At 43.3% G+C, this 144179-nt stretch overlaps 1 protein-coding gene across 2 annotated transcripts; it reads right to left on the bottom strand.

Annotated features, from left to right (window-relative positions):
* Positions 1-34802: 34802 nt before the first annotated feature.
* Positions 34803-130057, bottom strand: MDM1 (Mdm1 nuclear protein). Of its 2 annotated transcripts, XM_069764642.1 has the most exons (15): positions 129923-130048; positions 107566-107662; positions 105394-105788; positions 104951-105085; positions 101153-101338; positions 97594-97733; positions 96853-96952; positions 92078-92116; positions 78498-78673; positions 77354-77632; positions 69625-69770; positions 68413-68543; positions 48038-48275; positions 43391-43450; positions 35039-38513 (listed from the first exon to the last, which is right to left on the bottom strand). In XM_069764642.1, exons 1-15 carry the CDS (start codon positions 129938-129940, stop codon positions 38404-38406), a joined length of 2250 nt encoding a protein of 749 aa, XP_069620743.1. In that variant the 5' UTR covers positions 129941-130048; the 3' UTR covers positions 35039-38403. The 2 variants fall into 2 exon arrangements, with proteins under 2 accessions (XP_069620742.1, XP_069620743.1); XM_069764641.1 differs by lacking the exon at positions 92078-92116 and having other exon boundaries at positions 34803-38513; positions 129923-130057.
* Between the last annotated feature and the right edge of the window lie 14122 nt (positions 130058-144179).

Genomic DNA, 144179 nt, shown 5'->3' with positions numbered 1-144179 from the left:
TATTTATTAAGGGGGCTTACCCATAACAGCGTGGAGTGCCGGGCCCGTGTCACGCCGCCACCGACGCGCGTTTCGCAGATCTTTATCAAGGTGCGCACCTTGATAAAGATCTGCGAAACGCGCGTCGGTGGCGGCGTGACACGGGCCCGGCACTCCACGCTGTTATGGGTAAGCCCCCTTAATAAATATTAGCATTTAACTGCATATTGATATGCCACCACGGTGTGGATACTTGTGATGCTATATGTGATATGAATGGGAGATGAGCTTATCATGTAGATTATGAGCACTATGCACTTTATCAGTATGAGCCGGGTACCTGTGACTACCCTTACCCTGTTTTTGTATTATACTTTGTGCTAATGTATTCATTAATTATTTAATAAAGTACTTTACATGTTTTGAAAAAAGGAAGATTTGTTTGGACTGAGTACTCCATTGATTTATTTGGTTGTATAAGACTTACTGTCACCAGAGAATTTCTCTGGAAGCGGGAGGCGAGTTAGAGTCGGGACAGGAGCGGCAGTGGACAAGGTGGCTGCAGCAACACTAGCAGCCTGAACAGCGACAGCAGTGACATCCACAGCTGAGGATGAACGCTCAAGAGCCGCCAACCTTCCCTCCAGCTGCTGGATGTACCGCTGTGAACGCTGATCGTCCATCATTTACTAGCCAGACCTTGGCGCTAGTATTATGTTAAGGACTGGCGGAACACACCAAATACAAGATGAAATGGAACTAGGTGCGTTCGAAGTCCGAGGTCCACCGTGCAGGTAAAAACCCTGCTGCTAGTAAGACGGACTATATGGCGGTACTATAAGTATACACGCACGGGTTAACTTCACCCTGCGTGAAGGAAGCAATCCTGTTGCGTCACAGGACCACGGTACCGCACATAGAGCGCGAGCAAGAAGTCAGCGAACTCAACCCCAACTAGGATTGAAGTCCGATTAGACACTTGCTGGCACAACACCGCAACTGGGTGTGTAAGGAAACTAAATAATGATATAAAGGCACAAGAGTGCGTGCGGTGCCGCACTGACGGGCGCCACTAACCACCCAGGCTTGGGTCAGGAAAGCGCAGAGCAAGCGCACGGCGCCGTACAGGCGGACACAGCAACTGGTAGCTGTAATGTGTGTTACGTGCTGTTGGATAAGTCGGGCGCTAGATAGCAAACATACACCTTCCGCGAACAATCATTCAATAGGGAGGGTTATTTAAAGAGCGACTTTCACTCACAACACACACACATATTTACAAGACAATACTAGCGCATGGCCGTGCGGTCATGCGCAGTTTATATAGCTGCAGCACAGGAAACAGCTACAGAAGTTTTGCCCTTTCAGGACCTGCCAAAAGGACCAATGGGATGTGCTGCAGTACCTGAGCATGTGACCCTCGATCTCCAACAGGAGATCCTACCCTGGGCATGCTCAGACAGAGAAAAGCAGGACTTAGATCCAGAAACGTCCACTCGCCGCTGCCCAGCACTGGCTTCAATGGCAGAAGCAGGAAAAGCAGCAGTAACTCTTCGCACAGAGTCAGACTGAGTGAGACGCTGGGATCGACGTCCCTGCTGAGCAGACTCCACTGTGGCTGGAGAAGAATGGGAGACCGCAGCGGAGACGGATCGAGATTCCCCCTGTGCAGCAGAGGAAACTCGATTCCTAACACACATTATACTTTATGAGAATGGTAAATTTAGGTCAATATGTTTTGTGTTTATTTATAAAAAATATTAAAAATTAGCAATTTTCAAACTTTGAATGATTATCCCTTTAATCCAGATAGTCATACATTAGCAAACCATTAATAAATAACATTTCCGACATGTCTGCTTTACATCAGCACCATTTGTAAAGTTATTTTATTTTGTTAGCATTTTAGGAGGATTAAAAATGTAGCAGCAATTTTTCATTTTTTCAAGGAAATTTACAAAATTTATTTTTTTAGGGACTTATCCATGTTTTAAGTGATTTTAGGGGTCTCGTATATTGGGAAACCTCCAAACGTGATACCATTTTAAAAGCAGCACCCCCAGACATATTGAAAACTGCAGTCAGGTAGTTTATTAACTCTTTAGGTGCTTTACAGGAATTAATGCAAAGTGGCATGATAGGAATGAAAATGTGCATTTTTACCACCTAAATGTCTTTAACTTCTGAACAGATTACTACAGCCATCAGACTCTAAAGGTACCTTCACACTGAGCAACTTTTGAACGAGAATGATAGCGATCCGTGACGTTGCAGCGTCCTGGATAGCGATCTTGTTGTGTTTGACACGCAGCAGCGATCAGGATCCTGCTGTGACATCGCTGGTCGGAGCTAGAAGTCCAGAACTTTATTTCGTTGCTGGATCACCAGCTGTCATCGCCGATCCAGCGATGTGTTCACTTGTAACCAGGGTAGACATTGGGTTACTAAGCGCAGGGCCGCACTTAGTAACCCGATATTTACCCTGGTTACCATTGTAAATGTAAACAAAAAAAAACACTACATAGTCACATTCCAGTGTCTGTCACGTCCCCCGCCGTCAGCTTCCCGCACTGACTGTGAGCGCCGGCCGTAAAGCACAGCGGTGAGGTGTTTTTTTTTTACATTTACAATGGTAACCAGGGTAAATATTGGGTTACTAAGCGCGGCCCTGCGCTTAGTAATCCGATGTTTAACCTGGTTACCCGGGGACTTCGGCATCGTTGGTCGCTGGAGAGCTGTCTGTGTGACAGCTCTCCAGCGACCACACAACGACTTACCAACGATCACGGCCAGGTTGTATCGCTGATCATGATCGTTGGTAAATCGTTTAGTGTAACGGTACCTTAAGGCCGCTATTTGGTCATGAATTGCCATGGCAAACATCAGGACCATACAATCATGATCTGAGGTCACCAATATGGTTAAATAGGAAGCCCCCACACACTGTTAACCATTTATAATGATGTAGTCACTATTGACAGCAGCATCTAAGGGGTTAAACAGAGTTGGATGGTGCAAACACTGATCGTGGCTAATGCAGCAAGTTGTCAGCTATAATAAAGACATCCCACAATGGACAGCAGTATTGCAGATCTCACACACATACTAATAGTATAATGTTTGGGAAAGTACCCCTGCTAGGGACCCATCAAATATATCTAGGACACTCCAAAACAATATATAGAAAACCCAAGAAGAAACACATGGAGTACACGTCCCATATGAGAAAAGTAAAAATACACATTTTTATTAACAATATTAAAAAACTACAAAGTCATAACAAATACAGAATATAAAGTAAGGGAAAACTGTGGATAGCACTGAAAAGTCAAAGCAACGGTAAATCCCAGTAAACCACTGATACAATTTCACAGTAAAAGTGCCATTTTAGTGCATGTTTAAAGGCAAAGATGCCACAGCAGCCGGAAATCTAAAGGTGAAATCCTAAACCTCCCCAAGTGGGGTGCCGCTAATCCAAATGGCCAGTCTCATAGTTGTAACGGTTCAGTGGCTCTTACCCATACAGATAGTCTACCGGGTTCACCGCCGCAGCCCCAACGCACGTTTCGCGTCGGCTTCGTCAGGGGGCTTTTTTAATATTTTTTTAATATTGTTAATAAAAACGTGTATTTTTACTTTTCTCATAAGGGACGTGTACTCCATGTGTTTCTTCTTGGGTTTTCTATAAGTTGTCAGCTATAGTAGACAGCCGACAGCTACTGGATTGTCACCTGTATGGGCATGCTATTCTCTTATATCTCAGGTCAGTTAAAAGACGTATTGGCTGTCATTAAGGGGTTAAAGGGAATCTGTCAGCAGGATCAACCCTCCTAAGCTGTATACACTCCTACAGAAGTTATGTTGCTTTTCCATGATATGTAAATAAAAGATTATAACCTGACGTCAAATTCATCCATTGGTTGTATAAATTATTCTTTTGAAAGCAGAAACCCTCCAAAATGTGGTTTAGGTTAAGAAAATAAATTGGCATCAATGCAGAAATATTGATCAGTTAATGGACACAGATTGGTCAGATTTTGGCAAGACGAAAGTTGTCGCCTGGTCATATAATGCACCCAATCCTAGTTTATATCCTCATCTGTGCTCAGTAAATGATCGGTTAATTAGTGAGTGTGTATAAAAAGAAACCCAGCACTCCAGACCTTCACTTTAACTGCAACTTGAGCTCTGACAACATGCCATAAATTCACCCTGCGACCAAAGCCTGGATTATCAAGAAGCTGAAGACCAGATCCACTGCAGAGGTGGCTGGTACCTTTAATGTGTCTCAGCGTCAAGTAAAAAGAATTAAAAAAAGATTTGAAGAGACTGGAGATGTGTTTGACAAGCCAAGGTCCGGTAGACCCCGCAAAACAACTGCTCAGGAGGAACGTTTGCTGGTTAGAAAACCCAAAGCAAGCCCCTCGTCCACTGCAGCAGAACTCTAACAGGCCTGGTCACATGGTGAGCTGCAGCATGTGCTACATGTTCACAGATCGACCAGAAGAAGAATCAAATTTCACCTGTCAGAAGTGTAGACTAGTGGCCCTTTTAGAAGAAAAGGTGCGGGGTCTGGAAGAAAGAATAGCAACTTTGAAACTCATCAAAGAGAATGAAGACTTTCTAGACAGAACAGAAGCATCTCTACTGGTCACAGAAGGTGAAAAAAGTGTCAGAGAACCTCCAAAAGCAGATGAGTGGAAGCATGTGACCAAAAGAAGCAAGAAGACCATGGAGAAATCACCAACCACACAACTGAAGAACCGATATCAAATCTTTGTAGAGGATGAAGATGGCACACCTAAGGATGAAGCAATACCAGCAAGCAAAATAGAAAAGGGCACACAACAACAAGTGACAGCAAAAAGTACAGCCAAGAAGCAACGAAGAGTGGTGGTGGTGGGAGACTCACTACTGAGAGGCACAGAAGCAGCCATCTGCAGACTGGACATAACCGCAAGAGAAGTATGCTGCCTTCCAGGTGCGATGATCAAGGATGTGACCGATAGGATACCAAAGCTCTTCAGCTCCAAGGACGTCCACCCATTTCTTCTGATACATGTTGGCACCAATGACACGGCAAGGAAGGACCTACCGACAATCTGCAAAGACTTTGAAGAGTTGGGGAAGAAAGTAAAGGAACTGGATGCACAGGTAGTTTTTTCTTCTATCCTTCCAGTAGACGGGCATGGCACCAGGAGATGGAACAGGATCCTTGATGCAAACAACTGGCTAAGACGATGGTGCAGACAACAAGGATTCGGATTCCTGGACCACGGTGTGAATTACTTGTACGATGGACTCCTCGCCAGAGACGGACTACACCTCAACAAACCTGGGAAACACACATTCGTCAGAAGACTCGCTACACTCATCAGGAGGGCGTTAAACTAGAAGAAGAGGGGACGGGAAGAAAAACATTAGACTTGAACAAAGAAGATCCAGGAAAACATACTCAGAAGGGAGGTAAGAACATTTCTAAAACAATCCACAGCGAGGAGATTGGAACAAAACAAAATCCTCTAAACTGCATGCTCGCAAACGCCAGAAGCCTGACAAACAAGATGGAAGAACTAGAAGCAGAAATATCTACAGGTAACTTTGACATAGTGGGAATAACCGAGACATGGTTAGATGAAAGCTATGACTGGGCAGTTAACTTACAGGGTTACAGTCTGTTAAGAAAGGATCGTAAAAATCGGAGAGGAGGAGGGGTTTGTCTCTATGTAAAGTCTTGTCTAAAGTCCACTTTAAGGGAGGATATTAGTGAAGGAAATGAGGATGTCGAGTCCATATGGGTCGAAATTCATGGAGGGAAAAATGGTAACAAAATTCTCATTGGGGTCTGTTACAAACCCCCAAATATAACAGAAACCATGGAAAGTCTACTTCTAAAGCAGATAGATGAAGCTGCAACCCATAATGAGGTCCTGGTTATGGGGGACTTTAACTACCCGGATATTAACTGGGAAACAGAAACCTGTGAAACCCATAAAGGCAACAGGTTTCTGCTAATAACCAAGAAAAATTATCTTTCACAATTGGTGCAGAATCCAACCAGAGGAGCAGCACTTTTAGACCTAATACTATCTAATAGACCTGACAGAATAACAAATCTGCAGGTGGTCGGGCATCTAGGAAATAGCGACCACAATATTGTACAGTTTCCCCTGTCTTTCACTAGGGGGACTTGTCAGGGAGTCACAAAAACACTGAACTTTAGGAAGGCAAAGTTTGACCAGCTTAGAGATGCCCTTAATCTGGTAGACTGGGACAATATCCTCAGAAATAAGAATACAGATAATAAATGGAACATGTTTAAGAACATCCTAAATAGGCAGTGTAAGCGGTTTATACCTTGTGGGAATAAAAGGACTAGAAATAGGAAAAACCCAAAGTGGCTAAACAAAGAAGTAAGACAGGCAATTAACAGTAAAAAGAAAGCATTTGCACTACTAAAGCAGGATGGCACCATTGAAGCTCTAAAAAACTATAGGGAGAAAAATACTTTATCTAAAAAACTAATTAAAGCTGCCAAAAAGGAAACAGAGAAGCACATTGCTAAGGAGAGTAAAACTAATCCCAAACTGTTCTTCAACTTTATCAATAGTAAAAGAATAAAAACTGAAAATGTAGGCCCCTTAAAAAATAGTGAGGAAAGAATGGTTGTAGATGACGAGGAAAAAGCTAACATATTAAACACCTTCTTCTCCACGGTATTCACGGTGGAAAATGAAATGCTAGGTGAAATCCCAAGAAACAATGAAAACCCTATATTAAGGGTCACCAATCTAACCCAAGAAGAGGTGCGAAACCGGCTAAATAAGATTAAAATAGATAAATCTCCGGGTCCGGATGGCATACACCCACGAGTACTAAGAGAACTAAGTAATGTAATAGATAAACCATTATTTCTTATTTTTAGGGACTCTATAGAGACAGGGTCTGTTCCGCAGGACTGGCGCATAGCAAATGTGGTGCCAATATTCAAAAAGGGCTCTAAAAGTGAACCTGGAAATTATAGGCCAGTAAGTCTAACCTCTATTGTTGGTAAAATATTTGAAGGGTTTCTGAGGGATGTTATTCTGGATTATCTCAATGAGAATAACTGTTTAACTCCATATCAGCATGGGTTTATGAGAAATCGCTCCTGTCAAACCAATCTAATTATGAAGAGGTAAGCTATAGGCTGGACCACGGTGAGTCATTGGACGTGGTATATCTCAATTTTTCCAAAGCATTTGATACCGTGCCGCACAAGAGGTTGGTACACAAAATGAGAATGCTTGGTCTGGGGGAAAATGTGTGTAAATGGGTTAGTAACTGGCTTAGTGATAGAAAGCAGAGGGTGGTTATAAATGGTATAGTCTCTAACTGGGTCGCTGTGACCAGTGGGGTACCGCAGGGGTCGGTATTGGGACCTGTTCTCTTCAACATATTCATTAATGATCTGGTAGAAGGTTTACACAGTAAAATATCGATATTTGCAGATGATACAAAACTATGTAAAGCAGTTAATACAAGAGAAGATAGTATTCTGCTACAGATGGATCTGGATAAGTTGGAAACTTGGGCTGAAAGGTGGCAGATGAGGTTTAACAATGATAAATGTAAGGTTATACACATGGGAAGAAGGAATCAATATCACCATTACACACTGAACGGGAAACCACTGGGTAAATCTGACAGGGAGAAGGACTTGGGGATCCTAGTTAATGATAAACTTACCTGGAGCAGCCAGTGCCAGGCAGCAGCTGCCAAGGCAAACAGGATCATGGGGTGCATTAAAAGAGGTCTGGATACACATGATGAGAGCATTATACTGCCTCTGTACAAATCCCTAGTTAGACCGCACATGGAGTACTGTGTCCAGTTTTGGGCACCGGTGCTCAGGAAGGATATAATGGAACTAGAGAGAGTACAAAGGAGGGCAACAAAATTAATAAAGGGGATGGGAGAACTACAATACCCAGATAGATTAGCGAAATTAGGATTATTTAGTCTAGAAAAAAGACGACTGAGGGGCGATCTAATAACCATGTATAAGTATATAAGGGGACAATACAAATATCTCGCTGAGGATCTGTTTATACCAAGGAAGGTGACGGGCACAAGGGGGCATTCTTTGCGTCTGGAGGAGAGAAGGTTTTTCCACCAACATAGAAGAGGATTCTTTACTGTTAGGGCAGTGAGAATCTGGAATTGCTTGCCTGAGGAGGTGGTGATGGCGAACTCAGTCGAGGGGTTCAAGAGAGGCCTGGATGTCTTCCTGGAGCAGAACAATATTGTATCATACAATTATTAGGTTCTGTAGAAGGACGTAGATCTGGGGATTTATTATGATGGAATATAGGCTGAACTGGATGGACAAATGTCTTTTTTCGGCCTTACTAACTATGTTACTATGTTACTATGTTACTTCAAGTCCCTGTGTCAACTAGAACAGTTTGTAGGATTCGAAATGGCCTCCATGGTCGAATCAGTGCCTAGTAGCCAGCACTAAACAAAAGGCAAATAAAAAACCGTGTGGCATTTGCAAAGTCCCACAGCCTGCTAAACAGATGGATGCTCTGATGAATCTTCAGTAGAATTACACCACAGCTGCTGCAAATACTGCAGGAGACCTACTGGAGCCCGTACATATCCAAAATACACCCAGAAAACAGTTAAATTTGGTAGTGGAAAGATCATGGTCTGGGATTACATTCAGTATGGGGGTGTGAGAAACATTTGCAAGGTGAAAGGCAATATCAATAGCCTAAAATATCAAGACGTATTAGCTACCTCTTATATTCCAAATCATAAAAGGGGTCAAATTCTACAGCAGGATGGTGCTCCATCTCATACATCCATCTCTACAACAAAGTTCCTCCAGGCAAAAAAAAACAAGGTGCTCAAGGACTGGCCAGCCCAGTCACCAGACATGAACATTATTGAGCATGTTTGGGGTAGGATGGAAGAGGAAGCTTGGAAGACAAAGCCAAAGAATCTAGATGAACTCTGGGAGGCATGTAAGACTGCATTATTTGCTATTCCTGATGATTTCATTAATAAATTGTATGAATCATTGTTGAACCGCATAGATGCAGTCCTTCAAGCTCATGGAAGTCACACAAAATATTAAATATGACTCTAATAGCAACACAACTTCACCATTGTTATGCAACATTTATTTGTTTGAATATTACATTACTTTCTGTGGGCGACAAAACCTTTGTCTTGCCAAAATCTGACCATTCTGTGTCCATTAACTGATCAATATTTCTGCATTGATGCCAGTTTATTTTCTCAGCCTAAACCACATTGCGGAGGGTTTAAGCTTTCAAAAGAATAAATTATACAACCAATGGACCAGTCTCCAGATCTAAATGTTATAGAAAACTTAGGGAGGGAGTTGACGCTTCAAGTTGCTAACTGACAGCCTCAAAATCTTAATGATTAAGAGATGATCTGCAAAGAGGAGTAGACCAAAATTCCTCCTGAGATATGCGCAAACCTCATTATCAACTACAAAAAACATCTGACTGCTGTGCTTGCTGTTGTGAATTCCGCTCTTGGGCTCCCTCCGGTGGTTGTAAGTGGCACTTTTGTGAGTTCTGCTCTTGGGCTCCCTCTTGTGGTTTCTAGTGGTATGGCTGCTCCTTGGAGTTAGCTGTCATCAGCTGCCTCCACTTATCGTCTCTTCTGCTCGGCTATTTAGGCCTGGCTCTTTCTTCAGCCAGTGCCACTTGTAAATGGTTCCTGGTTGGATTCACATCTCTTTGGAGTTCCCTGTTATCCTGACCAGTTCAGCAAAGCTAAGTTTTTGCTTGCTCTTTTATGTCCATAGATTGTGGACTTATCCATTCTGTGCTTTCTATGTTTGTCCAGCTTATCAGTGTGAATTAATTCTGTCTTGCTGGAAGCTCTGGGAGGCAGATTTGCCCTCCACACCTTTAGTCAGGTGTGGAGATTTTTTGTATACTCTGCGTGGATTTTTGTAGTGTTTTATACTGACCGCACAGTATTCCATCCTGTCCTATCTATTTAGCTAGACTGGCCTCCTGTGCTCATCCTGGTTTCATTCTGTGTATGTCTTTTCCCTCTCCACTCACAGTCATTATTTGTGGGGGACTAATCTATCCTTTGGGGATTTTCTCTGAGGCAAGATAGCTTTCCTGCTTCTTCCTTTAGGGGTAGTTAGCTCTTAGGCTGTGACGAGATGCCTAGGGAGAGTTAGAAGCATTCCACGGCTACTTCTAGTGTTGTGCTGAGCTTAGGGACTGCGGTCAGTACAGTTACCACTTCCTTCAGAGCTCGTTCCATGTTGCTCCTAGACCACCGTATCATAACAGCTTGCCAACAAGGGTTTTGCTGCCAAGTATTAAGTCTTTTTTGCCAGAGGGCTCAAATACTTATTTCTCACTGAAAAATGCTAATAAATTTATATAATTTATACAATGTGATTTTCTGGATTTTATTTTTGATATTCTATCTCTCAATGCTAAAATAAACCTACCCTTAAAATTATAGACTGTTCATGTTTTTGTCAGTGGGCAAACTTACAAAATCAGCAAAGGATCAAATACTAATTTCCCCCACTGTAGATATTTGCTTTGGATCATTGTCATGTTGGAAAAGTGCCCATCTACTAAAGGCACATAGTGATGGTATCTTTTTTCAATGTAGTGTAGTACATCTGTGAATTAATTGTACCATCAATGAAATGTAGATCCCCTACACCATCAGCACAGCAGCCTCACATAAAGGCAATACGACCATCATGTTTCACTGTAGGAGCCATATATTTTTCTTTGCATTCCTCACCTTTGCGATGCCATACAATTTTGCAACCATCAGTTCCAAACCCATTTATCTTGGTCTCATCACTTCAAAGTATAATGTCCCAGTAGTCTTCATATTTTAAAGTATGATCTCTGGCAAACTATAGGCAGGTTTTTTTGTACATGGACTTTAGGAGAGGATTCCTTTGTGGAAGACACCCAGGTATGCTATTGCTCTTCTGTGTATGCAGTATTGTGTCACAGGAAATATTCACCCCAGGTTGGATTTCTATTTCTTTAACACGGTACAAAGATATGTATATTTCTTGTATACTTTTACAACACTGGAGCGGAGACCAGCTTAACTGACTCTGGCTGCTGACAGATCAATGATGATGAACTACTAAATTCCCTCTGCTGATGCACATGGCAAACCATAATCCTCAGCAATATACATCAACAGACTGTCATTTGCAATTTCACATCACTGATCACACCAAGATTTCACACAATGTACAAAACAGCTTAGCTAGGGTGGTCTTAGCATTTCTATGTTTCCATAAAGGTTATTTCAAGCTCCTTTGTGAAGGTAGAGCATACCAGAGTCCAGAACTGTTGATCTCTGCCAATAAATAGCTAATGGATCAATGATGTAATAACACCATGAAGATTTGTTGTTAACTACGGAAAATAAAAAAATCGATCTATACAAGACCATACTGTGTACAGTGTATCCCTGGTGGAGGCACAACAAAGCTATGCAGGAAGCCAGCTGAGAGAGACTGCACTGTGCATGCTCAACCAGGAGCAGTGTAACTACAACAGGGCAAGTTCAATAGAACTAGGAGTAAATAGAGCCTGGAGGAGCATCCTAAGTGAGCTGACATGTGCAAAAGAAGACAGATGTAAACTTGAGTGATATTGGCACAAATGAATAAATATATGTGTATAGAGCGCCCCGTCAGGGCCAGGGGGTACTCGGTACCGTGTCCTGCGGTTCATAGGGGGATGTCACGGTGGCTGACCCAGTCCGTGGCCCTGGGACGTCCGTATAAAAGGGAAAGGTCTTTAAAGGGATAAGGTTTATGTTCGTGACGCCACCTGCAGTATTCGGTCACGGTGACCGACGCTGCTTTAAGGGGTCTGCTGGGGTGATGTTATGGCAGCTAGATGGTATACCTTCCCACAGGTGAAGTATATCCCCAGGGCTTCCCGGTGTGTAGATGGTGAGAGGCACAGAGAAGAACGAGGACACAGGTTTGCAGTCTCTTTACCTTTACTGAAGACTTCAGCATCCACAGTCCAGAGCACCAGACCACAGGGCAGGCAGAGTCTGGCCGGTTCGGAGGCAAGTCCAGAGTCCCCTTGTCCAGGTGGAAATCAATAGCCTTCCCTTGCGCTGTAGTGGTGTAGTCCCTTACTGCATAAGCTTCAAATAAGGTCCTCACAGATGTAGTGTCTCTCTCTCTGTCCTCTGTATAGGATAGGACAAAACCCGTATGACTCGTGACTTGAGCCTGTTTATAGGGTCTCTTAGATAACCCGGCTCTGTGGGGTGTCACCGTGCCTCCTGGGTGTAGGTGCGGACAGGTAACATGCAATTAGCAGTCCTGCCGGTCTCTGAAGTAAGGCGTAGAGGTACTTACTACCTCGGTGTCCCAGCTACCGGTGTTCTGCACCTCAGAAGGAGGCAGCCTGTTCAGGGCTGGTCCCCTTCTGGTATCCTCTCCTTTGCTTTGCCTTCCTTCACGCTCGCTGCAATACAATTCTGCTTTCAAAATGTCTCTTTCTGGGAGCTGCAGCTCTTAGGGCATGCACAGCTCCGTGGACCCTCTCCTCTGTCCTCTGACAGGAATTTGCTCCTGCCAGGGACAGCTTCTCTGAAGGACTGACTACCTTTCCCTACAGACTACCAGTTATATATAGATTTGGGGAGTCACCTAGTTAATAGGATCAGAAGCTCTCCCTGGTGGCCTGGAGTAAGAAATGTGTTGCATGTTTGAGATACCTGGATGCAGCTATCTTTCCTTGCCTCCAAACATAGCATTACTCTCCCTGGGAGGAAAGTGACATTACTGCGACAACCAGGACCCTGGGGCGCCGCATGTACATTTTCATAAGACCACATTGTGATTTTGGGTATCATCATTTAATGATCAGTTCAATGCAGGAGAATTAAAGTCAAATGTTAGTATTTTTTTAAACCATTCAAAATTTTTATTAAATCAAAAAAGGCATATAAACAAGAACATCCCCAACTGGGGAAAAGGAAGGGGGGGGGCAGGGAGGGGAGAGGTGGAGAGAAGAGGGAAGAATAGAGGGTCATAAAATGGAAAGTCCACAAGATTACATCTACAGAGGCATGAACAAATGGAATAACATAAGAGAACAGACACAATTCTAATAACAATGAGACAGGACATTAGGAGATGCAAAGGATGACGCAATCCAAGGATCCCACCAAGAAAGGACCTTATTCTTTTTAGAGAGACAATCAGTTGTAGTTGCTTCATAGCTAAAATGGAGGTTAACTTTGGCAATAAGTTCCTTCTTGGAAGGAACATTAAAAGACTTCCAGTACTTAACAATGCATTGTCTAGCTGTGACCAGTATGTTAGTGATAAAAATAAGAAAAATGGTGTGCACTCAGGTCAGGGACAAATGAGGTGCTGGTAAACTGACCATGTGGTCCAATCAATAGCAAAAGAAATTAACGCACACTCAATACTGGTATAGTGCTGAAAAAGGTATATAATATACCTTTTTCAGCACTATACCAGTATTGAGTGTGCGGTAATTTCTTCTGCTACAGTATTTTAGTGATCACAGGCTGAAGAGGAGGAGGGAAATCCAGTAAAGAAATACCCAATACTGCCAGGGGGCCAATTAAGATGAAGGAAGTGGGTCACATCCGCAAGTATAGATTCAACCTGGTGCCGGAAATTGGATGCGCGGACAACTCCACCAAACATGGGCAAGGGATCCAGTGGCGTTGCACTTCTTCCAGCATAAAGGGGAGGAGGAGAGATGGAATTTAGCCAACCGAACAGGAGTGATGTACCATTGAAGCTGAATCTTTTTTGTCTGCTCTAGATGGCCAAGACACGAGGAAAATTTAGAGGGATGTATAATAGCGTTATGCCAATCTGCCAGAGAAGCCTCGAAGGAGAGAGAGGACTCCCAAGAGGACATAAAAGGAAGTTTGTCTGTTACCTTGTGGGTCAACAGAGCCTTATATAATATGGAAATACCATGAGGAACTATGGTGCATGGTCTGAAAAATCGTTGAGCCGGGTTATCTGTCGGGGGGCATAGGTGCACCAAATAGTCGATGAGCCCTCAGAAAGCTACGCACTTGTAGATATTGAAAAAAATTCTTGTTAGATAAGGAGTAGCGGTTAACTAGGTCTGAAAATGAGAACAGACCAGCTGAGCCATAGAGATCAGCCACCCGGTGCCCCCCACGCACCCTCCAGGAGGACAAGGAAATATTATCAATAGCATGTTCTAAATCTTGCAAAGAGACATAATCATACAGAAATGGGAAGTGAGTGGGGCACAGAACAGCCCAAAGGTTTGAAGCAGATCTAATTGATCGAAGGGAAGGACCACAAGAAGAGACACGGAGCAGCTGAAGCTCTAACAGGAGTTTAAGAGAGTTTCTGGGGGCATAATGCGACTCAATTAAAAACCAAGGAAGGAGAGAGTCCCCTTCCCACCATAATTTAAGAGGTTCCAAGATTGCGGCCCAATGATAGGACTGAACCCTAGGAGTCCCCAACCCGCCCCTCGCATATGGGAAAGACATAATTTGGCATTTAATTCTGTGGGGTTTCTTATTCCAGATAAAGCAGTCAATAAGCGATTGGAAGGCTGATATGTATTTAGAGGGGATGGATAAGGGGTGGCATCTGAATAGATATATGATTTTAGGGAGAATTAACATTTTAGATGTTTGTATTCTTGCCATCCACGAAAGAGAAGAGCTAGAAAATTGATCTATGCTTTTTTTTATTATCCGAGAGGGTCGCCTCACAATTAGAACGGATGATATCAGCTAACTTTGTGATTCGGATGCCCAGGTAGGTGAAGCCAAGGGGGGACCAAATGAAGGGATATTTAGCTTGGATTTGTATTTGGATGAGAACAGGGAGAAACAAGGGAAAAATCATGGACTTAGTCAAATTAAGTTTGTAATAGGAAACCGCAGAGAATTGGTGTAAAATGGAAGTGATCTCGTTCAAGGAGTCGAGGGGGGCGGAGCAGGTTAAGACTACGTCGTAGGCATAAAGGCCAATTTTGTGCTCGATTCCCCCCACCAATACACCCTTAATGTCCGTGCATTGTCTTACAATGGCAGCAAGAGGTTCCATGATCAGAACAAAAATGAGGGGGGAAAGAGGGCAGCCCTGGCGGGTCCCATTGGAGATAGGAAATGTCCGGGATTTAAAGCCAGATGAACGTACAGATGCACAAGGATTGGAGTATAGAGCCATAATGGCTTTAGAGATCTGGCCAACAAGGCCGAATTTTTTCAGAGTAAGCTCAATATATCCCCAGTGCACCCTGTCAAACGCTTTTTCAGCGTCAAGTGACAGGAACACACAGGGGAGGCTCCCCCTCTCCACCACATCCAGCAGATCAATCAGATGCATCGTGCCTTCTCTAGTCTGCCTACCTGGTACGATCCCAACTTGGTCAGGGTGTAAGAGTGTGGGAAGCACTGCCAATAATTTGTTGGCCCAGATTTTAGCGTAAATTTTGACATCACAGTTTAGAAGAGCGATGGGGCAAAAATTCCCCACGGAGGTCATGGGTTTCCCTGGTTTGGGGAGGGTCACAATAGAGGCTTCCAATCCCTCGCCCCTAATGCTTCCAACCGCCAGCCAATTGTTAAACAAACACAAAAGGTAAGGGGAGAGAATAGGGAAAAACTGGGCATAATAGGGAAAGGAAAAACCATCCGGGCCTGGAGAGGAACGCTTTTTAGCTTCTCTAGCAATTTGTTAAATTTCAGACTCTATGATGGGTGCATTGAGAAGGGACAGTTGCTCTGCGCTGACCATGGGGAAATGTTAATATTTTTAAACACCATTATAGGATAACATCTGCAAACATTAGCAAATCCTCCACTTACATCATCTAACAAGAAATAACTGGTATATGCTCAGACTAAAGGTAATGAATTAATGTGCTGAACCTTTTTGTTGGGGAAAAAAACTAATTGCTAAACAGGCTCCCACTTTCTGAAAATGTTTCACTGTATAAAATGTGGCTTCCTGCCATAAGTTTTAATTTGAGTCATTTCAGCATGAGATATACAAGTCTTAGAGAAAAGCTGATTGAAACATCAGCCTTGTACATATACCACCTGATTACTTGTTAGGCATTTTGCAACTTAAGATAAAAACATAAAAAGAACTTAGATGTAAGGAAATGTGGAAGAACAGAATATATGCTGACATCTCCATCATGACTTCAAATGATGACTGAAGCCTCTCCGGAGACGGAGAACTATTGTACAGCCAATATTATCAATGCAATCTCATCTGTTGGAGTTCCATTGTTTCTTTTTTATACCATTTTTTATAGCACGATTAATGCTGCATGTACTGAATGTTGCTTCCAAAGCAGAAGTGAACATCTTGAGGGATATGGTGAATTTCCCTAAGATCTATCACATTTAAAACACTCAAATAACCAGTTAGGTGCTACTTACAGTATTTTAAAAGCCATTGAAAAATTTTGTATAGTTAAATCAAAATTATAAAAGAGAAAATTAATTAAAATATTCTCATCATTTATGCTGTAGATATGCCGCCAAAGCTAACAGAGAATTCTTTATACTCCTCCTTCTTGACATTTTCTCTGTCTTCAACAGTCGACCACTCCCTCCTACTACAAATCCTTTCTTCCCTTGGCATCAAAGACCTTGACCTCTCTTGGATCTTCTCATACCTTACTATTACTAACTGCACAGTTAGCACTAGCACCTCGCATTTTTATACTACCTCATCATCCCACCCTCTATCTGCTGGTATCCTTTACTATTCTCCATCTATATCTTTGGCCTAGGACAACTCAAAGTCCTATGGCTTCCAGTACCACCTATTCACTGATGACACTCAGATCTACATCTCTTATCAGCCATTTCCTTCTTCTCATCATGCTTCCTAAAGCTCAATATAGACAAAACTAAACTCATCATATTTTTTCCATCCCACTTAACTCCCTTATCATGCTTTCCCTTGTACTGGAAGTCTGCTGCCTCAGAGTAACCTTTGACTGTGGCCTGTCCTTCAAACTGTACATCCAAGCTCTTACTACGTCCTGCCACCTCCAACTCAAAAATATTTCCAGAATCTGTCTTTTCCTCAACGCTGACTCTACTAAAATGTTAGTGCATGCCCTCATCATCTCCTGCTTTGACTACTGCAATATCTTCCTCTGTGGCCTCCCAGCTAAAACTCTTGCACCTCTCCAGATCGCCCTTAACTATGCTGCATGATTATTCCACCTTTCTCCTCACTACTCCTCCATTTTTCCCCTCTGCAAATCCCTTAATTGATTTCCAATTTCCCAACTAATCCAGTTCAAAGCACTAACATTGATCTACAAAGCTGTCCATAATCTCTCCCCTCCATACATCTCTGAACTAATCTCCCGATACCTATCCACACGCACTCTCTGATCTTCCCAAGACCTCCTTCTTTCCTCCACACTCATATGCTGCTCATCTAATCGTTCAGTTTCATCCAGAAAAGTGGGATCCTTGTCACTCATGTGCAGTCCATATGCAATCAATCCATTTTTTACAGCAGCAGCTATTACTCTTTTCCAAGACCATACAGTTTCCTATGCTACAGAAATACAATGCATGCAAAAATCAGTTATATTGTGACTTTGTACTGTATTACAAAAAATGTATGCACCCACCATAGACTTGAATAGGTTAGTCTAACCCAATTTACTGAAAAAATAGTGCATGTTGCAATTTTTTCACATGCAGGTTCGGTCAGTAAAAAAAATTGTTCATATGCACTGCCTTTTTGAATAACAATGGCCAGAGAGCAGTCTGTTTTTTTCACGGAGAGCACTCGTACTGAAAATATCGTAATGTTAATAATTTCTAAGATTATGTGCACACTGAGTTTTAGGAGGTTTTGGAGTAGAAAGTGGCTATGTGCACAGTTTTTTTTAAAGTAGAACCTGGAAGATCTGGAGATCTATATGGAGGAGTGGGCCAAAATCCCTGCTGCAGTGTGTGCAAACTTGGTCAAGAACTACAGGAAACGTCTGACCTCTGTAATTGCAAACAAAGGTTTCTGTACCAAATATTAAGTTCTGCTTTTCTGTTGTATCCATTACTTATTTCATTTAATAAAATGCAATTTAATTCTTTAAAAATCATACAATGCCAAATTAAATTTTTAGATTCTGTCTCTGACAGTTGAAGTGTACCTATGATAAAAATTACAGACCTTTTCATTCCTCGTAAGTAGGAAAATGTGCAAAATCAGCAGTGTATCAAATACTTATTTTCCCCACTGTATATTTGAGTAAGGGCCAAGAAGGACTGAGACTCGGCTAATAGACACCAAGTCATGGGGAACTAGATGAATGTAATGTCCAGTTCAAATGTGGAAAAACCCTGAAACAAAAACCTAAAGAGATGAACTGGAATATAAGCTGGATATTATATGCAGCATATAGTTACTGGTCAATAAACAAATCACAAGCTAAAAACAAAATGAGCAAATAAATAGCAATAGCACATGAAAATAATATAGGGTGCTTAGTTAACATAATTTGGATAAAAAAAAAACTAAAAGCCATCCCACTATATCAAGGTGACCCTTTTCAGGATGGTCCTAACCTCTAGTATTAAAACCTTAAGGTACCGTCACACTAAACGATATCGCTAGCGATCCGTGACGTTGCAGCGTCCTGGCTAGCGATATAGTTCAGTTTGACACACAGCAGCGATCAGAATCCTGCTGTGATGTCGTTGGTCGCTGCAGAAAGTCCAGAACTTTATTTCGTCGCTGGACTCCCTGCAGACATCGCTGAATCAGCGTGTGTGACACCGATTCAGCGATGTCTTCACTGGTAACCAGGGTAAACATCGGGTTACTAAGCGCAGGGCCGCGCTTAGTAACCCGATGTTTACCCTGGTTACCAGCGTAAAAGTAAAAAAAAAACAAACACTACATACTTACCTTCCGCTGTCTGTCCCTCGGCGCTCTGCTTCTCTCCCCTGTGTAAGCCCAGCGGCCGGAAAGCAGAGCGGTGACGTCACCGCTCTGCTTTCCGGCCGCTGTGCTCACAGTCAGTGCAGGAAAGCAGAGCGCCGAGGACAGACAGCGGAAGGTAAGTATGAAGCGTTTGTTTTTTTACTTTTAGGATGGTAACCAGGGTAAACATCGGGTTACTAAGCACGGCCCTGCGCTTAGTAACCCGATGTTTACCCTGGTTACCGGCATAGTTGGTCACTGGAGAGCTGTCTGTGTGACAGCTCTCCAGCGACGCTGCAGCGATCTGGATCGTTGTCGGTATCGCTGCAGCGTCGCTTAGTGTGACGGTACCTTTACCATTTGTAAAATGATTTACATGTGAATAAAGACTGAGAAGGATCAACATGTTGGTAACTTAGCACCCTATATTATTTTAATGCAGTATTGCTATTTATTCATTTACTGCTTATTTGCTCACTTTGTTTTTTATTTTGGGATTTGTCTGTTTATTGGTCTTTGAACATGCGCCTACACGCTAAATGCACATCAACTTATATTCCAGTTCATCTCTTGACGTTTTTGTTTCACGATTTTTGAATTATGTGCAAATAAAGGTATGGCCTCCCTTTTCTTTGAACTGCACATTACATTCATCTAGTTCCCCATGACTGGGTGTCCATTGCCCGTGTCTCAGTCATTTTCAGCCCTTATTCACATGTACATCATTTGACAAATGGTAAGATTTTAACCCCTTCACCACAAAGCCTGTTTTCACCTTCCTGATCAGGCAATTTCTTCAATTCTGACCACTGTAACTTTATAAGGTAATATGTATGGAATGCTTTAATGGATTCCACTGATTCTGAGGCTGTTTTTGTGACATATTGTACTTCACGATACTCGTAAAATTTCTTCGATATGACTTACGTTTATTTGTGATAAAACGGAAATTTGGTGAAAATTTTAAAAATGTTGCAATTTTTGAAGTTTTAATTTTTATGCTGCTAAATCAGTCACACAAAATAGTTAATAAATAACATTTCCCACATGTCTACTTTACATTAGCACAATTTTTGAAACAATTTGTTTTTGAGGAAGTTTCTCATTTTTACAACAAAATTCACAAAACCATTTTTAGGGACATTAAATTTTAAGTGACTTTGAGGGGCCGATATTACAGAAAATACCAAAAAGTTACATCATTCTATATACTGCACCCCTCAAAGTATTCAAAACCACATTCAAAACTTTTATTAACCCTACCGATGCTTCACAAGAATTAATGGAATGTGGAAGGAAAAAATAAACATTTAACTTTTTTCACACAAATATTCCTTTAGACACACTTTTTTTTACTTTCACAAGGGTAACAGTAGAAAATGGACCATACAATTTGTTGTGCAATTTCTCCTGAGCACACCAATACCCCATTAGTGGGTGAAAACCACTGTTTGGGCACACGGCAGGACTTGGAAGGAAAGGAGCACCATTTGATTTTTTGAACATAAAATTTGTTGGAATAATTAGTGGACGCTGTAGAATCTGCCGAGTTTTGGGGTGCCAGTTAATACTAATTAACAAGAACTACTGGATCTTTAGAAGGGGTTTATTACACTCAAGGTATTTACAATGACATACATAAGGGAAGTCTAAGGGTATGTGTCCACGTTCAGGATTGCATCAGGATTTGGTCAGGATTTTATGTCAGTATTTGTAAGCCAAAACCAGGAGTGGCTGATAAATACAGAAGTGGTGCATATGTTTCTATTATACTTTTCCTCTAATTGTTCCACTCCTGGTTTTGGCTTACAAATACTGACATAAAATCCTGACCAAATCCTGATGCAATCCTGAACGTGGACGAGATATATAACTGATCCTTACAGGTATATTAAACCAATACACATCCACACCAACATACAAGCTATGACTCCACCCTTGATCTGGTATCTTCCGTGGCAAATGTCCAATTATCTTCTGGTAATATGAGAAATTATGGTTGCAGTGGTCATCCTTTTCCCCTGGATGGCGTCCTTGGATTTAGGATAAAGTCCTGGTGTCAAAAGGCCTGAGGGCATTCCCTTTAGGCCAGAGACTAGATGTCCATCTGAATAAGGCTACGTTCACACTAGCGTTGTGCGCCGCTGCGTCGGCGACGCGACGCACAACACACCGAAAAACGCGTGCAAACGCACGCAAAAACGCTGCGTTTTTCGACGCGTGCGTCGTTTTTTGACGAAAATCGGACGCAAGAAAAATGCAACTTGTTGCGTTTTCTTGGTCCGACGCTAGCGTCAAAAAAGACGCACGTGTCGGAAAATGCAACAAGCAAAAACGCATGCGTCCCCCATGTTAAACATAGGGGCGCATGACGCGTGCGTCGCCGCTGCGCCGCCCGACGCTAGCGCGACGCACACTAGCCGAACGCTAGTGTGAACGTAGCCTAACAATGGCTTGTAGTTCACCTCCACATGGAATGTGTGTCACAGATAAGATGTTCAGTTCAGGAGCAATAGCTTATGCTCCCAACACCACAGGGGTTATGAGTCCTCCAAGAGGTTGGAGACACAATGTCCATCTACAATGTAGATTCTCTTTATTCTATTAAAAGAACATAGGACTTCACACCCCAGGAATTTGTGTGACCACAATTTACAGCTAATGGTCAATTCCTTTGATGTAGGATTTAGCTGTTATGTAGAGTTGAAGGATTGTTCAATGCTCTTATAATACATAAACCGTCCATGTTGGCTCCAACAGACGCCATGTCACATTTGGAGAGCCCCTGATGTGCCTAAACAGTGGAAACCCCCCACAAGTAACACAATTTTGGAAACTGCACCCCTCTGGTAACTTATCTAGATGTGTATTGAGCACCTTGAACCCCCAGGTGCTTCACAGAAGTTTATAACATTGAGACGTGAAAATCATATTTTTCACAGAAAAATGTTTTTAATCCCATATTTTGCATTTTCATAAAGGTAACTGGAGAAATTACACCATACATTTTTTGCGCAATTTTTTCTGAGTACGCAGATACCCAATATGTAGAGGAAAATTACTGTTTGAGCACATGGCAGGGCTTGGAAGGGAAGAAGCGGCTTTTTGAATGCAAAATTTTCTGGAATAATTACTGGCTCCATGCCATGTTTGGAGAGTCCCTGATGTGCCTAAACAGTGGAAACCGACAAGTGACACCATTTTGGAAAATAGACCCTCAGGGAACTTATCTAGATGTGTTGTGATTATCTTTAACCCGCCAAGTGCTTCATAGAAGTTTATAAGACTGAACTGTGAAAACAACAAAAAAAATCAAATTTTTCCCAGAAAAATGTTGCTTCAGCCCCAAATATTTTGGAGTTCAGATTTGGCTGGACTGGTATGACGGTGCCATGTCACATTGTTAGAGCCCTTGAGGTGTCAGACCAGCAGATCCCCCCAATAAGTGACCCCATTTTAAAAACTACACCTCTCATTGAATTCATCTAGGGGTACAGTGATTATATTGACACCACAGTTGTGTCACAGAATTTTATACCATTGGGCAGTGAAGAAAAATTAATTACATTTTTACCAAGATTGTGTGTTAACTCCAGGTTTTACATTTTCATATTGGAAATGGGTAAAAATGGCACCAAAAGGTGTCCCATAATTTCTGCTGAATATGGAAATAGTTCTTATGTAGCTGTACTGTTTAGACATACAGAGAGACTCGGGAGGGACGGAACTCTATTTGCTTCCTGTAGCGCAGATTTTCCTAGAATAGTTTGCAGACTCTATATACAGAGCTCCTAAGTGCTAGAAAAGCAAAACTCCCCCTCAAGTGACCCCATTTTGGAAATGATACCCCTTTGAGAATTTATCTATAGTTGTAGTGATGATTTTGACTCCATGGGTGTTTTCCAGAAAGAAGCAGAAGTGGATGTAGCCGAGTGAAAATTGCTAATCTGCTATTGTAGTGCCCATACATTGTAGTGCCTAGCATTTTGTAGTCACCAGTACATTATGCCCAGCTTTTGTTTCCGGGGACAGGCTGTTAGGCGCCGTGATTCTCCCACTGCACAGGGTAGATCCCAAGCCTTGTCGGCCTCTGCGGTCTCCCATTCTGCTTTGGCCGCAGTGGGTGCTATTCAGCAAAGACGTCGGTCTCAGCATCTTGCCCAGACTCGTGCTGTTCACTTGGTTACTGCGGGCTCTCCAGCCAAAGCTATAGTAACTAGCAATAGGCAGTCCAGAAATCACCCTACTGAGCATGCTCTTGAGGTGGCGACCTCTCATTGGTGGTCGGTCGTCAGCTGCTCGGGTGACGTGGCAGTCCCGGATTGGTCCACGAGCAAGGTCTTGTCTGACTGGACTTGACGCTAAGATCACGCTAAGATCATTTGTGTTATATGTGTGAGTGGATACGCTACTACTCTGTGTGCACGTGTGTCGCTTCTAGCACGGCGATAGAGTGTCTAGGCAGGCAGTGTAGGGTGGGAACTCCTGCTTGGCTTAGCATCTGAATCCGGTCGTGTGTGCAGTTAGCACAGCTGAGTTTCAGAGCAAGAACAACAATCAGCCTAGATATCTCTGGGGGTTACTATAGGGCCACCAAATACCGTCACTGTAGCTCTACTACTGTGCCATCTAACAGGGTATAGCTCTAAGTGCTCCCTTGTACAGTACCGCTCTGTGGAGTAAGAGCTCAGCTTTAAGAGCCCTTTGGTACAGTACCGCTGTGGAGTAACAGAGCTAGTTACTTTGCGCACCGATCACATTGAGTGACCTTTAGCTCAGTGTGTTTAAGGTGCTTGTTTAGGCCCCTGATGTGCCTAAACAGTGGAAACCCCCCACAAGTAACACAATTTTGGAAACTGCACCCCTCTGGTAACTTATCTAGATGTGTATTGAGCACCTTGAACCCCCAGGTGCTTCACAGAAGTTTATAACATTGAGACGTGAAAATCATATTTTTCACAGAAAAATGTTTTTAATCCCATATTTTGCATTTTCATAAAGGTAACTGGAGAAATTACACCATACATTTTTTGCGCAATTTTTTCTGAGTACGCAGATACCCAATATGTAGAGGAAAATTACTGTTTGAGCACATGGCAGGGCTTGGAAGGGAAGAAGCGGCTTTTTGAATGCAAAATTTTCTGGAATAATTACTGGCTCCATGCCATGTTTGGAGAGTCCCTGATGTGCCTAAACAGTGGAAACCGACAAGTGACACCATTTTGGAAAATAGACCCTCAGGGAACTTATCTAGATGTGTTGTGATTATCTTTAACCCGCCAAGTGCTTCATAGAAGTTTATAAGACTGAACTGTGAAAACAACAAAAAAAATCAAATTTTTCCCAGAAAAATGTTGCTTCAGCCCCAAATATTTTGGAGTTCAGATTTGGCTGGACTGGTATGACGGTGCCATGTCACATTGTTAGAGCCCTTGAGGTGTCAGACCAGCAGATCCCCCCAATAAGTGACCCCATTTTAAAAACTACACCTCTCATTGAATTCATCTAGGGGTACAGTGATTATATTGACACCACAGTTGTGTCACAGAATTTTATACCATTGGGCAGTGAAGAAAAATTAATTACATTTTTACCAAGATTGTGTGTTAACTCCAGGTTTTACATTTTCATATTGGAAATGGGTAAAAATGGCACCAAAAGGTGTCCCATAATTTCTGCTGAATATGGAAATAGTTCTTATGTAGCTGTACTGTTTAGACATACAGAGAGACTCGGGAGGGACGGAACTCTATTTGCTTCCTGTAGCGCAGATTTTCCTAGAATAGTTTGCAGACTCTATATACAGAGCTCCTAAGTGCTAGAAAAGCAAAACTCCCCCTCAAGTGACCCCATTTTGGAAATGATACCCCTTTGAGAATTTATCTATAGTTGTAGTGATGATTTTGACTCCATGGGTGTTTTCCAGAAAGAAGCAGAAGTGGATGTAGCCGAGTGAAAATTGCTAATCTGCTATTGTAGTGCCCATACATTGTAGTGCCTAGCATTTTGTAGTCACCAGTACATTATGCCCAGCTTTTGTTTCCGGGGACAGGCTGTTAGGCGCCGTGATTCTCCCACTGCACAGGGTAGATCCCAAGCCTTGTCGGCCTCTGCGGTCTCCCATTCTGCTTTGGCCGCAGTGGGTGCTATTCAGCAAAGACGTCGGTCTCAGCATCTTGCCCAGACTCGTGCTGTTCACTTGGTTACTGCGGGCTCTCCAGCCAAAGCTATAGTAACTAGCAATAGGCAGTCCAGAAATCACCCTACTGAGCATGCTCTTGAGGTGGCGACCTCTCATTGGTGGTCGGTCGTCAGCTGCTCGGGTGACGTGGCAGTCCCGGATTGGTCCACGAGCAAGGTCTTGTCTGACTGGACTTGACGCTAAGATCACGCTAAGATCATTTGTGTTATATGTGTGAGTGGATACGCTACTACTCTGTGTGCACGTGTGTCGCTTCTAGCACGGCGATAGAGTGTCTAGGCAGGCAGTGTAGGGTGGGAACTCCTGCTTGGCTTAGCATCTGAATCCGGTCGTGTGTGCAGTTAGCACAGCTGAGTTTCAGAGCAAGAACAACAATCAGCCTAGATATCTCTGGGGGTTACTATAGGGCCACCAAATACCGTCACTGTAGCTCTACTACTGTGCCATCTAACAGGGTATAGCTCTAAGTGCTCCCTTGTACAGTACCGCTCTGTGGAGTAAGAGCTCAGCTTTAAGAGCCCTTTGGTACAGTACCGCTGTGGAGTAACAGAGCTAGTTACTTTGCGCACCGATCACATTGAGTGACCTTTAGCTCAGTGTGTTTAAGGTGCTTGCTCGAAATCTCGCTCTGCAATTCTTCACTAGCTGCAGTTCACCATCTCAGCACGGTGGACCCTAGTTTGTGATCGCGCTTAATCATAATTTATATTTACTGTAGTGTGATCCGTCAACCCTAACACATGCATCCGTAAATTACGCAGGCTCTCATTGCTACAGAAATGACAAACATATGGACGCCAAATGAGGTTTAGGCACATGGGCTCAGAAGGAAGGGGGCATTTGGATTTTGGAGTGTAGAATTCACTTGATTTCTGTTTTAGGGTAAGGTACCATATTGCTTTTTCAGAGCCTTTGTACTACCAGTAATGTGGAAGCCCCCGATATTTCTGTTAACAGATGATGGACCTGAGTGGGGACTGGCTTTTTTTTGTGGATTAAGTTGAAGCTTTTATTGGAAACATTTTACATAACATTTAGTATCACATTTTTCCAGTGCTCTACCCTGAGCAAGTTCTTTGGGGTTTCCATCTAAATCTTCGAGTGATGTGACAGGTGAAACCACTGAGGGATCCATTCACTATAATGAGGCAGCATAGTTACTCTGGACTCCGTCTGGCCTCTGTTCAGAGGTATCCTTCTTTTCAGATGCGCACAAAGCTGTGGTTGACCACATTTTTATGGTTGCTTAAAAAGAAGGACCAGAGATCATTCACAGTGCCTCCATCTGCCTCATTATAGGGAACCTTCTGTCCGGGGTTCCTGTTGTGAATTCCGCTCTTGGGCTCCCTCCGGTGGTTGTAAGTGGCACTTTTGTGAGTTCTGCTCTTGGCCTCCCTCTTGTGGTTTCAAGTGGTATGACTGCTCCTTGGAGTTAGCTGTCATCAGCTGCCTCCACTTATCGTCTCTTCTGCTCGGCTATTAAGGCCTGGCTGTTCCTTCAGCCAGTGCCACTTGTAAATGGTTTCTGGTTGGATTCACATCTCTTTGGATTTCCCTGTTTTCCTGACCAGTTCAGCAAAGCTAAGTTCTTGCTTGCTCTGTTCTGTTCACAGATTGTGGACTTATCCGTTCAGTGCTTTCTATGTTTGTCCAGCTTATCAGTATGAATTGATTCTGTCTTGCTGGAAGCTCTGGGAAGCAGATTTACCCTCCACACCTTTAGTCAGGTGTGGAGATTTTTTGTAAACTCTGCGTGGATTTTTGTAGTGTTTTATACTGACCGCACAGTATTCCATCCTGTCCTATCTATCAAGCTAGACTGGCCTCCTGTGCTCATCCTGGTTTCATTCTGTGTATGTCTTTTCACTCTGCACTCACAGTCATTATTTGTGGGGGGCTAATCTATCCTTTGGGGATTTTCTCTGAGGCAAGATAGTTTTCCTGCTTCTATCTTTAGGGGTAGTTAGCTCTTAGGCTGTGACGAGATGCCTAGGGAGAGTTAGAAGCATTCCACGGCTACTTCTAGTGTTGTGTTGAGCTTAGGGACTGCGGTCAGTAGTTACCACTTCCTTCAGAGCTCGTTCCATGTTGCTCCTAAACCACCGCATCATAACAGTACAAGTGGCCAAAAATGAATTAAATGCAGCTCAAAAGAAGGAAAAGAAAGTTCTGAACCATTTTTTTTCTATGCTCTAGTTTGTCTCTTTTTTCCTCTTGATATCTGGGTGGTTCAGGATATATGCTCTGGCATGGATGTTCAGGGTTTGTTTTCTCGTGTGGATCAACTTGCTGCAAGAGTACAGAATATCCAAGATTATGTTGTCCAGACTCCGGCTTTAGAGCCTAGAATTCCTACTCCTGATTCGTTTTTTGGGGACAGATCCAAGTTTTTGAACTTTAAAAATAACTGCAAATTGTTTTTTGCTTTGAAACCCCGTTCTTCTGGTGATCCCATTCAGCAAGTAAAAATCATCATATCCTTGCTGCGTGGTGACCCTCAAGACTGGGCTTTTTCTCTTGAAACAGGGGATCCGGCATTATTGAATGTAGACGCATTTTTTCAAGCGCTCGGATTATTGTACGACGAACCTAATTCTGTGGATCATGCAGAAAAAACCCTGTTGGCCTTGTGTCAAGGTCAGGAAGCGGCAGAATTATACTGCCAGAAATTTAGAAAATGGTCTGTGCTCACTAAATGGAATGAGGAGGCTCTGGCTGCTATTTTCAGAAAAGGTCTTTCTGAAGCCCTTAAAGATGTTATGGTGGGCTTTCCTACGCCTGCCGGTTTGAGCGAATCTATGTCTCTAGCCATTCAGATTGATCGGCGTCTGCGCGAGCGCAAAGCTGTGCACCATATGGCAGTGTCCTCTGAGCAAAGTCCTGAACCTATGCAATGTGATAGGATTTTGACTAGAACAGAACGGCAGGAATTCAGACGTCAGAATAGGCTGTGTTTTTACTGTGGTGATTCGGCTCATGTTATCTCTGATTGCCCTAAGCGTACTAAGAGAGTCGTTAGGTCTGTTACCATTAGTACTGTACAGCCTAAATTTCTTTTATCTGTGACCCTGATTTGCTCTTTGTCATCCTTTTCTGTCATGGCATTTGTGGATTCAGGCGCTGCCCTGAACTTAATGGACTTAGAATTCGCCAGGCGCTGTGATTTTTCCTTGCAGCCTTTGCAGAGCCCTATTCCTTTGAGGGGTATTGATGCTACACCCTTGGCCAAGGATAAACCTCAGTACTGGACGCAGATGACTGTGTACATGGCTCCAGCACATCAGGAAGATTGCCGTTTTCTGGTGTTGCATAACCTGCATGATGTTGTTGTACTGGGTTTTCCATGGTTACAGGAACATAATCCGGTGCTGGATTGGAAAACTATGTCTGTGACAAGTTGGGGTTGTCAAGGGGTACATAGTGACGTTTCTTTGATGTCAATTTCCTCTTCCCCCTCTTCTGAGGTCCCTGAGTTTTTGTCGGATTTCCAGGATGTATTTGATGAGCCCAAGTCCAGTTCCCTTCCACCGCACCGGGACTGTGATTGTGCTATTAACTTGATTCCTGGTTGCAAGTTCCCTAAGGGCCGACTTTTCAATCTGTCTGTACCAGAGCATGCCGCCATGCGGAGTTATGTTAAGGAATCTTTGGAGAAGGGGCATATTCGGCCCTCTTCGTCACCATTGGGAGCGGGTTTCTTTTTTGTTGCTAAGAAGGATGGCTCCTTGAGACCCTGTATTGATTATCGTCTTCTTAACAAGATCACGGTCAAATTCCAATACCCCTTGCCTTTGCTTACTGATTTGTTTGCTCAGATTAAGGGGGCTAGTTGGTTTACTAAGATTGACCTCCGAGGGGCATATAATCTTGTTCGTATTAAACAGGGTGACGAATGGAAAACTGCATTTAATACGCCCGAAGGCCATTTTGAATACCTTGTGATGCCATTTGGGCTCTCTAATGCTCCATCTGTGTTCCAGTCTTTCATGCATGATATTTTCCGCAATTATCTTGATAAATTCATGGTCGTATATTTGGATGATATTTTGATTTTTTCCGATGATTGGGAGTCTCATGTGAAGCAGGTCAGGATGGTGTTCCAGATCCTTCGTGATAATGCTTTATTTGTGAAGGGGTCTAAGTGCCTATTTGGAGTTCAGAAGGTCTCTTTTTTGGGTTTTACTTTTTCTCCCTCGTCTATAGAAATGGATCCTGTTAAGGTCCAAGCTATTCATGACTGGATTCAACACACATCTGTGAAGGGCCTTCAAAAATTTTTGGGCTTTGCTAATTTCTATTGCTGTTTCATTGCCAACTTTTCCAGTGTGGTTAAGCCCCTTACTGATTTGACGAAGAAAGGCGCGGATGTGACGAATTGGTCCTCTGCGGCTGTAGAGGCCTTTCAGGAGCTTAAACGCCGATTTACTTCTGCCCCTGTGTTGCGTCAACCGGATGTTTCTCTTCCTTTTCAGGTTGAGGTCGACGCTTCTGAGATTGGGGCAGGGGCCGCTTTGTCTCAGAGGGAGTCTGATGGTTCTTTGATGAAACCGTGTGCTTTTTTTTCCAGAAAGTTTTCGACTGCGGAACGCAATTATGATGTCGGCAATCGGGAGTTGTTGGCTATGAAGTGGGCGTTTGAGGAGTGGCGACATTGGCTTGAGGGAGCTAAGCACTGCGTTGTGGTCCTGACCGATCATAAGAATCTGATTTACTTCAAGTCGGCAAAGCTTCTTAATCTTAGACAGGCTCGATGGTCCCTGCTTTTCTCCCGTTTTGATTTTGTGGTCTCGTATCTTCCGGGATTTAAGAATGTTAAGGCTGATGCCCTCTCTAGGAGTTTTTCGCCTGATTCTCCTGGAGTCCTTGAGCCGGTTGGCATTCTTAAGGAAGGGGTGATTCTTTCTGCCATCTCTCCTGATTTGCGGCGGGTGCTTCAGGAATTTCAGGCTGATAGGCCTGACCGCTGTCCTGTGGGGAAGCTGTTTGTTCCTGATAGATGGACAAGTAAGGTGATTTCTGAGGTTCATTGTTCAGTGTTGGCTGGTCATCCTGGAAATTTTTGGTACCAGAGATTTGGTTGCTAGGTCCTTTTGGTGGCCGTCGTTGTCGCGCGATGTCCGTGCTTTTGTGCAATCCTGTGGGACTTGCGCCCGAGCCAAGCCTTGCTGTTCCCGCGCTAGTGGGTTGCTTTTGCCTTTGCCGGTCACTGAGATACATATTTCCATGGATTTTATTTCGGATCTTCCTGTTTCCCAGAAGATGTCTGTTATCTGGGTTGTTTGTGACCGGTTCTCTAAAATGGTCCATCTGGTACCTTTGCCTAAGTTGCCTTCCTCCTCAGATCTGGTTCAATTATTTTTCCAGCATGTGGTTCATTTGCATGGCATTCCGGAGAATATTGTGTCTGACAGAGGTTCTCAGTTTGTCTCTAGATTTTGGCGGGCCTTTTGTGCTAGGATGGGCATTGATTTGTCTTTTTTCTTCGGCGTTTCATCCTCAGACTAATGGCCAAACTGAGCGAACTATTCAGACCTTGGAGACCTATTTGAGATGCTTTGTGTCTGCTGATCAGGATGATTGGGTGTCTTTCTTGCCGTTGGTCGAGTTTGCCCTTAATAATCGGGCTAGTTCGGCTACTTTGGTTTCTCCTTTCTTTTGTAATTTTGGTTTTCATCCTCGCTTTTCTTCTGGGCAGGTTGAGCCTTCTGATTGTCCTGGTGTTGATTCTGTGGTGGTCAGGCTGCAGCAGATTTGGACTCATTTGGTGGACAATTTGACGTTGTTTCAGGAAAGGGCTCAACGTTTTGCTAACCGCTATCGGTGTGTTGGTCCCCGGCTTCGTGTGGGGGATTTCGTTTGGTTATCTTCTCGTCATGTTCCTATGAAGGTTTCATCCCCTAAGTTTAAGCCTCGGTGTATTGGTCCTTATAAAATTTCTGAAATTATTAATCCGGTGTCGTTTCGTTTGGCTCTTCCAGCCCCTTTTGCCATTCATAATGTTTTCCATAGATCTTTGTTGCGGAGATATGTGGTGCCCGTTGTTCCCTCGGTTGACCCTCCTGCCCCGGTGTTGGTTGAGGGAGAGTTGGAATATGAGGTTGAGAAGATTTTGGATTCTCGTTTTTCGAGGCGGAGGCTTCAGTATCTTGTCAAGTGGAAGGGTTATGGCCAGGAGAATAATTCTTGGGTTGTTGCCTCCGATGTCCATGCCACCGATTTGGTTCGTGCTTTTCATTTGGCTCGTCCTGATCGGCCTGGGGGCTCTGGTGAGGGTTCAGTGACCCCTCCTCAAGGGGGGAGTACTGTTGTGAATTCCGCTCTTGGGCTCCCTCCGGTGGTTGTAAGTGGCACTTTTGTGAGTTCTGCTCTTGGCCTCCCTCTTGTGGTTTCAAGTGGTATGGCTGCTCCTTTGAGTTACCTGTCATCAGCTGCCTCCACTTATCGTCTCTTCTGCTCGGCTATTTAGGCCTGGCTGTTCCTTCAGCCAGTGCCACTTGTAAATGGTTTCTGGTTGGATTCACATCTCTTTGGATTTCCCTGTTTTCCTGACGAGTTCAGCAAAGCTAAGTTCTTGCTTGCTCTGTTCACAGATTGTGGACTTATCCGTTCAGTGCTTTCTATGTTTGTCCAGCTTATCAGTATGAATTAATTCTGTCTTGCTGGAAGCTCTGGGAAGCAGATTTACCCTCCACACCTTTAGTCAGGTGTGGAGATTTTTTGTAAACTCTGCGTGGATTTTTGTAGTGTTTTATACTGACCGCACAGTATTCCATCCTGTCCTATCAAGCTAGACTGGCCTCCTGTGCTCATCCTGGTTTCATTCTGTGTATGTCTTTTCCCTCTCCACTCACAGTCATTATTTGTGGGGGGCTAATCTATCCTTTGGGGATTTTCTCTGAGGCAAGATAGTTTTCCTGCTTCTATCTTTAGGGGTAGTTAGCTCTTAGGCTGTGACGAGATGCCTAGGGAGAGTTAGGAGCATTCCACGGCTACTTCTAGTGTTGTGTTTAGCTTAGGGACTGCGGTCAGTACAGTTACCACTTCCTTCAGAGCTCATTCCATGTTGCTCCTAAACCACCACATAATAACAGGTTCCGTTTGAATCACGTATTTCAGAGAATTACACAGAAACCCTGGTGTAAGCATTCAGTGCAGAATAAATGTGAGCCGAGCCATACTGCGATCTTTGGGAGGAAGAGTGGACGAATCAATAATAGCAGCAGGTGAAGAACTGGTTTTATTTTTTACGCCATTCCTCATGCGGTATAAGTGATTAGACGATTTTATTCTTCAGGTTGGCGCGATTCCAGATTTATATCGGGATTTTATGTTTGGCAGCTGTCACACACTAAAAGACGCTTTTTATTGGAAAAACTTGTATCCCCATGTTTAAACAGCTATATTTCAGCCCACAGGGCCATGTGACAGGTTCTTTTTTTTTTGCAGGACGAGTTGATGTTTTTCTTGGTACCATTTTCAGGTACATTACATTTTTTTTATCGCTTTCTATTCTGATTATTGGGAGGCAGAATGAACAAAAAACAGCAATTCAGGAATTGTTTTGGGGCTTTTTTTTATACCCTTCCATGTGTGGTAAAATTGATAAAGCAGCTTCACTTTATTTTTTTTTTTTTTATGTTTTGGCTCTTTTACACAATAAAAACAATTTTACAGAAAAAAATGACTTTTTTTTAGCTATACCATTTTTAATTTACATTCATCTTTTTGAACGCGTTTTATTGCACTTTTTGTTAGGCAGTATGATAATAAAACATAGTTTTTTGCCTTGTCTTTATTTTTTATCGGTGTTCACTGAAGGGGTTAATTAGTGTAACAGTTTTATAGCTCAGGTCGTTCCGGACACGGCAATACCAAATATGTGTACTTTTTTTTCACATAAATGTATTTATTGGATTAATTATTTTTTTTTCTTTTTTTTGTTCTTTATGTGAGGATTTTTTTTAAATATTTTTAATAACTTTTTTTTTCACTGAGCCACTAAGGAGCATCAACTTTACAATGACTGATCGCTGATCTGATACTCTACAATGCTTCTGCAATGAAGGGCATCAGAGCAGCGTCTGACAGGCAGGGAAGGAGGCGTCAGCTCTTGCTCTTAGCAGATGCTCACAGGCCACCTTCCTTGAAGGATCCTCAAGGACCCCTTGACCATCTTGTGGCCCGGGGTCACCATGGAGATCATCGGCACAACGCAATCGCATTGCATTGTGTCGATGGGAACATAGAGGGAGCTCACTCCCTCTGCGATACTCCTTGATATCACTGTCACTATTGACCGTGGCATCAAAGGGGTTACAGGTCCGCAATTGGTGCCAGCACCGATCATGGGCATAGCTGCAGTGTGTCAGCTCTCACACAGAGCTGACACCTGCACCCGATCGTGGCGGCGCTCAGCGTGAGCCCATGCGATTGCGGCACCGTATATATATTTCTCTTTGGGAGAATGCAGCTTCCGCAGAGCAGTAAATATACAGCGCATGTCGGGAAGGGGTTAATACTAGAGATGAGTACCGTTTCGAATGTACATGGTTGGTGGCCCTGTTGGGGCATAAGTTCGAATCATCAACAAACCGGAATTAATGAGATTTGAATGTGAAAGCATACTTAGGCTTCATTTACACAGCCCAATAAAAGCCATTTAATATTTTTCATTTGGCTACATTCAAGCCAATTGACAGTAATTTAATAGCCTGTTCAGACAGCCTGAACATACATTTATGTGCTCAGAACGATTGTCAGTGATTTTTAAACCAGCTTTTTAAACCAAATTATTTTACCCGAAGAATGAGCGTTTTTCTCATTTGTAAAAAAAAAACTGGAAGGCTTTGTAGACAGGCCAATAATTGATAAACAATAAACGATTTGTATAATCATTTATATCCGATTTTTATGTACATTTATTTGCTGAGCTAGTAGTGCTTATCTTTTGTTTTTATGTGCTATTTTTGCAAAATCTGCAATAGGTCTCCATAAAATAACTCAATTTAAAAAAAAAGATTACTTTGTTACAATTGAATAAATGGAATAAATGGCGCTATAAAAATGAATAATAATAATAATAATAACAATTCTGCAGCTTCTTTGTATCACAAAACAGAACCAGGTGGAGAATGTTGTTCCCGGTGAAATCCATGAGGGAGCTGTAGTCCAAAACATTTATACTCTTCTGAATATCTTAAAGGGAAGCTGACAGATGATACATGCTTTCCGATCCACGGTCAGCATGTATCAGACATTTGTTATATGATCTTAGCCATGTAAGTTGTACTCAAATGCTGCGGGATTTTAGAGAGAAACGTACTTTAAAAGCCAACCAGGGACTGGTGTCTAGTCGAAAAGGCTGATCCCCTGCGGCTTCTCCTCTCCCGCTCCCAACATGCGTGTATAGGAAGAGACCAGTCAGTCATTGGCATTGGGCGTGGAGAAGCCGATGGGGACTGGTCTCTTGGACAAACACACATGGCTAAAATCATACATCCAGTATCTGATACATATTGCACTTACTCAGGTTCCTCTTAAGCTAAATTATGACCAAATCCAAGTTAAAAGAAATTCCTCCCAAAGGTCTACAGCCTTGACGGTTCATGAAATATCATACAAGAATATTATGAACAGTTTAATTTTAATTAACACAAATATTTATGAACAATAAAACAATCAAGAATTTTGAAACCCACACAAAAATACAAAAATCTCATTAGACTTTTCAAATAAATAAAAACCACAACAGAAAGCCACAATATGAAGAGCTTCTGTTCTTGTATTTATGAAAAATGTCTATTCAGCAGAAACAATCATTAGTTTGTGGTCATAGTTAAAAATAAATAAAACATTCATTTAAATAAGATTTTTTTTATTGGTTTCATTAAGGTTTGTGGGCAGCTATGGTTTTCACAAGAAAATGAGCAGTCGTGTATTCTAGGTATGAGTGGATATTTACAGGTAATACATCCAGTAAATTGGTAGATCAATGTAACCGTCAAGTCTTAGGGGATGTTTTTTTCTCCCCACAATGAACATGTAAGGTCAAAACTCACTCCACAAAACGACAAACACCATGTAAAATTATATATTAGAAAAATTATATAAAAAATATAAAACATTTATCAGACATATAAAAAATAAGTTGTTCAACAATAAATTTATATCCCCTAAAAATGCTTTTTCATTAGCAATTCACACCCATATAGTACTTCCATTTTTAGTACTTAAATACATATCATTGTAATACATCGTCCCAGCATGAAAACATGTCCTCACAATGAGTTTTTGATGCTGTGTATTTTTGAAAGAATGCAAGTAACCCATCTTACTTAAGGGGTAAAGAAATGATGCAGAAAATCGGCAAAATAAAAAACTCACCAAAAAGCTCATTGCCGGAAATTAGTCAAGGAACAGCATTTCAGGTGCACAGGTATACAGCAGAATCTAAACCAACCAGTAGTCTAGATTCAGTAAATGTTTTAAAATGGCATCGCAAATCTCAATGTCGATAGAATATTTTGACCCCTGTAGTCAGCATTACCCAAGAGTACATGCACAGCCACACATGTAACAAAAAAAAAAAGTTCAACAGACTGCTCTGTTCATATTTTTGTCAATTCAGTTTTGACATTTGTATCACAGGCTAATTTACAGAACTTTAATTTTTTTTTAAGTAATGCAATGTATGCATGTTTTAGCTTATTAAATCCTTTCAGCCTGAAAAATCCTGGAGATGGCTATGCTTTATACCTATCTTGACATAATGGTTATTTAAAATTTCATGTACAAAAAACTTTAAAAACTTTTAATAACATTTAATACCAGGAGAATTGATGTATGTTTACAGATAGAAATGTAAAAATATATATTGGAGTAAAAATTAGTGTTGATAGAATAGCTTCGGATAACTCCTTATTCGAATAGCTAAAGTGCTTCCTAAATAGCTGCATCGAGAACCCAGATACCTGGAGTGCTCACAGCTGTTCGGCACCGCAGCTGCATGTGTCGCTGCTGTGTGACAGGCACAACACATGCATGGAGAGCCCAAAAAACAGGCTCTCATGTTCAGTATCATGATAAATATGACAGACTACATGAAGGAAGCAAACAGACAACTTATGGACACACGCTATTACAAAAAATTGACGTCGGATCCAACACAGGACTATTACAAGGAACTAAACAAGTTGGTATCTTGTCTGCCTGACAAACGCATAAGAGCTGATGACCTGATACCAGAGAGTCCAAGAATAGGGCCATTCTATATGCTTTCCAAAATCCACAAATCAGGAAATCCAGGAAGACCAATTATTTCATGTGTGGGCACCCTTACTGAGCAGGTATCTGGATGGGTAGAGGGTATTCTTAAACCCCTGGTAAAGGATACACCCAGCTACATTCAGGACACAACTGACCTATTGAACAAACTATCAGCAATAGGTCCTCTACCAGAAGGAACCATCCTGGCCACCATGGATGTGGAATCTCTGTACTCCAATATCCCACACCAGGATGGATTAAATGCCTGATGCTGATTCTGTGGTGACACTTACAAAATTCATCTTCACCCACAATTACTTTGAATTTGATGACAAGATATACATAAGACTGGTACAGCAATGGGAGGGAAAATGGCTCCACAGTATGCAAATCTTTTCATGGAATTTTTGTCCTCATGTTCCATCAGGCCTCTGGCCTACTATCGTTGCATTGATATTTTAATCATCTGGACGGAGTCTGAGCCACAGCTAAAGACGTTCCATGAACAGTTTAATCAATTTCATCCCACCATCAACTTAACACTCAACTAGTCCTGTACTGAAACTAACTTTTTGGACACCATCATTAAGCTGCAGAACAATAGAATAGAGACATCCATCCCTGTACCAGAAGCCAATCGACCGTCCACCATACCTTAAATAGGACAGTTTCCATCCAAAACACATAAAAAAAACTCTATTATCTACAGCCAAGCCTTCAGATACAATCGTATATGTTAGAACCCCATAGATAGAGACAAACACCTTGGTCGCCTCAGAAAGACCTTTTTGAATCAGGGCTACCATCCAAGAACAATTGAAAACCAGATTACAAGAGCCATCAGAATATCAAGGAATCACTTCATACATTACGACACTAAAGAAGAAAATAACTGGGTGCCTCTAGTAGTCACCTACAATCCAAATCTGGAAGTGCTAAGGGGAGCTGCACGGAAATTACAACCTTTACTACAAAAAGATGCCCAATTACAAACCATATTTCCGGACCCCCCACTACTGTGCTTTAGGCAGCCCCCAAATCTAAGAAGCATCACTGTCCGAAGCTCCCTGTCCTCTTCAACAGCTACAGGAACCTTTCCTTGCAACCAGAAAAAAATTTAAAACCTGTCCATTTATAATGACCACAAGATCCCAGGTACTTTCAGCTGCATCACATGTAATGTGGTGTAATTAATTATTTGCACTAAATGTCCAACTGAGGGTCTGCATGTAGGGGAGACAGGGCAAAAGCTTAGAACAAGGATAAATTCTCATCGCCATACAATAAGAGAAAAAAGAATAGATCTGTGGCCAAACATTTTTGTATCCCTGATCACAGCACCATGGACATGAAATTACTTGTATTAAAAGGTAACTTCAAATCTCCGAGAGACAGAAGGGTCTGGGAGTATAAACTCATGACAACCTTTGATACACTCAGGGCAGGAGTGAATGTGTCACATGGATTTATGTATTTTCACATCAATTAAGGAATTTGCTCCTCAGACCTTGTGGGGGTATCACACCACAGAACCAGACCCCAATCAGAGGACAATAAAACTTTCACACTCCTCATATATAAACTGTTCCAATATTTATGGCCACAACTTTTTATCCCTCTCCCATAATGGTAGTTCTGCTTCACGTCACTTGTTTTATCTATTGCATTATTTCTGTGCCCTGTTCTGTGTAAATAAGTGATTTTTCAGATTTTGTATGAGTCTATGCCTGATGAAGAGACCTGAATAGTGTCAAAAGCTTGCAATTTGTTGCCATCTTTTCAGTTAGCCATTATCAACCACTGAGGACTCTCAATTCTAAATATTATCCGAAGCTATTCGATCAACACTAGTAAAAATCAATATTTAAATATAAAAATACAGACATTAGCACACTTCTTTCAGATCTGTCACGACTGCTGTTCAAAAAAATGTATACAACATTCAGCGGCTGACTTGCTGTCACTTCTTTCCCCAGAAGTCCTCCTTTCTTTTCTGTGCACGCTCTAAGACTTCAGATGCCAGAGAACTTGAGGCAGCTGACCTCGCAGAGATTTGTGAAAGTCGGTCATCTGTGAAACAAAAAATTTGCTGTCAGAGCCTAGTAAAAAAAAGGGCATTTTCACACAAAATCCCCAAAATGACCAAGACAAAATCGTTGGCACCTTTCCAAAATTGTAAGTAAACAATTTTGTTTCAAGCATGCTCCAATCAAGTTCCAAATAAATTCAAGCTGTTTTGCCGGCTGAGGGTGCATCAGGGTTGGCGTGAACTATCCGTCGACATTTGAATTAAATTAAATGCTATGACAGGACACCCAGGAGGACCCCACTGTTGACACAGAGACATAAAAAAAGCTAGACTGCAGTTTGCCAAAATAGACGTGAATAAGCCAAAATCATTCTGGGAAAGCGTTTTGTAGATAGATGAGACCAAGATAGAGCTGTTGGTGAAGTATATCATTCTACTGTTTACTGAAAACTGACTGTGCCCTACAAAGAAAATAACACAGCACCTACAGTCAAATATGGTGGGGGTTCAAAGATGTTTTGGGGTTATTCTGCTGCCTCTGGCACTGGGTGCCTTGACTGTGTGCAAGGCATCATGAAATCTGAAGATTATCAAAGGATTTTGCGTAGCAATGCAGTGCCCAGTGTCAGAAACCTGGGTTTGCATCCTAGGTCATGGGTCTTCCAGCAGGACAATGACCCCAAACATACTTCCAAGAAGCACCTAGAAATGGATGGAAACAAAGTGACGGAGAGTTCTAAGGTGGCCAGCAATTAATTTGGATCTAAATTCCATTGAACACCTGTGGAGAGATCTTAAAATTGGTGCTGGGAGAGGGTACCCTTCAAATATGAGAGACCGAGAGCAGTTTGCAAATGAAGAATGGTCCAAAATTCCAGTTGAAAGGTGTAAGAAGATTGTTGATGGTTATGGGAAGCGATTCAATGCAGTTATTTATTCCAAGTTATTTATGTGCAACCAAATATTAAGTTGAAGGTGCCAAAAGTTATTTCTTTCCATTTTGGGGACTTTGTGTGAAATTCTGTCCAATTTACCTTTTTTCTCAGTTTTTTGTGTTGATCCAATACACACAAAGGAAATAAATATGTATATAACAAAACATGTAATTGTAATAATTTTGTGGGAGAATATTTCATTTTCTGAAACAATTTCAAGGGTACAAACACTTTCGGTCATGACTTTAAGTAGAGTTGACTATCACATTGTGAATAAGACAGAAAAATCCATTCTGCAAACTGCAATACTCAACATGTATACAAAGAGAAAGAGTTTAACCCCTAAAGGAGACAGCAAATTTAAATTTTTAAAAGTTAATTTTTTCTTCCTCCTGTGCATAACTTATTTCTTTTTCAGTCAACATCGTTGTGTGTTTATTTTGCTGAAAGAGTTGTAATTTTGAATCATATCAATCATTTTGCCATATGATGTACTGAAAAATGGGAAAGGATGGGAAAATGGGAAAAGATTACCGTATATACTCGAGTATAAGCCGAGATTTTCAGCCCATTTTTGGGGGCTGAAAGTCCCCCTCTCGGCTTATACTCGAGTCATACCCGGGAGTCGGCAGGGGAGGGGGAGCAGGGGCTATCTAATTATACTTACCTACTCCTGGCGCGGTCCCTGCTTCTTCCAGCGCTGCATATTATTCCTGTACTGAGCGGTCACTTGGTACCGCTCATTACAGTAATGAGTATGCGGCTCCACCTCCCATAGAGGTGGAGCCGCATATTCATTACTGTAATGAGCGGTAACGGTGACCGCTCAGCACAGGAAGAATATGCAGCACCGGGAGAAGCAGGGACTGCACCGCACCTGGAGCAGGTAAGTATACGGGGAGGGGGAGCGCAGCGCTGCGCGATATTTACCTCTCCTCGTTCCGGTGCGGCTCCATCATCAGCGTCCTCTGGCAGTGACGCTCAGGTCAGAGGGCGCATGACGTGGTCAGTGCGCGCCCTCTGCTGAACGTCAGTGCTAGACTGAGCTGCACCCGAACGAGGAGCAGGTGAAAGTGCCGGGGTCCCTGAGCGACGGAGAGGTGAGTATGTGATTTTTTTTTTTTATCGCATTCACAGCATATGGGGCAAGTGACTGTATGGATCATCTTATGGGGCCATAACGCTTGTGCAGCACTATAAGGGGCAAGTGACTGTATGGAGCATCTTATGGGGCCATAACGCTTGTGCAGCACTATAAGGGGCAAGTGACTGTATGGAGCATCTTATGGGGCCATAACGATTGTGCAGCACTATAAGGGGCAAGTGACTGTATGGAGCATCTTATGGGGCCATAACGATTGTGCAGCACTATAAGGGGCAAGTGACTGTACAGAGCATCTTATGGGGCCATAACACTTGTGCAGCACTATAATGGGGCAAGTGACTGTATGGATCATCTTATGGGGCCATAACGATTGTGCAGCACTATAAGGGGCAAGTGACTGTATGGAGCATCTTATGGGGCCATAACGCTTGTGCAGCACTATAAGGGGCAAGTGACTGTATGGAGCATCTTATGGGGCCATAACGATTGTGCAGCACTATAATGGAGCAAGTGACTATATCAAGCATCTTATGGGGCCATAACAATTGTGCAGCATTATAAGGGGGCAAGTGACTGTATGGAGCATCTTATGGGGCCATAACACTTGTGCAGCACTATAAGGGGGCAAGTGACTGTGTGGGCATCTTATGGGGCCATAACGATTGTGCAGCACTATAATGGGGCAAGTGACTGTATGGAGCATCTTATGGGGCCATAACGATTGTGCAGCATTATAAGGAGGCAAGTGACTGTATGGAGCATCTTATGGGGCCATAACGCTTGTGCAGCACTATAAGGGGGCAAGTGACTGTATGGAGCATCTTATAGGGCCGTAACGATTGTGCAGCACTATAATGGGGCAAGTGACTGTATGGAGCATCTAATGGGGCCATAACGTTTGTGCAGTACTATAAGGGGCAAGTGACTGTATGGAGCATCTTATGGGGCCATAACGTTTGTGCAGCATTATAATGGGGCAAGTGTCTGTATGGAGCATCTTATGGGGCCATAACGTTTGTGCAGCATTATATTGGGCAAATGTGTCTATGGAGCATCTTATGGGGCCCTTATTACCCTTTATGCAGGATTATATGGGGCATATTTTAATATGGAGCATTTAATGGGGCACCTGATTCAATATGGATATTCAAAAACACTTAACCTACTGATGTCTCAATTAATTTTACTTTTATTGGTATCTATGTTTATTTTTGACATTTACCAGTAGCTGCTGCATTTTCCACCCTAGGCTTATACTCGAGTCATTAAGTTTTCCCAGTTTTTTGTGGCAAAATTAGGGGTCTCGGCTTATACTAGGGTTGGCTTATACTCGAGTATATACGGTAAATTGGGTTTCCAGTTTATGGTGCTCATTATAAAATAAATAGAAGATTCAGGCATAATTCTACAGTTTAATATGTTCATGGAAATATCAAACCTACATTCTTTATTTGTTTTATTAGGGGTTTATATTACCTTTTTCTAAGCCCATAAATTCTTTTTTCACCTTTTTAATTGAACTGCTTTTTTTATTTTTTTGCGTGCTAAGCTGTAGCTTTTAATGATAACTTTTACTTACAATTTCTGGATTGCTTTTTACAGCATTTTTATCCTAAGTTTATAAAATATATTGATTTGTTTGTACGCCTTCAATGTTGACAGACCATTTCAGAACCAGAATTTTCCACATACTTAGGCTAGGTGCAGACGAGAGTATTTTTGTAATCCGAGAAAAATTGTATCAATCATGCTAATCACACTCTGATCAGAGTTTGATCAGAGTGTGATCATAGTGTGGTTTGATTCTCTCGGATAAGGAGAATATCGACAAAATTTCTCCATCTTGTCCATTCTGTCAGTGAACTCATATGTCTTCCGAGTGCTGCCCGGTGGTTTCCATTGACTTGCACAACCGAGTGCAATCTGAATGTTGGATCAAATTCGGGCATGCAGCGATTCAGAGTCCGTCCGAGTACAAAATCTGACATGCGCACAGGCCCATACACTAACATTGATCTGGTTGTGATCCAATATTTTGTTAGATAGCACTTAGATGGTTAATACGGGCGTCTAAACTAGTCCCAACCATAATACGTTTTTTTAATCATTTTTAAGGCATTGTAGCCACATCTGTATTTGTTTTGTTTTTAAAATGAGTTGTGTTTTTTCTGGCAGAATTTGGGTTACATAAACGTTAAGCTTTATTTTAATTAGATTTATATTCTGCAGTTAATTCCATACTATTCAGTAAACAACGTGCTAAATGTAGTGTATATGTTGTTGCTATGGCTAGGAGCACAAAAAGCATAATTTTATAGTATAATTGCCATACTTGATAAACTTTTTTTTTAATAGGGTACCTCCAGTGATGCTGCCAGCCATGTCGCCGCACAGAATTTGGACAGTGTCGGCATTAGATGACAGAGAGACTGATGTTGGGTTGCATCCGACTATGAGGACTCTGATAAAACAACCATGATCAGGCCAAGTCTCTCGCCAACACCTGAAAACTAGGATTTGGACACACGGCAGGGAGAATCACCAAATGTACTCTTCAACATCTTACAATTTATTTTTACTGTTAATCTAAAAGAAAACATTCACATTCATGTGTGAAGTGACGGGGTGCTGCCTGAGTTTTTATCGGACAGCATAATGACCCATTGACTATGTCCTGTTCATAGCCTCAAAATTGAACCACAATAAAACCTGCTCCGAGCTTCACGAATCTCATTCTCAGATTCGTTATTTTGATGCATGTCTGAACAGATCCATTTAACTCAATGGGTCTGATTAAAAAAAAAAAAAAGACAGCAATTGGACATCTCACAAAGATGTGTGAATGCAGCCTAAGTACATGATTTATCACACACCATACCTTCAATGCTAGTATTCTCATTAAATGCTGGATTGTAGTAGCCGGAAGTGTTAAAGTTTCCTGAAAAGAAAAAAGAAGTAAAACTTTACTTTAAAAACAACACTATGTGAGACAGAGACCGGCGTTATTGTGAATGGCCGGTATGTGTCGCAGAGGCAAAGGTCCTCTGCGCTGTAAACCTGGAATGTTTCTCTGGGACCTGTAGTTCCACGAGCCTTGTTTAGTCTATGGGTGCTAGCTTGCAGGTTAGCCGGAGAGTTGGGTGGGTCTGGCTAACCACCCACCTCCCATCAATGGGTGTGCCTCATGGGATATAATGAGACTGTTGTTTGGTCACATGGTCTCTGTGTTGGAAGAACCTTGAAGAGGACAGGTTTTCCTGGAAGCACGTGGAGGAGGACATGTGCCTGCAGAGTCTGTGATGGCTACCTGAACTGGGGAAAGCTACCATCCTTCTGAGGGTCTGGAACTGACAGATTGGAGATTGTCGAGCAAGTCACAGTACGGGTCAGTGATCCCAGTAATGCATCTTTCCTGGAAGTCAAGACTAAAGGTACTGTCACACTAGACGATATCGCTAGCGATCCGTGACGTTGCAGCGTCCTCGCTAGCGATATCGTCCAGTGTGACAGGCAGCAGCGATCAGGCCCCTGCTGGGAGATCGCTGGTCGGGGAAGAAAGTCCAGAACTTTATTTCGTCGCTGGACTCCCCGTAGACATCGCTGAATCGGCGTGTGTGACACCGATTCAGCGATGTCTTCGCTGGTAACCAGGGTAAACATCGGGTAACTAAGCGCAGGGCCGCGCTTAGTAACCCGATGTTTACCCTGGTTACCATCCTAAAAGTAAAAAAACAAACACTACATACTTACCTACAGCCGTCTGTCCTCCAGCGCTGTGCTCTGCTCTCCTCCTGCTCTGGCTGTGAGCGTCGGTCAGCCGGAAAGCAGAGCGGTGACGTCATCGCTCTGCTTTCTGGCTGCCCGGCGCTCACAGCCAGACCAGAGAAGCAGAGCGCCGAGGACAGACAGCGGTAGGTAAGTATGTAGCGTTTGTTTTTTTACTTTTTAGGATGGTAACCAGGGTAAACATCGGGTTACTAAGCGCGGCCCTGCGCTTAGTTACCCGATGTTTACCCTGGTTACCGGGGACCTCGGGATCGTTGGTCGCTGGAGAGCTGTCTGTGTGACAGCTCTCCAGCGACCAAACAGCGACGCTGCAGCGATCCGGATCGTTGTCGGTATCGCTGCAGCGTCGCTATGTGTGACGGTACCTTAACAAGAAGTCAGCGTGTGAAGGAGAGCTCCTGGAAGGTAACCTCGGACAAGGGGGTTGTAAGAAAGGCAGACAGGAGTGGCTGCTTTTGGAACAGACCGGTGGTCATAACATGTTTCATTGATGTAATGAAATGGACTGTACTTTATGCAGTTTATGCTGTGTCTAAATAAACTGCATGGACTGTTTAAGTGGAAAATCATTCCTGTGTGCCTTAATCCCGCTGCCAAGTGACTTTTTCCCAACACATTCAGTGAGCGCTATCTCACAGCTAACATTAAATAAAACTTTAATTTCAATTTACAGGGGTTGTCCATGTTTATCTTTATGTTAAATGATTTTGTGGCACTTACTAATATATAATTCTTACGGTTTCTCCTCCTGTAATTACTACCTTCCTCACAGACTCCATAACTGACAATAATGGAGTTCATGTATTCATTTATCATATCCGATTTATCATGTGATATATGGAAAGGTGGGCAAAAATTTTCCAAGTGTGGAGAAATTGTGAAAAAAGTGCAATTCTGAAATGGTATTTCTTGGGTTTTGTTTTTACATCATTCATTATACAGTCATCGCCAAAAGTATTGACACCCCTGCAATTCTGTCAGATAATACTCAGTTTTTTCCTGAAAACGATTGCAATCACAAATTCTTTGGTATTATTATCGTCATTTAATTTGTCTTAAATGAAAAAACACAAAAGAGAATGAAGCAAAAAGCAAACCATTGATCATTTCACACAAAACTCCAAAAATGGGCCAGACAAAAGTATTGGCACCCTCAGCCTAATACTTGGTTGCACAACCTTTAGGTGTTCTATGGGATTCAGGTCTGGACTCATTGCTGGCCACCTTCGAAGTCTCCAGTGCTTTCTCTCAAACCATTTTCTAGTGCTTTTTGAAGTGTGTTTTGGGTCATTGTCCTGCTGGAAAACCCATGACCTCTGAGGGAGACCCAGCTTTCTCACACTGGGCCCTACATTATGCTGCAAAATTTGTTGGTAGTCTTCAGACTTCATAATGCCATGCACACGGTCAAGCAGTCCAGTGCCAGAGGCAGCAAAGCAACCCCAAAACATCAGGGAACCTCCACCATGCTTGACTGTAGGGACCATGTTCTTTTCTTTGAATGCCTCTTTTTTTCTCCTGTAAACTCTATGTTGATGCCTTTGCTCAAAAAGCTCTACTTTTGTCTCATCTGACCAGAGAACATTCTTCCAAAACGTTTTAGGCTTTTTCAGGTAAGTTTTGCAACCTCCAGCCTGGCTTTTTTATGTCTCGAGGTAAGAAGTGGGGTCTTCCTGGGTCTCCTACCATACAGTCCCTTTTCATTCAGACACCGACGGATAGTACGGTTTGACACTGTTGTACCCTCGGACTGCAGGGCAGCTTGAACTTGTTTAGATGTTAGTCGAGGTTCTTTATCTAACATCCGCACAATCTTGCGTTGAAATCTCTTGCAAATTTTTCTTTTCCGTCTACATCTAGGAAAGTTAGCCACAGTGCCATGTTCTTTCAACTTCTTGATGACACTGCGCATGGTAGACACAGGAACATTCAGGTCTTTGGAGATGGACTTATAGCCTTGAGATTGCTCATGCTTCCTCACAATTTGGTTTCTCAAGTCCTCAGACAGTTCTTTGGTCTTCTTTCTTTTCTCCATGCTCAATGTGGTTCACACAAGGACACAGGACAGAGGTTGAGCCAACTTTAATCCATGTCAACTGGCTGCAAGTGTGATTTAGTTATTGCCAACACCTGTTAGGTGCCACAGGTAAGTTACAGGTGCTGTTAATTACACAAATTAGAGAAGCATCACATGATTTTTCGAACAGTGCCAATACTTTTGTCCACCCCCTTTTTTATGTTTGGTGTGGAATTATATCCAATTTGGCTTTAGGACAATTCTTTTTGTGTTTTTTCATTTAAGATAAATTAAATGAAGATAATAATACCAAACAACTTGTGTTTGCAATCATTTTCAGGAAGAAAATTAGTATTATCTGACAGAATTGCAGGGGTGTCAATACTTTTGGCCATGACTGTATGGTAAAAAAGAAGATAAAATAATTCTCCAGATCAGTACAATTACAGTGATAGCAGAGATGCAGAATTTCTTTTTATTTAAGTGGTGAAAAAAAAGTGCAAAATTCGTGAAAAAAAATATATATTTGCTTGTGTCAACATTTTCCGAGACGTGCAACGTTTTTAATTTTTGATTGATGGAGCTATGTGATAGCATGGTTTTTTTTGGAGCCTGAGCCATCATGTTTATTGATACCATTTGGAGGTAGACGTTATGTTTTGTTTGTTTTTTGTTGCATTTTTGTGAGTGATTTGGCAACAGAAAATCCAGAAATTTGGCATTTTGTATTTTTTTCTCATTATGCAGTTTTAGTATTGGGCTAATTATTTTTATATTTTGATAAATTAGACCTTTATAGAGATAGCGATCCCACATATATTGTGCCTTAAAAAAGTATTTATGCGTTGTGAACTTTTCCACATTTATTCACGTAGCATTCAAAGACATAAATGTATTTTCCTGGTATTTTATGGGATACACCAACACAAAGTAGCAAGTATTTGTGAAGTGTAAGGGAAATGATACTTGGTTCTTCAAGTTATTTTAAAAATATATACCGTACATCTGAAAATTGTGACAATCATTTGTATATGATGTACCAGTATGTCATATGTCGGGAATGGGCTCCAGGTATGCCGGCCATTTTTTTTCAGGGGAGAATAGTAGATGGGGTGACGTGTGACCAAATCTGTCCATGTGTGTGTGCGCTTTGCAGTCCCTTCAAATAATTTTCTAATGTACTATTTCACAGCAGACCAGGTGGCAGATTTTACAATATAGACTGCATACATTATTAAACAGATCAGTTAGACATGAGACTGGCACATTTACTTTACATATCCATGTCACAATAGCTGTATAATCTGAGTTTAGCTATAGAATGAAAATAGATCATGAGAGCAAGTGCACTTGGTCTCTGCCCATCCAGCCTGACTGACAGCTTGTGCGGAGCAGAGTGAGATCTCAGCAGCATGAGGGATACTGAGGAGCTGTCAATCGGGCAATGTACGTGGAGAATGAGTTTTCTATCCTAAAGGATTATTCAGCCATTCAAAAAAATGGACACCAGCCTTATCAGGTGTAAGAGGTCTACTTAATAACTATGCAGTTAGCACTCTAAAATCTTGTTACAGATCAAGTTTGAAAGGATGAAAATATGTTAGCATTGTATTTGATTCCAATTTAACTAAATTCCAAAGAGTAATTAGTGACAGAAAGCTTGCTGGCTTTCTAAGCAGCTTTAGGAAAAAGTGTGAAAAGCTTTGTGATGGATGATCCTACCATTATGCTGAAACTCAGGATCTCGCAATGTTCCATGTATTCGACATGATGGACTCCATTGCCAAGATGATGGCACAAAAGGTTTCTCTACTGGCTTGCTGGATGGATATGATATAGCTGCTGGAGAAGTTATACTACAAATCTGTGGAGTTGGCCATGGATCCTCTCTTAATGGCAATGGATCAACAGTCATCAGACCAGCAACAGGGGGAGATTTTACAGGCTGGTCTTCCTCATTCTGAAACATAGATAAATAATGAAGTTAGTAATTAATAACACATATTCCTGCACATTTTAAAGTGTATTTTCATATCTAAGTACGGTAAGTATATACTGTGCATGATTTAGTGCGGTCACAAATAGCTAAACCTGATAAGATGCAGTCAGCTGTACACAGATCTGATATTGATAACCTATTTTTAAGGTGCATCTATAGAGCACAATTATTGTTCCCAATTATCGTGCAGTGTAAACAGGCGGCCCATCACCAGACAAATGAGCAAATCTCTCATTGCTGCCGAGACCAATGGCAGCCTATGCTCACGGAACAATCTATCTGATCATACTGTGAGCACATGAAGTGTCCTCTGCCTGTCTAAGTGGGCATCTAAATGACCATGGACAAGCAAACATGGTTTAAGCCCAGCTTAAGAAAGGGTTATCAATATAGAAGACGTTGTATACCCATTTTATTTTAAAGGATTTAAAGGAGTTGTTAACAACTCGGACAACCCCTTCTTAATTACTATATTCTCCCATGTAAAATAAAAAACAGCCTGTGGTGTCAATGCTGTTCCAGTGACGTCAGCGATGAAGCTCTGGAGCTTGTTTGAGTACTTTGATATTCATGACCCATTGGGAGATTAGGGCATCATTATCTGGTTGTCGGGGATCCAGAATCAGCTGTTTGCAGGTCCTGCTGCAGCCAGAGGCAGACAGTAACATGAATGTGAGCTGCTCTGAGAACAGAGTTGCAATACCCGGCCATTGCAGCAGAGCATTTTATGCATTTGTACATACAGGGGCTTGCAAAAGTATTCAACCTTCCTTGGCATTTTTCATGTTTTGCTACTTCACAACCTGGAATTTCATTGTTTTTTCAGAGTTTGCATCAGTTCATGTAAAGAACATGCCTACAACTGTGAACATTTGGTTTTATTTTTTATTGAGAATCCAACAGCACATAGGACAAAATAACTGAAAACGTCAGTGTGCATAACTATTCAAACCCCTAAAGTCAGTACTTTATAGAGCCTCCTTTTGTGGCAATTATAGCTGCAAGTCACTCTGGATTAGTTTCTATGAGCTTTACACATCTGGCTACTGGGATTTTTGCCCATTCAGCAAGGCAAAACTGCTCCAGCTCCTGCAAGTTAGATGGTTTCCTCTGATGAGCAGCAATCTTCAAGTCTGACCCTAGATTCTCAATTGGATTAAAATCTGGGCTTTGGCTAGGCCACTCCAAAAACATTTACACGTTTCACCTTAAACCACTCGAGTGTTTCTTTAGCAGTAAGCTTTGGGTTATTGTCTTGTTGGAAGGTGACCCTCAATCCCCGTTTCAAATCACTGACAGACTGAAACAGGTTTTGCTCATGAATATCCCAATATTTCGTAGCACCCAAATTCACCTAGACTAGGATTATCTTCTCTGTCCCTGTTGCAGAAAGACATCCCCACAAGAGGATGCTGCTTCCATGTTTTACTGTGGGGATGGTGTTCTTGGGATGATGAGCTGTGTTGGTTTGGTGCCAGACATAAAGTTTATCTTTGTGGCCAAAAAAATCAATTTTGGTGTCATCTGACCACCGCACCTTCCTTAATACATTTTGGGAGTCTCTCACATGTCTTTTGGCAAACTCAAAATGAGCCTTACAATTTTTGTGTGCAAGTAAAGGCATTTTCTGCCCACTCTTCCATAAAAGCCACTTCTATGGAGTGTGTGGCTTATTGTGGTTGTATGCACAGATACTCCAGTCTCTGCTTGGGAACTCTGCAGCGCCTTCATGGTTACCTTTGGTCTCTGTACTGCCTCTCTGATTAATGTCCTCCTTGCCCGAACTCAGAGTTTTGGTGGGCAGTAATCTCTTGGCAGATTTGAAGTGGTAACCATGTTCTTTTCATTCAATGATAATGGATTTGATGGTGCTCCGGGGGATCATCAGAGATGGAGTTATTTTTTTTTTAACCCATCCCTGACCTGTTTGGAGATCTCCTTGGTCTTCATGGTGTTGTTTGGCTAGTAGTGTCTCTTTCTTAGTGGTGTTGCAGCCCCTGCGGCCTTTCAGAAAAGATGTGTATATACTGACACACCGTGTGACACTTAGATTGTACACAGGTGGACTTCCTTTCACCAAGTATGTGACTTATCAAGGTAATTGCTTGTGCCAGAAATTTTGGGGGGCTTCATAACAAAAGGTGTGAATACATATGCACATGAAAATTTTTATTCATTTATTTTATCCCATATATTTTTCTCACTTCACCAATTTAAAACTATTTAGTGCTGATGCATCACACACAAATCAGATTAAAAAATATTTAAAAACACCTCCCTATAGGGGAGAGTGCCTTAAATTCCTGATGTCACCCAGCCGTTGGCTGGGGATATTTTCAGAAGCATGTGCATTACCCTTTAACAAACAGGGAGAGAGTGCCCTAAGCACATTCCCAGGAGACCTGTGGGCCGTTTGCAGGTCCAGGAAAGAAGCATTCGCTGCGGGGACTGGAGCAGCGCGAGAAGGTAAGTGAACACGCTGGCGTCCCTGCCGAGAGGAGGAAGGGGGCTCGTGCAGGGGTCCCGACGCTGTCCTCATACCCTTTATTATTTTATAACCACTCTAGGTGAAGCATACAGCTGAGGGCTTATATTATCAGGCTGGGAATGTCCCTCGTCATTGTGCCCTTCCCAGCCTAAAAATACAAGCCCACATCATTTTTGAAATTTATTTATTATGTTAATATATGTACAGTAAATTACACACACATAATACTAATTATACATCTACATCTTTGCACATCTAATCTAACACACTGAAGAGAGACAAAAACGCATGTGTGAAAAATGCATCAAAAACATATGTGGCAAAAACGCATACAAAACGGCAATGAAAAACGCAAGTGAGTTGAGTTGTGGGATTCATGCTAAAATTCAACTTTGTGAAAGCCTCAACAAACAATAATCATGGGAATTCTGGATGAGAGAACAGGAGCACATTGTAAGAAGATGGAGAACAAAATTCGAGTGCAGTCTGTTGTTTTCCATGCACCTATAGACTTTAATTGGTGAGCGTTTCCGTGCGGGCGACGCACACCTCAAATTGCCGCATTGGGACACAAACAACACATGTCCCTGTGTACCCAATGTTAAAGATAGGTACGCAGGGAAACGCTGGATGCAGCTGGCAGTAGGCGGAGCCTGGGCGGAGCTTCACGGAGGAAGTACGCTGCAATCCGCAGCACACAGGAACACAAGTCTGAAACCAGCCTAACAAAGTCAAAATAATGTTATACTCTTTTTGGTTAAAGGGGTTGTCTCAAGTTCTGAAATGGTTAAAACTGCAAAGTGCTTGTAAAAACAAGCAACCTTGCAATTTCCCAAAGCTTTGTTTCATAGATTTTATATAAAAGGGTATTAAATTGCTTACATAAAGAAATATGATACCATATATTAGATAATACATGTTTTTTTTACAGATATTTTTCTCATCTTAATTAGGTGCCTAAAATTGCTGTAGATCACAATAAAAAGCACAAATAATAAAGCCTTTAATTCTGTTTTTTTTCTGTTCATTTTTGGACTTTCATACACCTCAAGTTGCAAGAAACAATTGGAATATATCAGGATAATATTAAATATATAAGTGAAAGACTACTCTGCAATACCAGGAAAAATGACTCATAAACTCCAAGTCACTCTTTGTGCGCATTAAAATTATTCAATGCGTGATACATATTTAATATATTTCCATCACCACTAGGGTTGAGCGAAACGGGTCGAACATTTTCAAAAGTCGCCGACTTTTGGCTAAGTCGGGGTTTCATGAAACCCGATCCGACCCCTGTGCGGGGTCGGCCATGCGGTACGCGACTTTCGCGCCAAAGTCGCGTTTCAATGACGCGAAAAGCGCCATTTCTCAGCCAATGAAGGTAAACGCAGAGTGTGGGCAGCGTGATGACATAGGTCCTGGTCCCCACCATCTTAGAGAAGGGCATTGCAGTGATTGGCTTGCTGTCTGCGACGTCACAGGGGCTATAAAGAGGCGTTCCCGCCGACCGCCATCTTACTGCTGCTGATCTGAGCTTAGGGAGAGGTTGCTGCCGCTTTGTCAGAAGCAGGGATAGCGTTAGGCAGGGTCCATTAACCACAAAACCGCTTGTGCTGCAGCGATTTGCACTGTCCAACACCACCCTCGGTGTGCAGGGACAGTGGAAGTTTTTTTTTTTTTTTTTCCCCTCAGCGCTGTAGCTCATTGGGCTGCCCTAGAAGGCTCCCTGATAGCTGCATTGCTGTGTGTACGCCGCTGTGCAAACCAACTGCTTTTTTCAAAGCACAAATCCTCTTGTTCCTTCCTTTCTGCACAGCTATCTTTTTTGTTTGTCCACACTTTTTATTTCATTTGTGCATCAGTCCACTCCTTATTGCTGCCTGCCATACCTGGCTGAGATTACTGCAGGCAGGGAGATAGTAGCTGCCTGCCATACCTGGCTGAGATTATTGCAGGCAGGGAGATAGTAATTGTAGGACATTCCCTGTTTTTTTTTTTTTTTTTTTTTTGGTGGGAGATTAAGATTGGCAATTTGGCATTTCTGCTAGAGTGCCATCCCTGTGTGTGCCATCTCTCTCACATAGTGGGCCATAGAAAGCCTTTTCATTTTTCTGTATTTTTTTTTGTGGGGTGTATAAATTCTCCCTGATAAAAATACAGTGGGAGATTAATATTGGCCTTTGGGCTTGTGTGCCAGTCATGAGTGTGCCATCTCTCTCACAAATAGTGGGCCATAGAAAGCCTATTTTATTTTTTTTTGGGTTTTATAAATTCTCCCTGAAAAAAAGGGAGATTAATATTGGCCTCTGGGCTTGTGTGCCAGTCCTGAGCGTGCCATCTGTGCCAGCCCTGAGCGTGCCATCTCTCTCACAAATAGTGGGCCATAGAAAGCCTATTTAATTTTTTTTTTGGTTTTATAAATTCTCCCTGAAAAAAAGGGAGATTAATATTGGCCTCTGGGCTTGTGTGCCAGTTGTGAGCGTGCCATCTGTGCCAGTCCTGAGCGTGCCATCTCTCTCACAAATAGTGGGCCATAGAAAGCCTATTTAATTTTTTTTTTGGTTTTATAAATTTTCCCTGAAAAAAGGGAGATTAATATTGGCCTCTGGGCTTGTGTGCCAGTTGTGAGCGTGCCATCTGTGCCAGCCCTGAGCGTGCCATCTCTATCACAAATAGTGGGCCATAGAAAGCCTATTTAATTTTTTTTTTTGGTTTTATAAATTCTCCCTGAAAAAAAGGGAGATTAATATTGGCCTCTGGGGTTGTGTGCCAGTTGTGAGCGTGCCATCTGTGCCAGTCCTGAGCGTGCCATCTCTCTCACAAATAGTGGGCCATAGAAAGCCTATTTAATTTTTTTTTTTGTTTTATAAATTTTCCCTGAAAAAAGGGAGATTAATATTGGCCTCTGGGCTTGTGTGCCAGTTGTGAGCGTGCCATCTGTGCCAGTCCTGAGCGTGCCATCTCTCTCACAAATAGTGGGCCATAGAAAGCCTATTTAATTTTTTTTTTGGTTTTATAAATTTTCCCTGAAAAAAGGGAGATTAATATTGGCCTCTGGGCTTGTGTGCCAGTTGTGAGCGTGCCATCTGTGCCAGTCCTGAGCGTGCCATCTCTCTCACAAATAGTGGGCCATAGAAAGCCTATTTAAATATTTTTTTGGTTTTATAAATTCTCCCAGAAAAAAAGGGAGATTAATATTGGCCTCTGGGCTTCTGTGCCAGTCCTGAGCGTGCCATCTGTGCCAGTCCTGAGCGTCCCATCTCTCTCACAAATAGTGGGCCATAGAAAGCCTATTTTTTTTTTTTTTTGGGTTTTAGAAATTCTCCCTGAAAAAAAAAGGGAGAATAATATTGCCCTTTGGGCTTGTGTGCCAGTACTAAGCGTTCCATCTCTCTCTCTCTCTCAGTCAGTGGGCCATAGAACGCCTATTTTTGGTTTTATTTGTTTTCTAAATTCTCCCTGAAAAAATCATTTTATTTTATTTGGTTTCTAAATTCTTCCTGATAAAATCATATTTTTTTTATTATTTTTTTTTCTAAAGTCTCCCTGAAAAAAAAAAAAAAAAAAAAAAAAACAGTGGGAGATTAATATTGGCCTTTCTGCTTGTGTGCCAGTCTTGACTCCTGGGTGCGTCATCTCTCAGTCAGTGGGCCATAGAACGCCTATTTTTGTTTTTATTTGTTTTATAAATTCTCCCTGAAAAAATCATTTTATTTTATTTGGTTTCTAAATTCTTCCTGATAAAATCATATTTTTTTTATTATTTTTTTTTCTAAAGTCTCCCTGAAAAAAAAAAAAAAAAAACAAACAAAAAAAACAGTGGGAGATTAATATTGGCCTTTCTGCTTGTGTGCCAGTCTTGACTCCTGGGTGTGCCATCTCTCTCTCTCTCTCTCTCTCTCTCTCTCTCCAATTGTGGTCCATAGAAAGCCTATATTTTTTTTCCTTGATTTGGGTTCCAAAATCTACCAGAGAAAATAACTACATCAATCATTGGTAGAAAAATATTGGCCTCTGGGCTTGTGTGCCACTCCTGACTCCTGTGTGCGTCATCTCTCAGTCAGTGGGCCATAGAACGCCTATTTTTGTTTTTATTTGTTTTATAAATTCTCCCTGAAAAAATCATTTTATTTTATTTGGTTTCTAAATTCTTCCTGATAAAATCATATTTTTTTTATTATTTTTTTTCTAAAGTCTCCCTGAAAAAAAAAAAAAAAAAACAAACCCCCCAAAAAAATGGGAGATTAATATTGGCCTTTCTGCTTGTGTGCCAGTCTTGACTCCTGGGTGTGCCATCTCTCTCTCTCTCTCTCTCTCTCTCTCTCTCCCCAATTGTGGTCCATAGAAAGCCTATATTTTTTTTCCTTGATTTGGGTTCCAAAATCTACCAGAGAAAATAACTCCATCAATCATTGGTAGAAAAATATTGGCCTCTGGGCTTGTGTGCCACTCCTGATTCCTGTGTGCGTCATCTCTCACTCAGTGGCCCATAGAAAGCATATAGTTTGTTACATTTGTTTTCTAAATTCTCCCTGCAAAAATCTATTTTTTTTTTGGGGGGGGGTTTCTAAAGTGTTCCTGAAAAAAATAAAAATAAAAAAAAAATAATAGTGTGACATTAATATTAACATTTGTGCTTCAGTGACAGTCCTGCGTGTGGGGCATCTAATTTGCAGCCACCAAAAAAAGAGTGTGTAACATTGGGCCTGATTTTCGCTGTGGTCTCACCAACCTGTAAAGGGGTAGCTAAATCATACTGAAGTTATAGCTCACCGTGTAAGTTGTGTGACTGCAACAAATAACGTTAGTTTGGTTACGTTTTTAAAACAATGAGGAAGTCTAGTGGAAGAGGTCGTGGCCGGGGGCGTTCATTGTCAGCTGGTAATGAGGGTAGTGGTAGTGGTGGAGCATCAGGTGGTCGTGGGGAAAAAAATATTGCACCTAAGTCTGGAGCTGTGGAGCCAGGTTCGTCGTCCGACTACACAAGGCCTCGAACGCTCCCTTTTCTGGGATTAGGAAAACCGCTTTTAAAGCCGGAGCAGCAAGAGCAAGTTTTGGCTTATCTTGCTGACTCAGCCTCTAGCTCTTTTGCCTCCTCTCGTGAAACTGGTAAAAGTAAAAGCAGCGCGTCGTTAGTGGATGTTCACGGTCAGGGACAAGTCACTTCCTTGTCCTCTTCAGCAAAAACAACAACAGAGAAGAATGCAGCAGGCGACACAACGGGTTACTCCATGGAGCTCTTTACACATACCGTCCCTGGCTTAGAAAGTGAAGCAGTTAACAGTCCATGCCCATTACAAATTGAATCTGACATGGAGTGCACTGACGCACAGCCACAGCCAGACTACTATGCTGGTCCTTTGACTCAGACCACAACATTGCCCTCGCAGGGTGCTGATCAAGAATCAGACCCTGATGAGACTATGTTGCCCCATCACGAACGCTATACCACCGAACGACACGGTGACACAGACGAAGTTGCGCAGGAGGTACAAGAAGAGTTATTAGATGACCCAGTTCTTGACCCCGATTGGCAGCCATTGGGGGAACAGGGTGCAGGCGGCAGCAGTTCTGAAGCAGAGGAGGAGGAGGGGCCGCAGCAGGCATCAACATCGCCACAGGTTCCATCTGCCGGGCCCGTATCTTGCCCAAAACGCGTGGCAAAGCCAAAACCTGGTGGAGGACAGCGTGGCCATCCGGTTAAAGCTCAGTCTGCAATGCCTGAAAAGGTATCCGATGCTAGAAAGAGTGCAGTCTGGCATTTTTTTAAACAACATCCAATTGATCAGCGCAAAGTCATCTGTCAAAAATGTTCTACTTCCTTAAGCAGAGGTCAGAATCTGAAAAGTCTCAATACTAGTTGCATGCATAGACATTTAACCACCATGCATTTGAAAGCTTGGACTAACTACCAAACGTCCCTTAAGGTTGTTGCACCCTCGGCCAATGAAGCTAGTCATCAACGCAACATCCCTTCCGGCAGTGTAGGACCACCATTTAGCGCACCACCTGCTGTATCTGTGCAGGTATCTTTGCCAGGCCAAAGCAGTCAGGGTCAGGGAATCACCAGTTTCGTAGTAGGAAACACTGCATCTAGGGCACCGGCGGCAACAATACCATCTCCCACCGTCTCTCAGTCTGCCATGTCCACCGGCACCCCCGCTAGTTCCACGATCTCCAGCTCTCCAGTCCAGCTCACCCTACATGAGACTATGGTTAGAAAAAGGAAATACTTAGCCTCGCATCCGCGTACACAGGGTTTGAACGCCCACATAGCTAGACTAATCTCGTTAGAGATGATGCCCTACCGGTTAGTTGAAAGCGAAGCTTTCAAAGACCTGATGGACTACGCTGTACCACGCTACGAGCTACCCAGTCGACACTTTTTTTCCAGAAAAGCCATCCCAGCCCTCCACCAGCATGTTAAAGAGCGCATCGTCCATGCACTCAGGCAATCTGTGAGCACAAAGGTGCACCTGACAACAGATGCATGGACCAGTAGGCATGGCCAGGGACGTTACGTGTCCATCACGGCACACTGGGTAAATGTGGTGGATTCAGGGTCCACAGGGGACAGCAAGTTTGGGACAGTTCTGCCTAGCCCACGGTCTAGTAAACAGTTGTCTGTAGCCGTTCGCACCCCCTCCTCCTCCTCCTCCTCCTCGTCCTCCTGCAGAAGCAAGAGCTCGTCCACAGACCGCAGTCGCACAAACACTCCATCCGCACCTGCCACTGTTGCACACCAGGTCTCCCATTATGGGGCAGCTACTGGCATACGTCAGCAGGCTGTATTGGCTATGAAGTGTTTGGGCGACAATAGACACACCGCGGAAGTTCTGTCCGAGTTCTTGCAGCAAGAAACGCAGTCGTGGCTGGGCACTGTAGATCTTGAGGCAGGCAAGGTAGTGAGTGATAACGGAAGGAATTTCATGGCTGCCATCTCCCTTTCCCAACTGAAACACATTCCTTGCCTGGCTCACACCTTAAACCTGGTGGTGCAGTGCTTCCTGAAAAGTTATCCGGGGTTATCCGACCTGCTCCTCAAAGTGCGTGGACTTTGCGCACATATCCGCCGTTCGCCTGTACACTCCAGCCGTATGCAGACCTATCAGCGTTCTTTGAACCTTCCCCAGCATCGCCTAATCATAGACGTTGCAACAAGGTGGAACTCAACACTGCACATGCTTCAGAGACTGTGCGAACAGAGGCGGGCTGTTATGTTTTTGTGGGAGGATACACATACACGGGCAGGCAGTAGGATGGCAGACATGGAGTTGTCAGGTGTGCAGTGGTCGAAGATTCAAGACATGTGTCAAGTCCTTCAGTGTTTTGAGGAATGCACACGGCTGGTTAGTGCAGACAACGCCATAATAAGCATGAGCATCCCCCTAATGCGTCTGCTGATGCAAAGTTTGACGCACATAAAGGATCAGGCGTCTGCACCAGAGGAAGAGGAAAGCCTTGATGACAGTCAGCGATTGTCTGGTCAGGGCAGTGTACATGACGAGGTACCGGGCGAAGAGGAGGTGGAGGATGAGGAGGATGATGGGGATGAGTATATTTTTAATGAGGAAGCTTTCCCGGGGGCACGGGAAATTGGTGGCGTGGCAAGGCCGGGTTCTGGTTTTTTGAGGGACACAAGTGACGTAGATTTGCCTGCAACTGCCCCTCAACCAAGCACAACCGCAGATTTGACAACGGGAACTTTGGCCCACATGGCGGATTATGCCTTGCGTATCCTCAAAAGGGACACACGCATTACAAAAATGATGAACGATGACGATTACTGGTTGGCCTGCCTCCTTGATCCTCGCTATAAAGGCAAATTGCAAAATATTATGCCACATGAGAACTTGGAACTAATATTAGCAACAAAACAATCAACTCTTGTTGACCGTTTGCTTCTGGCATTCCCTGCACACAGCGCCCGTGATCGTTCTCACACGAGCTCCAGGGGCCAGCAGACCAGAGGTGTTAGAGGGGCAGAAATCAGAAGTGGCGTTGGCCAGAGGGGTTTTCTGACCAGGTTGTGGAGTGATTTTTCTATGACCGCAGACAGGACAGGTACTGCAGCATCAATTCAAAGTGACAGGAGACAACATTTGTCCAGTATGGTTACAAACTATTTTTCATCCCTTATCGACGTTCTCCCTCAACCGTCATTCCCATTTGATTACTGGGCATCCAAATTAGACACCTGGCCAGAATTGGCAGAATATGCATTGCAGGAGCTTGCTTGCCCGGCAGCTAGTGTCCTATCAGAAAGAGTATTCAGTGCTGCAGGTTCAATACTAACAGAAAAAAGGACTCGTCTGGCTACCCAAAATGTAGATGATCTAACCTTCATTAAAATGAACCACAACTGGATTTCAAAATCTTTTGCCCCACCCTGCCCGGCTGACACCTAGCTTTCCTATGAAAAGGTCTTGCCTGTGGACTATTCTGAATGACTTTTCCAATCTCGTAATTTTCTTCACCTGATTGTCCAGCATACGACATGTTTCCACCTCACGAAATGGCCAAACTCCCCACACGGGGCCGTGCTATCGCCACTTTGCGCTTGGACCCTTGAGAGTGCTGTTTGTCTGAAGAGGTGGGTGTGGCCGCTTTTGGTCGACGGCACTGCCACTGGGTCCCTCATAGTACAATAAAGTGTCTCTGGCGGTGGTGGTGCGCACCCAACGTCAGACACACCGTTGTAATATGAGGGGCCCTGTGCCTGTACCGCCGGCCACAAGACAGTTCCCCCCCCCAGCTCAAACAGTGCTCTACCACTAGCAAAATTATCTCTCACAGCTTCACCAATGTGTAGTCTAGGCGCTGACATCCTTCAATGCCTGCCACTGACAATACCATTGTTTTGACATTTTTGTTATGTTAGGCCTTCGAAGCCTGTCTGCGGTCCCTTCTTTCTACAACTACTACACTGACCAGGCCACTGCTGGCCGTGTTACCCTGGAACCAATTTAAAAGTGCCTACAGTCAGCCCAATTTTGTTATGTTAGGCCTTCGAAGACTGTCTGCCGTCACTCCTTCCACTAGACTTCCACTGACCATACACTGCTGCCCATGTACCCCTGGAACCAATTTAAAAGTGCCTACAGCCAGCCCAATTTTGTTATGTTAGGCCTTGGAAGCCTGTCTGCGGTCACTCCTTCCACTAGACTTCCACTGACCAGACCACTGCTGCCCGTGTACCCCTGGAACCAATTTAAAAGTGCCTACAGCCAGCCCAAGTTTGTTATGTTAGGCCTTCGAAGCCTGTCTGCGGTCACTCCTTCCACTAGACTTCCACAGACCAGACCACTGCTGCCCGTGTACCCCTGGAACCAATTTAAAAGTGCCTACAGCCAGCCCAAGTTTGTTATGTTAGGCCTTGGAAGCCTGTCTGCGGTCACTCCTTCCACTAGACTTCCACTGACCAGACCACTGCTGCCCGTGTACCCCTGGAACCAATTTAAAAGTGCCTACAGCCAGCCCAAGTTTGTTATGTTAGGCCTTCGAAGCCTGTCTGCGGTCACTCCTTCCACTAGACTTCCACAGACCAGACCACTGCTGCCCGTGTACCCCTGGAACCAATTTAAAAGTGCCTACAGCCAGCCCAAGTTTGTTATGTTAGGCCTTGGAAGCCTGTCTGCGGTCACTCCTTCCACTAGACTTCCACTGACCAGACCACTGCTGCCCGTGTACCCCTGGAACCAATTTAAAAGTGCCTACAGCCAGCCCAAGTTTGTTATGTTAGGCCTTCGAAGCCTGTCTGCGGTCACTCCTTCCACTAGACTTCCACAGACCAGACCACTGCTGCCCGTGTACCCCTGGAACCAATTTAAAAGTGCCTACAGCCAGCCCAAGTTTGTTATGTTAGGCCTTGGAAGCCTGTCTGCGGTCACTCCTTCCACTAGACTTCCACTGATCAGACCACTGCTGCCCGTGTACCCCTGGAACCAATTTAAAAGTGCCTACAGCCAGCCCAAGTTTGTTATGTTAGGCCTTCGAAGCCTGTCTGCGGTCACTCCTTCCACTAGACTTCCACAGACCAGACCACTGCTGCCCGTGTACCCCTGGAACCAATTTAAAAGTGCCTACAGCCAGCCCAAGTTTGTTATGTTAGGCCTTGGAAGCCTGTCTGCGGTCACTCCTTCCACTAGACTTCCACAGACCAGACCACTGCTGCCCGTGTACCCCTGGAACCAATTTAAAAGTGCCTACAGCCAGCCCAAGTTTGTTATGTTAGGCCTTGGAAGCCTGTCTGCGGTCACTCCTTCCACTAGACTTCCACTGACCAGACCACTGCTGCCCGTGTACCCCTGGAACCAATTTAAAAGTGCCTACAGCCAGCCCAAGTTTGTTATGTTAGGCCTTCGAAGCCTGTCTGCGGTCACTCCTTCCACTAGACTTCCACAGACCAGACCACTGCTGCCCGTGTACCCCTGGAACCAATTTAAAAGTGCCTACAGCCAGCCCAAGTTTGTTATGTTAGGCCTTGGAAGCCTGTCTGCGGTCACTCCTTCCACTAGACTTCCACAGACCAGACCACTGCTGCCCGTGTACCCCTGGAACCAATTTAAAAGTGCCTACAGCCAGCCCAAGTTTGTTATGTTAGGCCTTGGAAGCCTGTCTGCGGTCACTCCTTCCACTAGACTTCCACTGACCAGACCACTGCTGCCCGTGTACCCCTGGAACCAATTTAAAAGTGCCTACAGCCAGCCCAAGTTTGTTATGTTAGGCCTTCGAAGCCTGTCTGCGGTCACTCCTTCCACTAGACTTCCACAGACCAGACCACTGCTGCCCGTGTACCCCTGGAACCAATTTAAAAGTGCCTACAGCCAGCCCAAGTTTGTTATGTTAGGCCTTGGAAGCCTGTCTGCGGTCACTCCTTCCACTAGACTTCCACTGACCAGACCACTGCTGCCCGTGTACCCCTGGAACCAATTTAAAAGTGCCTACAGCCAGCCCAAGTTTGTTATGTTAGGCCTTCGAAGCCTGTCTGCGGTCACTCCTTCCACTAGACTTCCACAGACCAGACCACTGCTGCCCGTGTACCCCTGGAACCAATTTAAAAGTGCCTACAGCCAGCCCAAGTTTGTTATGTTAGGCCTTGGAAGCCTGTCTGCGGTCACTCCTTCCACTAGACTTCCACTGACCAGACCACTGCTGCCCGTGTACCCCTGGAACCAATTTAAAAGTGCCTACAGCCAGCCCAAGTTTGTTATGTTAGGCCTTCGAAGCCTGTCTGCGGTCACTCCTTCCACTAGACTTCCACAGACCAGACCACTGCTGCCCGTGTACCCCTGGAACCAATTTAAAAGTGCCTACAGCCAGCCCAAGTTTGTTATGTTAGGCCTTGGAAGCCTGTCTGCGGTCACTCCTTCCACTAGACTTCCACTGACCAGACCACTGCTGCCCGTGTACCCCTGGAACCAATTTAAAAGTGCCTACAGCCAGCCCAAGTTTGTTATGTTAGGCCTTGGAAGCCTGTCTGCGGTCACTCCTTCCACTAGACTTCCACAGACCAGACCACTGCTGCCCGTGTACCCCTGGAACCAATTTAAAAGTGCCTACAGCCAGCCCAAGTTTGTTATGTTAGGCCTTGGAAGCCTGTCTGCGGTCACTCCTTCCACTAGACTTCCACTGACCAGACCACTGCTGCCCGTGTACCCCTGGAACCAATTTAAAAGTGCCTACAGCCAGCCCAAGTTTGTTATGTTAGGCCTTCGAAGCCTGTCTGCGGTCACTCCTTCCACTAGACTTCCACTGACCATACACTGCTGCCCATGTACCCCTGGAACAAATTTAAAAGTGCCTACAGCCAGCCCAAGTTTGTTATGTTAGGCCTTCGAAGCCTGTCTGCGTCCCGTTCTTTCAACTACAACTACACTGACCAGGCCACTGATGGCCGTGTTCCCCTGGAACCAATTTTAACTTGCCTACAGCCAGCCCTATGTTATTATGTTAGGCCTTCGAAGCCTGTCTGCGTCCCGTTCTTTCAACTACAACTACACTGACCAGGCCACTGATGGCCGTGTTCCCCTGGAACCAATTTTAACTTGCCTACAGCCAGCCCAATGTTAGGCCTTTGATGCCTGTCTGCCGTCACTCCTTCCACTAGGCCTCCACTGACCTGTCTATTGCTGCCCGTGTACCCCTTGAACCAACCTAATAAAATATTTAAAAAATTAATTTGATTATAAAAAATAAGATCGTGTTGAGATCTCAAATGCAGACATTTTAACAATCAAAACAAACACACAACAAATATCTGGAACTGTACTACAAAGGTCCAACAGCTACAATTTCTTTCTCCTGCAAGAAGTTAACTGAAAGTTTTTTGGAGTTGTTAACACAGATATGGCATCCACCGAGTGTTGTCCTGTCGCGTCTCCTTTAAATTATTTCCAATAAGATGTTAAACTATTAATTTAATAAAATCAATAACTAAAAAAATAATTGAGTAAGTCAAAAGCACATTGCAAATAAACATTAATTACAAATCAAGAAGCATGGCGCGTCCGAGGGTGAGTAGATACCGAATAAGAATATAATCACCCTCGGACGCGCAATGCTTATTTACAACAGCCTTCCTTCCTAAGAATCAGCCCTTTCGTGGTGTAGAGAGAGGTTGTGTTACACTCCAAGGTGTTCCCCAGGTTGCCTTTCCTGAGCTTCGATCTTCCGGCTCTCGTTTAGTAGCTGTTGGAAACTACGCTGCATTAGGCCTACTAATTGTGTATGGGTGAAACAGTGGCGCATCTGCGGTCCCTCCTTCCACTAGGCCTCCACTGACCTGTCTACTGCGGCCCGTGTACCCCTTGAACCAACCTAATAAAATATTTAAAAAATTAATTTGATTATAAAAAATAAGATCGTGTTGAGATCTCAAATGCAGACATTTTAACAATCAAAACAAACACACAACAAATATCTGGAACTGTACTACAAAGGTCCAACAGCTACAATTTCTTTCTCCTGCAAGAAGTTAACTGAAAGTTTTTTGGAGTTGTTAACACAGATATGGCATCCACCGAGTGTTGTCCTGTCGCGTCTCCTTTAAATTATTTCCAATAAGATGTTAAACTATTAATTTACTAAAATCAATAACTAAAAAAATAATTGAGTAAGTCAAAAGCACATTGCAAATAAACATTAATTACAAATCAAGAAGCATGGCGCGTCCGAGGGTGAGTAGATACCGAATAAGAATATAATCACCCTCGGACGCGCAATGCTTATTTACAACAGCCTTCCTTCCTAAGAATCAGCCCTTTCGTGGTGTAGAGAGAGGTTGTGTTACACTCCAAGGTGTTCCCCAGGTTGCCTTTCCTGAGCTTCGATCTTCCGGCTCTCGTTTAGTAGCTGTTGGAAACTACGCTGCATTAGGCCTACTAATTGTGTATGGGTGAAACAGTGGCGCATCTGCGGTCCCTCCTTCCACTAGGCCTCCACTGACCTGTCTACTGCGGCCCGTGTACCCCTTGAACCAACCTAATAAAATATTTAAAAAATTAATTTGATTATAAAAAATAAAATCGTGTTGAGATCTCAAATGCAGACATTTTAACAATCAAAACAAACACACAACAAATATCTGGAACTGTACTACAAAGGTCCAACAGCTACAATTTCTTTCTCCTGCAAGAAGTTAACTGAAAGTTTTTTGGAGTTGTTAACACAGATATGGCATCCACCGAGTGTTGTCCTGTCGCGTCTCCTTTAAATTATTTCCAATAAGATGTTAAACTATTAATTTAATAAAATCAATAACTAAAAAAATAATTGAGTAAGTCAAAAGCACATTGCAAATAAACATTAATTACAAATCAAGAAGCATGGCGCGTCCGAGGGTGAGTAGATACCGAATAAGAATATAATCACCCTCGGACGCGCAATGCTTATTTACAACAGCCTTCCTTCCTAAGAATCAGCCCTTTCGTGGTGTAGAGAGAGGTTGTGTTACACTCCAAGGTGTTCCCCAGGTTGCCTTTCCTGAGCTTCGATCTTCCGGCTCTCGTTTAGTAGCTGTTGGAAACTACGCTGCATTAGGCCTACTAATTGTGTATGGGTGAAACAGTGGCGCATCTGCGGTCCCTCCTTCCACTAGGCCTCCACTGACCTGTCTACTGCGGCCCGTGTACCCCTTGAACCAACCTAATAAAATATTTAAAAAATTAATTTGATTATAAAAAAATAAGATCGTGTTGAGATCTCAAATGCAGACATTTTAACAATCAAAACAAACACACAACAAATATCTGGAACTGTACTACAAAGGTCCAACAGCTACAATTTCTTTCTCCTGCAAGAAGTTAACTGAAAGTTTTTTGGAGTTGTTAACACAGATATGGCATCCACCGAGTGTTGTCCTGTCGCGTCTCCTTTAAATTATTTCCAATAAGATGTTAAACTATTAATTTAATAAAATCAATAACTAAAAAAATAATTGAGTAAGTCAAAAGCACATTGCAAATAAACATTAATTACAAATCAAGAAGCATGGCGCGTCCGAGGGTGAGTAGATACCGAATAAGAATATAATCACCCTCGGACGCGCAATGCTTATTTACAACAGCCTTCCTTCCTAAGAATCAGCCCTTTCGTGGTGTAGAGAGAGGTTGTGTTACACTCCAAGGTGTTCCCCGGGTTGCCTTTCATGAGCTTCGATCTTCCGGCTCTCGTTTAGTAGTTGGTGGAAACTACGCTGCATTAGGCCTACAAATTTGGTATGGGGTGTAGAGACAGGTTGTGTTACACTCCAAGGTTTTCACCAGGTTGCCTTTCCTGAGCTTCGATCTTCATGCTCTCGTTTAGTAGTTGTAGAAAAGTACGCTGCATTAGGCCTACAAAATGGGTATGGGGTGGAGAGAGATGGTGTGTTACACTCCAAGGTGTTCCCCAGGTTGCCTTTCCTGAGCTTCGATCTTCATGCTCTCGTTTAGTAGGTGTCGGAAAGTAGGCTGCATTAGGCCTAAAAAATGGGGAATGGGGTGGAGAGAGATGGTGTGTTACACTCCAAGGTGTTCCCCAGGTTTCCTTGCCATTGCTTCGGTCTTCCGACTCTCGTTTAGTAGTTGTAGAAAAGTACACTGCATTAGGCCTAAAAAATGGGTATGGGGTGGAGAGAGATGGTGTGTTACACTCCAAGGTGTTCCCCAGGTTGCCTTTCCTGAGCTTCGATCTTCATGCTCTCGTTTAGTAGGTGTCGGAAAGTAGGCTGCATTAGGCCTACAAATTGGGTATGGGGTGGAGAGAGATGGTGTGTTACACTCCAAGGTGTTCCCCAGGTTGCCTTTCCTGAGCTTCGATCTTCATGCTCTCGTTTAGTAGGTGTCGGAAAGTAGGCTGCATTAGGCCTACAAATTGGGTATGGGGTGGAGAGAGATGGTGTGTTACACTCCAAGGTGTTCCCCAGGTTGCCTTTCCTGAGCTTCGATCTTCATGCTCTCGTTTAGTAGGTGTCGGAAAGTAGGCTGCATTAGGCCTACAAATTGGGTATGGGGTGGAGAGAGATGGTGTGTTACACTCCAAGGTGTTCCCCAGGTTTCCTTGCCATTGCTTCGGTCTTCCGACTCTCGTTTAGTAGTTGTAGAAAAGTACGCTGCATTAGGCCTACAAAATGGGTATGGGGTGGAGAGAGATGGTGTGTTACACTCCAAGGTGTTCCCCAGGTTGCCTTTCCTGAGCTTCGATCTTCATGCTCTCGTTTAGTAGGTGTCGGAAAGTAGGCTGCATTAGGCCTAAAAAATGGGGAATGGGGTGGAGAGAGATGGTGTGTTACACTCCAAGGTGTTCCCCAGGTTTCCTTGCCATTGCTTCGGTCTTCCGACTCTCGTTTAGTAGTTGTAGAAAAGTACACTGCATTAGGCCTAAAAAATGGGTATGGGGTGGAGAGAGATGGTGTGTTACACTCCAAGGTGTTCCCCAGGTTGCCTTTCCTGAACTTCGATCTTCATGCTCTCGTTTAGTAGGTGTCGGAAAGTAGGCTGCATTAGGCCTACAAATTGGGTATGGGGTGGAGAGAGATGGTGTGTTACACTCCAAGGTGTTCCCCAGGTTTCCTTGCCATTGCTTCGGTCTTCCGACTCTCGTTTAGTAGTTGTAGAAAAGTACACAGCATTAGGCCTACAAAATGGGTATGGGGTGGAGAGAGATGGTGTGTTACACTCCAAGGTGTTCCCCAGGTTGCCTTTCCTGAGCTTCTATCTTCAGGCTCTCATTAAATTGTGGTTAAATGGAACAACTGCATTTGGCGTACTAGTTGGTTTGGGGCCTACTATCGGTGTCTGCCACTCCTTGCTGTTCTCCTGGTTTCCTGTCCTGAAATTCCATTTTCAGCCTCTCGTTAAGTAGTTGTTAATGTTAGACTGCATTTGGCCTACTAGTTGGGTTGGGGCCTACTATCGGTGTCTGCCACTCCTTGCTGTTCTCCTCCACTGAACAAAGCCGTGCCGCCTGTTTACTACGGTTGCCAATTTTGAACTGCATTTCGACTACTTACTGATTTGGCCCTACTCTCTGTGTCAGCCTCTCATTCCAGTTGTCCTCCACTGCAATGCCCCCTGGTTATTCCTGTGTTACCAATTTTGAACTGCATTTAGCCCACTTTCTTCTTTGGGCCTATATCTGTGTTTCCACTTCATCGTGCCCATTGCCCAGCCAGTGATAGATGAGTCTGCTGGTACATTGACCCATAACGCAACATTCCCCGTGCACGCTACACAACAACATTGTGACCCTGCTGAAAGTCAGGTTGCTCTTCCCGCATACCATACCACCTTACACGGGGACAAAGAGGAAGGTGCAGATGAAAGTGCAGGTTCCTTCATCAGGTGGGGGGAGGAATACTAGTTGGCGACGTCACTGGCACAGGGCCTCTCATAGTACGCAAAAGTGTTGCTGCCGGTGGGAGGCGCCCCCGCCGTGCAAACACACCGCTGTACTTTGAGGGGCCCTGTGCCAGTGCCAATGCCAACGAGTGGGCCCCCCCTGCTTGCTCAGGTTCACAGCACTTGCAAAGTTGAAATACTTACCTCTCCCTGCTCCACTGCCGTGACGTGGTCCAGATTTCCTGGGCCCACTAATTACTTGAACCAGCCCTACCCCCCACAACTTTAGCCAAATGACCCCCAATTTCAAATGCCTTCCAATTATTATAAGGTAAATTACGCTTGACAAGCTTCATTAAGAAGAATGGATGGTTTTGACATTAAAATGGGTACTCTAGGTGTTTTCCTGGCCCCCACTCACTGCCGACTATGCTGCCCCATTGACTTGCATTGGGTTTCGTGTTTCGGTCGATCCCGACTTTACGTCATAATCGGCCGATTTCACTCGACCCGACTTTGGACATAGTCGGGTTTCGCAAAACCCGGCTCGACTCTAAAAAGGTCAAGGTCGCTCAACTCTAATCACCACCAAACTACGGGGCCTCTCAGTGTGTGACAACATGTTTCCTTTCTGCAAAGTTGACCATTTTTATCTATGTTAGTCTGAAAGCTACAAACTGACTTAATTACAAATTAGGGGTCAAATTAATAATGAAAATTTACATGAGCATTAACAAAAGTTCTACTTTATCATCAAATGTTATATTTAAAAAAAAATGTTGCTTACCTTATTGGCTTTTCTTTCATTTAAACCATTCGATATATATTTCTTGGGAGAATAATCCTTTTTTGGGGACTTTTTATGCTTAAGTTCTAAATTGTCATGATTTTTACTTGGAGATACCAAAAGAGCACCACCTAAAAAGAATGATATTTTATAAAAATAAGTTAATTAATAAATGAAGCATGGGTATTACAGTAACAAAGTATTCAAAACGGGAAACCATTCAGTCATTCTGAAAAAAAACTGATGAATTCATCTTGCTCACGACAAGACAGATTGCCAGCTCACTGAGAGATCAGATTACAGCTGCTTACTGAAGTCTATGGAGAAAGGGTGGAAAAGCAGATGGAAAGTGAGGGCAGAGAGACAGGGCTGCAGCTTTCTAGTAGGTGTAGCTCAGAGACAACTTAAAAAAATAGTAATACAGCATTGTTCATTTTGCTTAAAAGCGCCATTAAGCACAGTTCATGCGCCATATAAAATTGGTGCTGAAAAGATAGCGGGGTGGTCCTCAAGTGGTTAACATACAGAGAGCGAAAGCATTCAACTAATAATATCGTTTATTAGAAAATATATTCACTGAACAAAATGTAAGAAATAATACTTGTCATAAACTAAATCTATCCTATTTGATTTTTGCTGTTCTCTCCCCCTCCTTTGGACAAATCAGACATTAAGCAGGAAGTCAGAGTTACGGCTGGCCGCTCACTTCCTCCTGAAGCCAGCTGCAAAACAATGTGACCCGTGTCCCGGGAGAGTGAGTGCTGAAATTGTCGGAACGGCACCAACACTGGAGGCGAATACACCGTGTTATTTTACTGGGAAAAAACATGCTGGATGAGACGGGGTTGTCTGAGTAGTACTAAACCAAGTGCTTTGAATATTTTTTCAGTGCCATATTGTCTCTTTACTAGATGTCTTTTAAATAATATGACTTTTTTGATGAATCAAAGATAAACCATATATTTTTATTGGGCATATGCTTCTGTGATTTTTTTTTAATATTTGGGAAAGCACCTGTATTATTCTGGCCTTATATAAAAATTCAAAGAATATGAATTTTTGGGGATCACCGGGCGTTTTAGTAGGTCTTGAAAAACAGCAGTGTATGACTAAAGCTGTTTAGGTCCAATATCTACAATTCTCCATAATAAAAAGAAAACCTTTGAGGTGTAGTAGCAATGAATGCTGTAGCAATCTTGAGTAACAAGTTACCTGTCGCTGGAGTAGTCAGGTCATGATGAGTCCTCTGTACTTGTCCGTATGTTTTTAGTTTTGGGGTAGGAAGCCTTCCCTCAACCACTGACGCTGAAAAGATGTCAGATTGCTCCTCCGAAGGACTAGATTTAGCATCAAAAGTTCTTTGAAAAAATGGAGTAAATTATAAAAGGAACATGACCAAAAATACGGTATGTAAATTTTATGTTTACCTGTTGATATTTACATCACAAATCATGATTTCTACACACAATAAACAGAATTCCAATTTACAATGGGTATAATGTTTACCTTTTCTGGAAAACAAAAATAGTTGTTGATGGCCTGTACTACTAAATTAACTTAGGCTACGTTCACACTAGCGTTCGGCTAGTGTGCGTCGCGCTAGCGTTGGGCGACGCAGCGGCGACGCACGCGTCATGCGCCCCTATGTTTAACATGGGGGACGCATGCGTTTTTACTTGTTGCGTTTTCCGACACGTGCGTCTTTTTTTACGCTAGCGTCGGACCAAGAAAACGCAACAAGTTGCATTTTTCTTGCGTCCGATTTTCGTCAAAAAACGACGCACGCGTCGAAAAACGCAGCATTTTTCGGTGCGTTGTGCGTCGCGTCGCCGACGCAGCGGCGCACAACGCTAGTGTGAACGTAGCCTAAATTATACAAATGTTACCCTCTAAAATCAAACAGATCAGGTACAATGCCTTGTATGTAGGGTTATAGCACCCTGAAAGTATCAGATTTGCTAGTACTAGCACACCATGTGAGCAGGGTGCCACTAGCTCCCTACTGTTCAGCACATTTTCTGCACCATGCTGATGTATCAGGAGAAAACAATGTCAAGTTTAAAAAAAACTGCAGAAAATTAGTGACTTTTTAAATGATTATGATGCTCTGTAAGTTGTTCTGGAAACTTAAATTTATCCCAGGGAAAGTTGTGCAGAAGCTTTATAAGCCAGGCTCTTTATCGTAATAAATCTAGTTTATAACTGAACCCCTTAGAGCAAAATGACATATATGTACATCAGAACTGGGGTCACCGTATGGGTGGAGCGCTCAGGAGCTCAGCCCTCTCCACATATGGTAGCTTTCAGGTATGTTACATAGCCAGCATATGTTTTTAATAGCAGCAGCTGGAGCTGAGCTCCGATCTCTGCTGTTAACCATTTAGATGCTGCTGTCCAGGTTTGACAACATTTAAACTAAGCAGTTTCCGAGAGTGTGCGAATGCGCATTAGCTCCCACTGGCCCCCTTAACCCAATAGCAAGGGGACCCCTTTAGAATTGTGGCTTTTTGGTCACTCACTACATCTCACTAAAAAAATGCAATAAAAATCTATCAAGATTTAGCATGCAACCCAAATTGATATCAATAAACCATTTGCCGTGCAAAAAACAAACCCTCTTTCAGTTTCATCAACAGAAAATAAAAACATTAAGAGTCTTGGAAAATGGCGATACAATATCTACTATATAATTGTCTAAGGGTAATGCCCACGACCATTGCCATGACCAATCAGCGACGGGCATAGTCCGGCGGCAACATGGCCGCTCCCTCCTCCCCGCAGTCAGTGCCCGCTCCATACTCCCATCCAGTCAGCGCTCACACAGGGATAATGGTAGCGCTAACGGACCGCGTTATGCCGCGGTGTAACGCACTCCATTAACGCTGCTATTAACCCTGTGTGACCAACTTTTTACTATTGATGCGGCCTATGCAGCATCAATAGTAAAAAGATCTAATGTTAAAAATAATTTAAAAAATAAAAAATCGTTATATGCTCACCGTCCGTCGGCCCCCAGATCAGGAACAGGCCTTTCCCGCTCCTCGCGACGCCCCAGTAACCGCTCCATGCATTGTGATCTCGCGAGATGATGACGTATCGGTCTCGCGAGACCGCTACATCATCATCTCGCGAGACCGCAATGCACTCTGGAGACCGGAGCCCGCGAGGAGCGTCGGTAAACGCTTCCTGGATCGGGGGGCCACCGGAAGGTGAGTATATAACTATTTTTTATTTTAATTCTTTTTTTTAACAGGGATATGATGCCCACATTGCTATATACTGCGTGGGCTGTGCAATATACCAGGGGTGTCAAACTGCATTCCTCGAGGGCTGCAAACAGGTCATGTTTTCAGGATTTCCTTGTACTGCACAGGTGATAATTTAATCACCAACTCATTATTTGTGTAGGTGATTAAATTATCACATGTGCAGTACAAGGAAATCCTGAAAACATGACCTGTTTGCAGCCCTCGAGGAATGCAGTTTGACACCCCTGCAATATACTACGTGCGCTGTGTAATATACTACGTGGGCTGGGCAATATACTACGTGGGCTGTGCAATGTAATACGCGGGCTGTGCAATGTAATACGCGGGCTGTGCAATATACTACGCGGGCTGTGCAATATACTACGTGGGCTGTGCAATATACTACACGTGCTGGGCAATATACTACGTGGGCTGTGCAATATATTTCACGGGCTGTGCAATGTACTACTTGGGCTGTGCAATAAATTACGTGGGCTGTGCAATGTACTACTTGGGCTGTGCAATATACTACGTGGGCTGTGCTATACACTACGTGGCCTGTGTTATACACTACGTGGGCTGTGTTATACACTACGTGGCCTGTGTTATATACTGTGTGCGTGGGCTGTTATATACTACGTGAGCTGTGTTATATGCTACGTGGGCTGTTATACACTCCGTGGGCTGTGCTCTATACTATGTGGCTGTGCTATATACTCCGTGGGCTGTGTTATATACTACGTGGCTGTGCTATATACTACGTGGCTCTGCTATATATTCCGTGGGCTGTGCTATATACTCCGTGGGCTATGCTATATACTACGCGGCTGTGCAATATACTACGTGGCGCTGCTATATACTACGTGGCTCTGCTATATACTATGTGGCTGTGCTATTTACTACGTGGGCTGTTATATACTACGTGGCTGTGCTATATACTATGTGGCCGGCCGTGAACAATCAGCGACAGGCGCAGTACGGCCGCGAATTGGCGCGGGAGTTGAACCACGCTTCGCTAATTGGTCGCAATCCTGTGTATCGGCCAAATCCTGTGTATTCAATGTATTATTCTAAAATCTTCATAAATAAACTACATACATATTCTAGAATACCCGATGTGTTAGAATCGGGCTACCATCTAGTATATTATATACAGTATATATATATATATATATATATATATATATATATATATATATATATATTTTTTTTTTTTTTTTTTTTTTTTTTACAAATCTCTAAAAAAAAATTGGCATCGCTATAAAAAAAAAAAATCTATGCAAGTTGAATATCGCTGTTATCATAATGGCCTGGATAATCATGTTTCCAAGTAGTTTTACCATACAATGAACATTATAAAATAAGGCAAGAAATAAACAAAACACAATGACAGAACTCCATATTTTGGTATTGGATTTTTTTCCAATTTTTCAGTCCACTGTATGGTAAAATGGATGGCATCATTGAACATGACAACTCGTTCTACAAAAAAAAAAACTCATATGGCTATGTTGACAGAAAAATAAAAAGAGTTATGGCCCTTGGCCGGGAGATCTGCCGCCCGGCACCCGGCAACAATAGGAAAATTTTCCTATTGGTTCATTTTGATCACTGTGATAGACACTATCACAGTGATCAAAATAAAAAAAAAAAGTAAATAAAACCCCCTTTTATCACCCCATCAGATAGGGAAAAATAATGAAATAAAAAAAAATTATTTCCATTAGAGTTAGAGTTGGGCTAAAGTTAGGGTTAGGGCTTGGGTTAGGATTGTGTTTAGGGTTGGGATTAGGCTTAGTGGTGTGTTGGGGTTAGAGTTGTGGTTAGGACTGGGATTAGGGTTGTGGTTAGGGTTGGGATTAGGGTTAGGGGTGTGTTGGGGATAAGGTTGGAGTTAGAATTGGGGGGTTTCCACTGTTTAGGTACATCAGGGGGTCTCCAAATGCGACATGAAGGCATCATTGATTCCAGCCAATTTTGCATTCAAAAAGTCAAATGGTGCTCCCTCCTTCTGAGCCCTGCCGTGCACCCAAACAGTGGCTTTGTCCCCCACATATGGGGTATCGGCGTACTCTGGAGAAATTGCACAACAAATTTTGTGGTCCGTTTTCTCCTGATACCCTTGTGAAAATAAAAAAAAACATAGTTCCAAAGTAAATTTTTTGTGAAAAAAGTAAAATGTTAATTTTTTCCTTCCACGTTGCTTTAGTTCTCGTGAAGCACCTAAAGGGTTAATAAACTTCTTGAATGTTGTTTTGCGCACCTTGAGGGTGCAGTTTTTAGAATGGTGTCACTTTTGGGTATTTTCTGTTATAATGACCCCCCAAAGTCACTTCAAATGTGAGGTGGTCCCTAAAAAAATGGTTTTGTAAATTTTGTTGGAAAAATGAGAAATCACTAGTCAACTTTTCACCCTTATAACTTCCTAACAAAAAAGAAATTGTGCTGATGTAAAGTAGACATGTGGGAAATGTTATTCATTAAGTATTTTGTGTGACATAACGCTATGATTTAAGGGCATAAAAATTCAAAGTTTGAAAATTGCTAAATTGTCCCCATATTTCCGTTTTTTTCATAATTAAACGCAAGTCATATCAAAGAAATTTTACCACTAACATGAAGTACAATATGTCATGAAAAAACAAACTCACAATCACTGGGATCCATTGAAGCGTTCCAGATTTATAACCACATAAAGTGGTGAGAATCGTAAAAATTGGCCTGGTCATTAAGGGGACAATGGAGGATGCCAAATAAAATGGGATTACAGATAAACAAATAACATAAATTACATTTTTCATCAAAGAAGAAGTGAAGACCGTAGCTTTTTATAGAATTAGGATTTGAAAGGAAGATAGTGTAAAGTTCTTCATATTCCTCTTTCTACTCATTATTTAGCAAACAGCTACAGAAAAAAAAGAAGTAAGAAGATCTCACTCATCTTAAAGACATTCCTAACATCTAGAGACCTGAAAATAAGAAAAAACTCTGACATAAAAGTAACGTATCGTGGTCAGGGCAGTAGTTCCTCTACGTATCATGGAGAATACTGAGCTCACTTCTTCTTGCCAACCAAAGAAACCTTGGAACTCAGAGAAAAACTCCAGATTCCCTATGACAGTAGAAGAGGGTTTGTGGCTAGAAGACCTGTTCCGCTACGTGTTATGGTGAATGCTGAGCTCACAGCTTCCTGCTGAGTCACCTCTCCGCTCTACTCCCAAGAACACTGTCATATAAGCTGTGCATAGTAACATCGATACTGGCAGATTAACGGTTACAACTAAGGTTACTAATGGAAATTGTGACAATGCAGCATGCCCTTTGCTTTTTTGCAACTTTGTCCCAGTAGAGGAAAATCAATTGCTTCATTGCACTTCAGTTACAAGTGGATATAATTAAATCATAAGGCAGGGAATTATATCAAATGTATAGAACACTAATAATTGCGTGCAATAATGAAAAAGCAGACTTAAGCATACTAAGTTAAGCAACTTTCCAAATAGTAAGTGCTATATGAGTGATCTGCAACTGAATGTAATGCATCCATGAGGGCTCCTGCTCCCTTCTGACCACTCTCTATGCTGAGGATGTGGTACACAGATCTCCACAGTATGGAGATAGGGAAGAGAAAACAGGCTGTAGAAAAGGAGGAAAACACATACAGAGGAAATAAGTAGAGATGGGTGAACCCGAACAGTAAAGTTCGGGTTCTGTACCAAACACCTACTATTCGGGCATGGACCCCGAACACAAACTTCACCATAAAGTCCGTGTTACTGTTCAGGTTCGGCACCCCGAACACCAAGTGTTTTTCGTGCTGTCATCTGCATGACAGTGCGAGAAACATCGGCGGCTCTGATCGGCCGTAAGATTAATACCACCGGTCAGGAGCGCTGCGGTTCTCACGTTGTCAGATGGCAAAGCGAGCCCGCAGCTGTCTCCAGAGGTAAAAAGTTTACCTCCAGTCACTGGTGTCAGCTGATGAGACTACTTCCATCAGCCTACACCTGCTGCCGCCAATAGCAGAAAGAGCAGGTGGCAGCTGATGCTAGTATTCATCAGCCGACACTGCGCACTAAATACATTTTTTTTTTTTTTTAAATGGCGTGGGTTCCCCTGTATTTTTGATAACCAGCAAGGCAAAACTAACAGCTGTGTACTGCAAACCTCAGTTGTCAGCTTTAGCAAGGCTGGTTGACAAGAATAGAGGTGTCCTCACGCCGTTTGTTTACATTATTTAATTAATTGTGCTGTGCTAGCGGTGATGTCACCAAGGTCATCGCAGTTCAGGGGCCCGGATGCGAACCCAGTCTCAGTAACCTGCGGTAACCTTGATGATATCACCACTATTCACTGAGGCTGAGTTCGCAGCAGCTCATTCCTCAGTGGTTTTCAGCCTGGATGTTCACATCTTGGCACTATCCAGGTTAAAAACGGTTTACTCCAGACATGGATTACGGCATGGGGCAGAACAACGGACAGGTGAGGGATATGGTTGCTTTTTATTTTTGTTTTTTTTCTAGGAGACCATGGCTTCAGTGGAATGGGCGTTAGGTGAGTATAACTGTGTTTGTTATTTTTAAATAAAAAAAGGAAAAGTGTGTTTTTTTTATTTCAAATAAAATGCTTTATTCTGGCTATGTGTTTATTTGCAATACAACTATAGGATAAGTAGTGGATAGGCGTCTTATAGATGCCTCTCCATTACTAAACCATCAGCTTGATGTCGCCGGACAATAGAAAGGTGACATCAATCAACCCCACAAATATGAACCCCACTTTCCACCACCACAGGGCATGTGGCAAGAGCCGTAAAGTGCCAAAATTGGCAAATCTAGTAGATGAGCCTTTTCTGGGTGGCTTCGAGCTACTATTTTTAGGCTAAGGGGGTCAATATCCATGGCCCCTTACCAGCCTGAGAATACCAGCCCCCAGCTGCTTTAGCCATGCTGTTTTTTTAAATTATTTAAATAATTAAAAATAAAGGTGAGGGGACCCTTCTATTCTTGATAGCGAAAATTTCTAAATCTGAAAATTGAGGGTTGCAGCCTACAGCTGTCAGTTTTGCCTAGCTGGTTGTTAAAAATACAGGGGAATCTATACTGGGTTTTTAAAACATTATTTAGAGCGCAGGCACCGACTGATGAATACTCCCATCAGCCACAGCCTGCTCTCGTTAGTGGCAGCAGGTGTAGGCTGATGGGAGTAGCAGTCCCAATATACGATGCCAGTGATCGGAGGGAAACTTTTTACCTCCGCTAATAGCTGCGGACTCACGCTGTAATTTGAAAGCTTGGGAACCTTGGCTCTATGACCGGCGGTAATGATTTTATTGCTGATCAAATGCAGTGCTTTCCACGCTGTCATGCACATGACAGCGTGTCAAATACTAGATGCTCACGCTCCCCATTCAAGTGAATGGGGTCCGGGTTTGAGTACTGTTCTGGCACCCAAACCAAACTTTTTTTTATCTGTTCAGCTGAACCCGCCAGACCCGAACAGCCATGGTTTCGCCTATCACTAGAAATAGGTGCATGATAAAAGCTGTGCTGATATATAAACTAGGAAAGATAGCAGCATCCTGGATACACAGCATGGCAGATGAATGTAGTTTCATAGGCATGAAACTGCATATGTCAACCTAATATACGAGGCCTTTTTTAAGCCTGATGATAAAACTAATAAATACCCACTTCTTCATGCTTCTTTCTCCACTGTTGTTTTCTAAGTCTTGTTTTGTTATCTTATCGTCTTCATGGTCTTCCTCTTCTTCCATTTCATCATCTAATGCGTCAATTTGCAAAGGTTCTATATTTTCGGTTGGTGCTGCATTATCATATTCATCCCAAACCAATTTCCTTCTAACTGGCAGTGTGGAAGCATCTGATCCCCCCAGATTCCCAGTATTAGATGGCATTTTCACTTTGGTAGGTGATTGTTGTAATTTTTCTTTCTTCGAAGATGTTTGCAATCTGTACAACCGATGCAAAAAAAAAAATAAATAAATAAGAGTATAGTTATATGATGTATGATGACTATTTATAGAAGGCCAACATATGGTTGGTCATGGATCCTAAAAAAAATATTTTAGTGTAAAAAATTAACCCTAATTCACTGTTTTATTGATAGGGTTGTAACTGTTGGGGCTCCCAAGGATCATTAAAAAGGGAGATTTTAGTCCTCCAACACAAACACAGAAGGAATTAAAGAAGTTGTTCACACTTGGACAACTTGTTCTCATACCCCTCACTTGGCTCTGATAAAATAATAAAGCCTATACTCCCCTCCCGTGCCGATGCTGTTCCTGCGGTGTCAGCACTCCTCTCCCCGGAGCTCTAGTCCAGTGTTGTGACACGTGACCCCGGCGCCCAATCAGCGCTGCCGTCACTATCCTTGCCTTCGGACAAATCGAACATGAAAAGGAAGTGAGAGATCAACTGCAGCTCAAATTTCATCTTCATGTTCGATTTATTGAAGGGCGCCAATTCGGCGCTGGGGTCACATGTCACCACACCTCATGAAAGCCCCAGGGAGAGCGAGTGCCGACAGCGTGAGAATGGCGCCATCACGAGAGGTAAGCATAAGCTTTATTTTTTCATCAAGAAGGGGTTGTCCTAGTAGTGGACAGCCCATGGACAACATTGTGTATTGGTAATAACACTTTGAAGGGTAACTGTGCTTTCAAGTAACTTTTCAGAATAAGCTGTTCTGTGTGTATATGATGGAATAGCACCATTTCTGGCTTTTATTTAACTTATACCTTTCATTCTCACCAGCTCAAACGCCTAACAGCAACCCAAATGTAACAAAGTCCAAAAGCCATGACATAAAACTTACCCTGCCAGATCTAAAGCCTTAATATCCCTACTCAGATCTTCCTCGCTACTGGAGTTTGTAGACATATCCCACATTCTGTTGTTATTTGAGATGATCTGGTTGAGGTGTTCACGGGAGAAGTGAGTTCCCTGGGCCCGACGTCTATAGTATTCAGCCTTCTCTCGTAGTTCTTTCACCTAGTCACATTAAATATAGTTTGGATCATAATATCTTGTATAACAAATAAATAACATGACTTCAAAATGCCGAGACTTATGCTTAAAGGAAACCTGACAGGTGATTCAGAAATCAGACTCTTAATACAGTAAAATATGGTCAGAGAAAACATACTTTTGAAAGTCACAAAAATTGAAAGGAACAGATGGCACTCACCGGTTAAAAAACTTCTTTATTCCAATACTTTAAAACATCGGCGTCAGGAGGATGGGAGCAGGAGTGGAATGGATGACAGCCGTTTCGCGCTGCAGTGGCGCTTCTACTGGTTAGGTGACCAGTAGAAGCGCCACTGCAGCGCGAAACGACTGTCGTCAATTCCACTCCTGCTCCCATCCTCCCGATGCCGATGTTTTAAAGTATTGGAATAAAGACGTTTTTTAACCGGTGAGTGCCATCCGTTCCTTTCAATGTTTGTATCCATTGTGGCTATTTTCTTTGGAGTGGCACCCCGGCTCATGGAGTACTTACTGCTGTATACATGCTTGCAGCATCAGTTCATGCAATTACCTGTGCACTGAGTGGGCTTCCCCGCTGTGCGGATTAACACTTTGTTGGAGATACTTTTGAAAGTCGGTCAGGGACGATGCAACTAGGACTAAGGGTACCGTCACACATAACGATATCATTAATGATATCATTGCTTTTTGTGACGTAGCAACGATATCGTTAACTAAATCGTTATGTGTGACAGCGACCAACGATCAGGCCCCTGCTGGGAGATCGTTGGTCGCTGGGGAAAGTCCAGCACTTTATTTCGTCGCTCGACTCCCGCTGACATCGCTGACTCGGCGTGTGTGACGCCGATTCAGCAATGTCGTCACTGGTAACCAGGGTAAACATTGGGTTACTAAGCGCAGGGCCGCGCTTAGTAACCCGATGTTTACCCTGGTTACCATTGTAAATGTAAAAAAACAAACACTACATACTTACATTCCCGGTGTCTGGTCAGGTCCCTCGCCTTCAGCTTCCCGCACTGACTGGTGAGCGCCAGCCAGCCGTAAAGCAAAGCACAGCGGTGACGTCACCGCTGTACTTTACGGCCGGCGCTCAGTCAGTGCTGGAAGCTGAAGGCGAGGGACCTGACCAGACACCGGGAATGTAAGTATGTAGTGTTTGTTTTTTTACATTTACAACGGTAACCAGGGTAAACATCGGGTTACTAAGCGCGGCCCTGCGCTTAGTAACCCGATATTTACCCTGGTTACCCGGGGACTTCGGGATCGTTGGTCGCTGGAGAGCTGTCTGTGTGACAGCTCTCCAGCGACCAAACAGCGACGCTGCAGCAATCGACTTCGTTGTCGGTATCACTGCAGCGTCGCTTAGTGTGACGGTACCTTAACCAAGACTAATCTTCTGATAGTCAGAAGATGGTGAGGAGCCACAGCGGGTAGTCACCGGAGATCTACCATTTGGGGCACTCATCCAAGTCGTACTGGTAAATAGATGGCTTTTAAAGGGAATCTGTCAGCAGGTTTTTGTTACCTCATCTGAGCGAGGCGTGATGTAGCTAAATAGACCCTGAATCCAAAGACGTATCACTTATTTTAAAGGGCGCAGCCATTCTGACACAGAGTTTTAAGATTGAGCATGTAGCAGAGCTGAGAAAGCTGCCCCCACCCACACCAGCTTCTGTATACTTCAATTCATTTTTTCAGCGTCGTTTCAGGTTTCTGCACACAGTGCAGGTAAGGATGTTGCCTTCCTTTCTTTGAGCTGGACATAGCGTTTATATAGCTTCCCATGTGCTGGGTGTCCATATTCAGGACCTAGTCCTGCTCAGCCCTTATTTGCATTGACGTCACGTTGACACATGGTAAGATTTTAATACTAGGGGATAGCACCATCCCACTTTGGATACACCTGGACACTGGTGGGATGGCCACTACACTTTTTTTTCAATAAAATACTGTGTTTACCAAGTACTATATGTTATTTCTTTGCACAATTGCTTTTACCCATTTATTTATTGCAGGGTACATGTTCATTTTGTTTATGTCTTAGGTGTTGTTTAATGGCCAGTGTGAACATGCTTCTATATTTTGTATGCATACCAAATTATACTCCAGTTTTTTCATTTCTGTATGTACATAGAGTATAGATAGTAAGCTGCATATCACAGGAGGGGGCGGCGACAGTCTAGCATGCTCGCCTCTACTGTAGTCCAGACAATGATAATCACCAGGTGATAAAACCTTCAGTTTAAGCAAACAACAGCACATTGTCTGATATGTGACACATCGTTGAATTCAGTGTTTTGACTCCTAAATCATCCGGTCTTACATAGCAACAATCTGCTGACAGATTCCCTTTAAAAGAGTGTTGTTGTTTTTTTATTAAATGCCTCTGCGTTTCGTACATGGCTACAATAACTGAGCCAGTCTGTGCTTCATGCTTCCCATCATTTCGGCAGCACGAATCAACTATCAGGTTCCTTTAAAGCAATGCCTGCAAAAGACGACATGCTGAAGCAGTGCCTGCAAAAGGTAACAGTGCAAGATTCAAAGTAAAATATTTAGAATTGAGAGTCCTCAGTGGTTGATACCTTTTAATGGCTAACTGAAAAGATGGTAACAAACTGCAAGCTTTCGAGACTACTCAGGTCTCTTCATCAGGCACAGACTAAAGCAAATTCTGAAGAATCACATATTTATACACAATACAGCTCAGAACTGTCATTATGGGAGAGTGATAAGTAATAAACAGTCGTGTCCATAAATATTGGAACAGTTCCTAGATTAGGAGTGAATGTTTTGTTGTCCTCTGATTGGGGTCTGGTTCTGTTATGATGACCCACATGGTCTGAAGTACAAATTCCTTAATTGATGTAAAAAGACATAAATCCATGCGACACATTCATTCCTGCACTAAGTGTGTCAAAGGTCGTCATAAGTTTATACTCCCAGATTCTCCTGTCTTTCTGAGATTTGAAGCTACCTTTCAATACAAGTAATTTCAGGTTCATGGTGCTATGATCAGGCATACAAAAATGTTTGGCCACAGGTAGAGCCATTCTTTTTTCTTTTATTGTATGGCGGTGAGAATTCATCCTTGTCCTCAGTTTTTGCCCTGTCTCCCCAACATACAGACCCCCAGTTGGACATTTAGTACAAATAATTAAGTACACCACATTAGATGTGATGCAGCTGAAGGTACCTGGGATCTTGTAGTCCTGATGTGAATTGGGGATCTTTATCTTGTCCGTGGTCATTATAAATTGACAGGTTTTACATTTTTTCTGGTTGCAAGGAAAGGTTCCTGCAGCTGTTGGAGAGCACAGGGAGCTTCTGACAATGATGCTTCTTAGATTTGGGGGCTGCCTAAAACACAGTAGTGGGGGGTCTGGAAAAATGGATTGTAAGCGGGCATCTTTTTGTAGTAAAGGTTGTAATTTCAGTGCAGCTCCCCTTAGCACCTCCAGATTTGGATTGTAGGTAACTACTAGAGGTACCCAGTTGTTTTCTTCTTGAACTTTGTGATGTAGCAGGTGATTCCTTGATATTCTGGTGGCTCTTGTGATCTGGTTTTCAATTGTTCTTGGACGGTAGCCCTGATTCAAAAAGGTCTTTCTGAGGCGACCAAGGTGTTTATCCCTATCCATTGGGTTGGAACATATGCGATTGTATCTGATGGCTTGGCTGTAGACAATAGAGTTTTTTATGTGTTTTGGATGGAAACTGTCCCATTTAAGGTATGTTGGACGGTCGATTGGCTTCTGATACAGGGATGTCTCTATTTTATTGTTCTGCAGCTTAATGATGGTGTCCAAAAAGTTAATTTTTTAACTTTAGCTATAGACTGGACCACGGTGAGTCATTGGACGTGGTATATCTCGATTTTTCCAAAGCGTTTGATACCGTGCCGCACAAGAGGTTGGTACACAAAATGAGAATGCTTGGTCTGGGGGAAAATGTGTGTAAATGGGTTAGTAACTGGCTTAGTGATAGAAAGCAGAGGGTGGTTATAAATGGTATAGTCTCTAACTGGGTCGCTGTGACCAGTGGGGTACCGCAGGGGTCAGTATTGGGACCTGTTCTCTTCAACATATTCATTAATGATCTGGTAGAAGGTTTACACAGTAAAATATCGATATTTGCAGATGATACAAAACTATGTAAAGCAGTTAATACAAGAGAAGATAGTATTCTGCTACAGATGGATCTGGATAAGTTGGAAACTTGGGCTGAAAGGTGGCAGATGAGGTTTAACAATGATAAATGTAAGGTTATACACATGGGAAGAGGGAATCAATATCACCATTACACACTGAACGGGAAACCACTGGGTAAATCTGACAGGGAGAAGGACTTGGGGATCCTAGTTAATGATAAACTTACCTGGAGCAGCCAGTGCCAGGCAGCAGCTGCCAAGGCAAACAGGATCATGGGGTGCATTAAAAGAGGTCTGGATACACATGATGAGAGCATTATACTGCCTCTGTACAAATCCCTAGTTAGACCGCACATGGAGTACTGTGTCCAGTTTTGGGCACCGGTGCTCAGGAAGGATATAATGGAACTAGAGAGAGTACAAAGGAGGGCAACAAAATTAATAAAGGGGATGGGAGAACTACAATACCCAGATAGATTAGCGAAATTAGGATTATTTAGTCTAGAAAAAAGACGACTGAGGGGCGATCTAATAACCATGTATAAGTATATAAGGGGACAATACAAATATCTCGCTGAGGATCTGTTTATACCAAGGAAGGTGACGGGCACAAGGGGGCATTCTTTGCGTCTGAAGGAGAGAAGGTTTTTCCACCAACATAGAAGAGGATTCTTTACTGTTAGGGCAGTGAGAATCTGGAATTGCTTGCCTGAGGAGGTGGTGATGGCGAACTTAGTCGAGGGGTTCAAGAGAGGCCTGGATGTCTTCCTGGAGCAGAACAATATTGTATCATACAATTATTAGGTTCTGTAGAAGGACGTAGATCTGGGGATTTATTATGATGGAATATAGGCTGAACTGGATGGACAAATGTCTTTTTTCGTCCTTACTAACTATGTTACTATGTAATTTCAGTACAGGAGTAGTTGAGTGTCAAGGTGATGGTGGGATGAAATTGATTAAACTGTTCATGGAACGTCTTTAGCTGTGGCTCAGACTCCGTCCAGATGATTAAAATGTCATCAATGTAGCGGTAGTAGGCCAGAGGCCTGATGGGACATGAGAACAAAAAGTCACTTTCAAGCTTGGCCATGAAAAGATTTGCTTACTGTGGAGCCATTTTACTTCCAATTGCTGTGCCAGTCTCCTGTAAATAGATCTTGTTGTCAAATTCAAAGTAATTGTGGGTGAGGATGAATTTGATAAGTTTCACCACAGAAGGGTGGTGGGAGGTGCAATAGTCATGATGAACACATCAGACTATATGAAGAAAGCAAACAACTTATGGACACACGCTACTACAAAAAATTGGAGTCGGATCCTACACAGGACTATTACAAGGAACTAAACAAGTTGATATCTTGTCTGCCTGACAAATCCACAAGAGCCGATGACCTGATGCCAGAAAGTCCAAGAACAGGGATATTCTACATGCTTCCCAAAATCCACAAATCTGGAAACCCAGGAACTCCAAGTATTTCATGTGTGGGCACCCTTACTGAGCGGGTATCTGGATGGATAGAGGGTATTCTTAAACCCCTGGTAAAGTATACACCCAACTTCATTCAGGACACAACTGACCTATTGAATAAACTATCAGCAATAGGTCCTCTACCAGAAGGAACCATCCTGGCCACCATGGATGTGGAATCTTTGTACTCCAATATCCCACACCAGGATGGATTAAATGCCTGCAAATTCTTCCTGGGAAACACAGGGACTGATGCTGAATCTGTGGTGAAACTTATAAAATTCATTCTCACCCACAATTACTTTGAATTTGACAACAAGATCTATCTACAGGAGACTGGCACATCAATGGGAAGTAAAATGGCTCCACAGTATGCAAATCTTTTCATGGCCAAGCTTGAAAGCAATTTTTTGTCCTCATGTCCCATCAGGCCTCTGGCCTACTACTGCTACATTGATGACATTTTAATCATCTGGACGGAGTCTGAGCCACAGCTAAAGATGTTCCATGAAGTTTAATCAATTTCATCTGCCCATCAACTTTTTGGACACCATCATTAAGCTGCAGGAGAAAAAAAATAGAGACATCCCTCTACCAGAAGCCAATCGACCGTCCAACATACTTTAAATGGGACAGTTTCCATCCAAAACACATAAAAAAAACTCTATTGTCTACAGCCAAGCCATCAGATACAGTCGTATATGTTCCAACCCCATGGATAGGGATGAACACCTTGGCCGCCTCAGAAAGACCTTTTTGAATCAGGGCTACCATCCAAGAACAATTGAAAACCAAATCACAAGAGCCACAAGAATATCAAGGAATCACCTGCTACATTACAAAGCTAAAGAAGAAAATAACTGGGTACCTCTAGTAGTCACCTACAATCCAAATCTGGAGGTGCTACAATCCAAATCTGGAGGTGCTAAGGGGAGCTGCACAAAAATTATAACTTTTACTACAAAAAGATGCCCGCTTACAATCCATTTTTCCAGACCCCCCACTACTGTGTTTTAGGCAGCCCCCAAATCTAAAAAGCATCATTGTCAGGAGCTGCCTGTCCTCTCCAACAGCTGCAGGTACCTTGCAGCTACCTTTCCTTGCAATCAGAAAAATATAAAACCTGTCCATTTATAATGACCACAGACAAGATAAAGATCCCCAATTCACATCAGGACTACAAGATACCAGGTACTTTCAGCTGCGCCACTTCTAATGTGGTGTACCTAATTATTTGTACTAAATGTCCTACTGGGGGTCTGTATGTGGGGGAGACAGGGCAAAAGCTTAGAACAAGAATGAATTCTCACCGCCATACAATAAGAGAAAAAAGAATGGATCTACCTGTGGCAATACATTTTTGTCTTCCAAATCATAACATTATAGACATGAAATTACTTGTTTTAAAAGGTAGCTTCAAATCTAAGAGAGACAGAAGAGTATTAGAATATAAACTGATGACCTTTGACAGTCTTCGTGCAGGAATGAATGTGTCGCATGGATTTATGTCTTTTTACATCAACTAAGGAACTTGCCCCTCAGACCATAAAGGGTCACCACAACAGAGACCCTAATCACAGGACAATAAAACAATCCTTATCTAACTGTTTATCACACATGGTAATTCTGCCTCATGTCACCTGTCTTATCCATGTTTTTGTTTTTTTTTTTTCTGTGCTATGTTGTGCATAAATACAGTTATATGAAAAAGTTTGGGCACCCCTATTAATCTTAAGCCTAATGTTTTATAAAAATAGTTTTTTTGCAACAGCTATTTCAGTTTCATATATCTAATAACTGTTGGGACACAGTAATGTTTCTGCCTTGAAATGAGGTTTATTGTACTAACAGAAAATGTGCAATCTGCATTCAAACAAAATTTGACAGGTGCATAAGTATGGGCACCCCACCAGAAAAGTGATATTAATATTTAGTAGATCCTCTTTTTGCAAAAATAACAGCCTCTAGTCGCTTCCTGTAGCTTTTAATGAGTTCCTGGATCCTGGATGAAGGTATTTTTGACCATTCCTCTTTACAAAACAATTCCAGTTCAGTTAAGTTTGATGGTCGCCGAGCATGGACAGCCCTCTTCAAATGATCCTACAGATGTTCAATGATATTCAGGTCTGGGGACTGGGATGGCCATTCCAGAACAGTGTAATTGTTCCTCTGCATGAATGCCTGAGTAGATTTGGAGCGGTGTTTTGGATCATTGTCTTGCTGAAAGATCCATCCCCTGCGTAACTTCAACTTTGTCACTGATTCATGAACATTATTGCCAAGAATCTGCTGATACTGAGAGTTGCGTCCCTCAACTTTATCAAGATTCCCGGTGCCGGCATTGGCCACACAGCCCCAAAGCATGATGGAACCTCCACCAAATTTTACTGTGGGTAGCAAGTGTTTTTCTTGGAATGCTGTGTTTTTTGGCCGCCATGCATAATGCCTTTTTGTATGACCAAACAACTCAATCTTGGTTTCATCAGTCCACAGGACCTTCTTCCAAAAAGAAATTGGCTTCTCCAAATGTGCTTTTGCATACCTCAGCCGACTCTGTTTGTGGCGTGCTTGCAGAAACGGCTTCTTTCGCATCACTCTCCCATAGAGCTTCTCCTTGTGCAAAGTGCGTTGTATAGTTGACCGATGCACTGTGACACCATCTGCAGCAAGTTGATGCTGCAGCTCTCTGGAGGTGGTCTGAAGATTGTCCTTGACTGATCTCACCATTCTTCTTCTCTGTCTTTCTGATGTTTTTTTGGCCTGCCACTTCTGGCCTTAACAAGAACTGTACCTGTGTTCTTCCATTTCCTTACTATGTTCCTCACAGTGGAAATTGACAGGTTAAATCTCTGAGACAGCTTTTTGTATCCTTCCCCTGAACAAGTATGTTGAATAATCTTTGTTTTCAGATCATTAGACAGTTGTTTTGAGGAACCCATGATGCCACTCTTCAGAGGAGATTCAAACAGGAGAACAACTTGCAAGTGGCCACTTTAAGTAGCTTTTCTCATGATTGCATACACCTGGCTATGAAGTTCAAAGCTCAATGAGGTTAGAAAACTAAAAAAAAGTGCTTTAGTAAGGGTGGTTGCGTTTTTGTCTGCAGCGTTTTTTGCACAAAAAAACGCATGCGTTTTTTTCCCTATATTTAACATTGAAAATGCATGCGTTTTTTTGTGCATGCGTTTGCATGCGTTTTTGAACGCATGCGTTTTTTTACTGCATGTGTTCATTTTCAAAAATGCAACTTGTAGTATTTTTGAGGGGCGTTTTTTGGACACATAAAAACGCATGCGTTTTCATGCGTTTTTTTGGGCCAAAAAATACATTGGAGTCAATGGAAACGCATGCGTTTTATTGTGCATGCGTTTGTTTGCGTTAAAAACGCATGCGTTTTTATATTAAAAAACCAGAAAACACACTGATATGCCACCCTCCACCATAAAGGTGATAAAGGGGATCCTAACCCTAACCCTAAAGGGATCCTAACCCTAACCCTACAGGGATCCTAACCCTACCCCTAACCCTACAGGAATCCTAACCCTACCCCTAACCCTAAAGGGATCCTAACCCTAACCCTACAGGGATCCTAACCCTACCCCTAAAGGGATCCTAACCCTAACCCTAAAGGGATCCTAACCCTACCCCTAACCCTAACCATAAAGGGATTAGGGTTAGGGTTAGGGGTAGGGTTAGGATCCCTTTAGGGTTAGGATCCCTTTAGGGTTAGGGTTAGGATCCCTTTAGGGTTAGGGTCCCTTTAGGGTTAGGGTTAGGGGTAGGGTTAGGATCCCTTTAGGGTTAGGGTTACAGTACCATGTAAACCTATGGAAAACCAAATCCGCTGTGTGCGAAACGCTGCGTTGTATTTTCCGCAGCATGTCAATTCTTTGTGCGGATTCCGCAGCGTTTTACACCTGTTCCTCAATAGGAATCCGCAGGTGAAATCCGCACAAAAAACACAGGAAATCCGCGGAAAATCCGCAGGTAAAACGCAGTGCCTTTTACCCGCGGATTTTTCAAAAATGATGCTGAAAAATCTCACACGAATCCGCAACGTGGGCACATAGCCTTAGGGTTAGGGTTGGAATTAGGGTTGTGGTTGTGATTAGGGTTATGGCTACAGTTGGGATTAGGGTTAGGGGTGTGTTGGGGTTAGTGTTGGAGGTAGAATTGAGGGGTTACCACTGTTTAGGCACATCAGGGGTCTCCAAACGCAACATGGCACCACCATTGATTCCAGCCAATCTCGTATTCAAAAAGTCAAATGGTGCTCCCTCAATTCCGAGCCCCGACGTGTGCCCAAACAGTGGTTTACCCCCACATATGGGGTATCAGCATACCCAGGATAAACTGCGCAACAATTACTGGGGTCCAATTTCTCCTGTTACCCTTGTGAAAATAAAAAAATGCTTGCTAAAACATCATTTTTGAGGAAAGAAAAATGATTTTTTATTTTCACGGCTCTGCGTTGTAAACGTCTGTGAAGCACTTGGGGGTTCAAAGTGCTCACCACATATCTAGATAAGTTCCTTGGGGGGTCTAGTTTCTAAAATGGGGTCACTTGTGGGGGGTTTCTACTGTTTAGGCACACCAGGGGCTCTGTAAACGCAACGTGACGCCCGCAGACCATTCCATCAAAGTCTGCATTTCAAAAGTCACTACTTCCCTTCTGAGCCCCGACGTGTGCCCAAACAGTGGTTTACCGCCACACATGGGGTATCAGCATACTCAGGAGAAACTGGACAACAACTTTTGGGGTCCAATTTCTCCTGTAACCCTTGGGAAAATAAAAAATTCTGGGCTAAATAATTATTTTTGAGGAAAGAAAACGTATTTATTATTTTCACGGCTCTGCATTATAAACTTCTGTGAAGCACTTGGGGGTTCAAAGTCCTCACCACACATCTAGATTAGTTCCTTTGGGGGTCTAGTTTCCAAAATGGGGTCATTTCTGGGGGATCTCCAATGTTTAGGCACACAGGGGCTCTCCAAACGTGACATGGTGTCCGCTAATGATTGGAGCTAATTTTCCATTTAAAAAGCCAAATGCCGTGCCTTCCCTTCCGAGCCCTGCCGTGCGCCCAAACAGTGGTTTACCCCCACATATGGGGTATCAGCGTACTCAGGACAAACTGGACAACAACATTTGGGGTCCAATTTCTCCTATCACCCTTGGCAAAATAGGAAATTCCAGGCTAAAAAATCATTTTTGAGGAGAGAAAAATTATTTTTTATTTTCATGGCTCTGCGTTATAAACTTCTGTAACGTGCTCACTATGCATTTAGATAAGTTCCTTGGGGGGTCTAGTTTCCAAAATGGGGTCACTTGTGGGGGAGCTCCAATTTTTAGGCACACGGGGGCTCTCCAAACGTGACATGGTGTCCGCTAAAGAGTGGAGCCAATTTTTCATTCAAAAAGTCAAATGGCACTCCTTCCCTTCCAAACAGTGGTTTACCCCCACATATGAGGTATCAGCGTACTCAGGACAAATTGGACAACAACTTTCGTGGTTCAGTTTCTCCTTTTACCATTGGGAAAATAAAAAAATTGTTGCTAAAAGATAATTTTTGTGACTAAAAAGTTAAATGTTCATTTTTTCCTTCCATGTTGCTTCTGCTGCTGTGAAGCACCTGAAGGGTTAATAAACTTCTTGAATGTGGTTTTGAGTACCTTGAGGGGTGCAGTTTTTAGAATGGTGTCACTTTTGGGTATTTTCAGCCATATAGACCCCTCAAACTGACTTCAAATGTGAGGTGGTCCCTAAAAAAAATGGTTTTGTAAATTTCGTTGTAAAAATGAGAAATCGCTGGTCAAATTTTAACCCTTATAACTTCCTAGCAAAAAAAAAATTTATGTGGGAAATGTTATTTATTAACTATTTTGTGTCACATAACTCTCTGGTTTAACAGAATAAAAATTCAAAATGTGAAAATTGCGAAATTTTCAAAATTTTCGCCAAATTTCCGTTTTTATCACAAATAAACGCAGAATTTATTGACCTAAATTTACCACTAACATGAAGCCCAATATGTCACGAAAAAACAATCTCAGAACCGCTAGGATCCGTTGAAGCGTTCCTGAGTTATTACCTCATAAAGGGACACTGGTCAGAATTGAAACAAACGGCAAGGTCTTTAAGGTCAAAATAGGCTGGGTCATGAAGGGGTTAAAAACGCAAGTGTGAAACCAGCCTAAGTCAGTAAAAAGTAGGTAGGAGTATTTTAAAACAAGAAAATGATAAGGGTGCCCATACTTATGCACCTGTCAAATTTTGTTTGAATGCAGATTGCACATTTTCTGTTAGTACAATAAACCTCATTTCAAGGCAGAAACATTACTGTGTCCAACAGTTATTAGATATATGAAACTGAAATAGCTGTTGCAAAAAAAAACAATTTTTATAAAACATTAAGCTTAAGATTAATAGGGGTGCCCAAACTTTTTCATAGAACTGTATGTGATTCTTCAGAATTTATTTTAGTCTTTGCCTGATGAAGAGACCTGTGTAGTCTCAAAAGCTTGCAATTTATTACCATCTTTTCAGTTAGCCATTAAAAGGTATCAACCACTGAGGACTCTCAATTCTAAATATTTTTGTATTGAAAGGTAGCTTCAAATCTCAGAGAGACAGGAGAATCTGGGAGTATAAACTTATGATGAACTTTGACACACTTAGTGCAGGAATGAATGTGTCGCATGGATTTATGTCTTTTTACATCAATTAAGGAATTTGCACTTCAGACCATATGGGGTCATCATAACAGAACCAGACCCCAATCAGAGGGCAAGAAAACATTCACTCCTAATCTAGGAACTTTCCAATATTTATGGACACAACTGTTTATCACTTATCACTCTCCCAAAATGACAGTTCTGTGATGTGTTGTGCATAAACATGTGATTCTCCAGAATTTCTTTTATTCTTTGCCTGATGAAGAGACCTGTGTAGTCTTGAAAGCTTGCAATTTGTTACCATCTTTTCAGTTAGGCTTCTTTCACACTAGCGTCGGGCCCGGCCCGTCGCAGTGCGTCGGGCCGAGGTTACCGACGCTAGCGTTGCCTCCGCCGCACAACGGGTGCAGCGGATGCTGCTTTTCAGCGCATCCGCTGCCCCATTGTGAGGTGCGGGGAGGTGGGGGAGGAGTTCCGGCCGCGCATGCGCGGTCGGAAAAGACGGTCCGTCGGCTGCAAAAAATGTTACATGGAACGTTTTTTGCGGCCGACGGTCGGCCGAAACACGGCGCAACCGTCGCGCGACGGTTGCGACGTGTGGCAATCCGTCGCAATGCGTCGCGTAATGTTAGTCAATGGAGAAAAAACGCATCCTGCAAACACTTTTGCAGGATGCGTTTTTTCTGCAAAACGACGCATTGTGACGGATTGCAGTTAACGCTAGTGTGAAAGTAGCCTTAGTCATTAAAAGGTATCAACCACTGAGGACTCTCAATTCTAAATATTTTTCCATCTACTGGCTAACATGGTACAAAGATATATATCTTTCCTAGATTAAAAGTAAGGAATTAAATGTAAAACATTGACATTTTCACAGCAAGCGACATCTATATATATAGCAGAAATTAAAGCTGCTTGTATGCAAACTTTTCGTTGCTTCATACCAATACTGTGCCATACATTTATGGCATAGCATTAGAAACGGGATGGCACAGTCCCAGGAAAATGAATCCGCATCATTGTATCGCCATTACTTTGCAGTTAACAGATTACAATTACAGTTAGGCAATAGTATGACTTAAAGAATAAGAAGAGCACCAAGGAACCAACCTCAGCAACCCACATGGAGCCTACACTGAGTGAGGAACCCTAAAGGAAGGAACAGAGAACAGTTCAGTGTACAGCACTGTAATGTCATTCATGGTGAAATCAGAAAAACAGCTCATTGCTGCCCCCTAGCTGTAAAATATGGATACTTCACCATACAAAGCTGCAAAGAAACCTTAATTTCTTAAGGAAAAGGAAACATCCCTTAATTGTACCTGTTGTTTTTTTTATACAGTTTATATTTTTTGCGTGCAATGTTTTTTTTTATTGTATTTTATATGTAAATGTAGGGACAGCCAACTTGTACTGTGAGCAGCAGTTTGGAGAATTTGAAAAGCTTATTACAGGCAGCAATATGCAAAGGTGAAAACTGAGGGGAAATGTAAATCTATAGGAGAGTGTTCTGCGAATGCTTTGGGCAAAAGAGAGGTGGGCGCCCTCGCCATCATCTACTGTCACTGGCGAATCCTACAGTATGTAATCTGCCTCCAGCTTAGCAGAGGTGATACCTTTCCTCATAATCCTGCCAGTAATACTTGCTAGAGTGTGATCTCTACTAAACATAATATTTATATGTTCGGAATTATTACAGAAGTATTTTGACCATATTATCATTTTTATTCAAATATTCCAACTTCAGACCGTATAAGCTTGAATGCCTATTGGATGAAGCAGATCAGGCGATGTGTACATGTGTCATGAAGGAGGGTGAGGCCTAAGGATATCATCACCCTTTTATCGAGGTGAGCAAAATTATTAAGCAGCTTGTTTTCCAAAATAGGCCCCCCAAAAAAATTTGACTGTAAAAAGTCAAAAATTGTAAAAAGTCTTACAGAGGGATGCAGCAGTCTTGAAGTTGCTAAGATACTGGGAAGTTAGCACAAAAACATCAGTAGTTGGGCAGCACGGTGGCTCAGTGGTTAGCACTGATCTTGTGCAATGCTGAGGTCCTTGGTTTAAATCCCACACAAGGACAATATGTATAAGGAGTTTGTATGTACTCCCTGTGTTTGTGTGGGTTTCCTCTGGGTTCTCCGGTTTCCTCCCACTCTCCAAAGACATACTAATAGGGAATCTAGATTGTGAACCCTAATGGGGACAGTGATGATAATGTCTGTAAAGCGCTGCGGAACACGATAGCGTTATATAAGCAAGCATAAATAATACATAAAACTTTTGTTCAAAATAGTCATCACGGTTAGAAAAAATGTGTTGAGAAAACAAGAGACTGATCTTTCTTACTTTGTAACATCACTTAAACCCTTTCCGACCTCCGCCGTACTATTACAGCGGAGGTCGGTACCCCCGCTTTGATGCGGGCTGCAGCGGTGAGCCCGCATCAAAGCCGGGACATGTCAGCTGTTTTCAACAGCTGACATGTGCCCGCAATAGCGGGGGGTGGAATCGCGATTCACCCGCCGCTATTAACTAGTTAAATGCCGCTGTCAAACGCTGACAGTGGCTTTTAACTACCGCTTCCGGCCGGCGGGCCGGAAATGAGTGCAGCGCCGACCCCTGTCACATGATCGGGGGTCAGCGATGCGTCGGCATAACAACCAAAGGTCTCCCTGAGACCTCTATGGTTGTTGATGGCGGCTTGCTGTGAGCGCTCATAACAATGCTGTAATTCACCTACATAGGAGAGATCTGAGCATCGCTCCAATGCAGCTGAGCCGATCGAGTTGTGCCAGCTTCTAGCCTCCCATGGAGGCTATTGAAGCATGGCAAAAGTAAAAAAAAATAAATAAATAAAAGTTTAAATTACCCCCCTTTTGCCCCATTCAAAATAAAACAATAAAAAAAAAAAAACATACATATACAGTATACAGTATTTGGTATCGCCGCGTTCAGAATCGCCCGATCTATCAATAAAAAAAAGCATTAACCTGATCGCTAGCAAGATCAGCGTAGCATAGCGAGAAAAAAATTCAAAATGCCAGAATTATGTTTTTTTGGTTGCCATGACATTGCATTAAAATGCAATAACGGGCGATCAAAAGAACGTATCTGCACCAAAATGGTATAATTAAAAACGTCAGCTCGTCACGCAAAAAATAAGCCCTAACCTGACCCGAGATCATGAAAAATGGAGATGCTACGGGTATCGAAAAATTACGGAATTTTTTTTTTTCACCACTTGGATAAAAAAAGAACCTAGACATGTTTGGTGTCTATGAACTCATAATAACCTGGAGAATCATAGTGGCAGGTCAGTTTTAGCATTTAGTGAACCTAGCAAAAAAGCCAAACAAAAAACAAGTGTGCAATTGCACTTTTTTTGCAATTTCACAGCACTTGTAATTTTTTTCCCGTTTGCTAGTACACAACATGCTAAAACCAATGACGTCGTTCAAATTTCAACTTGTCCCGCAAAAAACAAGGCCTCGCATGGCCATATTAATGGAAAAACAAAAAAGTTATGGCTCTGGTAAGGAGGGGAGCGAAAAACGAAACCGCAAAAATGGAATAGGGCAAAATCTTGAAGGGGTTAATGTGTTTTTGTCATCCATTAAAAAGGTATCATAACTAAAAAATTATTATTTTGCTTCTTCCATTGAGGACAATCAATCTTTTTTCAACTGGCTGACAAGGTACCAAACCCTTTTTTCTCAAGAAAACAAGAGGCACATTAACTGCTAAAGAATCAAACATGAAACGGACCAGGTAGCAGTTATCCTCCAGTGCTGTCATATTCCAGAACTGGAACCTCCCTGGAGTGCCAAGAAGTACAAGGTGTTCAGTGCTCAGCCAAGATAAGCGAGGCTGAAACCACCACTGAGCAAGAAAAGACTGGGCCAAGATATACATAAAGACCGATTTTTCAAAGGTTTTATGGACTGATGATATGAGAGTGATTGCTGATGGACCAGATGGATAGGTCATGGCTGGATCAATCACAGGCACAGACGTCCACTTCAACTCAGACACCAGCAAGGTGGAGGGTGGGTTACTGCTATGGGCTAATATTATTAAAGACGAATTCGTTGGACCTTTTCAGGTTGAAGATGAACTCAAATCAATTCCCAAACCCACAGCCAGTTTATAGAAGACACTTTCTTCAAGCAGTGGTACAGTAAAAAGGCTACGTCTTTCAAGAAAACATAATTTTTATGAAGGAGAATGCTCCATTGCAGCGAACAAAGTATTGCACTGCTTGGTTAGCCAGTAAAGGCCTTAAAGATGAAGGAATAATGAAAGACCCCCTTCCTCAGCTGACCTAAACATGCTGCCCAATTAGAAATCCAGTATAGTTCTTCTGACTCGCTATGCCGCTTTCCCCATGTGCAGGGCATTGCAATAGCTTAGATATCCATGGTTACGATCACTAACAGATAACTTCAGCTGGATGTGTGTCCTCGGACGTATATTCAGCTGAAGTGTATTGAAGCACACAGTCCCATCGGGTACATGTTCGGCAATATATGCTACTGGCCAATCAGAGGCCGGCAGCTGACATCGGTGTGCACGTGACTAGAGGAGCATGGAAGTGACGGCATGCGCTCACGTGAGCTTCAGAAGAGGATGCTGTGCGGCAAGGGAGCAGATGACAGGCAAGCATTTTTTTAATTTGTAAAAAAATCAGTGAGAACACGGTCACCATACTACTACATAAATGTCTATGGGTTGTGTATAATACTATGTAGAGGACCATGGCCTGTGCATTATATTATATGCAGGATATGGGCTGTGCAATATATAGGGAGGTGCATTATACTATATGGAGTAATATGGGGGTTCATTATATACGGAGTACAATGGAGGGCTCATTATATTATATGGAGGACTATGTGGTGCATTATACTTTATGGAGGACTATGGTCTGTGCATTATATATGGAGGACTATAGAGAGTGCATTATAATATTATATTGAGGACCAGAGGACTATGGGGTACATTATACTATATGGAGGAATAGTATAAAACATATAGTATAAAACACAGAATATGGGGGGTGCATTAAACTATATGGAGGACTATGAGGGGTGCATTATACTATATGGAGAACTATGGGGAGGTGCATTATACTATAAGAAATGACTATAAGGGGTGCATTATACTGTATGGAGGACTATGGTTATTGCATTATACTCTGCTATAGGGACCCATGACTTCTATGTACGCCCTGGTGAGTATAATGGTTTTTTATATACATTAAAGAACAGTGGCAGAATGGAGGAAATATACCTGCATAGTGCTGCTCTTAATAGTCATCTAGGTGGTGGTGGTGCAATGGGTACTAGTCACAGTCTCCTTGCTGCTAGTACATCCACGCTGTCTTCATAGACATCACATCCAGCACAGTCTCACACATGAAAAGTCCATAGGCTGAAGCTTGTATCTACATCTTGTGATCATGTTTTTATAATAAATGAAGATCTGATGACTGTTTGGTGAGTCCCCATGGTCTTATTATCTGCGTAATTACATACTGAAGAGCACTCGAACAGCTGACCATTATTGTGCTGCACCACGCTAGGCTGGGACCTGTTTTTCTACAAGACATTCCTCAAGAGTGCAAGTTCTAATTGACTCTTTGCTTTTATCGTACACATGACTCTTATTTACATCATACATAAAAAAATAGTCTAGGATAGCAAAATATAATTATATGGCATTCTCAGAACCAACCAGTGCAAACCCTTTCCTTTAAATGTTTGTATTTAATAACAAGGTTTAATGCAATTAGTGCACAATCTTTGGACAATCTGCGAAAAGGATATTTATCAAAAAACATAAAAGGTTATTAACCTCAGCTCTTCCACATCTATGTTACTCACCTGATCATGTACTTGGCTCTTTGTCCTCACCCATGCACCATCCCTGTATTTATATTCTGAAGGTGATAAAAAGTTTGCAGAATATTCAGTTTTCACTTTCCTGGAATGCAAGAAATAATAATCAGACATGCTCTCCACAACTGACTGCTTTATATTGTGATGATAGCATTTATCTCACTAGGAGTATGTATATATATATATATATATATATATATATATACATATATATATATATATATATATATATATATATATATATATATATATATATATATATATATTATTTTATTTTTTATTTTAATTTTTTTTTAATGTCTTTGGATGAGATCTATAATAATGTATCATAAATACAGAGGCGCGCGATCGGATGACAGGTTCCTTATAATATACAGCATTGTTCCAATATACACTAAGTGTTTTTTAAATACATGCCTGCAAATGGGCATTTTGTATATATCTGTCTGTGTATATCTCTAAGTCTTACATTTAGGGACAATATTTTTTGTCATAGCATAATTTGTAATTGGGTTTACATTTATTGCAAGCCAGAATATAGGGCATAAGTTATCTTTTTTTTTTTATCTTTCCATAAGGAATAACAGAAACAATTTTACAGAAGAGTAATGGCTGCTCTCTAAGAACACAAATGTGCGATCTAGAAAGGGCTGAGAATGGGTAACATACTGAAGACAAACAAAAGCACCATCACTTTCACACTTAGAGAATGAGTATGGCTCATACCTATAATACTTTGGCACTTTGACTTGTTGAACAATTTTCTCTTTGAGAATCCTTCTTTTAACTTTCTCTTCTTGCTCCGTCTCAGATGTATCCATGTAATGAAGGCCAGGTTCAAGTGAACTAAGGTCTCTCTTTTTATCCTATACAAAATGATGTAACACAGATTAAGAAAGCCTTCACATAAGATTTGTGTTTTATGTAGTTAAAGGGGTTTCCTATTTAAGAAGGACCGAATACTTACAAAAAAAAACAGATTCAGTTAGTACTCACCCTCCCCAGGTCCAGCGAAGGTCTCTATATTTTGGCTACAGCGATGACGACAAGTCAATAATGCACATGTTCTAGCTAATAATTCATGGTGTATGGGCTGCACTGCTGAAATATTCTATGCCTTTCAACGTCAGTGTGGCATCCCTTTTCAAGACATAAAATTTGTTTTTTTGCTCTACGATCTGAGCACATCATTTTAGAGCTATGCAATTATTTGGGAAGCATTTATCTTAAACTGGAAAAACCCTTTTTGTGACTAAAGAACTACTTGCTAAAAAAAATCAATGAATCTGGGTAAAATATTTGAGTACTGAACTTACTTAGTGACAAAGAGTAGGATGATATTTTTCAAGGCCCCCTTATACATTAGATAAATGTCGGTCAAAAACGCCATGTTAACCGAGATCGGCAGACCATCTAATGTGTTTGGGGGCCTGCTGATTGTCCCCTAACAGCTTATATCAGGGGGCATAAGCATAGAGCAATTGGAAATCAATCGCATTATGATCCTTTTGTTCAGTGGGGAGATAAGCCTCTGCCACATTATTCTGGCAGTGTCTTTCTCAGACAACTCAAGAACATTCGGCTGAGCTGAGCGTAGCTGTATACAGGGAAGTCAGGAGAGAGCTGATAGTCAAGCAATTGTCTGGCAGACAGGTATGACATCTGACATGTATGACTAGTTTTAATTCCTTAATTCCTTTTTACTACCTGGGTCTATGAAGGAGAAAAGGTGTTACTGGTGGAGGTGAGGCTGCAAGTGAGAGAAACAGAAGGCATTCTGCTGTGCTATCTGCCTTTATACAGCCTTCTAGTGATACCCTGAGGTGTAATATGAAATTTTGCTCATGTTACCATCACAATTATCTAAAGACCACCAGCGGCACATACAAGTGTACTTTTTATTTTTACTAAAAAGATGGTGGACAAATCCCTCTTTGCACTTAAGACCAACGGTCAACTATTGGGGTGTCTACCAGCACCAGGATTGAAGCTGCATCAACACTGAATCCACAACCTGTGGTACGAGCAACTATAGTCACTTCTCTAGGTGATATCTAACTAATGACTAGTGACTAATCATATATATATATATATATATATATATATATATATATATATATATATATATACACAGTACTGTGTGATCGCTTCACATCTGCCACATGGGTAAGGAATCATGCCTGGGACATATGACTAAATGTGGGGTAATTTGTTAAGGAGACACCTTTGACTAGAGGATATATGATATGTTTACTTGATCCTAGGGGATTCTGGATCCCATTATATTTTTGACATGTGCACGGAGCACTTTACTTTATATATTGAGCAGGTGTGAGAGGTCACACAGGTCTGGTACCGATTGTTCCCTTGCTGAGCATGTTTAAAAATGATAAAATTCTTGGTGACTTTATGTAATGAATTTATGTATGTTACAAATAAAATTGATTTTTACTTTTATAATATTTTGAACTTGAACTCCGCTTTTCTATGGGTGTAGTACTATGTTGGTGGAGTGTCCTATGCTGATATTGTGGCTCCTATATAAAGGGTTCCTCCACATGGAGATGAACTGATAAAGGAGGATTGGTCTTTTCATTATGGGATTTAATTGTAAGTCCATCTCCAGAGACCTGAATGTTCCTGTGTCTGCCGTGCGCAGTGTCATCAAGAAGTTTAAAGCCCATGGCACTGTGGCTAACCTCCCTAGATGTGGACAGAAAAGAAAAATTGACAAGAGATTTCAACGCAAGATTGTGCGGATGTTGGATAAAGAACCTCGACTAACATCCAAACAAGTTCAAGCTGCCCTGCAGTCCGAGGGTACAACAGTGTCAACCCATACTATCCGTCGGCATCTGAATGAAAAGAGACTGTATGGTAGGAGACCCAGGAAGACCCCACTTCTTACCCCGAGACAGGCTGGAGTTTTGCTGGAGTTTGTCAAAACTTACCTGAAAAAGCCTAAAACGTTTTGGAAGAATGTTCTCTGGTCAGATGAGACAAAAGTAGAGCTTTTAGGGCAAAGGCATCAACATAGAGTTCACAGGAGAAAAAAAGAGGCATTCAAAGAAAAGAACACGGTCCCTACAGTCAAACATGGCGGAGGTTCCCTGATGTTTTGGGGTTGCTTTGCTGCCTCTGGCACTGGACTGCTTGACCGTGTGCATGGCATTATGAAGTCTGAAGACTACCAACAAATCTTGCAGCATAATGTAGGGCCCAGTGTGAGAAAGCTGGGTCTCCCTCAGAGGTCATGGGTCTTCCAGCAGGACAATGACCCAAAACACACTTCAAAAAGCACTAGAAAATGGTTTGAGAGAAAGCACTGGAGACTTCTAAGGTGGCCAGCAATGAGTCCAAACCTGAATCCCATAGAAGACCTGTGGAGAGATCTAAAAATGGCAGTTTGGAGAAGGCACCCTTCAAATATCAGGGACCTGGAGCAGTTTGCCGAAAAAGAATGGTCTAAAATTCCAGCAGAGCATTGTAAGAAACGCATTGATGGTTACCAGAAGCGGTTGGTTGCAGTTATTTTGGCTAAAGGTTGTGCAACCAAGTATTAGGCTGAGGGTGCCAATACCTTTGTCTGGCCCATTTTTGGAGTTTTGTGTGAAATGATCAATGTTTTGCTTTTTGCTTCATTCTCTTTTGTGTTTTTTCATTTAAGACAAATTAAATGAAGATAATAATACCAAAGAATTTCTGATTGCAATCATTTTCAGGAAGAAACTGAGTATTATCTGACAGAATTGCAGGGGTGTCAATACTTTTGGCCACAACTGTATGTCATTGGTCATGAAAGGGCTAAAGGGAACCTGCCTGTCGATAAACAGGTCCACAGGCAGATCAGACACTGGCTGCAGTCTGTCAGCCAAGTATGTCCGACTCTAAAACGTTGCGGCGTTCAGAGAAAAGCATACCTTTAAACTCCCCTGTCAAACTGATCTCTTGTGCAGCTAGGTTTCCTGGTGGCTTCTGCCCGCCAGCTCCCTTGGAGTGACAGGTCTCTCCCTATAAACGCATGCAGGGCAGGCAAGGGAGAAGCCGCTGGGCAGATTTTAAAGTACTCAGAAACGATGCAACGTTTCAGAGTTAAACAAAAGTGGCTGAAATCATACAGCCGGTATGTAATGCATGCTGCTCGTGGATCGGGCGTGATGTATCAGCCATCACGTTCACTTTAACATTTTTTTCTGCAGTGCATTATGTAAAAAGCAGTGTACAGAAGCGAACTGCCTGGGTGCACGAGTAGGGTTTTTTTGCAGTTAGTGTAATCATGCCTTACCTTCCTTTTAGAAGATGGGTGTTCTTGGTCATACTGTAAGGAAGGTTTGTCTTCCCAGTTTTTTCTTAATTTAGGTCCTTTTGCAGGCGGTGACCCTTTAAACTGACTTTTATACTCAGTATCCGTCTGACTCTTGACATTAATTGCCTTAAATGGCGGGACTGACTGATTCTTGTTATGTATGACCTAGTAAGACAAATAGCAGTCAGTATGCATAAGAAAACAAGTGTGCTTTCCATAACTGTATGTAACTCATGTATCCCTTCCTCTCAATTCTCTAAAACGTTTCAATTTATGTACAGTGCCTTGCAAAAGTATTCGGCCCCCTTGATACCAAATGTACACTTTTGGTGAAGAATCAATAACAAGTGGAACACAATTGTAAAGTTGAATGAAATGTATTGGTTATTTAAATTTTTTGGGAAATTCAAAAACTGAAAAGTGGGGCGTGCAATATTATTCGGCCCTTTACTTTCAGTGCAGCAAACTCACTCCAAAAGTTCATTGTGGATCTCTGAATGATCCAATGTTGTCCTAAATGCCTAATGATGATAAATATAATCTACCTGTGTGTAATCAAGTCTCCATATAAATGCACCTGCTCTGTGATACCCTCAGGGTTCTGTTTGAAGCACAGAGAGCATCATGAAGAACAAGGAACACAACAGGCAGGTCCGTGATACTGTTGTGGAAAAGTTTAAAGCCGGATTTGGATACAAAATGATTTCCAAAACTTTAAAAATCCCAAGGAGCACTGTGCACATTGAAATGGAAGGAGTATAATACCACTGCAAATCTACCAAGACCCGGCCGTCCCTCTAAAATTTCATCTCAAACAAGGAGAAGACTGATCAGAGATGCCGCCAAGAGGCCTATGATCACTCTGGATGTACTGAGGTGGGACAGTCTGTCCATAGGACAACAATCAGTCATACACTGCACAAATCTGGCCTTTATGGAAGAGTGGCAAGAAGAAAGCCTTTTCTCAAAGATATCCATAAAAAGTGTAATTTATAGTTTGTAACAAGCCACCTGGGAGATACACCAAACATGTGGAAGAAGTTGCTGTGGTCAGATGAAACCAAAATCGAACTTTTTGGCAACAATGCCAAACGATATGTTTGGCTTAAAGGCAACACAGCTCATCATCCTGAACACACCATCCCCACTGTCGAATATGGTGGTGGCAGCATCATGGTTTGTGTTGTGAATTCGGTTTTCGAACTCCCTCCTGTGGTCATGAATGGTACTTCGGCGAGTTCTGTCCATGGACTCCCTCTGGTGGCTGTGAGTGGAGCTGCTGCTTCTGAGGTTCCTTCCACAGGTGACGTAGTTTATTCTTTGGCTGGCTATTCTATTTAACTCCACTCAGATCATTACTCCATGCCAGCTGTCAATGTTCTTGTACTGGTTCAGTTCGCTCTTGGATCTTTCTGGTGACCTGTCTACTTCAGCAGAAGCTAAGTCCCTGCTAGTTATTATTTGTTCATTGTTTCCTTGTCCAGTTGGCTATCATGATTTTGCCTTGCTAGCTGGAAGCTCTGGGATGCAGTGGCACCTCCGCACCGTGAGTCGGTGCGGAGGTCTTTTTGCACACTCTGCGTGGTCTTTTGTAGTTTTTTGTGCTGACCGCAAAGATACCTTTCCTATCCTCAGTCTGTTTAGTAAGTCTGGCCTCACTTTGCTGAAACCTGTTTCATTTCTGTGTTTGTGACTTTCATCTTAACTCACAGTCAATATATGTGGGGGGCTGCCTTTTCCTTTGGGGAATTTCTCTGAGGCAAGGTAGGCTTTATTTTCTATCTTTAGGGCTAGTTAGCTCTTAGGCTGTGAAGAGGCGTCTAGGTCGTGTTAGGTACGCTCCACGGCTATTTCTAGTTGTGTGATAGGATTAGGGGTTGCGGTCAGCAGAGCTCCCACTTCCCAGAGCTTGTCCTGTGTGAGTTTAACCATCAGGTCGTTCCGGGTGCTCCTAACCACCAGGTCCATAACAGGTTTGGGCCTGCTTTTCTTCAGCAGGGACAGGGAAGATGGTTAAAATTGATGGGAAGATGGATGGAGCCAAATACAGGACCATTCTTGAAGAAAACCTGTTGGGAGTCTGAAAAGACCGGAGACTGGGACGGAGATTTGTCTTCCAACAAGACAATGATCCCAAACATAAAGCAAAATCTACATTGGAATGGTTCCCAAATAAATGTATCCAGGTGTTAGAATGGCCAAGTCAAAGTCCAGACCTCAATCCAATCAAGAATCTGTGGAAAGAGCTGAAAACTGCTGTTCACAAACGATCTCCATCAAACCTCACTGAGCTCGAGCTGTTTGCCACGGAAGAATGGGCAAGAATTTCAGTCTCTCGCTGTGCAAAGCTGATAGAGACATACCCCAAGTGACTTGCAGCTGTAATCACAGCAAAAGGTGGCACAACAAAGTATTAAGTTAAAGGGGCCGAATAATATTGCACGCCCCACTTTTCAGTTTTGGAATTTCCACAAAAATGTAAAATAACCAATAAATTTTGTTCAACTTCACAATTGTGTTCCACTTGTTGTTGATTCTTCTTCTTATGTGGTATTTCCTGATGAAGAAGTTCTTTGAAACTCAGAAACGCGTTGAATAAAGACCACATTTTCACAATACCTTTGGACTACATGATTCAGCAGCGCAGAATTTGACCACGTTCTCCTACATTGTGTGTTTCAAGCATGATATGTAGGAAAAGGTTGAAAAGTTCCAGGGAGCCGAATACTTTCACAAGGCACTGTATACATTTTGTTTCTTTTGCACAACATTTTCACCAATATTATGGAGTTTCCACTAAAATAACATAAACCAAACCACATTAAAATAACGGAAGGCATGCAACCATTGTGCCCAGGCTCTGTACCATTATCCCTGTTAGGGTCCTTTTTTGTGCACTACATCCTGGAACCTAAAGTGTCATCCTAACCAGGGCTGTGGAGTCAGAGTCATGGAGTCGGACCCCATTTTGGTGGAGTCGGAGTCAATGTCATGGAAATTGAGGCGTCTCAGGTTTGGCTTACCGACTCCACAGCCCTGTAAGGGCTGTGGAGTTGGAGCCGTGGAGTCGGAGCCCATTTTGGTGGAGTCGGAGGTTTGGCTAACTGACTCCACAGCCCTGATCCTAACCACGTAAGAATAACGGCCTATTCAATTAAATCCCATTAGGTAACTAAATGTAAAGATAATACATGCATCCCCATGTCTGGGTATACCACCCCCAACAATTCTAATCCACGCATATCAAGGTTTATCATTCATAGCTTACATATTGGCACTATATTACTAACAAGAAACTTTCCCCAGCTGCAGTTTATTTAAAAGCACACAAACTATGCTTTATTCATCCTAACTAGGGCCAGCGCTGAGTTTCTGCCGCAGCTCCTAGTGTGTGCTATTGTCTGTAGTGTTCATATCACGTGGACAGTACTGCAAACAATCAGTGAGATCAGTTATTGGCTGCAGCACTGTCAACATGACGTCAGCGCCGCAAACAGTAACAGACACAGTGGTGGAGACTCAGCGTTGCACCCAGGGAAGGTGAGTAAAGTGCACTTTTTTTTATTTTTCTTTGTTTTTGTTTTTTTTCTTCTTTTTTTTTTTAAACAAAGTGCGCCACAAAAAGAGGTTTTCCCCAATCAGAAAACCTCTTTAATTTCTTATATAGAGATTAATTTCTAATACAGTGTCTATAAATAAGCTATGAGTAATAAACCTTGTTATAAAATGTTTTGAAAAATCAGAAAACCCCTTTAAAAACCGTATATGAAGACACACATGTTCGGCAGCAAGCAATGGGGAGTTTTCTGTGGGACTTTTTCTTTCAAATTGCCTTCTGTACTCCGATACCTTCAGCGGATGGTGTGCAGTCGCTACATTCAAGCCGGCCTTCCTCTGCAGAACCCTGTGGATCTTCACATAGACAAAACGTCATCAGCCTCTATAGAGTCCACTTCTCAGAGTACTTACAAGTAAAATCTGCATCTGCAAATATACTATTAATGCAATCAGTAAACTTTGAGGTCATCACCTACTGTACAAAGGACTAATGTATGTACAGTAAGGACCCTGCGGACTCATACAATGTGAAGGTTGTACTGAGAGGTAATACAGATTTGTGAATAGGACCTAGAAAGTCCTAAATAAACCAGCAGAAAAAGCAATATAAATCTTACTAGACAACTATAATATACCATGGCAATGCTTATTTCTGCTCTTACCCCATTTGTGTCTTTTGGTTGCTTTGTATCACCTTCCACTTGTGGACTTTTTGTTTTCTCCCTTTCTTTGTTCTTGGGCGCACTGTCATTCACAGGTTGCTTTATGGGCGCTGCTGCAAGATCATCCGCAGACTTCATTCTAAGGACAGCAGAGCTGCCATTGCCGGAAACCTTTCTAGGCACGGCTGATTGAGATCTCATCTTTTTTTGCCACCTTGGGGCATCTGGCGTGTGTAATTTCTCTTCAACCACGGATTGCGTTTTACCATTTTGTGCAAGGCTTGGCGTTTCCGAGGTTAAAGCATTGTTTTCTTTCCAATGAAATGATTTTGCAATTTGAGGATTATAATAGAGAACTCTTCGTTTTGAAGGAAAGTTGGGTTCTCTAGTAATACCTTTAGAAAGGAACAAATATAATATTAAAGAAGACAAGTAATCACCAAAACATCTAACTTATTTTCTTTATATTAGGATTGAGGGTACAAACTAATCTTCTTTCTTCAGGAGCACGCCTCTCCTCTGCCTCCCGTCCCCCTGGATGCTGATGGGTGGTGCACTCCTGGAGACTGACAGTTCACCCGCAGCCTGGCCCTGGCCCATACCGAGGACTCTCTGATATTGCTAGCATAAGGAAGCTTTCCCTTTGCAGCATGGTAGGAGCTCGATGGGCACTTAAACCGGCTGATACCGGTGACCTGTCCGCCGTCAGAGTGGCGCTTGCAAGTATAGAAAACCGTTCTTGCCGCCTAACCCCTTAGAGTCTGTGCACACCGTGTATATTTGATGCAGATTTGACGCGTTTTTTTCCACACATATTTGTCACAAAAATAAAAGAGTTTCCTGTCAGCAAAGTGAATGAGAATCCTGAAGTCTCATGCAAATTGTTACTTGTTTGTGACTTGCAGATTTGGAGCAAAATTAAATCTACACCATGTCAAATCTTTCAGCGTTTTTGCTGTAGATTTCCCTCATACTAATAAGCAGGGAAAAATCTGCACCAAAAACACATGTACAAAACACCTCAGAAACACGTTAAAAACAAGGCAAAAACAATCCTATTTTTAACAGTGTTTTTCCTGCCTGGAGATGCAGAAATGGCGCCAAAACGTCTGTACCATATACTTAATGTATGCATGTGTGCACATCCCCTCAGGTCTCTACTTTCAGCTGTAGTAATGGGGTACCGACACAGGTACATGAACACTGTAGCCAAGCCCTGGCTGTAACAGGCCGCTGTGGGTCACCGCTGCAGTCAGTGATTGGCTATGGAGCAGGTTTAAACCTGAGATATATTCCTAGAATATACCATAAATCATTAATTAGCAATGAATTTCCTACACCAAAGTCTTTAATCAGAGCCTAACAAGCTATTATTAAGAAATAGTTTCAGGTATATTCTCCAGGTTGGAAGTTATTTCCTATCAATAAGATAGTGGACGGCTGGGCCCCCGCTGATCCTGAGAATCAGGGCTCTCAAGAACCCCATGTGAGTGGAGCCGTGGTTGATCATACGCAATAAAGCTGGATTCATTCTTATGGGATTGCTGGGGACCTTCTCTATATTTGGAAGTCCCATTAAGAATAAACAGATTGCCAATGGGCATTATCGCCCTTGAGAATGGTGGTGGTCCCAGTGGACGGCCCCTCCAGCAATCGAGAAGTTATCCTGATGACTTTTTTTTAAAAAAAGAAAGGCCAGGGAGTAAAGGTTGTGATAAAGTCGTGATGTGGTGAAAAAAAATGAGATTGTTACTTTCTGCAAAAAACAAACATATTTTTTCTGTATATTTTTTTGGCTGCATGACCGAACTCCAATAGACAAGTTGAATTAAAATTGAACAAATATGGTAATGACCAGCTAAACAACATGCAGTCCGAAAACCCAATGTGAGAACATGTATGGCTAGACAACTGAATATGCCTTTTTGACTGGATCATCATATTGACAGAATCACAACCACGACTTCCGGCTGTACAACAGTACATTGCATACGCCAGGTAATATGCAATCTGAAGTCAGGGTCAGGTCGTGCTACCATTCATAGTCGGATTCACTACATGGATTGTGTGCGAACGTCATGCAGCATCACGCTTTACTTACTAGGAGTTAATACATGAAACACTTAAACAAAAGAAAACTTGGAAGTCTCTTTAATGAATACTACTTCTCACCAAGTTCATCAGAAGGAAGTCCTGCCCATCTAGACATCTCGGCTTGATCTTCATCACACGATCTCCACTTGAAATTCCTATCATATTCTGATAGACCCTACATTAAAATAAGAAATCAAATGTGAATGAATGTAAAGTCAAATGAAACAAAAAAGGGTCATTTTTGTTTTTATCTAAATCTGTACAGGTGCCTCCTACAGGGACAGTAGATGTTTGCCGGGGACAGTAAACTGATTTTCAAGTGCTTGAGCAACATCTGGCTGCAGAGGAGATATCTCTTACCACAGTCATTCTCAAAATACCACTGGTGTATTCAGGGTAAAGTTATAGCACAAACATATACTCTATATAGGGTCCAATGCATCCAGCATATGATAAAAGTGTGACCTTTAGGCATACACCGGGCTAATAAGCATTGGCAAAATGTAGTATAAAAATCTATATATACAAGAGGCATCGTGATTACTCGCTAATCCCGCCCCCTGCACAGTAGCTCCACCTCCCACCAAATCACCACACTTAATCACGCCCCCCACCCCATTACCACACACAATAGCGCCCCCCCACCACATAACCACGCACAATCTGCACCACATCACCACACACAATCCCGCCCCCCACCATATCACCACACAATCCCACCCTCCCACATTACCAAACATAATCCCGCCCCCCACTACATCACCACACATAATCCCGCCCCCCCACTACATCACCACACATATTCCCGCCCCCACCACATCACCACACACAATCCCGCCCCCCACCATATCACCACACAATCCTACCCTCCCACATTACCAAACATAATCCCGCCCCCCACTACATCACCACACATAATCCCGCCCCCCCACTACATCACCACACATATTCCCGCCCCCACCACATCACCACACATAATCCCGCCCCCACCACATCACCACACATAACAGGGCCGGCTCCAGGTTTTTGAGGGCCCCGGGCTAAAGAGTCTCAGTGGGCCCCAACCCCCCCCCCCCCCCCCTTTTACCCATACCACGATTCATGATGCCCAGATACAGCAGAGAAATATAGGTATAGTCCAATGCCATAATTCACTTCTTACATGAGTGATAGCTATTGTAAATTCTGCAGTGTATATATACAGGACAGGAGGAGTGGTACTGTGCTGTGTATATATACAGGTGAGAGGTACTGTGCGGAGTATATATAGAGGGGAGTGGTACTGTGCAGTGTATGTATACAGGGGAGAGGTACTGTGCGGTGTATATATAGTGGGGAGTGGTACTGTGCAGTGTATATATACAGGTGAGAGGTACTGTGCGGAGTATATATAGAGGGGAGTGGTACTGTGCAGTGTATGTATACAGGGGAGAGGTACTGTGCGGTGTATATATAGTGGGGAGTGGTACTGTGCAGTGTATATATAGAGGGGAGTGGTACTGTGCGGAGTATATATAGAGGGGAGTGGTACTGTGCAGTGTATATATACAGGACAGGAGGAGTGGTACTGTGCGGTGTATATATACAGGACAGGAGGAGTGGTACTGTGCGGAGTATATATAGAGGGGAGTGGTACTGTGCAGTGTATATATACAGGGGAGAGGTACTGTGCGGTGTATATATAGTGGGGAGTGGTACTGTGCAGTGTATATATACAGGACAGGAGGAGTGGTACTGTGCGGAGTATATATAGAGGGGAGTGGTACTGTGCAGTGTATATATACAGGGGAGAGGTACTGTGCGGTGTATATATAGTGGGGAGTGGTACTGTGCAGTGTATATATACAGGACAGGAGGAGTGGTACTGTGCGGAGTATATATAGAGGGGAGTGGTACTGTGCAGTGTATATATACAGGGGAGTGGTACTGTGCAGTGCATATATACAGGGGAGAGGTACTGTGCAGTGTATATATACAGGGGAGAGGTACTGTGCGGTGTATATATACAGGGGAGAGGTACTGTGCGGTGTATATATACAGGGGAGAGGTACTGTGCGGTGTATATATACAGGGGAGAGGTACTGTGCAGTGTATATATACAGGGGAGAGGTACTGTGCAGTGTATATATACAGGGGAGAGGTACTGTGCGGTGTATATATACAGGGGAGAGGTACTGTGCAGTGTATATATACAGGGGAGAGGTACTGTCCAGTGTATATATACAGGGGAGAGGTACTGTGCGGTGTATATATACAGGGGAGAGGTACTGTGCGGTGTATATATACAGGGGAGAGGTACTGTGCAGTGTATATATACAAGGGAGAGGTACTGTGCGGTGTATATATACAGGGGAGAGGTACTGTGCGGTGTATATATACAGGACAGGAGAAGTGGTACTGTGCGGAGTATATATAGAGGGGAGTGGTACTGTGCAGTGTATATATACAGGGGAGAGGTACTGTGCGGTGTATATATACAGGGGAGAGGTACTGTGCAGTGTATATATACAGGGGAGAGGTACTGTGCGGTGTATATATACAGGGGAGAGGTACTGTGCGGTGTATATATACAGGGGAGAGGTACTGTGCGGTGTATATATACAGGGGAGAGGTACTGTGCGGTGTATATATACAGTGGAGAGGTACTGTGCGGTGTATATATACAGGGGAGAGGTACTGTGCGGTGTATATATACAGGGGAGAGGTACTGTGCGGTGTATATATACAGGGGAGAGGTACTGTGCGGTGTATATATACAGGGGAGAGGTACTGTGCGGTGTATATATACAGGGGAGAGGTACTGTGCGGTGTATATATACAGGGGATAGGTACTGTGCAGTGTATATATACAAGGGAGAGGTACTGTGCGGTGTATATATACAGGGGAGAGGTACTGTGCGGTGTATATATACAGGACAGGAGGAGTGGTACTGTGCGGAGTATATATAGAGGGGAGTGGTACTGTGCAGTGTATATATACAGGGGAGAGGTACTGTGCGGTGTATATATACAGGGGAGAGGTACTGTGCAGTGTATATATACAGGGGAGAGGTACTGTGCAGTGTATATATACAGGGGAGAGGTACTGTGCGGTGTATATACTTCAACAGCCGCCCAGCCCAGGCCCCCAGCACCTGTCCTGTATATATATTATATACACTGTATCTATACAGGCTGTGCTGGGGGCCTGGGCTGGGCGGCTGCTGTAGTATGTATATATATATATATATATATATATATATATATATAGTCAGCTGCAGCCGCCCAGCCCATGGCCGCCCCCCCAGGTCACCCAGACTGTCAGAATATACAGCGATATAGCATGGCACTCACTCAGGTGTCGGTAGCAGCTCCTCCAGTCCGGAATCTGCCTGTGCCTGATTAGTTCAGCACTGCACACAGCCAGGAGAGCAGAGCAGGAGAACTCTCCGCCCACAATGTCACGCTGGCTGTGTCCTTAACCCCTATGTGCCTGGCCCTGCACTGACTGAGAAGATGCTTGTGCCAGGCAGGGCAAATTGAAAGGGTAGAAAGGGTTAAAGCGGCCAGATGGATGTATGACTGCGTGAGTGGGCCCCCCTGTCTTGTCAGGGCCCCGGCACTTGCCCGGGTGCGCCGGGTGCTGACGCCGACCCTGACACATAATCCCGCCCCCCACCACATCACCACACAATCCCCCCCATTACCACACGAGGCTCCGTCCATTACCACACGAGGCTCCGTCCACACACATTATCACACGAGGCTCCGTCCCCCCACATTACCACACGAGGCTCCGTCCACACACATTACCACACGAGGCTCCGTCCACACACATTACCACACGAGGCTCCGTCCCCACACATTACCACACGAGGCTCCGTCCCCACACATTACCACACGAGGCTCCGTCCCCACACATTACCACACGATGCTCCGTCCACACATATTACCACATGAGGCTCCATCCCCACACATTACCACACAAGGCTCAATCACCAGCAGCGTTAATTAGATAGCAATGAGCGTGCCGAGCGTTAGCTGGCTGGAAACAGCTAGTTAAATATTTAAGAGAACATGATAATACAGATATGCTTTAGAGAAGCCTCATGAACCATAGAAAGCAATACATGGGAGGAACTGGGAAATTAGTTCTGAAAGGACAATCTATAGAGCTAGAGTTAGAGCATGTTTACACATAGAATGTTTGTTTCAGAAAGTTCTGTGGCCAATCCATAAATCTTGATGAGGTGTGTAATTATTGTCTGCGCATATGTAGCAGCCCATCTGTTCAAAATAAACTGGTATTCAAAGTGTGGGCGTGCTTACAGCATAGTATACAGTATAATGATCGGTGATTGTAACTGCTCCACGCACTCCCCCATGACTGAAAGCCGGCAGATCCCAAGAAGAAATAAGTTCATTTTCTCCCAGTAGCTGCATCTTCAGTAAGCAGCCATGTAATGCTATTTACCTGCAGATTACCCCTATATGTGCAGGCAAATAGCGTTTTCCCAGGTGACAATTTCCCTTTACAAAGTAACATTTGTTTTAAATTTTATTTAATAAATCAATAGTACTATTTTATTTAATAAATGAATAGTACATGTGAAAATAAGCAACTTTGCAATACGGTTGCATGTAAGGGTATGTGCACACGATGCGGATTTTGCTGCGGATCCACAGCGTTTCCGCAGCTGCGGGTCCGCAGCAGTTTCCCATGAGTTTACATTTCAATGTAAACCTATGGGAAACCAAAAACACTGTGCACATGCTGCGGAAAAAAACGCACGGAAACGCAGCGGTTTACATTCCGCAGCATGTCACTTCTTTCTGCGGATTCCGCAGCGGTTTTACAGCTGCCCCTATGGAAAACCGCAGTTGCAAAACTGCAGTGAAAACCGTAGAAAAACCGCAGTAAATCCACAGAAAGGCCAGGTGATGCACATTTCCCAGCTTTATGAAAACCCAGCTTCGTCTAACCTTGTGCCAAAAAAACAGGCCATGACTTCTTCTAAGTAGCTGGCTAGCACTCTGAAAATGAAAGCAGGAGAACGTCATAAGAAGATAGAAAAGCGTTTTCAAGTTGTCCTTTCCTCAGTTCTAATTGTAATTAAGAAATGTCAGTTAACAGGGGAGGTCAAGATAAGGTCTGGAAGATCAAGCAAAATTTTAGTAAGAGCTGCTTGTCTGATTGCTAGAGAGGCAAATCCAAACCTCCGCTTCACTGCAAAAGACCTTGAGAAAGATTTAGCAAACTCTGGAGTTGTGGTACATTGTTCAACTGTTCAGAGACACCTACGCAAAAATAGACATCATGAGAGAGTTATCGGAAGAAAACCTCTCCTGTGTCATCACCATAAAATTCAGCCTCAGAAGTATGCATAAGGACAAGTAAACAAGCTTGATGCATTTTGGAAACAAGTTCTGTGGACTGATGGAGGTTAAAATAGAACTCTTTGGCCACAATGATCAATAGGTATGTGTGGAGAAAAAAGGCCACAGAATGTCAGGTAAAGAACATCTCGCCAATCAACAAGCATGGGAGTGGATCAATCATGCTTTGGGGTTGTGTTGCAGCCAATGGCAAGGGGAACATTTCATGGGTAGAGGGAAGAATGGATTCAATGAAATTTCAACAAATTCTTGATACACACATAACACCTTCTTTAACCCCTTAGCGACCGCCGATACGCCTTTTAACGGCGGCCGCTAAGGGTAAAAAAAGTGAATAGCGCCCTCCAGAGTCTGATTTTCTCCAGGGTCTTGGCTGCCGGGGGTAGCCGAGACCCCAGAGAATATGATTCGGGGGGGGGGGTTTTTACCCACCCCGCATTTGCGATCGCCGGTAATTAACCGTTTACCGGCGATCGCAAAAAAAAAACAAAAAAAAAACGCGATCTCTTTTTAATTTCTCTGGGTAGGGTTAGGGCTAGGGTTAGGGGTAGGGTTAGGGCTAGGGTTAGGGCTAAATTTAGGGTTAGGGTTGGGGCTAAATTTAGGGTTAGTGTTGGGGCTAAATTCAGGGTTAGGGTTCTTTCACACTTACGTCGGTACGGGGCCGTCGCAATGCGTCGGCCCGACATACCGACGCACGTTGTGAAAATTGTGCACAACGTGGGCAGCGGCTGTAGTTTTTCAACGCATCCGCTGCCCAATCTATGTCCTGGGGAGGAGAGGGCGGAGTTACGGCCACGCATGTGCGGTCAGAAATGGCGGATGCGACGCACAAAAAAACGTTTCATTGAACGTTTTTTTGTGCCGACGGTCCGCCAAAACACAACTGATCCAGTGCACGACGGACGCGACGTGTGGCAATACAAGTCTATGGGCAAAAAACGCATCCTGCGGGCACATTTGCAGGATCCGTTTCTGTCCAAAACGACGGATTGCGACGGATGCCAAACGATGCAAGTGTGAAAGTAGCCTTAGGGCTAGGGTTAGGGTTGGGGCTAAAGTTAGGGTTAGAGTTGGGATTAGGGTTAGGGTTTGGATTAGGGTTGGTATTAGGGTTAGGGTTGGAATTAGGGTTAGGTTTGGGATTAGGGTTAAGGTTAGGGTTGTGATTAGGGGTGTATTGGGATTAGGGTTAGGTTTGAGGTTAGGATTGAGATTAGGATTAGGGGTGTGTTGGATTTAGGGTTTTGATTAGGGTTATGGTTAGGGTTGACATTAGGGTTGTTTTGGGGTAAGGGTTGTGATTATGGTTAGGGTTAGTGATTAGGATTATGGATCAGGTTGAGATTAGGGTTAGGGGTGTGTTGGGGTTAGGGTTGGAGCTAGAATTGGGGGGTTTCCACTGTTTAGGTACATCAGGGGGTCTCCAAACACGACAGCCAATTTTGCGCTCAAAAAGTCAAATGGTGCTCCCTCCCTTCTGAGCTCTGCCGTGCGCCCAAACAGTGGGTTACCCCCACATATGGGGCATCAGCGTACTCGGGATAAATTGGACAACAAATTCTGGGGTCCAATTTCTCTTGTTACCCTTGTGAAAATAAAAACTTGGGGGCTACAAAATCTTTTTTGTGGAAAAATATATATATATATATATTTTTTTTTTATGACTCTGCATTCTAAACTTCTGTGAAGCACTTGGGCATTCAAAGTTCTCACCACACATCTAGATAAGTTCCTTGGTGGGTCTAGTTTCCAAAACGGGGTCACTTGTGGGGGGTTACTACTGTTTAGGTACATCAGGGGCTCTGCAAACGCAACATAACGCCCACAGACCTTCCTATCTAAGTCTGCATTCCAAAACGGCGCAATTTTGCGCTCAAAAAGTCAAATGGTGCTCCCTCCCTTCCGAGCTCTGCCGTGCGCCCAAATAGTGGTTTACCCCCACATATGGGGCATCAGCATACTCAGAATAAATTGGACAACAACTTTAGTGGTCCAATTTCTCTTGTTACCCTTAAAATAAAAACTTGGGGGCTAAAAAATCTTTTTTGTGGAAAAAAAAATATTTTTTATTTTCACGACTCTGCATTATAAACTTTTGTGAAGCACTTGGGCATTCAAAGTTCTCACCACACATCTAGATAAGTTTCATGGGGGGTCTAGTTTCCAAAATGGGGTCACTTGTGGGGGTTTTCCACTGTTTAGGCACATCAGGGGCTCTCCAAACGCGACATGGCGTCCAATCTCAATTCCAGCCAATTCTACATTGAAAAAGTAAAACGGCACCCTTTCTCTTCCAAGCTCTGCGGTGCGCCCTAACAGTGGTTTACCCCCACATATTGGGTATCAGCGTACTCAGGAGAAATTGCACAACAACTTTTGTGGTCTAATTTCACCTGTTACCCTTGTGAAAATAAAAATTTGTGGGCAAAAAGATCATTTTTGTGTAAACAAAATCGATTTTTTATTTTCACGGCTCTACGTTATAAACTTCTGTGAAGCACTTGGGGGTTCAAAGTGCTCACCACACATCTAGATAAGTTCCTTAAGGGGTCTAGTTTCCAAAATGGTGTCACTTGTGGGGAGTTTCCACTGTTTAGGCACATCAGGGGCTCTCTAAACGTGACATGGCGTCCGATCTCAATTCCAGCCAATTCTGCATTGAAAAAGTCAAACGGCGCTCCTTCACTTCTAAGTTCTGCGGTGTGCCCAAAAAGTGGTTTACCCCCACATATGGGGTATTGGCGTATTCAGGAGAAATTGCATAACAAAATTTATGGTTACATTTCTGTTTTTACACTTGTGAAAATAAAAAAAAATGGTTCTGAATTAAGATGTTTGCAAAAAAAGTTAAATATTCATTTTTTCCTTCCACATTGTTTCAGTTCCTGTGAAGCACGTAAAGGGTTAATAAACTTCTTGAATGTGGTTTTGAGAACCTTGAGGGGTGTAGTTTTTAGAATGGTGTCACACTTCATTATTTTCTATCATATAGACCCCTCAAAATGACTTCAAATGTTATGTGGTCCCTAAAAAAAAATGGTGTTGTAAAAATGAGAAATTGCTGGTCAACTTTTTTTGTATAAATCGTTTTATTGGTCACAGCAATAAAGATTAAAGGTAAACATTACAAACTGGTAAATCTGTGCAATGGTAGGCGGTAATTACAAGTCGAACAAGAGGAGCATTGTTGCATCAATTAAATCTTATACTTTAACTGTCTGGTTAATAATGCTATTGGCTGTCCCGAGAATATGAGATAATAATAATAGAAAACATCCGGGATAGTTGGTAACCATTGATATGTTCTTTTGTATTCATTTAAAATACTATATATATATATATATATAATCAAACTGGATATGGGGAAGACAAACATAGAAAGTCAGAAAAGGGGAAAGGAAGAAGGACAAGAAGAAGAAGGGAGGGATGGAAGAGGGTGGGGGAAATTCGGGGAAGGAGTGTGGCTGCCTCCGTACCCCAGCGGACAGAACACACGTCAAGAAACGGCCCGGATGTACACGAGAACAAGCTATACAATGTGTCGGGTTCTGGAAACCCAGAGGTCTAGTTCAGGAGTTTCCCTAAAAGCGATCCAGGGGGCCCATATGTTGTAGGTTTTTTCTGCGTTACCTGGTGACTGGTTTATCAACTGCTCCATTCTATAGATGTTATTAAGTTCTGCCACAAATTCTGTACGGGAAGGAAATTTTTCTTGTTTCCAAAACCGAGGAATTAGATTTCTGACTGCAGTAAGAAAGTGTTTAAGGATACCCTTCTTGAACCTAGATATTGACAAGTCGCATAGAGACAACAATGCTATACTTGGTGAAGGTTGGATCTGTATGATAGACAGCTTGTTATGAAGTTCAAAGACAGCCAACCACAAATCCTTTATGGGGGGGCAGTCCCACCAGATATGCATGTAAGAGCCAGTCTCCTTTAGACATCTCCAGCAGGTGTCAGGGGTCGTGGGGAACACCGCATGCACCATGGAGGGGCATCTGTACCATCTTGCTAGAATCTTATAGCTCCTCTCCTGTGATACCGCGCACAATGACGATCTAGACGAGAAGAGAAGAATTTTTCCCCTGTCTTCAGATGACAAGGGCCTTCCCAGATCGCCCTCCCATTTCGAGAAAAACAATGGCCAACCCTGCAGTGGAGCCCTCCCCTCTTGGAAGATTTTATACAGCAGCGAGACAGTATGATCCGGGGGATTTGCTGATATACAAAGCATCTCAAAGGGAGTTAGCGGCCTGCTAATATTGGCTTGTTTAGAGATTGAGTGGATATAACTTTTTAGTTGTTCATAGAAGAACCAATCAACAGAGTGTGATTCCTCCTCTGGGAATAATTCCCGAAGGGACTTCATCCCAGTTTCTTTTAAGTAGTCATGGATGATGGGATTGGAATCTTTTCTCTTATGTAGAAATGTCTCTCTATTCAGCCCCGCCGGAAAAGCAGAATTGTCATAAATTGGAATTAAGGGGCCCGGGAGAGTTGTGATCTGAAGGTCTTTGTTTCGGTTTTTAATAAGAAGCAGTATGTTTCGTGTGAGGAAGGGTATGTAAGTGCCTGATCCTAGCCCCCTGCCTCCTGTCCAAAGAACAACTCGGGAGTCGCATCTGTTAAGATCGTTTTCTAGGTTTACCCATTTTTTGTTGTTTTTACTGTGATAAAGGTCTAGAATACAAGTTCCCATTGATGCGTAACTATAAATTGCGAGATCCGGGAGACCCAATCCACCCGTCAGTTTAGATCTACTTAATGTTGTATATGAAATACGTGCCCGGTTATGAGACCAAATAAAACGAGTAATCATTTGTTTGAGGCGGGAAAAGAAAGAAGCCGGTAGGTATAGGGGGATTGTTTGAAAAAAATATAAGAGGCGAGGCAGGAGGTCCATCTTAACTGCATTGATCCTACCCAGCCAGGACAATTGGAGCCTGTTCCATTTCTCTAAATCTGAGTTTGTTTTCTGTAGGGTTGGTGCTAGGTTGGTTTCGAACAGCTTAGATGTTTTGCTTGTAATTTTAATACCTAAATAAGTAAGGGAATCAAAGCACCATTTAAATGGGAAGGTCTTCCTAAGATGATCTACCAAAGGGAGTTGGAGTGAAATGTTTAGGATTTCGGATTTATGGGAATTTATTTTGAAGTTGCTTAGAAATCCGAATTTATGTAGCTCCGAAATGATGTTTGGTAGACTCGTAGAGGGGGCCGTAATATATAACAGGATGTCATCTGCAAAAAGCGCTAGCTTATGTTCTTCGGAACGAAGTTTTATACCAGTGATTGATGGGTTGTTTCTCAAGGCCACAGCTAAAAAACTTTCTTCCCCTCTTTGTTTTTAATAAAAGGGATGTAAGTATTGGGATTGCGTTGATTGAGAGCTCTGGCCAAGAGTCTACCACTTTTATTACCGAGCTGGTAGAAGCGGCTCTTAAGTCTTTCTCTGAGGCATTTGGATTTTTGGTCTATTATAGATAGCAGTTTTTGTCTGGCCGAGGAGAGCCTAGCAAATGTGCTGGCCTCAAGGTCTCGTTTATGTTTGTTTTCTAATTGGTGTATTTGTTCTGTTAAGCTAAGTATTTCCGCCCAGTGGCGTAGGAAGGGGGGTGCGGGGGGGGCGGTCCGCCCCGGGCGGCACAATGCGGGGGGCGGCCGGCGCTGCAGGAGAAGAAAAAAAAAAAAAAAAGACGCCCCTTTAAATCTTCGGGCGGCGCCGTCCGCCGCCACGACCAGGGCCAGCTCCCCCCACCACCGGACCCCGCCCCCCGCTCTATACTCACCTCTCCTGGTTCCTGCGGCGCCGGCAGCTGCAGCGTCTCTCCGGCTCTGCGACGTCTCAGAGCAGAGGGCGCGATGACGTCACTACTGTGCGCGCCGCTCTGCCTCTCTGTCCTGAGCGTCGCAGAGCCGGAGAGACGCTGACTGCATCGGACCTGCGCTAGGAACGGGAGAGGCGAGGATTTTACTTTTTTTTTTTTTTCTTTATCTCTGACTGTCTGGGGCTGGGGCAATGCTGGACACACTGGGGCAATACTGGAGACCATGGGGCAGATTGCTGGACACACTGGGGCAATACATGAGACCATGGGGCAGATTGCTGGACACACTGGGGCAATACATGAGACCATGGGGCAGATTGCTGGACACACTGGGGCAATACATGAGACCATGGGGCAGATTGCTGGACACACTGGGGCAATACAGGAGACCATGTGGCAGAATGCTGGACACACTGGGGCAATACAGGAGACCATGGGGCAGATTGCTGGACACACTGGGGCAATACAGGAGACCATGGGGCAGATTGCTGGACACACTGGGGCAATATTGGAGACCATGGGGCAGAATGCTGGACACACTGGGGCAATACAGGAGACCATGGGGCAGATTGCTGGACACACTGGGGCAATACAGGAGACCATGGGGCAGATTGCTGGACACACTGGGGCAATACAGGAGACCATGTGGCAGAATGCTGGACACACTGGGGCAATACAGGAGACCATGGGGCAGATTGCTGGACACACTGGGGCAATACAGGAGACCATGGGGCAGATTGCTGGACACACTGGGGCAATACAGGAGACCATGTGGCAGAATGCTGGACACACTGGGGCAATACAGGAGACCATGGGGCAGATTGCTGGACACACTGGGGCAATACAGGAGACCATGGGGCAGAATGCTGGACACACTGGGGCAATACAGGAGACCATGGGGCAGATTGCTGGACACACTGGGGCAATACTGGAGACCATGGGGCAGAATGCTGGACACACTGGGGAAATACTGGAGACCATGGGGCAGAATGCTGGACACACTGGGGCAATACAGGAGACTATGGGGCAGATTGCTGGACACACTGAATACTGGAGACCATGGGGCAGATTTCAGGACACATTGAGGCAATGCTGGAGACCCTGGGCAGACTTCTGGACATACTGGGGCAATACTGGAGACCATGGGGCAGATTGCTGGACACACCGGGGCAATACTGGAGACCATGGGGCAGAATGCTGGACACACTGGGGCAATACAGGAGACCATGGGGCAGATTGCTGGATACACCGGGGCAATACTGGAGACCATGGGGCAGAATGCTGGACACACTGGGGCAATACAGGAGACCATGGGGCAGATTGCTGGACACACTGGGGCAATACTGGAGACCCTGGGGCAGATTTCTGGACACATTGAGGCAATGCTGGAGACCCTGGGGCAGACTTCTGGACACACTGGGGCAATGCTGGACACTGGGGCAGATTGCTGGACACACTGGGGGTAATATGCTGGACACACTGGGGCAATGCTGGACACTGGGGGTAATATGCTGGACACACTGGGGCAGACTGCTGGACACACTGGGGAAAGGCTGGACACTGGGGCAGATTGCTGGACACACTGGGGGCAGTGCTGGACATACTGGGGCAGATTGCTGGACACACTGGGGGTAATATGCTGGACACACTGGGTCAGATTGCTGGACAACATGGGGGTAATATGCTGGACACACTGGGGCAGATTGCTGGACAACATGGGGGTAATATGCTGGACACACTGGGGGCAGGACTTGAGGCATGGGCAGAATGTAGATACGGGGCATGATTGGAGACACGGGGCAGGATTGGATCATGGGGCAGGACGGATACGATGGAGGCTGGTGGGGCAGGATGTGGAGATCATATGGGGTAGAATGGATACTCATGAGGGCAGGATGCGAGAACATATGGCTGGAGCCAGGAATGAGAAACGGGGCCAGGGTGGGGAATATTATTACCATAGGGGCTAATTAAGGGATATTATTACTGCAGTGATGTATTTATTTTATTTTTTGAGTATACTGTTTTAAATGGGGGGGCGGTCCTGTTACTGTGCAGAGTGACACTATATCACCTTTTTTTCTTCATGTGATGTAATGTAGAAGTTGTGAAAAATTAAGTAATGTGTTCTGCAAGCGGAGCTCGAGATAACTGTGTTATTTCCTGCAGAAACGAGTCCTGGCTGGAAGGAATGATGGCGGTCTGTGCTGGATGAAAGATGAAGGACTTCACCTAGAGACGTCACTGGTGAGTCAGTGTTACCTATACACTGACACTATACACTGTATACTATATAGAGGTCCTGTGTATAATGTCACCAGTGATCTCTGTATTACCTCTACACAGACACTGCATACTAAGTACAGATCTCCTGTGAATACTGGCACTTATGGTGATAGTATTGTAGTTTTTTTTTTATTACTGATCAGTATTGTAGTATTCAGTCACTATGTGGTGGTAATATGTGGTCTGGAAATGGTGTTGTGGTATTTGTCCCTTGTATGTAGTATTATTCGGTCACTATGTGGCCTGGTCATGGTGTGGTGGTATTAAGTCACAGGTGTGGCATGTGGGGGTGACACCATTAGGCCCAGTTTAAGTTCTACAAAACAGGAAAACCGTTTTTGGTAACCTTTGTGTGTATTGAGCCGGGGGGGGGGGGGGGCGCCAAACTCGGGAACAGCCCCGGGCGGCAAAAGCTCTAGCTACGCCTCTGTTTCCGCCGCTCTTTCTCTTTTTAGCCTAGCGCCATGAGAAATGAGGACGCCTCTTATTACACTTTTCAACGCCTCCCATTTTACAATGGGGGACGTGGTGTCTTCCTCGTGGTCAGACAGGAAACCTGTGATTGTTTGATCAATCTTGGATTTACATATGGGATCCTGTAACAGGTTTTCATTCAAGCGCCAAGAGAAACCTGGTCTTGAGGCAGAATGAAGTGAGATTGTTAAGTAAATAGGAGCGTGATCTGACCACAATATCGACCCCACGTCCGCCTTTACCTGCATGTCAAGCAACCTATGAGAAACGAAAAAGTAATCTATTCTACTGTAGGTGTTATGTATTTTTGAGAAGAAACTATAGTCCTTGGTTGTTGGATTAAGAACCCTCCAGACATCTACCAGTCTCATGCTGCGCAGCTGGGATCTTATTTTTTTAATAGAAGATGCAGGATATGAAGACTTACCCGAAGAGACATCCACCGCAGGGTTCATAGGAATATTAAAGTCGCCCCCAAGTATCACAGGAGAGGAACCAGCAAACTCCTCGAGGCGTCTTTTGCATTCGGCTCCAAACTTCTGTTGCCCTTGGTTTGGAAAATAAACGTTAGCGATTACAAGTTTATGAGCTGCCCATGTGATGAGTAGGAAGATATATCTGCCATTTTTGTCAATTTGTGAATCTAAGATCTCAGGCACAAAGGACTTGTGGAAGGCTATTGAGACACCTTTTGACTTTGAAAATGGGTTTGGGCAGTGATACCATTTAGGGTAATTTTTCGTGATACAGTGTGGTACCACACCAGTTTTGAAATGTGTCTCTTGGAGCAGTAACACAGATACCCTCTGTTTGTGACTATCAAATAGGACCCGTCTTCTTTTTTCCGGTATGTTTAGCCCCTTAACGTTGAAGGAGCAAAATTTAATTTCATCCATTATCAAATACCTTTACGCCATTCCGTAATACCATGCGCCCCATCCGCCAGAACACGCGACAGCCATGGGAAGTAGGGAGGAAACAATAGGAAGGAAGGGAAAAAGGCAGGGTAGAGAAGAGATAATAGAACATGGAAAACATAAAAGAAGGTGCGTTGGGATTGACGCACCGGGTCATACTTTACATCTGTGTAGTTAGGGCAAAAGAATGGAGGAGAGGTCTCCTCCTCTCCCTTCACCCGTGCACCTTAGGTGAGTAAGGGAAGCCAAGGGAAACACTGACCCCCCCAGCCCCCCCGAACCTGGTAGGTCCCATAAACGAGAACTTGTAAACACGTAACGTTTGGTTAAACATAGTAATAGTCTCTGCACCGGCGAGATGTCCCGCATGCCATCAGCGAATACAAAAAAAAGGGGGGGGGGGAAGGGAGGGAAGGGGTGGGAATTTAGGGGGGAGGGAAGAAGGACAAATTCACCGATGACAGGCAGGACACCACGCGCCCAGGTGCTTAAAGAATAGAATCAAATCTCCAAGGCGAGCCTATGGTAAGACAAGCCGCCCCACCAGGAGACTCATCCGTTTAACAATAAGTGTTCATGAGACTACTCAACTGCAGTAGAGTATCTAGATGCATTGCAGCAATGAATAAAAACTACTTGGAACTAAGAAGAAACTGAAACAAGAAAAGAGAAAAAAACTTCATGGAGGCTCTGAGGAGCCTTCGGTAGTATGACGATTCTTGGAACGGGGAACCTTGAGCCACTTTGGAGGAGCATCTGGGAGTGTCGGAGCCAGAGGCCAATCCGGAAGATTTATTAATAGAAGTTCAAACGTGCCCAGGAAGTTAGCCAGATCCCCAATCCGGCGGAAATATGCGCTTTTGCCACCTTTGGATGCTGATAGTTGGAATGGGAACCCCCACCTGTAGGGGATGTCTCTTTCCTTGAGAACCTCCAGCAAGGGCTTCAGAGCTTTGCGCAAAAATAGAGTGCGCCTGGATAAATCTGATAGGAGCAGGATTGGTTGACCTTCAAACTGGAGGGATCCCTTTTTCCTAGAGGCCATCATGATGGTCTCCTTAACTCTGAAGTAATGTACCCTGCAGATGACGTCTCTGGGGCGCGACTCAGACGTGGGTTTAGGACCAAGGGATCTATGAATCCTATCGAACTCGATGGTGTTGTCCTCGTGGTCGCCGAGAACGTCCAGAAATATTCTCTGAACTGTACGGTCTAGATCCTGAGGACTGACAGATTCTGGTAGGCCACGTATACGGATATTGTTACGCCTATTGCGATTTTCCAGGTCCTCAAGACCAGATGACATTTTCTCCAGTTTCATGGTGTGGTCCATTAAGATTTCTCTGTGTGCCTGAAGTTCCTGTGAGATATTCTCCTGGGTCTTTTCCACATCTTCTATACGCGATGTGAATTCTGTCTGCAGATTATGTATCTCCTTTTTGTACGAGTTCTCAAGCCTACACGCAAAACTTTCCAGGTCCGTTTTGGTTGGAAGAGCTTTAATATATTTACTCAATTCAGCTATATTCAAGTCCTCCGGCATGTCTTCATCTCCGCCACTGTTGTCTGTTGATTTTTTAAAGGAGATATGTGAGGTCTGTGGCTCTTTTGAGGAGGAACTATTTTTATGCGGTGTTTGCGACATTGCTGATCTGGTGTTCCTTGTTTGGAGTGGCTGGTTTAAGAACCGTTCCATGTCCTCAATAGGAGGCTCCTTGTGTAAGCTTATGGGTTGCCCAGAAGTCTTCTTAGTTTTACCCATATATGTCTGCTGCTATTAATCGCCCGTGGTAGAGTTCAGGGGAACATGGGGGTGCAGCGATCACCGCATCAGGCAGAGCCCCCCATTAGCAAGCCCCCTCCGAGGTGCATTTAATTATAATCTTTAAGTTAGTGGGGCATATACAATGTCCTGAGCCAGAAAAAGGAACCTCTAGATGTGATAAACAGTTCCAGCACTAGGTGTCACCAGAGGTCTAAGTTTGTAAATTATCAGCTTGTTAGGTAGAGTGCTGAGGTTCTGTTTTCTGATGTAATGTAGCTAAGGCACAATGACAGCCCAGTAAGGGGCTATGGTAGAGTGACTGCTCCGCTTCTGCAGCAAGGATGGTATGCAGGGTAAGATGCAGCAGTGCCGAGTATCTTAGGTGTGCCTGCCCTGATATGGTGCTTCTCTATGAGGTTCTCCGTCCCCAAGATGGCGTCTACCCTCCCAGTGGCGGGAAAACAGTCGGTACTGACGGAGCAAAGGCGCACTCGCAGCAATCTCACTGATGGTGCTTCAGGGGATCAAAGGATGGGACTGCCTCTCCCTCAACACCCCCGTGGCTCGGCGGGGGGTCTGCAGACTTTTTACTGCCGCCGCTCTCCTCACCACGCGCCGCCTGCCTGCAGGGGTTCCGGGTAAGCACACCTGCGATGCTCTGTGTGTGTCGCGGGGAATGCAGGGGCGGGAGGGTCTCTCCTTCACTACCCCCTTAGCTTGGCAGGGGGTCCGCAGACTTTTTGCTGCCGCCGCTCTCCCCACCACGCGCTGCCTGCCTGCAGGGGATCCGGGTGTGCACGCTCGCGGTGTTCTCTCTGCGGGTGCCACGGGGAATACAGGGGCGGGAGGGTCTCCCCTTCACTACCCCCTTAGCTCGGCGGGGGTCCGCAAACTGCTTGCTGCCGCCGCTCACCTCGTCACACGTCGCCCGCCGGGCCTCCCTGAGCCGTTAGCTGAGCCTGGGGAGTCTTCTCTGTGCTGGCCTATGCTCGATGCGCTGTGCTGCAGAGCCTCTCTGTGCCTGCGGATCCGGTGTAACTTCTCCGGGGCACAGCTGGGGGTCTCTCTTAATCCAGGCTCGTTGCTAGGGAATTTCGGGTGGTGTGTGATGGATTAAGGTCTAGGGGAAGACCTTTTATCTCCTTTTTACTGGAGGAGCTCTCCACCATGCGTCCTTCTTCTCCGGCTGTTAGACACACCCCTCTGCTGGTCAACTTTTAACCCTTATAACTCCCTAACAAAAAAAAATTTTGTTTCCAAAATTGTGCTGATGTAAAGTAGACATGTGGGAAATGTTATTTATTAACTATTTTTCATGACATATCTCTCTGATTTAAGGGCATAAAAATACAAAGTTTGAAAATTGCAAAATTTTAAAAATTTTCGCCATATTTCTGTTTTTTTCATAAATAATCGCAAGTAATATCGAAGAAATGTTACCACTAACATGAAGTACAATATGTCACGAAAAAACAATCTCAGAATCAGCGGGATCCGTTGAAGCGTTCCAGAGTTATAACCTCATAAAGTGACAGTGGTCAGAATTGCAAAAATTGGCTCGGTCATTAAGTACCAAATTGGCTCTGTCACTAAGGGGTTAAAAAAGCTGAAGTTGAAAGAGGATGATTTCTACAAATGGATAAAGATCCTAAACACACTTCCAAATTTATAATACTACCTCAAAAGGCACAAGCTGCAGGTTTTACAAAGGCCCTCACACTCCCTTGATCTGAACATCATTGAAAATCTGTGGCTAGACTTCAACATAGAAGTGCATGCAAGACGACACAGGAATGTCACAGAACTGGAAGAATTTTCAGTCATTATCAAAAGTCTCAATTGTAGGTATAATCTGTATTCAGTGAAGACAGATTTTCCCACGACTGAGATAGGAGATGCTCCTGATAAGATTTTGTAGATGGAAGGAGGGAGGAGCTACAGACAGAGCTCCTCCCTCTTCCTATCTACGTATCAGTAGCAGCTCTCATCTCCTAACTCAATACTGGGAGTCTGTCCTCACTGAATACAGATTTTCCCTAAAATTGAGAATTTTGATAACAACTGATCAATTCAGGCAGAGAAAGAAGCAGAATTCCCTGATAAGATGTATTACAGAGTTGCTTATTTTCATGTGTACATTTGATTTATGAAATAAAAATAAATTAAAATGATGGTTAATCTTTTGCTCTCCAGAAGAATCTGTTTTAATGAATACATTTTATTCTCCATAAGAAACAATTTCTAAAACGTCATCTACTATATAATTGTTTAAGGGGTACTTCCATCTTTCTGTCCTTCTGTCACGGATATTCATTGGTCGTAGCCTCTGTCTGTCATGGAAATCCAAGTTGTTGATTGGTCATGGCAAAACGCCAACGACCAATCAGCGACGGGCACAGTCCAGCGTCAAAATGGCCGCTCCTTCCTCCCCACAGTCAGGGCCCGCTCCATACTCCCCTCCACAGGGTTAATGGCAGCGTTAATGGACCGTGTTATGCCCCGGTGTAACGCACTCCATTAACGCTGCTATTAACACTGTGTGACCAACTTTTTATTATTGATGATGCGTATGCATCATCAATAGTAAAAAGATCTAATGTTACAAATAATAATAATTAAAAAAAAAAAGTTATTCTCACCCTCCAACGTGCGCAGTTTCCTCGGCAGTGCAAGCAGCAGGCTCCGGTGTCAAGGATGCTATGCAAGAGAAGGACCTTCCATGATGTCACGGTCATGTGACCGTGACGTCATCACAGGTCCTGCGCTCATACCAACCCTGGGACCGGAAGCTGCAGCGTGCACCACACATAGGGGCCAGGACTACAAGGGGCCCCTCGGAAGGTGAGTATATGTTTTTTATTTTAAGTCTTGGCTGGGCAATATACTACGTGACTGGCCAATATACTACGTGTCTGTGCTGTATACTACGTCGCTGTGCAATATACTACGTGACTGGGCAATATACTACGTGACTGGGCAATATACTACGTGACTGGGCAATATACTAAGTGGTTGGGCAATATACTACGTGGCTGGGCAATATACTACGTGACTGGGCAATATACTAAGTGGTTGGGCAATATACTACGTGGCTGGGCAATCTACTACGTGACTGGGCAATATACTACGTGACTGGGCAATATACTACGTGACTGGGCAATCTACTACGTGACTGGGCAATATACTAAGTGGTTGGGCAATATACTACGTGGCTGGGCAATATACTACGTGACTGGGCAATATACTACGTGACTGGGCAATATACTACGTGACTGGGCAATATACTACGTGACTGGGCAATATACTAAGTGGTTGGGCAATATACTACGCGGCTGGGCAATATACTACGCGGCTGGGCAATATACTACGTGGCTGGGCAATATACTACGTGGCTGGGCAATATACTACGTGGACATGCATATTCTAGAATACCCGATGCGCGTTAGAATCGGGCCACCATTTAGTTTCTTATAATTGTTCATTGTGTCGTTCCTCTGTTATTCCTCCTGAATATTTACAAATATTTACAACTGGTTGTCACTGTTCCCTCTAGCACAGCAGTGTGTCCTTGTGGTGACTGGACAGTATTAATGAGTTGGCACAACCTCCAAATGGTGAGACCCAGTTGTCAATGTAATCATAAATATTCAGAAGTTATAAAAGAAGAAATGTGAATATATAGAAACACTAAGCAACCTGACTGTGCAAACATTGCATACATAAATTCCACTATTGCCACACATGTAAGAGCGTAAGATACTTTGCAAACATTTTGACCAAACTGTGTGAACCCATCTGCCAGCAGAATGGAGGCCACTATCACATGGGACCCTATACTAAAGCTTGATCTCTTTGTGCATTGACACACAGGGTCTAACAATTGTTTGCGCTAAATAAAACCAGTTTAACGCAGGGCTTTCCCAACAGTGTGGTAAAGAGTAATTCACCATGAGATACTCTATATGTAAATAAGAGTCCCAGACCTAGATACTTTTGTGAGATAAAACTATATTGTTTTATTGATGCAAAACATTAAAACATGATACAAAAAAGGTGCTAGATTGAACCAAATGAGGGACTGTGGTGTCCTGAGGAAACCCACAAACTACACCACACATGTAAAACAGCCAAACATGTAGTAATAATAAGATCATGAGACATGCATACCAACAATAAGCATACTAAGAGATAGGGTATTGCTCTAGATACATTTTCTTGGCCGCCAAAAAGCAGTGCACTCTAATCTGTATACAAAAACAATGCCACAATTGTGTCTCAATTAGTCCTGCACATATAAACAAAAGTACAAAGATGTATTCCTGAGTAATAACATTGGCTAGTACATACCAATAGGTGGATAGGTGAGGGTACCCGGACGTCTCTCTGCCCCGACGCACGTTTCGCTCTGCATCTACGGGAGGCGTGGTAAAGAGGCAGTGACCCAGGTTAGTCCAACCTTTGGGCCGGGATCACACATACGCGAGATATGGCCGAGTCTCGTAGGTGAAAACCCAGCTCTGGCACCTGGCACTCCGTTCAGGAGTGTGCGGCTCCATGTATTGCTGTGCGGCTGCACGCTCCGCTTCGCTCTGGAGTGCCGGCGCCAGAGCTGGATTTTCACCTGCGAGACTCGGCCGTATCTCGCATATGTGTGATCCCGGCCTTAATGTCTTTATTTTGCCAAGTTACAAAAATAACTCAAACTTTATCCTCCGATTCGCAGCCTGATCGTCCACCGCCGTGGGTGCGTCATTGGCTTTACCTTCACACAGACCTGTCCTGCACAGAGTCTCCTGCTCTGTTTCTTGCAAACCAAAATATGTACTTAGACTCTACTAATGGAGTCTGCTGCACTTCCCTACAGAGCGGGCCAGTGTGATAACCGAATACCTGGTGGGGACACTATGCCGGGGTGAACATAACAGCGATGAAACCTGTGTAACTGCGCAGGGGCTCGAACATAAAGGGGGCGCTACCAGCTACAACACAGCAACAGCTTCTGTTACATAAAGGGGCCCTTGTACTGTTATTCACAGGGGCCCTAATCCAGCTGGGTCCGCCACTGGCCCTATGTATGTGTATGGCACGGGACGATTCTTTCTGCTTGGTAAGATGGTCGATTATCATATGACTACAAGTACGGGATCGGCACTGAGACCTGGTCCGGCCTTAGGCTGTGTGCACACAATGCGGATTTGCTGCGGATCCGCAGCGGATTTTTCCGCGCAGAAACGCTGCAGAACCGCACTGTGATGTACAGTACAATGTTATTCAATGCCAAAAAAAAGCTGTGCACATGGTGCGGAAAAATCAGTGCGGAATTGCTGCGGATTTCAAAGAAGTGCATGTCACTTCTTTTGTGCGGATCTGCAGCGTTTCTGCACCCCTCCATGTTAAAAATCCGCAGTGGCAAAATCTGCAGAAAATCCGCACAAAATCCGCATAAAAACCGCGGTAAATCCACGGCTGCGGATTCTGCCAGGAGATGCGGATTTTGTGCAGAAAATTCTGCACCTCTTTTCCTACGTGTGCACATAGCCTTACACACGATCATTTTCTGGAAATGCAGCGACGCTGGATCACACCGCGCAATACGACAACTATAATAATAGTAATAATAATAATACAGTATATGAGTACTGGTGCCCGCTACACACTGGCAGTAATGACAGCAGACTGGAGCAATGCCTGACGCCCAGCGGCTCACACCCTACTTTCACGTTTCATGCCCCTGCTCCGTCCTACCAGTCACACAGACACTAAGTGATGTCAGGGGCGAGCACCTTGAAGCGGACCGGCATCTTCCGTCCTCCGCACCCCGGAGCTCCCTGCGCGCTGCAGCCGGTGACAGGTGTCAGGCCCCTGTAAACACAACACGTTACCAAGGTAAATCCCAGCCCGCGTCCTGCGTGCACTGCGCCTGCGCTATGGTAACGGCTGTGGGAGCTCAGGCACCAATCGCAGCGCGTCTTCCGGCGTCTCGTCCGCTGTGTGCTGGGGATTAGCCGCTGGATGTTTGGGCTGCCCCGCACACAATGGCGGAGTCCCCGGTGACCGCGGTAATCCTGTGCCTCATTACCCGGGCATTCCTGCTGTTATATCCGGGCAGAGAGGAGCTGTCTGCAGCTCTGTATGTCTGCTCGTGGCCATATAGCAGAGCTGAGAGTGTCGCTTGGTTTCTTACGTGTTTTATCTGTAATAGACACATACGGTCCTACATTGTGGCCAGGTGCATAACTGCGCAGGGGTTGGAATCCCACCTGGGCCCTGGAGGCTTCGGGGGCCCAAAAATGCCCATTGTCCGATATAAAAAAGACCATTGCTTTTAAAGGCTTGCAATAACTGCGGCCCCTGTGGCCCTTTTACTCTGGGGCCCATGAGCTTCACGTTACGCCTCGGAGTGTGGCCGGGCTCTCGGTTATGTTCACACTGCCTCCCTTTCCGCCCTTTTTTTTTTTTTACAGAGTCCTTTAAAAAAAAACATCACAAAGCTGAAGGCTGATGTTAATATTCTGGGAAGGAGCCAATAGCCAAAGGTTCCCAGGCTATTAATATCCGCTTACAGGGGGACCCCAGAAAAAAATTGACATCAGGTCCCCCTATAAAATCTAACCAGCAAAGGCTAGGCAGACAACTGCGGGCTAATATTAATAGCCTGGGAAGGGGCCATGAATATTGGCATCCCCTCAGGCTAAAAACATCATCTTTCAGCTGCCCTAAAAAAAAAGGCGCATCTATAAGATGCACCAATTCTGGCACTTAGCTTCGCTCTTCCCACTCGCCCTGTAGTGGTGGCAAGTGGGGTTCATATTTGTGGGGTTGATGTCACCTTTGTATTGTCAGGTGACATCAAGCCCAAAGGTTAGTAATGGAGAGGTGTCTATAAGACACCCTGTCCATTACTAACCCCATAGTGATATTGTAGAAAAACACAGACACCCAGAACAAAGTCATTTATTTAAAATAATGACACCGAATCTTTTACTTAATAATCTTAATTAAACCATACACCCGAACACCTAATCCACCGACCCCAACGTCTCCTGCAGCATAAATAAAATAACCAAAATATTCCTCACCGGTATGCAGAGAAGATAATCCATAATGTCCCACGACGATCCTGATCACTTTGCGAGCAGTCACTGAAGTGTAACTGCTCTCAAAGACAGCCAGTGATACACTGATAGGAGGTAATTGCTCCCGCAGTGTATCACTGAGCTGCCATGAGAGTTCATCGGCTCCAGTGATCTCCCTTTCGTCACTACTCAGCATGAGAAAGTTCTCTCGCGGTGGTGCCGTAAGTGAGAGCACCGAAGCTGGTGAACTCCTGTGAACTCTCACGACAGCTCAGTGATACACTGTGGGAGCAATTACCTCCTGTCAGTGTATCGCTGATGGCCAGGTAGAGAAGTCACATTTCCCGATGTGACTGTTCTATATGTAAGATCACCATGGGACACTCGGATTACGTGGACTACGGCGGACAGGTGAGTATATGGTGGTTTATTATTTTCTAGGAGGCGAGGGCGTCGGGAATTTGACGTTAGGTGAGTATAATGGGTTTTTATTTGAATGTGTATATAATTAACTTTTTTTTCAGCTGTGAGCGCAGGCGCCGGCAGATGAGACTACATCTCCCATCAGTGGCACCTGCTGTCACCGTAATCAGTGACAGCAGACGTAACCCGATGAGAGCAGTAGTCTCATCAGCCCACGCCTGCTGACCTGCAATAAGCTGTTTACCTCAGGTCACCGCTGCAGGGTCACGCTGATATCTGACAGTATGACCCCGCAGCGCTCTGACCGACGGTCTTCCAGTCTATTTATTTCAATAAGACCATGACCCTTGTTCTACAAAGTGCCTTTCTGGGAATTTGTCACGCACCAACTGCTCAAGTAAAGCATCGTTAGTAGTGATGAGTGAGTATACTCGTTGCTCGGGTTTTACAGAGCACGCTCAGGTGATCTCCGAGTATTTGTTAGTGTTTGGAGATTTAGTTTTCATCACGGCGGCTGAATGATTTACAGCTATTAGCCAGGCTGAGTACATGTGGGGGTTGCCTGGTTGCTAGGGAATCCCCACATGTAATCAAGCTGGCTAACAGCTGTAAATCATTCAGCTGCCGCGATTAAAACTTAATCTCCGAACACTAACAAATACTCGGAGATAACCCGAGCGTGCTCTGTAAAACCCGAGTAATGAGTATACTCGCTCATCACTAATCATTACCCGCAATTGTGCTGCAATCTTCTGGAACTCCTCTAAAAAAAAAAATAAATAAAGCTATGCACCAGAAGTTCACTGAGCGACACTGAAGGCTTGCACTGACGGGGCCATTGACCATTTAATGTTGCAGACAGTGGCACTGACGGACATAATTTTTAGCAGTATCCGCCTATTTGAAGCAGGAACCAAAATGTGGTTGACTGTATTTTGGTGCCTGCATTAAAAAGGCACATACTGCTGAAAATGCACAAAGTGACTCTCTGTATCATTACAGTCACTGGCAGTGTGGACAGGTGCCAAGTCCTGCTGTAAAATGAAATTTCCATCTCCAAAAAGCTTGTCGGCAGAGGGAAGCATGAAGTGCTCTAAAATTTCCTGGTAGATGACTGCGCTGACTTTGGTCTTGATGAAACACAGTGGACCTACACCAGCAGGTGACAAGGCTTCCCAAACCATCACTGATTGTGGAAACTTTGCACTAGACATGTTACGATACGTATTGTGACCCAACGGGTGGTCGGTCAGCGGACGACGCAACCCACACACAACGGGATGTTATTGGGGAGAGGAAGGCCCTACAGATAGGGAAATGGGGGATGGTCACCACCTGAGTTCAAACCTGAGCCTATCCCTGCACTCCCCTAAAGCCCTAAGCGGGTCCTTCTCCACGCCGCCATCACGAACCTAAGTCCCTCGCTGTTACCTAATACTGCCCTGGCTAGTACACTGGCTGGCAAGGAGCACTAGCCTCACCACTTCAGATAATACAACATGGGATAGTGACAAATACCAAAGGGACAAGGTGACAATACAGCACTTCCAGACACTGCTGCCAATCTCCACACTGCAGATAGCACAGCAACAGAAATCCAAACACCAGAAGTGGCTGACACCAGACAGCTGCTCCTGCTAGGCTGGTCTCCAAAGATAAACTCTTATCACCAACAGTCAGCTGATGCTTCAGGTGACCATTTAAAGGATGGTGGGAGTGGTCACCACCACATCAGCTGACCCAGCAATACTGCAGTTACACCAGATTGCCAATGGGGGGCTAAAACTGACATTAACCCCCAATGGACTGAAAGGAAAAAAAGCTACTTTTAAACAAAGTGGAACCAGAGCTGCCACAAATCCAAAAATGGATCGTGACAAAACCTCAAGCAGCTTGGATTGTTTGCCTCTCCAGTCTTCCTCCAGACTATGGGACCTTGATTTCCAAATGAAATGCAAAATTTATTTTAATCTGAAAACAACACCTTGGACCACTGAGCAACAGTCCAGTTCCTTTTCTCCTTGGCCCAGATAGGATGCTTCTGGCATTGTCTATTGGTCATGAGTGGCTTAACACAAGGAATGCGACACTTGTAGCCCATGTCCTGAATACGTCTTTTTGTGGTGGCTGTTGAAGCAATGACTCCAGCAGCAGTCCACTCCTTGTGAATTTCCCCAAAATTTTTGAATTGCTTTTTCTTAACAATCCTTTCAAGGGTGCAGTTATTCCGCTTGCTTATGCACCTTTTTCTACCACACTTTTTCCTTCTACTCATCTTTCCATTAATATGCTTGGATGCAGCCTTTGAACAGCCAGCTTCTTTAGCAATGACCTCTTGTGGCTTAAGGTACCGTCACACTAAGCGACGCTGCAGCGATACCGACAACGATGTCGATCGCTGCAGTGTCGCTATGTGGTCGCTGGAGAGCTGTCACACATACAGCTCTCCAGCAACCAACGATACCGAAGTCCCCGGGTAACCAGGGTAAGCATCGGGTTACTAAGCGCAGGGCCGCGCTTAGTAACCCGATGTTTACCCTGGTTACCAGCGTAAACGTAAAAAAAACAAACACTACATACTTACCTTCCGTCAAAAATACACCAACAGAAATAACATGGGACACACACACTCGGTGTGTTATAGAAAAAAGACGTATGTCAGCGCCCATGTATCTATCAGGACAATAACGTATACTCTGAATATACATAAATACAAAAAGGAAATGGAGTTCTATACGGAGAACATTTAAAACAGCAATATTTATTAAAGAATCATTTTAAAATTTTCAACAGTAACAAAAATACAAAAGAAGGGAAGACCCTAGAAAATACACATCCAAGTCATAGGTACCTAGAGAACGTATGAAACATCATGGTATATCATGGTATATGTAACCATCAATGGTAGCGCACAATACTACGGTATATTCGCTGGCTCTCGTATGGACAAGTGTCATTCATGCATACCATTAGCAGAGAGACCAGTATATAAATGGCATATCAAGAATCAAATTTCTTACCCATGATGAAATGAAAGGCACCTAATGACTCCGGAGAGCCCCCTGACGCGCGTTTCGCGTTGCTTTCTCAAAGAGGGAGTGAAATAATGGCCCCTGACACCAGTGTTTTTATAGCAATGTTCCTGGACTACAAGAGTCCAATATGCGCAGGCGCACCACAGCCGATCCGGAAGTGACCCTCCTTCCCCAGCATACACCGGGAGCGCACGTCAAGGGGAAATCCCCCGGTGACGTCATGGACATGCGCTCTCGGATAAATGAAGCCGGCGAACAAGAGGATCAGTTACCCAGCGTGGAGCGCATGCGTAGTAGCTACTCAGGAACGTAGCAAGGGAACAATATACCCTGAACACTACGGCGGCGATGTCCGCACCCACAGCCACCCGATGATGATCCAATTGTGGATGACGGACATCGCCGCAGGCGCCCAGGTAAAAATAAAAAATATAAACCAAGGAACCCGCAAAGATTGAAATAAATAAAGGCGGATTGCAACCGCATACAGTACATGACCAAAACCTTATAGTCTATAAGTATAATATTAAAAACCACTTATTGTGTATTATCAAGTGCATATTGTGCAATAAATTTTGCATGAAGATATTAACATTGAGGCATAAAAAATACAAAAACATACTATAAAGAACATTATACATAAATATACCCCCCAAACAAAATAAGTAAACAGTCTTCTGGTGATAAGAAGTGACATAATTCATCCATGCTTTTGTCCTTAATAATTCCTTGCGTGTTCAAGATGTTATAGCCACAAAAACACCCGAATCTCAAGGGCAATTAAGTCTAGGGATGCAAGAAATAAAGAAAAGAATTTTAAACAGAAAAAATAAAATAAAAACTAACAATTAAAATGTAAGAACAGATGGATTTAAATCTGCAACGCAAATAGAAGAACATAGAGAAAAAAGGTTCTCATAGAAAAGGGGCGAAACTGATTGTCTCGTTCAGTCCCACCGGAGACATAGAATTTAGAGTCACAATCCATTTGCACTCTATTTGTGCAAGTAAACGTTTCATGTTTCCTCCCCTACTACCACCGTGAACCTGGTCAATCCCAATGATCCGCAGACCAGTTGGATCGCATCCATGAAACTTGTGAAAATGTTTCGGGATGGTTTTAAGGGCATTCACGTCCTCAGTCTTACGCGCATTTGTAATATCTCTCGCGTGCTCTCTCACACGTACACGGAGCTGACGTGACGTGAGCCCCACATATATTTTGGAGCAAGGACATGTGGCCAGATATGCAGGAGATAGTCAATAAACATTGGCCAGTTCTTCTCACTGACTCTATCTTGGCGTCCAATATCCCCCAAAGACCCAGCTTCACAGCAAAACGAGGTAAAAGTATTAAAGATCTACTAGTAAAAAGCCACTATGTGGCAAAGGTTACTAATCCTCTTAATCCAACTGGAAGGGGTCCTACATGGGGGTGTTATCCCTGTGGCGATTGCTTGGCCTGCAGAGATAAGAATCTTGTTAGGGGTACCCATTTTTCGTCATCGGGTGAGGAGAAGAGGTTTCAAATTCGGCATCACATACGTTGCAATAGTACTTTTGTCATATATCTGGCCACATGTCCTTGCTCCAAAATATATGTGGGGCTCACGTCACGTCAGCTCCGTGTACGTGTGAGAGAGCACGCGAGAGATATTACAAATGCGCGTAAGACTGAGGACGTGAATGCCCTTAAAACCATCCCGAAACATTTTCACAAGTTTCATGGATGCGATCCAACTGGTCTGCGGATCATTGGGATTGACCAGGTTCACGGTGGTAGTAGGGGAGGAAACATGAAACGTTTACTTGCACAAATAGAGTGCAAATGGATTGTGACTCTAAATTCTATGTCTCCGGTGGGACTGAACGAGACAATCAGTTTCGCCCCTTTTCTATGAGAACCTTTTTTCTCTATGTTCTTCTATTTGCGTTGCAGATTTAAATCCATCTGTTCTTACATTTTAATTGTTAGTTTTTATTTTATTTTTTCTGTTTAAAATTCTTTTCTTTATTTCTTGCATCCCTAGACTTAATTGCCCTTGAGATTCGGGTGTTTTTGTGGCTATAACATCTTGAACACGCAAGGAATTATTAAGGACAAAAGCATGGATGAATTATGTCACTTCTTATCACCAGAAGACTGTTTACTTATTTTGTTTGGGGGGTATATTTATGTATAATGTTCTTTATAGTATGTTTTTGTATTTTTTATGCCTCAATGTTAATATCTTCATGCAAAATTTATTGCACAATATGCACTTGATAATACACAATAAGTGGTTTTTAATATTATACTTATAGACTATAAGGTTTTGGTCATGTACTGTATGCGGTTGCAATCCGCCTTTATTTATTTCAATCTTTGCGGGTTCCTTGGTTTATATTTTTTATTTTTACCTGGGCGCCTGCGGCGATGTCCGTCATCCACAATTGGATCATCATCGGGTGGATGTGGGTGCGGACATCGCCGCCGTAGTGTTCAGGGTATATTGTTCCCTTGCTACGTTCCTGAGTAGCTACTACGCATGCGCTCCACGCTGGGTAACTGATCCTCTTGTTCGCCGGCTTCATTTATCCGAGAGCGCATGTCCATGACGTCACCGGGGGATTTCCCCTTGACGTGCGCTCCCGGTGTATGCTGGGGAAGGAGGGTCACTTCCGGATCGGCTGTGGTGCGCCTGCGCATATTGGACTCTTGTAGTCCAGGAACATTGCTATAAAAACACCGGTGTCAGGGGCCATTATTTCACTCCCTCTTTGAGAAAGCAACGCGAAACGCGCGTCAGGGGGCTCTCCGGAGTCATTAGGTGCCTTTCATTTCATCATGGGTAAGAAATTTGATTCTTGATATGCCATTTATATACTGGTCTCTCTGCTAATGGTATGCATGAAGGACACTTGTCCATACGAGAGCCAGCGAATATACCGTAGTATTGTGCGCTACCATTGATGGTTACATACAGTGGGGCAAAAAAGTATTTAGTCAGTCAGCAATAGTGCAAGTTCCACCACTTAAAAAGATGAGAGGCGTCTGTAATTTACATCATAGGTAGACCTCAACTATGGGAGACAAACTGAGAGTAAAAAATCCAGAAAATCACATTGTCTGTTTTTTTAACATTTTATTTGCATATTATGGTGGAAAATAAGTATTTGGTCAGAAACAAACAATCAAGATTTCTGGCTCTCACAGACCTGTAACTTCTTCTTTAAGAGTCTCCTCTTTCCTCCACTCATTACCTGTAGTAATGGCACCTGTTTAAACTTGTTATCAGTATAAAAAGACACCTGTGCACACCTCAAACAGTCTGACTCTAAACTCCACTATGGTGAAGACCAAAGAGCTGTCAAAGGACACCAGAAACAAAATTGTAGCCCTGCACCAGGCTGGGAAGACTGAATCTGCAATAGCCAACCAGCTTGGAGTGAAGAAATCAACAGTGGGAGCAATATTTAGAAAATGGAAGACATACAAGACCACTGATAATCTCCCTCAATCTGGGGCTCCACGCAAAATCCCACCCCGTGGGGTCAGAATGATCACAAGAACAGTGAGCAAAAATCCCAGAACCACGCGGGGGGACCTAGTGAATGAACTGCAGAGAGCTGGGACCAATGTAACAAGGCCTACCATAAGTAACACACTACGCCACCATGGACTCAGATCCTCCAGTGCCAGACGTGTCCCACTGCTTAAGCCAGTACATGTCCGGGCCCGTCTGAAGTTTGCTAGAGAGCATTTGGATGATCCAGAGGAGTTTTAGGAGAATGCCCTATGGTCTGATGAAACCAAACTGGAACTGTTTGGTAGAAACACAACTTGTCGTGTTTGGAGGAAAAAGAATACTGAGTTGCATCCATCAAACACCATACCTACTGTAAAGCATGGTGGTGGAAACATCATGCTTTGGGGGTGTTTCTTTGCAAAGGGGCCAGGACGACTGATCCGGGTACATGAAAGAATGAATGGGGCCATGTATCGAAGATTTTGAGTGCAAACCTCCTTCCATCAAGGGCATTGAAGATGAAACGTGGCTGGGTCTTTCAACATGACAATGATCCAAAGCACACCGCCAGGGCAACGAAGGAGTGGCTTCGTAAGAAGAATTTCAAGGTCCTGGAGTGGCCTAGCCAGTCTCCAGATCTCAACCCTATAGAAAACCTTTGGAGGGAGTTGAAAGTCCGTGTTGCCAAGCGAAAAGCCAAAAACATCACTGCTCTAGAGGAGATCTGCATGGAGGAATGGGCCAACATACCAACAACAGTTTGTGGCAACCTTGTGAAGACTTACAGAAAACGTTTGACCTCTGTCATTGCCATCAAAGGATATATTACAAAGTATTGAGATGAAATTTTGTTTCTGACCAAATATTTATTTTCCACCATAATATGCAAATAAAATGTTAAAAAAACAGACAATGTGATTTTCTGGATTTTTTTTTCTCAGTTTGTCTCCCATAGTTGAGGTCTACCTATGATGTAAATTACAGACGCCTCTCATCTTTTTAAGTCGTGGAACTTGCACTATTGCTGACTGACTAAATACTTTTTTGCCCCACTGTATACCATGATATACCATGATGTTTCATACGTTCTCTAGGTACCTATGACTTGGATGTGTATTTTCTAGGGTCTTCCCTTCTTTTGTATTTTTGTTACTGTTGAAAATTTTAAAATGATTCTTTAATAAATATTGCTGTTTTAAATGTTCTCCGTATAGAACTCCATTTCCTTTTTGTATTTATACTTACCTTCCGTGTCTGTCCTCCGGCACTCTGCTTTCCTCTGCACTGTCAGCGCCTGCCAGCCGGAAAGCAGAGTGGTGACGTCACCGCTGTGCTTCCGGCTGGCCGGCGCTCACAGCCAGTGCAGGGAAGCAGAGCGCCGGGGACAAACACGGAAGGTAAGTATGTAGTGTTTGTTTTTTTTACGTTTACGCTGGTAACCAGGGTAAACATTGGGTTACTAAGCGCGGCCCTGCGCTTAGTAACCCGATGTTTACTCTGGTTACCAGTGAAGACATCGCTGGATCGGCGTCACACACGCCGATTCAGCGATGTCTGCGGGAGGTCGAGCGACAAAATAAAGTTCTGGACTTTCCCCAGCGACCAACGATCTCCCAGCAGGGGCCTGATCGTTGGTCGCTGTCACTCATAACGATTTCCTTAACGATATCGTTGCTACGTCACAAAAAGCAACGATATCGTTGATGATATCGTTATGTGTGATGGTACCTTTACCCTCCTAGTGGAGTGTGTCAATGACTGCCTTCTGGACATCTGTCAGGTCAGCAGTCTTCCCCTACATTGTGGAGCCAACTGAAACAGACTAAGGGACCTTTTTAAATGCTTAGGAAGCCTTTGTAGGTGTTTTTTTTTTTTTTTTCGTTAATTCTATTACTGAGATAATGACTTTAGGGTTTTCATTGGCTGTAAAATGCTAATTTTGTGAGAAGCACCTGTGTATATATATAGAACGTGGTTGGATCCATCCATTACACAGGGGTACATTTATAAGATTATCTTGGGACAGGAAAATTTTTCCTTAACACATCTAATTGTGGAACTTATTATTTCAAGCAATATTAATTAAAATGTACTATGTTCGTGGGGCAATGCCTTTAATGTAGGTACATGTAAGATCATGCTCTTGGGCAGAGCAAATAAAATGTACAATTATGTCCTAAATGGTAAAACACTTGGTGAAACTGTCACTTACAAAACTGTCACTTTAGTGATCAGTGCCAGGCAGCAGCTGCTAAAGACAAATAAAACAAAGGGATGCCTTAACCCCTTACCGGCATCGGACGTACTATACCGTCCGATGCCGGCTCCCCTGCTTTGATGCAGGGCTCCGCGGTGAGCCCGCACCAAAGCCGGGACATGTCAGCTGTTTTGAACAGCTGACATGTGCCCGTAATAGGCGCGGGCAGAATCGCGATCTGCCCGCACCTATTAACTACCGCTTCCGGCCGGGCGGCCGGAAATGACGTCATCGCCGACCCCCGTCACATGATCGGGGGTCGGCGATGCTTGTGAATGGTAACCATAGAGGTCCTTGAGACCTCTATGGTTACTGATTGCCCGTCGCTGTGAGCGCCACCCTGTGGTCGGCGCTCACAGCACACGTGCAATTCTGCTACATAGCAGCGATCAGCAGATCGCTGCTATGTAGCAGAGCCGATCGTGCTATGCCTGCTTCTAGCCTCTCATGGAGGCTATTGAAGCATGGCAAAAGTTAAAAAAAAAAGTTTAAAAAAATGTGAAAAAAATAAAAAAAACATAAAAGTTTAAATCACCCCCCTTTCACCCCAATCAAAATAAATCAATAAAAAAAATATCAAATCTACACATATTTGGTATCGCCGCGCTCAGAATCGCCCGATCTATCAATTAAAAAAAAGTATTAACCTGATCGCTAAACAGCGTAGCGGGAAAAAAATTCGAAACGCCAGAATTACGTTTTTTTGGTCGCCGCGACATTGCATTAAAATGTATCTGCACCGAAATGCTATCATTAAAAACGTCATCTCGGCACGCAAAAAATAAGCCCTCAACCGACCCCAGATGATGAAAAATGGAGACGCTACGAGTATCGGAAAATGGCGCAATTTTTTTTTTTTTTTTTTTTAGCAAAGTTTGGAATTTTTTTTCACCACTTAGATAAAAAATAACCTAGTCATGTTAGGTGTCTATGAACTCGTAATGACCTGGAGAATCATAATGGCAGGTCATTTTTATCATTTAGTGAACCTAGCAAAAAAGCCAAACAAAAAACCAATGTGGGATTGCACTTTTTTTGCAATTTCGCCGCACTTGGAATTTTTTTCCCATTTTCTAGTACACGACATGCTAAAACCAATGATGTCGTTCAAAAGTACAACTCGTCCCGCAAAAAATAAGCCCTCACATGGCCAAATTGACGGAAAAATAAAAAAGTTATAGCTCTGGGAAGGAGGGGAGCGAAAAACGAACACGGAAAAACGAAAAATCCCCCGGTCATGAAGGGGTTAAAAGAGACATAGGTGCTCATGCCGAGAATATAGTTTTGCCTCTATACTAGTCAATTATGCTGCCACACTTAGAATACTGTGTACAATTTTGGGCTCCAGTGTATGAGAAGGACATAGCTGAACTAGAGCAGCTGCAGGCAAGAGTGACCAATATAATTAAGGGAATGGGTGAACTGCAATAACAAGACAGGTTATCACATTTGGGCTTATTCAGTTTTAAAAGTGAAGGCTGTTGGGTGATCTTGTTGCAATTAACAAATATATGATGGGATAGTACAGGGATCTTTCTAATAATCTTGTTACACTTAGACCTGCAACGGTGACAAGGGGGCATCCTCTATGCCTAGAGGAAAGAATATATCACATGTGCAAATTCTTTTCTGTAAGAGCAGTGAGACTATGGAACTCTCTGCAACATTAGACCAAAAAATATAGGAGCAAATGTAACCTATTACTAATATAATTAAATCAAATTCAAGTAGACGACAAAATCTTATACCAAAAAAACCACTTGAATAACTAAAACCATAATAACCACATAATCAACCATACTATCTTCATAATATAAATAATTTTATTAAAGAGACCAATCCAAATTTACACAAAAACATGATAAAAAAAAAACCATATATAACAAATCTAAAAACAAGGAGAGCAGATCACCATATATAATCAAATTTGATTTATAATAATCAATAAGGTACTATATAGATCCAGTTAGTCCTGGTAAGTAGGGAAACATATTATGCTAACAATTTCATTATCTATCAAGACTAAATAGTCAATAGTGCTGTATATATATTAAGTCCTGGTAGTACCAAGAAATAAGTAAAATGCTTTTAGTGCATGTATGGTAAAGTACATATAACTCCAGTCATATACAATGATTTCTAGCAAAGGAGTTTCAGAAATATAATGAATATGTCCATATACTATCCAGGATTCATTTCCCACGTGGTGCCACTGCTGCCCCTCACTCTGTTGTAATGGTTGACTCACTACTGAAGTTTAAGAAGGGCCTGGATGCCTTTCTTGAAAAATATAATTTTACAGGTGTGAGTCAGTGACCGGTGTTGTTGTGAATGGCCGGTATGTGTCGCAGAGGAGGTCCTCTGCGCTGTAAGTCTGAAATGTTGCTCTGGGACCTGTAGTACCACGAGCTTTGTTTAGCTTCTAAGGGGCTGGGCTTACAGGGTTGGCTGGACAGCTGGGTGGGTCTGGGTCTGGCCAACCATCTACCTCCCATCAAGGGGTGTGTCTTATGCGATATAATGAGATTGTAGTGTGGTCACATGGTCTCTGTGTTGGAAGGTCCTGCAAGTGGACCGGATTCCTGAAGAGCACATGGTGAGGTCATGTACAGTACCTGGATGGTCTGTGTTGGAAGGTCCTTCAAAAGGACAGACTTCCTGAATAGCACTTGGTGAGTTTTAAATATTAATTGAATTATTCTTATTCTCAATTCTGTACTGAGCACATTGCTTCTTGCTGACACTACCAAAAGCTATTTCGGTGTATGTAGCTCAGAGTATAAGTTAACACCATATACAGAGAACACGTGATCTGTTGGACATATAAATAACGTCTCTAAAGAGGGTGGGGGGCTTTTTGTCACGTGGGGGTTGCCACCTCCTACCTTCACATCATTCTCCATGGATATGAGACAAGTCACAAGGAACAACAGCTAGTAGCCATGCCATGATTCTACTCCATGCCATGATGACTTCAGACTTCACACAGACAGACGGTTTTACCATTCAGAACCTTGGGAAAGATGAGTAACAAGACAAGCGCTGATATTTACACATGGACAATCTGTTCGTAACTATTTCATCTACTTTTATGTTTTGCTGCAATGTGGTTTTTCTGTGGACAATTCAATAAACCACTACATGTTTTATGAGAATATCATGACATTTTTCTTTAAGAGTAAGCACCTGGTGAATAGTCCTGATTAAATAAATGTGTGAAATAACCATTTTTAACAGTGAGACCATGTACATATGACTGCTAACTGCATTGGGGAAGCTACTGCCCTTCTGAGGGTCTGGAACTGCCGAGTGGAACCTTGCTGAGCAAGTCATCGTACGGCACAGTAATCCTAGTATGGCAGCTTCCTTGGAATCCAGGACTGACAAGGTGTCAGCGCATGGAGCGGAGCTCCTGGAAGGTAACCTCAGACAAGGGGGTTGTAAGAAATGGCAGATAGGTTTATCTGCTACATGAACAGACTGGTAGTCATGATATGTTTGTGGATGTAATTAAATGGACTTTGCGGTTTATACTGAGTAAATAAACTAAATAGACTGTTTTTGTGAAAAACTGTTCCTGTGTGCCTTTATTCCGTTGCCAAACGAGTGTTCCCCAATACACTCAGGGTCAGCTATCTCACCCAGGTTATGGGTACTGTGAAGAAGTCAGATTGTTTCTTATTTTACCAGACAACCATGTTTTTGTAAACCAAGAATAATTGACTTGTTATCTGTATATT

Source organism: Ranitomeya imitator, chromosome 4 (genome assembly GCF_032444005.1).
Source record: "Ranitomeya imitator isolate aRanImi1 chromosome 4, aRanImi1.pri, whole genome shotgun sequence".
NCBI classification, from domain to species: Eukaryota; Metazoa; Chordata; class Amphibia; order Anura; family Dendrobatidae; genus Ranitomeya; species Ranitomeya imitator.
The sequence above is the reverse complement of the archived record's forward strand: the minus strand, read 5'-3'. Positions and strand labels throughout refer to the sequence as shown.

Coding starts and splice junctions, on each gene's coding strand:
- MDM1 (XM_069764642.1), bottom strand. Junction 105,086..105,393: donor AACCAAAAGACACAAATGGG/GTAAGAGCAGAA, acceptor GTCTATGTGAAG/ATCCACAGGGTTCTGCAGAG. Junction 69,771..77,353: donor GGAGAAAGAAGCATGAAGAA/GTGGGTATTTAT, acceptor ATTTTTTCAAAG/AACTTTTGATGCTAAATCTA.